The sequence below is a fragment of the Coloeus monedula genome, assembly GCF_965178545.1.
Source record: "Coloeus monedula genome assembly, chromosome: 1".
NCBI classification, from domain to species: domain Eukaryota; kingdom Metazoa; phylum Chordata; class Aves; order Passeriformes; family Corvidae; genus Coloeus; species Coloeus monedula.
This window is the reverse complement of record NC_138781.1, coordinates 87,495,353-87,639,531: the sequence shown is the minus strand read 5'-3', so window position 1 is coordinate 87,639,531 and position 144,179 is coordinate 87,495,353. Positions and strand designations below refer to the sequence as shown.

Here is a 144,179-nt window from a genome sequence, read left to right as displayed (position 1 = left end):
TGCGGCCTCAATTTTTTTTTCCATTGCCCCATGCAGAAGTTTGTAAAGTATGGGCAACAGTATTAATTCACTCATGGGAATGTAGGAAATAACTGATGCCTTAAATATTTCAGAGTCCTGTGGTAAAAGGTCTCACAGCACACCAGAGTTGTGACAACTCTGAAAATAAAAGAAAAGAACTCTGGAAAAAAAAGATCAAGAAAGAGTTCTTCTGGCCTAAACAGCTTTTAAAGAGACAAAGTTCCAAACAATCTTTCTAATCAGCCATCCAGCTGACTTCAATCTTCCAGTAGGAAAGAAAAACAGAGCTGCCTGCTTAGCATTACATCCCACACATTCAAGTGAGAAGGCCAAAACAGAGCTCTGGCTCCCTCCCAAGGATCCCAGCCAAGCCTGGAGCAATTTTGGGCTGTAGAAACCAATAGATGATGGAGGCATCCCTAGTGATACTCTATCACTGTAGTCTTCTCTTGCACAGGGCCACCTGAGGCACTAACAAGGTTATTAACAATACTAAAATTAATCAGGGTAAGTCAAATGTGTATTGAGGAAAGGGACCAAAGGTGAAACTACATGAGTGCTAAGGGATTTTTCTGAGCACTTGACAAAGAGAATAGGAATATCAACCATTAAAAAACTCATTCTATCCAGAAGGTTTGCATATTTTACTGCTCAATAATTACCACAGCTTTGTGTTCACGGAAGAAGGGAAAGCAGCAATATATTCTCAATCTGGTATCTCAAAGATATGTTTTTAATACCAAGTGCTGTAAAACTGTTAATAAAAATGTCTCAAAGAAAGGAATACTCTTATTTATTATTTGCAAAGATAAAAAAAAACCAGAATCACTTCTGTCTCACCCACAATTATCTCATAGCCACTAAATTTTTATTGATCAGCATCTTGTGCTGAAGTTAACTGAGTCAGTATCAACTGAGACCTCAGTGGGTATATAAACATTTCCATTTAAGTGGGAAAAACTTCTCTTAACTCTGAATGCATACTGCAACTTGTGATTGATGTTTTTCTTACTTGAGTTTTCAGGAATGCCATATTTTGCCATATTGTCCTCCAAAAGTCCCATGATTCTGGGCATGTCTATGAAAAGGTTTGCATTGCTGAAAAATGAAGATTCTTCTTTACACACTGCCTTGATTACAGACTCCAGGGATCCAACAGCTGAACTTCTGAACTGCCCACCTTGTAAAAGCTAGAACAAATGGACAAAAATACAGATGAATCGAAGTTGCTTTAAGTAGCTTCAAGGAGTAGCCCTGGTGTTCTGTCAATATTGACATCTAAGGAGATTGACAAAATTAGGCTGTTGAAACAGCCCATAAGATGAGGGCCTGGTGTGCTCATTTCTGTTCTTCTGATCACCATTATTATGGGGAAAGGTAACGTAGTATTAATTGTCAGGATACTCAATGAAAGGCAGTAGCACAATGTACTACACTAAAACTTGAAAAATACTGTGTAGCAGTTAAGCAGAAAAGGAATGAAAATATCAAGGCAACTGGACTGCAGATACCCTGATTCCAATGCCAGTTTTCACAAAATGTGCTCTTCTGGTAGATTATTCCTGTGTCACAAAGGCAGAAGAAATAACGAAAACAGTTTAGTTATGAATGTTTGCAGTGAAGACAGTTGCTAATAAGGAAAAAAAATTATTCAGATGCGCCTGCCCTAAAAGCTTATTTTTCAAGTACATCTTTTAACTTGTTAGATGAGCTTGCAGTTTTTGCACGTCTTGAGTCATACGAGCATTTATTATTGCCATTTGTTCATGACTAGCGTACTTCTAATGAGGAGAGAGAGCAATCTGCCTGCTTTTATGGCTTAAGCACCATCATTCACCACATTCAAAAAGAAAGAACAACAACAATAGTCTCATCCTCTGTGCAGCTCCCCTTTTCAGATAATGTGCTCAGTTGTAAGTGATATCTCACGGAAGGCTGTACAGGTGCACAGCTCTAAGAGGACACAACTGCAAGGCATCGTGCTGCTGTGGGACAACTGAAGAGTGCACTGGCTTGCCTGATACTCATTACTATTGCAGATGCTTGTCAAGAAATGCATAACTAGACTATCAGACATCATTTGAAGACTCCACAACCGGCAAATAGAAAAAACACTGTGATATGTCAAACACAAACATTCGGCACTGAAAAAAATTAGCATTTTATTGTCGGAATTTTTTTAAAGAGAAGAGTCAATTTTCAAAGTAGTACAGCACTTTACATAAAGACATAATCACAGACAGTTTAGAAATTGAGCTGTTAGAAACAGTTTATCCTGATCAATGCATTTACTGAAGTGCCAGGTGCTTCTTTAGCAATCCTGGAGGAATATTCGAAAGTGTCGTTTAAACCTCAGTGTTAGCTGCTCCCAAAATCTTACTTTTAGCTTACATTTTCAGCACAGCGCATACTAAATAAATAATACCCATATTTCATAATACAATCATCCACAGCCCTTGAATGAATCTGCTGGCATGGACTTCACTGGAGAAATAAACTTTATTTATGCACAATGCTGTATAAAATTGGTTATGAATCTTTATTAGTGACTATTTTCACTAGAGGGATAAATGAGGCTTATTTCAGTCAAAGAGCACAAACTTGCTAATTAATTCCAGTTCAAATTAAAATAACTTGAAATTCAAATAATGAATATTTATGCAGTAAACTGCCACTAACAGGCTGGATCTACTTACTGTATTTCAATTAAATATCCACTGACTCGAAAAGATATGTTTCTTAAAATTTGGCTTTGATAAAGTATGAGAAATATATAACAAAAAAAAAGTTATCTTTGATCGAGTTGTTCTAGTTTAAACTATGTAAAGTGGAGCTGTAATCAAGACTGATGAATCCAAACAACCAACCTCCTACAAACAAAGTAATCAGTCAAGCAAGCCACTGTAGCAAATTCATGGAAGAGGAAGGCTGGTATGGAAGATTAAAAGGTTATCTGGAACTGGATTTTCAAATGAAGGCAAAAAGCTTATAGCATAGGAGCTTCTGACCTAATTGAACAGCTGTATGCCTAAAAAAATATTATGGATAAAAATAAATTCACATGGAATAGAAGTACCAGCTACCCAAAAAAAGAAACTTAAAAGTCATACCGGGCTACAGCTTGCACATGAAACTAAAATACATTCAGAATCATTACATTAGAGAGAAAGAAAGAGAAAAAATAATGCAATTTTCCTGGAAAACTACAAGGAGGTTAAAGATATTTCAAAATTTAATGCAACCAGAAGGCTAAAGGAAACAAATTCAGAGAAATAGATATTCCTAAGTCTGGGAAAAAATGTAAACAGGTCAAAGTCTTTTTTGTCCTGAAATTGACAGAATCAGGGGGATAGCAGCAAAACTGCTGATTTGATTGAACAGTTTTTCAGAAGCCTATCAAATTTAGATGGCACCATCTGAAAAGTAGAAAAATCATATATATTCAGGAAGGAGTAGTATAATGATCCAGGAAATAATGGATATCTGATTCTGATGTTTATTAGGGCAAGGTATACTGTAAATTTTAAAGTGGAGAACATTAAAGACAAAAAATATTTGAGAAGTAGAATTTAATGCATTCTCAAATTATCATTCCTGACCAACAAAACATATTTAGGTGGGAGAACAATTCCTTTCTTCCCAAAAAAGATACATGCTGTCTCAAATTCAGGTGAACTCTACCAACCAATTAATGTTCTTGCTCTAGAAAATATTAATCAGCATTGATCCCATTGCTGATTAGTAGTGGCAGATAAAAAATGGCATTAAGAAGATATTGCAGGAAGCCTGTTAACAGGAAAGAAAGCACTGGACTACAGAGAAGTCATTAGTGTTATTCCTGTGAGCCCTGAAAGAAGCAAATTGCCTAAATCTGCCTATCATTTAATACCAGAAGGCATTGCAGGAGAAAAGAAGATCAAAATGCAATATGGTAAGAAACCAATTACCTAATTCAAATCAAATTGAATAGAAAGATAACCAGTGCAGAATGTTATTTATCAACTGAAATCAAGAGATGTTGCTATAAAATGGAGGTCACCTGAGTATATCACTCATCCTTGATCATGTAAGAGACAAAAATGTGTGCAGTTTATGATAAAGCTGAATGCAAGTTTAGGAAAGTCATTTTAGTAGGTATAGACAAGAATGAGCAGGTTACAAGAGTCATCAGTCATAATTCCCCTCAAAGACTGTACACATTTCTTTTTCCAAACCCAGCATGCAAAAACGATGCTAGGCTGTCTTAGGCAACTGAGAGCCTGTTATAAAATAAAAAAACTAAAGCAAAAAACAAATACTAAAATAAGTCTATTCAACCTATCAAAACAGAGGACTGTGATTGGTCTTCTGCAAACATATGGGCAGGGCCGAGAAGTTAAAAATGTTACAGAATATTTTTGATACAAGAATAAACATAGTAGCCACAAATAAACCTAAGTCAGAATTTTATACATTTATAACCCAGACTGTTCTGCAATGATAGGTTCAACAGAGAATTTGTTCAAGTTAGTGGAAGGATTACAGAGTGAGGCCACCACTCACAATTAACAGCATTCGGCAACTCAGGGAGTCCCCTGCAGCTTATCTACTGATGAGTGACAAGCATCCAAAAAATTAGGTATGAAAACATAAGCGAATAATTTCAAACAGCAAAAACAAGTAAAAGTCATTACTGAAATCAGCAGTGTTTTTCCTCAGGGAGTTACCCATTCACTCAGTGTTTTAAACAGTAGAATGTGGCTCCATATTCCAATTACTGCTGACGGATAGATATTGAGTTTTTACATCATCTTTTATTACAATATGTGTAGCTTTTCAATTCAACTTCACATTTTACAGATATATTAAAATTATTTCTTTCTTTTCACTTTTCCTTTTAGACAGAAATCCCTGTACATAGCTGACAATTACTTTATTTCTTCTTTCATTATAGAAGTAATTATTTTTTTTAGTCAACTTCAAAATTGACAATATGTCTTTCTGATGAAGGTCCACATATTTTTACCTTAAAAACATTTACATTCTTTATCTGAAAATCTTTCTATGTGTTTGAACTACTTTGTTCTTAGTTATCATGAAAACAAAAATCCAGAAGGATGGACTCCTTTGGAAACAGAAGAAAACATTTAAGGACAGAGGTGTATAAGCAATATCTGCACTTCAGTGGAGCACTTATTCAATAGCACAAGTTTGGCCACCATAGAAAAGAAGCAAAAAATAATCAATAACTAAAATTATTATTGGAAAGTATAAAAAAATCGAGTTAAACATGAAAAAAAAAGGACACACTTTCACTAGTCTTCGAAATTTAAAAAAGTTACAGAGACAGAAGAGCCCTTGAAATCAAAAATGTAATTTATTAACAAAAGAAATAGGCACTGATTATTTTAATCCTCTACAAATTATTAGGTGATCAAAAAACCCCAGCAAATTCACAAGAAAAAGGGATTTAGCGAAACATTAGAAAATGAAGGTTGTGTCAAAAAAAGGTTAGAACTCAAAAAGAACAAAAGTGCCAAGGTTAAATCTATGGTGTATTACAGGATAATAGGAGTGGCCATCGAGCAAAGCTTAAAACTGTGAGCAGATGGCCCTCTGCTGTTCCATTTGTTCCTTTGCAAACTTTTTAACAGCACCTTTTGAGAGGTTCTTCTATCAAATAAGGAACTTTGGGAGTTCAGTCCAAAAAGAATATTTCATTTGCTGGAAGGAAAGTTTAAGGAAAGCAGGAAAGATGCAAGTACCTGATGAAAGGCACCGTTCATTGCAGCAGCCACCCCAAAAAGAGAGGCTCAAAACCAAAACTGATAGATGCACCAGAACAGCATTTTTCAACATGTCTCTATCACACAGATTAGAAGATCTTCAAAAAGATATCACTAAGGCAAATAGTACTTAAGGCAGTTTTTACTCTGTACTCTAGCAATAAACCAGATTGCACCGTTTACCACTGTGGGATCTTTTAGAGAATTGCAATTTTAAACCAGATTCAATCCTCAAGTTTCCACAAAGGACAGCAAACCCAGAAGGTAATGCCGTGGGGGTCAGCAGGTCTTCCTATGGAATCAGAACCTGCTTAGAAACAGAAATCTTTCTGATGATTCATTTAACTCTAGATTCACCACGGTGCTGGCTGTGTAGGTGTGCATACAGCAACTGCCCTTCAAGGCAGGGACAAAAGAGATACCCTCACTCACACCTCATGCCACTTTTTTTCTTTTTTTTTTGAATGTCTGCCAAGCAGAACTATCGCACAAACCCTTTAGGTGACACGAACAGAAACACGTGGTAGATACAAGAACTGCATATTCTGTCTTGAAATCATATCCTTTAAAAAAAGCTAAGCTATTTCTTGTAAACAAAATAATAGTCTGCTCATAAAAAAGCCCCATGCAAATGCTGTTAGCAGAAAAGACCTGGCTAGCTATCTCCAAGTCACAGATAATAGACCATAATGTTAGTCAGTTGACAAACACTGAAGTAACTTAGACTATGATCTCATAAGTTAACAAAAAAACCCCGACATATCAATAGTCTCAGAATTACCAGACTGCTCGAAAGAGACCAAATGAATCTTGTTAGGGTTTATGGATTCTTCTCTAAGTTCCCAACTTTCTAGGAAATCATTTCTATTAGTGCGCCTCCTTACTAAGCACATATCTCTACCAAATCACCTCAGAATGGGAATTAATTTTGCATATTGAAATCCTACCCATACCTGCTGCAATGTGGAGATGTCGAGCACACCAATATTTTGAATTCCTTGGAGGAACACTGGAAGTTTTTCCATGACATGGTGGACTTTATTGAGAAGTGAACTGATACTAGAAACCACATCCAGTAGCATATTTAATACATTGCCTATCTCAGCTGGTATCTGGACCTTGGAAATGAAGGAAAAAAATCACCACAGTAAATTCCAGTTAGAAACAAATGCTAACCTTTCAATGAAACATACAAAATTATTCATCTTTATTCTAAAACTGATTATATAATGTTCCTACAAACCATGTTAAACAAAACTCCTTTTGATATAACTCCCCAGTTGCTCTCAGATTAAGCTGAAGAGAAGCTCTCTGTAATGTAATGTTAGAACTGGCTTATGACAAATCATGAATTAATATGCAGAGGACATGTTTACACTTGCCAAGTTGAAGAGAGCTCTCCAACCCAAGATGCTAATAGGATCTGCAACATTCTATCCCCTTAGAATTAACTGTAAATGGAAACTTTTCCTTCACCAGTTTAAGGATGTTCAATGCAACAATTTCATATTTTTAAAATAATTTATAAGTTAAATTAAATCTAGAAAGCACTTTTATTGCTTAATATGACTCCTAAAGTAACTAACTTTCCTGACACACTCTTCCTGCCTTTGAATTTTTCCTACCCAAAATAACTGTGTGCATTTTATTACCTACTTGACCTAAGTTCAATTGGCTGTTTGCTATTTCCACCATGCAAATTCATCATTATGGATTTTCTCTCAGTTCCCTTTGCTTTTGTGGATTAGTTAGATGAAACAATAATATAAACTGATTCATTGTTACCTGCCTATGCAAAATAATAAAACCACTACAATCTCATTATATAGTTTCAGTTCTTCCTCTGATTATCTTTACTTTATCTACCTCTGTCTTCGTACTATAATGTCTGTGCTTGATTTTCTTCTCAGCCTTCATCTGCTTTTACTTATTATTACTTTATTATTTTTTATAATAGTAAAAATAAAAAAAACGTTATTTGGCTAAAAAGTAGCAGAATTTCCATTATAATTTAGGATGAGCTGACAACATTTTTTATTCTTTGCTAGGACTTGATTACGTTTCTGTAGAGCTCAGCAGAAACACACATCAGAACAAGAACTGGTTTATTTTCTTCTATTTTTTTCCTTCTCGGTTTGCAAATAATTCAGGAAGGAAAAATCTTTTATTTTCCCTCTGGTATCTTCACCTATTCTGGGAAATTGTCTTCTTTTAAGATTCTATGTCTAACCTGCTTAACTGAGCATGCAGCATCCAGAATAGAACCAGACATCTACGGCTTTAGAAAAAATTATTCTTCCTCACAATGTTATAACTGTATATCAGCTATTCATGCTTACATTTATCTTCTGTCAATCAATTACCCCCAAAAGAACTGAAATGTCTTCTAACTATCCCATTCAGTAATTCTGTCCTTACAGATAAAACCACTATCTCACTGAATAGTCATACTAGATCCCAGATTATCTACAATTGTACAGTTAATACAGTTGTGCTACAGACTTTTGCATCCACAGTGCAAATTCTTCCTGGAAAATAGCTTTGTCATTCTTGTGATGTGAGCTCCTATACTGGTTTTAGTTCAAATGTTGTCAGATCAGTCTTCCACTCTTACAAATAATGAAGTGACTAATTGCATGAACGTCAAACTCTGCTAAAGAATAATTTTATTATGTCTTCGACTTCCTGTGTTCTCTGTAAAGCTGTCATAATTAACTCCTCAGTGATAATTTTCACGGGGAAGCAAGAAATTGAATGCAGTAGCATCTATCAGCCCCATTCTTCAACTGTTGTATTCTGGGGAACTAAATAAAGACAAAAAATGCCATATGTCCACTGTTTGCTTTCATGGAGAAAGAATACATGAAGAAATAGTAGAACTATTAATCTATCTCTCTGTATGTTTAATACTACCTTCAAAAGAAAACATCCTACCTTGTAAATGATGTGACGTACATTCAAATTTTGTATAATCAATACAAACGTGGTATACAAGTCCAGTGCTGGTAAAGAACATAATTCTTCTGCTACCAGGGATCTTCTATTGTTTTCAGGCAGCTTTAGCAGCAGGCTAAGTACTTCTTCATCACATCTTCCAGTTAAAGCTACCACAAAGGCACTGTAAAGGACCTATCACAATATATAAGTATTAAAATTTTTTTCTCCCTGAAATGCATCACCTTTTTTTATAGTCAATAAAGTGAAAATTTGTGTCACAGTAACATGACAATTTGCAGGCACAGACAGACCTGAAATAATAAACCATACAGCTTTATATCAGATTGGTATGTTCTTACTTTAGACTCCATGTGCATATAAAAAGATGAAGTGTATTTCTTACGAGGATTTGCTTTCATTTTTCACAGATCAATCATTCATTCTTGAGCATTCATACCATAAGCAGGCATATTTACAATGCTGAATATACTCCTTCTATCAGATATGCACCTCTGCTGCAGAAACACCTGAAGATCAAAATCTAGGGATATGAATCACTAAAATCAAACAACGTGGTCCTTCCTTCTTTCAAAGAACACACCAATTTAACACTTGGGGATGCCTATTTGGCACAACGTCCATTCTGAGCCAGCTCACATTTCTCAGTTAAACACTGCTTTAAAGTGTTATTTAATAGCAGATGCAGGCACAAATGCCTAAACAGACCGTGGGTGAGACTATAATAAAACCATCTTGGATAATGGCAAGTGCTCAAAGTCAGGTATCTCAGGAGTTCTTAGCTACCCATTCTCAATAAGTCCAGAAAATTACAATTTTCTGTAGAAGACTGTAGGAGCCAAAATACAGGGCTCCATTGTACTGCTTAGGACAGGACCTGTCTCTACTGCCTCCACTGAATGCATCTCTTGCTGGTAAGAGTACCCAGTCAGGGAGAGGATCTGCAAGATAGTCAGGATATGCAATTGAACTCCTTAATTTCTCTGAGCATTTTATTTTCCAATTTCATAACTTGACTTTTTGATTTTTGTTCTGGAACAGAATTTTGCCTTTTTGATGCTAAAAGATTTCCTATATTTTTAAATATTCTTTTTTTTTCTGTGCATTCAAGGAACAGAATATGAACATAATTCTGTGAGCAGAGCACGATGATACTGATTTGGACTTCTTTCTGGGGAGGAAATTTGACTGAGACACAATTTGAAATTTAATTCCTTGTGCTTCGCATGAATATCACCATTTCAGTACAGTTTTAAACCATTCTGTGTTTTACCACCTAAGTTCCTCTGAACTTTCCTTGCAGCTTTCTGAGTACCAGAGCTAACCCAAACTCCTACATTCAGTAAATAAATGCTTATAGTCTTCCAGTTACAGGTTTTAAGCCATTTTGAATCACTTCACCACATGAAAATGAGCATGGACAGCACATAATATCAAGGCAGAAACTATAAGTACAGTAAGCACAAAAAATTCCCAGGCTTACTCTTACCATTCCAGAGACAAGCACAGTAGTAGTATATAATCACAGAAATATAGGGCTACAATGGGCCTATAGCTACCATTAAGGTTATTAGAAAGTGGCTGTATAGACAATAAACATAATAGGAATGCCTAAAATACAGCTCTAAAAAGTACTTGTGCAGCTTTCCTAATCAGTAAGAGACATAGGCTTTCTAATGCTCTAGTTGGACTGGGGGACAATTGAAGCACCAAGCAAACAAAAAATTCTGTATAGTTATTCAAATGTGAGACGTGTGTATATATCTAAGCTCTACATATGGCTGGCAAAAAGTAAGGATGGAACGTAATTTTACAATTCAGCCAATTAGCATTGTTATTCCAAAGCATCAAAGGTGCACTGAATCCCATTTAACTGAATTGCTTTCAGATTACTTCTCTCATTACCATTTAGTGGTATCACAATAACAAGCTAACAATAAAGGCAGTCACGCTGCCGCAGAAGCAGGAGAACAAATCATCTATAAGTAGTTATGATGGTCTGAACCGACTTTTTAATGCTGCACTTTTCAGAGATCTTGCGATGGTTTCTGCAAGTGGAGCATCACTGACACCCAGTGGCTGCTTGACTGCGCTGATCGGTTTGCACCAAATGTAGCCTCAGCTCTTGACAGTCGTACTGACACTCGCCACAGAGACAACCTGTCAGTCACGTGGCATTTCTCATGATTTTGACTGATCACTGGGATCACAGAAACAGCAATGGTAACACACAGCCTTTCACGCAGAAAACTTAAAATACTCAAGAGTAAACAACTCAAAGTGAAAGTAAAGCAAGACAGTGGTAAGATAATGTAAGAAGAGTGAGGAACACACACAGGAATTTTTAAAAAATTGCGCAAGAATACTCTATACTGCAAGAAGCAGAGGTTGTAATGTACAAAATTATATCTCCAGAAACCCCCATCTTTTCTACAATACCAAGACAGAGAAGCTCCAATTCTGTGACAGCACAAGAGGATAAAACTTTGCTGAAAGTAATGAAGCAGTGCCACTTAGACCAGAGGAATAGTGCTATAAATTGATCTCTTAATGCATCACATTATTATTTTAAAGTCCTAAAACTCACAAAGTATATCACATGGAAGTGATAAGTGAGAATATAAGATTCTACACAAGCAACATGGTTTGTTTTGCTTCAGCTGGTACATCATGCTATAGGTTGATCCATTAATCTGACACTTTTTGATCTTTTACCTCTGAATGAGAGACACTGGCTTCCAAGAGGGTATTGACAGTTTCTTCAGAAATATTGACAGAAGAACCAATGTCCAGCCTCAACTGAGTAATATTCTGCACAAAATCTTTGACTTTCACATCTGGAAGAGAAGGAAACTAGTACTAACAGCTTTGTTAACCAATTTGCTTAATTAAATTTCCTACAGATTGTATCCTTTTCGTTCAATTCACTGTGAGTGACAATACTGCCTTGTCAATAGTCTCCATAAACAGTGTCCCTTTGAATTTAAAAGAACAAAGAAGCAGTTATTGTTCTACAAAATTACACAACAGGGACTAATAAAAGTGAAGAAAAGTGGAACCCACCATTCACGAGATTAAAATTGCTGAGGAAAGCTGCCTCTGGATTTTCCGGCAATTGTAGCTCCAAATTTTCAGTCACCCTGGAATGATAGCCTTAGTTTCACAAGTTATCAGAACTAGGCCATTGGCAATTCGATGTATAAAGACTAACACAAATAGTAAAACAGACACTAAATGTGACAACAGGGTCCCATCACGCTCTGTGTGCACACACTGAGCATGCAGCCAGCACTTCTAAAGACCTTCTCTTGCTGTATTTATATGGTGCAGTGGTCATCATACTTCATGCCTAAATGAGACTGCATATGTAGAGATACACATGTATATCTCTCTCTATATATATATATGTAGAGATACAGAGAGTCCCACAATGGCTAAGGGCTCTAGCAAACAGTAGCTTATGAAGAAAGACAGGTCTAGCAATATCTCACTTCCATGTTTCTTACTGAACACACATTTTTAAAACCTAGGGATACAAATCACTGCGGTTCAGGATGAAAAAAGTCTATCTAATTATAATTTAAGTAATAAAGAGTAAGCACACATCAGATATGATTTTCTCTTTGAAACTGGACATGAGCTCATGGTCCTTAGGAGCAGCATCTAGGCTCAAGTTCTTCTGTATTATTACTGCAATTCACAGACAGCATTCAAGCCCATTATGAAAACAATCCAACAGATGAACCAGTATAGCAACAATTATAACGTCTACTTCTAGCTGACTGCAAGTTTGAAATACTCTGTAGTAGCAGCTTTACTTAAAATCTGATGGTTTTCCTCCAGCAAATAGCAACTATCAGAAATCATCTGGAGTTCAATCCCATCCATTTAGAAACACCATACTGTGTTTCTGACTCTTTGAACTGCTGAACTGATCTGAGTGCATACTATTTTGCAAAAAGATGTTCAGCTATTGAGAGGACAAGCCATATCAAAAGAAATATTAAAAAAAAATTAAATATCAAAAACTTTGACCTAACTGAAGTCACAGGAAATTGAAAATTTTCTTAATTGTGATACAAAGCATTCAGCTGGTAGAGCAGCAAAATCTGCCGCAAGTACTCAGCAAAAAATGTAAGGGCTTTTAGAAATATTCAGAATTTTTCTAAAGTACTTAACTAATTTGTACATTTTATCCACTCAGTTTTCAGTTAAATGAACAAAGCTTAAAAAGACAGTATTTCTCCTGTAATTACTTAATTTAGAACACAGACATATGTACAGAATAACATCACAAATGATGAAGAACCATTTGGAGTACCAAAATGTAAAAGGCTTTACATTTTCAGTCGTCTCTGGATGTTTCCCAACATTAGCTGGCATTCACAGCTGTCACCGCTGGTATTCTGCAGGGCTCCCACAAAGCTCTCCAAAGTATTGGAAAGCTTTTGGTTTATATATGCCATACTCTCACAATCCCCCTTGTTGAAAGCAGGCCAATATCTTCCAACATTCTGCAAAATACAGTGATCCCATGGTTAGTAAATTCATGAGACTGTGCTACACCTTGAAGTAGCAACTCCTGGCAACAAGATGATTCATATTTTCAAATGAGAATACAGGTAAGGTAATACTCTCTTACTCATCATATGATTAATTGAAACTGGATGAAAAGTTTTCAAGAATCAAGGAATTTTCAAATATTTGAGTTTAGGAAACAATCAAATTGGGAATTTGAACTGTCAAGGAGATTCATCCACTAACAGAAATGTCAATGTTTTTTAATTTCTTTTGAAATGAAATTAGTTTTTCTTTTTTATTTTTTATTTTAGGCTGACAAATTTTATCTTTTTCCAAAAAAAATTGTTTTGAACAACATCAGTTTCTATTCAACAAAGCGAAATATCTGGATACTCATATGCAAAGTTTTTCATGCATTATGCTCTGCATAGTATGCACTTTTATATTTTCTCCTGAATATTTACATTTTTGATTTTATGAGGCTTTTTTAATATTTGCAGAAGTAGGTCATAGAAGTGTGGTGACTACAGAAATGCATTTGGTCTGCAACAGTCTGCTTTGAGATATGAGTGAGGCCACTTTGTCATCTGTTTACTTTAACACATTGCTGTTCATATCAGGAAAATGTCCAGGTAGACAAAGCAGCAGAGTTATTTAAAGAGAAGGCAAATTCTATACTAAAAATCATGACTTTAGTATTTTGTCTGTGTGCACAAATGTGAGTCCTATCCAAAGGTCTGCTTCCAACTCGAGGAGTCTCTATATGCCAAATATTACTCTCACCTGCTGGCAATTTCATGTTAAAGGAAAACAGACTGAACCTAGCTGGTAATCACAACTGCCATTTTAGCTGGAATTAGTCTGTCCAAGAAGTTTATTTGTTTCTAGTTTAATTTCATAAACGTTCCTGTGAAGATTTAAAGTATAAATGTACTATAACTCATTAAATTAACAGTATGACAAAATATAAAGAAATTAAAAATGGGCTGGTGTTTGATATTGACTGACAATCCAATTATTCTAGTTATAGGAATTCTAATAATTCTAAATCATACTAACTTGTAAAGCTCCCCAATGTTTATTTAAGGAATTTTTTCTGAGTATCTCTGTCAAAATCATCAGAGCCATACCTATATAAACCTCAGTTTTGTACAGCCACTGTGGGGACTTGTCATTCAGGCAGTGGGGAAAAAAAGGAAACTTTCATTAGTATCCAAAGTTTAATGCATGTTGCAAAGTACACTTGTAGGTGAGGGAATCGTTCAGACCTGATAATGATCTTGAACCACAGCAATCCCTTCAAAGACTGTGAGAAGCAAGTGACTCATTAATCCATCTTTATACTTTGTAATGGCACAGAAAATATTGCTAAAGACAGTGGGTTCTTCTGTAAGAGAAAATGTCCAGATTTAATCAGATTGAAAAACACAATTTGGAATCAAATTAAAAGTGAGCCAACTAAAAAGGCAGAGAAAAGTTTTTAAAAGCAAGGAAAGTCTGATGTACTAAGGCACAGAGAAATAGTTCTACCTAAATTTATGTATCATTTCAGATGACAAGAAAGTCTGGTTTGATCCAATTTCAGTTACTCTTCTCCATTACACTTTCCTGATAAATAATAAGAACATCCATTTCTATTTGCTCTTCATGAGCAAGAAGCATAACTTTGAGAAGCTGAGTATATTAACCACATCTACCTTTCCCTTGGGCAGGCTCCCCTGATGCTATTTCCCTGTAGAAACACCAGAGTGTTACCAACCCTCCAGTGAGCAGTAACTTTCAAACCCAAACTACAAGGGGAAGAAAACAGCATTACATAAGCATTTTCCATATCTTGGGATAATGAACCCATATAGGGTGATAGTACTATCCCCTGGTCATTCATGATGCCAGGTTCTACCCAAGCTTCCAGCCACCATATCCTTGGAAAAAACCTCCTTTCTGCTGTCTGTAGTGGGTTTGTACGTGGGATAGTAGTGAAGGAGTTTGACTTGACTGCTGAATTCTCATTCAGTATCAAGGTAATTTTTTCAACCATATTGTTTTTTTCCTTATGTTTGGTTTTTAAGTCAAGTAGGAAGAATAATAAACATTAAGCACTGCTTCTAAAACAAGCAAACCTTCATCTTGCTCATAGGAGTAATACAATACAATTCATCAAATCAAACCAAATCAAGAAGTTTTCATCTTTTCTCATTAGGTTTCATAATGTTTTCTGTAACAAATGAAACATTATGAAACATTCCCACAACCAGAGTACTGAAATGAGACAAAAACTTAGTTCCCTAATCTCAGTTCTCTCAATAAATAGACTGCTCTTCAGAGGTCAAGGACAGAAGCCAGGTACCTGGCTACACAATTTCATTAGCACTTATTCTAGTTCAACATTGCTACTGTTTTACTCTTTGGAAATACATCCATCACAGGAGAGTGGAGAAGACAGTCAGAATTGGGTTGTAGTCACATCTTACATGCTCTTTGGAAATTAATTTAGTATAAGACACTACAGATCTCATCCCTTGCTCTAGAATGGCAGATTAATGACTCCTAATTGCTCTTTGCAAATAAATCTGGGCATAGTTGGCTAAAATACGAGGTTGGAAAAGAACTGGCTTTTGTTTTCCAGAGAAAACTTAATATGAAATTATACTCAGGTCAATATAGAGCCTTTCTTAAAGTGCACATCTTGGGATCATACACATAAGGAATAAAACAAAGTAAAACATTAAAATATGAACAATTTTTTGAAGGTGAAGTTTTTCAGCTACAGGAAGCCAATTCACAGTCGCAACACAGCCAGGAGTGGGAGATGCTACTACCTTTAAATACTTGCCCCATTTTTCCTTACTGTCAGCTACACACTGCCCTATGGCAAGTCTGTCTCATTAAAAAACCCCTGTGACTTGATACAGCTCACTAGCTGAAGAGGAGCAGCAAGATCTGCTTTCACTGGGATTTTAAATCAACATGAACACTCCCAAAAGAAACCATCCCTTTTTATGACCTGCATCAGATATTTCCCTGTGCCTTTCTTGATTCAATTTTCAGGCATCAGTATGCTTGTCTTGCTTGGCATCATCCAAGTTGCCTTATTTGTACAAAGGTTTGCTTAGAGTAAAGCCTTAACAGCACTAACACATATGGTGACTCAAAGTCACTGCTGTGATAACCAACCTGAAAAGATTTTGAGAATATTCAAAATGGTAAATTGCAATTTCTGTAATAGTATGACACTATCAGGGTATAAACGTTCCTGAAGAATCTTGCAGATTTTAAATGCTCTGTAGAAACATCAATAAGAAAGCATTATTTCCATTACAAGGGTACCACAGAAAAATTTCATAAGTGACAATGTACAAATGCAGTCTTCAATGAACCACACAAGGATTTCAATTTTAACAGTTATTACATTTGTTTGAACTATTTCAAAATCAGAATACAGTACTTCCATACTAAAAAAGTACCCTCAGAGTGCTAGAAAGTACCTTCACAAAATAAGCAAAATCATAATAGCTTCAGAAATACTGAGAGCCCACAGAATATGCTGACTTAATGGCAAAGAGCAGAATACTCCAAATCTCTGATAATCAGCATGGAGGGAAAATAAACCACTTTCCTAGTATTTTGATATTTTTCAACAGAGTAGGTTAATACTTGATCCTGATGGACAATGGTTTCATGTATTTGCATAAAATTAATCATAAAAGTCAAAATACCACATCAGAGCATGAACTTCACAAGGCCATTTTTCAGCTGAGTTATGACAGTAGGACCAGGAGCTCCACCAGCAAGATACCCTAGAGCTGTTTGGAGCAATCAGCTTGTGGGCTCATTCAATATTGTTTAAAGGCAGCAACTCCAATCTAGCAGGTGTTTTATTAAGTAAACCATCAGTAAATATTTTCCTGAATAGTTTCCTCTGCTGCTGGATTACATCTAATCTGAGTAATCAGGCAAAAATTATCTTGGGCTCAAGATTCCTTCAGAAACTGCATTTGTTAACCTAAACAACTTAACACAATAGCCATAACATAAGATATCAACAAATTTAAGTTAAAGAAATTTTGTATAGTTATATTTGGACATAGGAAAAACAAACCCCACACATGCCACAAAGAATTAGTCCCAAGCATTCCTTAACATTTAGCTCCACAGGCAAAAATGACTGTTGCCCACCAATTAGTGGAGGTTCATTACTCAGACCTGCAAGGATTTTAAAACACAAGTATCTTCAAATAATTGTTTCTATAATAGTTCCAAAGAAGCCAATTCAAGTATCAATATATATGACTAAACACATCAATAATCTGGTCCACACCAGAATGTATTCTGATACCAAATATGGCTGGTCAGAACAACATAAATTGGAAGAAATCTGAAATGAAACAGTAATTAACTTAATAAAAGTTTTGATGGAGCTGTTCATAAACAGAGAGCCCTTCTGTCTTTGTCAGCACACTTCCCAAAATGAGTACATGGAAAAGACTCACCTCATTTCTGCCATTGCATCCTTATGCAAATTCATTAGTAAGAGTTTTATTTTATTGCTGTCATGTTCTGCAGTAGACTGAAACATTACTTGTAAAACTTCTTGCATGATCTCCAGAGTTCTGTTTTGGGACTGAGAAGTTTCTCTATATGGTGCATTATAAAAAAATGAATCAATTAAGTCAGACATATGAAGCTCAGTATTGTTTGTATGCAAAGCTTCTTCTACAACATCAAGATCAGCAATTATATGAAGCAGGCTGTTTAGCAATTTCTCTCTGCTGAGATGACTGTCACCAAACAGCATACCAGTGTAGTCCTTCTTAGACTTATTTTGGAATAGCTCCAGAAAGTCAATAATATCTTTGACAGCCAGAAGTAGGCCTTTTGATGAACTTTCATTAGTCATAAGGAGAATTAGAGCATGCATTATTTTAGAATAATGTTTGTTGTTACACTCGCATAGAATGTTCTTCACAATGTCTTGTATATCTTCAAAATTTCTTGATATAGCATCTACAGGTGATGTCTTAAACTGCTCTAGTAAAACATCAGGAGCCATTGAAGAGGACTGTCCAGTGGCAAACTTTAGTAATTGATACTCTTGATCTATCACCACAAGTAAGTGTCTAACACTAAAATTCACCAATAAATTTTCTATGCTTGTAACTACAGGAAACCAGAAGTTCTCAAAGTTGTCAGATACATTGATGTTCCCACTTAAAGCTGAAATTGTCATAAGCATTGAGTGTGTCTGGTTTCCAACAGATGACAGCGTCATTAAAGGCTGAATTACAGAAAGAAAAGAAAGGACAGCTTCAGTATTCAGGAGTCTTGAAACTTCACTGGTCATATTCTTAACATTAGTAAGAACACTCTTAAGTGATGTTCTTGACTGTCTGTTCCAACTTAGGCCACCATAAAGATCATCCAGCTGTTCAAGAAGACTTTTGGCCATCTCCATTTCTGACACTGAAATGCTGCTTAGTGTTTCTACAATTTGTAATGCCATTCGGCTCTTTGAAGTGGAGGAACAATTGATTGCATGTGTATTATTCACCTGCAGTGGCACAGCATAAAGGGATAGATCATTCCAAAAATCTAGCAGCTCTTTGAGTATTGTGCTATTTATATGATGGAGCTCAGAAAACTTCCAAAGAATAGAGTTCCATTCTTTGATCTGATGAAAAAAGCAAGTCAGATTGCGAGTGATATTCACCTGAAAGTCTTCCATAGAGCAAGACAAACTGTCCAGAGTGATGAGTTTAAGCTCCTTAATGACTTCAATGACTGCATTGTAATGAAGAGTAGAATTTCTATGCCCAAAGTCACAAGGTATAACAGTGGGATCACTCTGAGGCATTTCTGTTGTGAGAGTCCAGCAGAATGCTGCAGAAAAACAAACAGAGGCCTCTCCAGGTTCATCAGAGATGTCTTCCAATATCTCCAGTAACATTAGAAGACCTTCTACTTGGTTAGAGAGCTCCTCATCAGTAAACATTGGCATTTTTTCTTCCTGAGTCAGTATGAAAGCATATATTTCAGTTAGTGCTTCTGTAACGTTACCATGACCCAATCTTTCTGTAAGGCTGATAACATCAAAGAGGAGGTTGAACACATCTTCTATATTGTAGAGCTCATCTTGTTCAAAAAGCTGTGTTATTTGCCTTACACCAGTCAGGTTCCAATAACGTGAAATGTTCTCAAATGCATCCCACCAGTCTGTTAAAGTACCTAACTCAGAGTTCTCAACAGAAAAAGGTTCGATATTTTTAAAGAAATTTTCTAGGTTCTCCTGGACCTGTTTGAATCTACTTATCAAAAACTCAACATCCATGTTTCTCAAGTTTTGTACCAAAGCAACCATATTCTTTAGAAACTCCTTTTCGTCTCTTAATGGAAAGATAGTAAAAGTAGGAGGCTTGAAAATTCCAAGTGCCTTCCTTACCAGTTCAATATTCAGGCCTGCTGTTTCTATCAGTTTCTGAGGAAATGTTTTGTGTTCACTCTGCAAGTTTGAGTCAAGTTTTTTAATCATATATTGAAAGAACTCCATAAGCAAACTTATATTTTTCCCATGCAAGAAAGGATCAATCTCATTGTCCAAATGAGAGGAGCTGTTTCCTTGGACTTCAAAAGTTTTATTTTTCAGAAGACTTTGAATTTCTGACAAAAGTTCCACTGATAAAACATGAATGTGGTGTAAAGGATTAAGGAGCATTCTTGAAGTCCTGTTAAAACCATGGATTGACTGACTAAAATGGGTCTTATTTGACACATACAATGAGCTCCCAACCAAATCACTGACAACCATTTGTATTTGCTCTCCAGAATTATTTAAAAGTTTAAAAATAAATTCAAGCACACTAATGTCATCTTTTACATAAAATTCAGGGAGAATAAATTTTAAAGTTTTTGCTATGATTTTGAAATAAACACTTACACAAATCATATCAGAAGAACCTAGGGAACATTCAGGGAGTGTCAAATTAAAAACGAAATTAACAAAGTCCATCACATTCATTAGCTTAGCATCTGTCTCAGCATTTCCCAGAGACTGCAGAAGAAATAAAATATGTTTTGCACTTTCGAGGTGGGAAGGTGACTTGTATTTTTCAATGAGATTACCTAATCCATGTATCCATGTGTTACAATCCTCTGCTTCCTCCATTGTACTATGAAAATTAAGAAAGGAGTTAAGATGAGATGAAAAATTTGTTTGTAAGTATTTTGTGTCTTTTAGAGTACTGTCCAAAATTAGTTTGGTAAGATTCTGGAAAATGCTGATACAAACCATATATTTGTCTTGAGGTACACTTTTTAAAAAAGCAGATGTATCATTTATCTCAGTGAGAATAATCTCAAATTCCTTTTGGGAGAGCTTGAGAAGAGTAGAAAGGGAATTTCTGATGGAAAATACACCAGCACCCTTATCTTCTCCCTCAGATCCTCCCGAGATGAAAGCATCAAGCCAAGAATTCAAAACCTCTTCATTAAAAATCTTCAGTATAGATTTCTGCAATTCAGTTATCACAACTCTCATTGTCTCTAAAACACTTTCTAAACTGCTATCCTTAAGCAAGTTTGTGACGTCAAATGCATTGTTAATTACACTTTGAAGATTAGCAAGGAAAGCCTCAAAATCTTTCAAGTCATTTAAATTGCTATGTTCTTGAAATACAGCTTTTAATACCTTCATCACTGTTCTTGTAGCTTCAACAATAGCCATAGCTGTATTATTGCACAGTTCATCGTGAGTTGCATTTAAAAGGCTTTCAGAGAGATATGCCAAATCATTTCTTAGACAGATAAAACAGGTTGAATTCAAATTTAAGATATTTGATCCTTCTTCAAAAATCTCTGTCCACGTTTGAAGCCACGTAAAAGTGCAGTGCAAAGCAGAAGGCACACTTACCTTGTCTCCCCAGTTTGTTACATTAGACAGGACACTGTCCAATGGAAGCAGAAGTAAGTTATAAACCTCTGCTGAATGTTCTACAGAAGTCATGTTTGCTAGATAAAAATCAGTGCACCCATTATTTACCAGACATTCTGGAGACAGATCAAGAAACTCTTCCAAATAACATAAGACAGCTGTTTGGAGCTCTTCATCTATAAATAAAGTTTTAAGGCTGCTCAGAGTATCATAGACAACTTGTATCTCTTTATTTCTGTTCTGTGCAAGAAACTGTGCCTGAAACTCTGTGTAGTTGTAAATTAATAGTAACTTTTCACAGAGAGACTTACTGGTGAGGTTCCAGAGAAGATCCAAAGTTTCAAACAGAAAATCAAAAACTAGTTCCTTATTTTGTAGGTCATGCCATATTTGAAAAGATGACATACTTTTTGAAGTCTCATAAAGAAGTTTTAACAGTGTGTTATTGCTCTTAATATTTAAAACCAGATCATCATTCTGGTACAGAGAGAAAATTTTTGGAACAAGTGAGACCACATTAGTAATGTTTAATTTTTGGATATTTCTGAGGAAATTGTGCACAATTTCTCCTAATTCTTGTACCTTATACATAAAAGTTGCATTTGAGAGAAATAAAGAGGAGGTATTACTCACTCCAGGAATTGTACTTAAAGACACATTGACATGATCACCAGACAATGATCCAACTTCATAGAGATTTCTTTGGAAGTGTCCACTTAAATGTTTTAAATGGCTCAAAGCAGCAACATTTAACTCTGGCCAATCACTCAGGATATTTTTGAGCAACACCATAATTCTATTATAGATTTTATTTTCTGTAATAGAAGATAAATTTCTAGATAAGGTGTCAATTACCTCTTCCACTTCTATTTGACTCAAGTGGGAAAGCCTAGAATCAAGTTCATGGAACAAAATTTCCACTATATGCCAGAAAAGCTCTGTCTTCTTTTTTGTCCAGAAGCTCTGAAGAGGCTGGAAATTTTTTTGTAGCTCATTATGGAGTTCAGAAACTGCAAATGAGAAATTGGTGGCAGATTCCTCCTGCTCAGCAAAATTTCGTATCCATGTAATTGCATTATTCAAGGCATTTTCAATCAGAGACTTGTTTGAAGAAACAGAGAAATCAAACATTATAATTTCTTCTATGACTTCTACAAGATGAAAAAGATGATCCATTTTCTTTTCACCAGAAATCGTTACATTTTCTTCTGTCTTCAAAAACTCTTTGAAAGATGCCAAAATCCTGAAAAATTAATCATAAGTTTTTTTCTTGTTAGTTACCTAGCAGGCAGACAAAAATTTGTTAAATATATATTACATAATTTTAGAATCTAGGTATATTTACTTAATTCAAGGAAATTCCAAATTTCATTTAATAGCAGACTCAAATTAATTACCACAAAATCTGAATTAGCACAAATTGATAATTGCTTTGATTTTCAAAAACTGTGAAAAAACCCCACCAGAAAGTCACAACGTCATTCAAATCAAAACCTGAATGTAGACAGCAAAGTTAAAGAATTGTGCATTTATCAGTACTTCTAATCAAGATTATAAGCCACAAAGAGTCAAACATCTTTGAGTATATCACATTTTCAGCTGCTGAAAAGAACAAAGCCTTTATGTTCCACAGGCCAGTTATTTTACAGACAGGAATGTATCAATAAAATTGATCAAACCCTCTGATTTTCTATGAATTCTAAAGAATTTCTTGTTTTCTCATAATTATTGAAAGCTAAAACACTGCCTGTTAGCTAAACATTGGTTTTCAACATCTACAAACACATGAAATCATAGTGAAAATTGGAATGCACCAACAGATGTTTCTATTGTGTCAATACTATTTATTAGAAGAAAAAACAATTACTAGCTCTTCAAGATTAGTCAAGAGGAGGTGCATGGAAAAAAGAGCCTTTGAATGCAAAGGCCTCAAGTTGAAAATATCTTCTCCTTAAATATATTTTCTTTCTCCCCAAACTCTGCAATCAACAGAGGTACAACACAAAAACATTGTGTACTGCAAACAAAAAGGTAAAACTGCTAAAAAAACAGTTTGCAGTTGCTTACAACTGTGGCAGCACAGCAGTTTCCTTTTATAAATAAGAATCAAATTTCAAAACACACTACTAAATTGTTGAACAACTTGACTGCAATCTCTCTCTTACAAGTAGGTAATGGACAGTTGTCATAGGTTAGCAAGCATAATCCCGGAAGGGATGTCCTTGCAAAGGGGCGCTTACAGTTTCCTCTGGGACCTGACAGAACCTATCAGCTGGCCAGTTTGAATATGGACAATTCTCTAAGCCACTTAAAGTTGTGAACACCTCTGTGATCCACACTTAAGAATAGAAAACACCCCCCCAAGCTCTCTCTCGTTTCCGGCGCTGGCACAGGTGGCTGCGGGCCCCGTGTGGGGGCCAGCGGGCCTGGCCAGGCCCTGCTTGGGCCAGGCTGGGCCAAGCCACGGCCATCCTGGAGCCATGGACCTGTTCCAGCCATGGAACCCCCCCCACTGCCTTGCCGTGGGCAGCCGCAGCGGCTCGGCTCTCCCCCCTCTCCACTGCGATAAGAAAAATTCAACATTCCAGCTGCAAAGCTGCAAGGCCTAGGTGAGATTAACCCTTTTAGTGCTGTGAAGAGCTGAAAACCTGAGGGAAGAGAGAGAGGAGATGCTTAAAGCTGAAATTCTGTTGTGAAGCTATGTTATATCAGAGTATCCTGTTGCAATTTCATGAAGATATGGGGGGTGGAGTGTTCAACTCGTAAGCAAAAGCACCTGCGCCGAGATAGGCAGATGCTGACGCAGCTGTAATTTCATGAGAAGTTTGGACAGGGAGAGATGGAAGCGATGAGGACTTTGGCTCCAAATGGGAAAGGAGAAAACCTCAGTTCCTAGAGATGCTCCCAGAGATAGTCCTAGAGATGAAGATGAGGAAGACCCTTTGCTCCCAGGGAAGGAGAAGGGCCTCTGTTTTTTTTGTTTCTGAATGGCTCAACCTTAAAATTGTACCCCAAAAACCTTCAAGAGTGGACCCTCGAAAGCAGTTGTGGGAAAAGCTGCAAGTCGTGGGAAGGGACTCACATGCGAGCAGAGAGACTCCTCTTCCTAAATGGACTGAACAATATTTGGAAGTGGGCGGCTGTCTCGTTGTGATAATGTTTTTATAGCATGAGCAAGAAGAGACTTCTCTTTCTAAATGGACTGGACAAGGTTATTATGGAAGTGGTAAACAGACTGAACATCTTAAGGGTTGTCTTTTTATCTTGTCAGTGGGAGAAGGGAGGAAGGTGGGGGGAAGAGGAGAGTTCTGAAGGTGGTATAATTTTTTTTTCCTTCTTTTAGGTCTGTTAATAAACTTCTTTATATTCTTTCAAGTTTGGTGCCTGCTTTGCGTTTCTCCTAATTCTTATCTCACAGAAGATAAACAGTAATGAGTATTTTGGGCCAAACCACTACACTAAATTGGTGTTTCTGCCCGGTTACAAACCCAACCCGCTACAACAGTATCTTTCAGATTTATCCTCAGATGTTGATTTGTATAACATGAATCATTTCTCCTCCAGTTACAGTGTTTGATATGAACAAGTAATTACAAGCAGCGCAAAACTGAGGACAATATTGTAACTCCCGGAAGCAATGCAAGTCATCCAGGGTGCAGTTAGAAAGAGGGAAGTATCAGCTCCTGTTCTCTGCCATAGACCTTTCTTGAGGCTCTGCCAACTCTGACAAACATTAACTCCCTTTATGTATGACTTAAGTCCTCTGTAGAACCCTCCAGATCAGGAAGATTTGAACAACTTGATAAAAAGTACAGGAGTTACAGCCACCTCTTCATATATACTGTTTACATTTGCATTAAGTGACAGACAGAGAACTTGAAACTGGAAGAAAAGTTCAAAAACATCCAAAAAAATCATAGAGTCAGAGTTCCCTAGATGGGATTGCAAACTACATGTGTACAGCTAATTCTGTGTTTAAAATTCTGTTTTCCATAGGCTGTAGCTATTGCTGTAGGCTTCTGTTACAAGATCTCCTGCACAACTGAATTTGACTTCTACAGTAAAAATTCTAAATATTTCACTTGCACTGGACTTGTTATACATGAGAAGTATTACTGAGTCACACCAACTACTTGTGGGAATTAAATTTTGTTTGCAGAACAAGATAAAGGTCCTAGTTCAAAATGTCAGTTATCCACAGCTGCTGATTCTTGTGAGTCCTGATCATGTAGTAGTCAGGTCCTCTGCTGAACCTGTAAGTAGCTACACTCTGAAGCACAGACCTGATTTCTTTTCCAGAATTTGTAAGAATCAGCATGATTATTTGACTGTATACAAGGTTTTGAACTACAGAATAAAAAATAAAATCACAAAACAGACAAAAATCAGAAACCAATTAAATGCAAAGTGAAAACGAATATTCAGGTTGCTCTAATTTTATAAGACAAGTTGCAGAAAGATAAGTATTACTTACCAATCATGAGGTGAAACATATCCTCCTGAAAAATCAGCACCTGATTTCTCATTCCATTGCTGTATCAGGGTATTTATCTCTGAAAAAAGTTTCCTGGCTTCCCTGTCATCTAGAAACTGAGATGTTAAATCAGCCATGATTCTTCTAAGTTCCAAAAGGAAATCCTGAAAGAGAGTGCTGCTGCGGAACCATTGCTCAAGGATCTAATGGATTGAATGCAAAACAGAACAGCTCGTTAGAGTATCAAAGCTTTCTTATTTAGACAGTACATGGAATTTGCATGTCTTTAAAAAAATCCACACAATCAACAGTGATACCAAAATTCCTCCCTAACAACCTCTCTAGACTCTGAAATGACTGATGTGACAAAGGTTGATTTTCAATACAGTTTTGACTGACCTACAGGCTGGCAATGTAACATGCTACAACATATGGACAACTGACATTCTGTGTGGAGCTGACCTTGCCCAAAGACCCAGGAATGGTAATAATATAGCCTGACACTGAAACCACCTAAAAGCTGACTTCCACTGCCAGGCTTCCTTTACCAGACTTCTGTCTACACTGCCAATATGATGGAAGATAGCAGCCTTAACACTTTTGGAGTCCCATCTCACAAAGACATGGTGAAGGAGCCTGCATGCTCCCACTGTGTAGCCCAGAAAAAGGCATACCAAGGCCTGGCCAAACCTACTGACTGCTCTCCTTTCCTCCACCATTACTTTCTTTTTAATGCCAATAGAACAGATTTACTCTAAGAGGTATTCTGTTCACTGAGAAAATTCACAGTGGCCAGCAGCTTGCAGTATTTCAGGTTCCCATAATAAGAATGGCAACCATTGCTAAGAGTTTTAAAATCATGGCTGAAATTATTACTGGATTTTCCTACATAGAAATTAGTGCATTAGTTTTGACAATCACATTAAATTATTACCTCCTACTTCATATTTCATCAAACAGCAGGGAAACCTTATCAAAGATTACATTTTTAAGGAAATACACAGGAAGGTTTACATGTTTTCTTTAGATGACATGACAAGCATCTCCCATGTAGCTTGACTCATGATTCTTTTTTTTAATGGAGAAAAGAGCCATATTTCCGTATAAAAACAAACACCAGTGTTAAGGCAGCTAGGTGTTTTTCTTAGGAAACATCTGAATGTTTTATTCTTTTGTCCATGCAACTACACATATGCCATTACAGAGAACGCATGCCAAGCCATTCTGCCAGATCAGAATTTTGAGATGCTATTCTGGAGGTTTACTTTTATCTTGCTTCAGCCACTATTGCCAGAGACAGTGAAGGGGAATAAAAAATAAATTAATTATATAATATATCAGTGGAGGCCTCCAGTCACCTTTCAGTTTTGTTCAACATTCAGTCTCAGGGGGGACAGTAATGGGTCTTTCCTCTGACAGGTCTGCTCATTGCAGTATGTTTTACTATATTCCCTATTAGATTTCAAATCTGAATCTCTGTTAATAAGAAAACTTGATTAAATGGACACATGATTATAGATTATACTTCTACTGTAATGATTCTTTATAAGGATTATTTCATCTTATTAGCAAGAAAGTTCATGGAAATAAATTTTTATAGATAACTTAGATCTTTTAACTGAGTTACTGCTGACAACCTACATGCAAAAACTAGGAATTCAATCTATTAATTTATTGAAGTTACCTGTGCATAGAGTCTGAACTTGCTGACAGCATGAACAAGATACAGTTTGGCCTCATGCCGTGTAGAATTACAGCTCTCTCCAATATTCTCTTTGTTTGCTTCATCTTCTGGCACAACAGCCAGAGCAGAGCACACAAACTGCTCCAGTGTCTCTCCTGTGGGAATCTGGCAAGGACACAAGGAATTAATGATTACTTCAAGAGAGCTGCTGAGTGTTATCTCTCCCATCAATTTACTTATCTAGTGAAAATAAGAATAACACATAGCCTCTTCAGTGAGAACAAAGCCCATTTAATCCAGCCTCATATTCCAGGGCACACATTTCAAAGTACTCCACATGCAGGTTGCTGTATAAAATACCAGTGGCCCCACTGAGGTGCTCCTACAGCTGGCAGGATGATGGGACCTGTATATGCAAGGAATTTTCAGCTTGTAGCTGCACTACTGTTGATACCTCTACAATAATTTGTAGACTCGTGCTGAACTAACCTGACTATGATACAGTACCCCAACAGCAGAATAACTATCTTGAAACAATGTCACAAGTATAGAAATTACTGATACAAAAAGCACTTAGTACAATGACACATCTCAACCAGTGACTACATGCAGCAGACTAGTTTTAAATTGAGGTTGGTGGGTTTCAAGAGAGTGGCCACAAGAACAGATTTTTTTCCTCATAGACTAATTTTTAAATTCTGTGTTAAAAGGTTAAATATTCCCAAGCTTATAAATATTATTAAAGCTTACAAAAAAAACTCCACACATTTTAATTCTGTTGCTGCCTTTCTGAGATACTTCACATCCTTGCTCCTTTCAACTTTGACCAAAGAATTTATAAAAAGTTTTGCAGATGTTTTGACTCCAAACAAAATGGGGCATTAGATACAGAATTGAAGAGCTCAAAACAAACATTATCAAGGCTCACATATTTGCTTCCATAGGCTTTGATGGTCTTCAACATTCTAACACAAGTATAAAATATTCAGATACTAGCTTAAATAGTTAGCAAGTGAGTAGCCTGGGATTCCACAGTCAATAGCTACCAAGCTGCAGCTGAATTCAGTTCAGTTGATCAAAAAGGCTATCAGTGATATTCCATTAAAAAGCCATTCGAAAGTCAAGGGTTATTTTACAATTTATTTGTTTGTTTAAATCTGCTATTTTTACAATGAGCTTTTCTGGAATATAACTAAACTGTACTGCTCTGCAAGAACAAACAGATTTCACATAAATACCAACATTAAGGAAACTGTGGACTTAAGTAGAAATTCAAAAGGTGTTTCCAGTTTTCTGCATGTCATGGGTTAGCAAGCATAGACCCGGAAGGGATGTCTTTGCAAAGGGGTGCTTACAGCTTCCTCTATGACCTGATAGAACCTATCAGCTGGCCAGTTTGAATATGGACAATTCTTTAAGCCACTTAAAGTTGTGACCGCCTCTGTGATACACACTTAAGAATAGAAAACCCCCCACAGCTCTGTCTCATTTCCAGTGTTGGGACAGGTGGCTGTGGGCCCCGTGTGGGGGCCAGTGGGCCTGGCCCAGGCCCTGCTCGGGCCAGGCCAGGCCGGGCCACAGTCATCCTGGAGCCGATGGGCCCTGTTCCACCCGCAGAACCCCTCCACAGCCCTGCTGTGGGCACCTGGAGTGGCTCCATGTCTCCAGTGCTGCCAAGATTCAGCTGAAGCTGCACTGCTGTCCGGCACAAGATCATGTGAGCAACAGTGATAAGCAACATTCCAGCTGCAAGGCCAAGGTGAGATTAACCCTTTTAGTGCTATGAAGAGCTGAAAACCTGAGGGAAGAGAGAGAGGAGATGCTTAAAGCTGAAATTCTGTTGTGAAGCTATGATCTATCAGAGTACCTGTTGTAATGTCATGAAGATATGGGGGGTGGAGTGTTCAACTCGTAAGCAAAAGTACCTGTGCTGAGATAGGCAGATGCTGACGCAGCTGTAATTTCATGAGAAGTTTGGACAGGGAGAGATGGAAGCGATGAGGACTTTGGCTCCAAATGGGAAAGGAGAAAACCTCAGTTCCTAGAGATGCTCCCAGAGATAGTCCTAACGATGAAGATGAGGAGGACCCTTTGCTCCCAGGGAAGGAGAAGGGCCTCTGTTCTTAGAGATGAAATGCTCCCAGAGATGAGTGAAGAGAACTTTTGTTTCTGAATGGCTCAACCTTAAAATTGTACCCCAAAAACCTTCAAGAGTGGACCCTCGAAAGCAGTTGTGGGAAAAGCTGCAAGTCGTGGGAACGGACTCACATGCGAGCAGAGAGACTCCTCTTCCTAAATGGACTGAACAATATTTGGAAGTGGGCGGCTGTCTCATTGTGATAATGTTTTCATAGCATTGATGAGACTCCCCTTCCTAAATGGACTGAACAAGGTTATTATGGAAGTGGTAAACAGACTGAACATCTCATGGGTTGTCTTTTTACATTGTCAGTGGGAGAAGGGAGGAAGGTGGGGGGAGGAGAAGAGTTCTGAAGGTGTGGTACGATTTTTTTTTTTCTTCTTTTAGGTCTGTTAATAAACTTCTTTATATTCTTTCAAGTTTGGTGCCTGCTTTGTGTTTCTCCTAATTCTTATCTCACAGAAGATAAACAGTAACAAGTATTTTGGGCCAAACCACTACACTAAATTGGTGTTTCTGTCTGGTTACAAACCAAACCTGCTACACTGCATTTCAGAATAGACCACCACAACAGACCACTTTGGTCTAGAGGATAGGTTAGAAATCCTTATCTGAAAAAAGAGATTTTCTTCTAAATGTGATGCATTACCAGGATATTTGATTAAGCACCACTGAGACAACTCATCTAGTATATTCATCAAGACTGCGCAATTTAGATGAAAGGACCCTTGGTGTGCCTTAATTTACACACAGAAGAGGCAGGCATTCTTTGTCAGCAAACCAGATGAAAAATGCTACCAGACAAGCTAATTCTGGCAGACTCAAATCAAGGATTTGGTTTAAAAGCTTAGTGGAGCAATCCTCAGAATTCTCTACAAGACTGGATAATAAACTCAGGACTCTACCATACACAGTTGTGACTTCAGAGAAGCATAAATTCATTAGTGTACACAACTAGACCTATCAGTATGTTCATGTGCGGAGATTTCAGCTGAAGCTAAATATTTTTGGTGGGAATAAAGCCAGGATATTTAACAACCTTGTAGCTGCTTCACAAATCTAAGCTTCAGTAACACAGCAAAATCCCTTCCGGGTACCAAAAAAAAAAAAAAAAAAAAAAAGACAGAAGGACACTGAAATTTTCAACTGTTTTACCTTTGTCAATTGTGCTGTGTAACTTAGCAGGTTCTCAACATGAGGGCCATCAAAACCAAACCTGGATTCAAGTTCTGCTTTCACAGCAAGCGGATTCCACAAAACACCCCCTAAAGAAAGGTTGTACTGAAAACCTGAAAGATAGGAAATCTTTTGTTTATGTAATTCATTCTTTTTATTCATGTTGTTTCTTGGTGGTTCACACTTGCTGAGATCCAAGTACCGTGTTCCCAGCTTTTTGGGGGACAGCAGGATGTGTGCACCTAGGATAAAACCCATGACTGCACTATTGGTAAAGTCAGTTAATCTGATGGCATTTCAGCAGTTGATATGATTGCCAGCAAACTCAGCAGGGTGCCATTCTGAAATGTACACATGTGTGTGTATGGACTGGATGTGAATCTTTACTGAGAATGAGAGCAATGGGAGAATACCAGAAGTTCCAGTGAACTCAAGCTCATACTCTGTGGATGGGCTCCAGCCCTTTGTCCCACATCAGCCTTCATTTTGGCAGGTGAAGTGATTTAGACTGTATATTACTCTTAGCCTGACCTTCTATGCTGAGCAGACAGCTGCACCTATATATTGTGTGCTCCAGTTTGCCCACGAAACTTGCTCCTGACCTTTTCTCGAGGAGTTTTCCTGGGGCCAGCCTACCTTCTCCAATTAAAATCATCTTCCATAGTGAAGCAGCAGATGAAGAAATGTAACCCTCCAGCTGAGAGCAGAGTTTATGAGAACAGAAGAATGAAGCTTAAAGGAAACCAATCATAATGCTTAATATGCCTGTCCAAAACAAAACGTTCTCTTCCTACCAAATGGAAGAAACTGTCCTTTTTATTGATTTAGTCTCTCTCCAAAATTCATCACTGAATGACCAAGCTAAACACTACGTATTAGAGCAGTGTGCTTTGTTTATCTGATAGTTGCCTGAGTCTGATAAAATTTAGTTATAAATATTAGTATTTAAAAAGCAGACCAGTAAAGAACTGGGCTAGCACTAGAGCAATGTAGTTCAGTCCCTGGACATCAGGAACTTAGCAGAAGGTCCAACAGTTACTATCATGTATTTCCAGCATGCTGATGAGGTACTTCAGAGGAAATCTGAAGCAAATTTCTTACCTTCTAAGCTCCTATCCTGTACTGATGCAGCAGTCAAATTCAGTGCCATTTTCACCACTTCATAGAAACTTTGGCCCAGTGGCATGATAGCTAAATCCTTCAATGATGCTAAGGTACTGAAAATGAAAAAGAAAACAAAAATCAAGATCTCTATACAGCCAAAAAACCTGAAAGGATTTGCTGGAAAGAGACAACCTCCAAGCAACCGAATAATAAAACACTTTTTACTGTTGCAAAACTGAAGTTCTATCAAATTAGAGTCTAAATGAACAAAACACAAATTGTGAAACAGTTACAGTATCAGTCAATTTCCATTAAGGAAATGTCTCCTGAGAGGACCAACGTCCTCTTAAATAAATAAATAAATAAATAAATAAATAAAAGAGAGAAAAAGAGGTGAGGAAAAAAGAGCAAAACCACCACAAACATTCTCTGTTATCCCCACAAGGAGGCAGGATCAACACAGAATACTTATATTTTACTTCCAGTCAGTCTGCAGGAAAAAATATTTTTAAACACCATAATACTTATTCTCACAAGAAGTTAAACAAAGTACATTACAAGATGCATTGATCAAAATATATCCATTGAATTTCTTACAGTCACCTTAGCTGTGAAAAAAAATTCTCTGTTAATGTAGCTGTAACTTACTACTTAAAATTTATGTCAGATTTACCAGTTATTTCCTACAGAGTAATCCTTCCTTATTATGCAAATAAGAAACCAGTTTTCCAGAGTGGATCATCAGTTTCCAACATTCACGAAAAGAAGAAAAAAAAAAAAGGAAAAACAAACAACAAAAACCCAAAGCCAGTCACACAGATGGGAAAAGTCTCTGTTAAGTACCTCTGAGAGACACAGCAAGCATGGTACAGACCAGAAAGTGGGAGACATAAGTTTAGAAACTTTCTGCTGGTTAAATTCTGCCGGCTAAATTCTGATACGACCTCTAGAATGTAGTATAGTAATATGAAACTAGTCAAGAAACAAGCATTGGGTTTTGTGGTTTGCTTGCCAAATTGCATTAATGATGGCAAATTTGGTCTCTTAAGGGCACAGAAGTCTTTAAAAAGCCCCAAACAGATGAAAACACCAAATCCCTTATGTAAACATCTAAGTCTCCTATTAATCACTTGTGGGTTGACCCCAGCTGGCAGCCAAGTACCTTCACAGCTCCTCATTCACTCTCTTCTCCCACAGGACAGGGAGAAAATAAAAGGAAGGCATAAAGACCCATGGATCTACCTAAAAATAGTTTACAAAGTGAAGCAAAAGTTGAGCATGTAAGCAACACAAAACCAAGAATTCATTCCCTACTTTTCATCAACAGACAGATGCTTCCTGGAACCAGAGTCTCAGCATGCCTAGCAGTTACATGGGAAGACAAACACCATAATCATGGACACCCTCCACTTTGGTCCCCTTGTCACTCTGTCCATGCTGTAGGCTCAGGATAGAGAAATTGCTGCTGAGATAGTATTAACAGATTCATAACTTCACCCAGCACAGCATCCAGTGGTTACTGCTGTCTGTGCTTACTGCTGCTCAAGAAGAAAAAAATAACCATAAACTTACAATCAGGTTTCTGTTTTACTTTGCAAACACTCAGATGCTGAGAGTTTGCAAACCTTCCAGAAAACAATTCTGCTTTGGGGATACAAGCACAGCTAATGTAGTTTTGCGTGTAATAGCTCAGAGAATAAGCTGGAATAAGGTTACAAATTACTCAGACATAAGAGAAAAATAAATAAATTTTAAAAATCAAGCATCAACATAGGTGCAATCCACATATTTTAAGAGAGTCTTATTTCCCAGTTTGAAAAAAGTAATGCCATCATATCCTTCTTATCTCGATGGGAAGCTATTTTTGTTGTTTTTCTTTGGTTTTTTTTTTTTTTTTAACTAGAAAAAAAAGACAGTGGGACAGTAAAGGATGGCAGAACAGCACAGTAATTTCTCATTCTCAGTCTTTAGGCCCCTGCTTCCCCAAGGGCTTGGGCTGGTGAGGTACATGGCCAGTCTTGCACAGGTACCCAGGTTCAGAGGCCTTCTCTAGCTTTATGACCACGTTATTGGACTACAATGACAATTACCTATCAACGTGCTACAACAAACTGCCTACTCTGGCAAATACAATTATGATTTTTAACTAAAAATTACCTTATTTTACTGAAAATTCCTGTAGATATCTGTCTTGGCCTATGCTTTAAATGTATGTCTTCCTCTGAATCCAACTGTCCTTTACCTGTTTCAGAATACAGTCTCTGGGGTTTTTTTCTTACTGCTTCATTTCTTGCAAGAGAACAACTAAAGCTATTCTGATAGCAAGAGGCTTAAGAAACAAAATTGAGTAATTTTCCTGATATTGACCAAGTGCTACATACATTTGGATCTGATTAGGATCAAAACTATTACTTTCTTATATTCATATGTATATGTTCTATATCTTTCAAAGACCCCCAAAGTACATTACAAAGTTCAAAGCCATATTACGTGATGGGGAAATTTCAGGCATTGGTAACATGAAGCTGCTTATCAAAGACTCCTTGGGCATCTCTGTTGAACTTGGCAGAGATGAAAAACACAGTTATAAAGGAATTAGTGTGGGTGAAAACTCCTAACACAGTTTTATAAAAGCACAATCTGGTAAAGAGAAGAAAATTTTAGTCTCTTTACACTGTGTAAAGCATGCGTATTTTATTAAGTAGCCAGTGAGAAGAACAAGAATTGAAGATAAAATTTTAAAACAGAGCACTTTCAAGAATATGAAATTACTTACTTTTGAATAACTTTAAGAAAGTGTGTTATGGTAGCTAACTCATCTTCTGTATAAAAGCTGTTCAGTTCAAGATGAGGGAGTGAGTGCAGAAGGTTCCAGAAATATGGTTGCTTGTACAGATTTTCTGCTCTAGAAATAATTTTCTCTGCTTCATTCAAATCCATCTTTATGTGAAAAAAAATAATAAAATTACATGCAACACTTCCATTAACTGGAAAAAAAAAAAAAATCAAGCAGGTGCCTGTTATTTCCCTGACCCTCTTAAACTTTAAACCATTCAAAATATTTTTCCAAAGTAGAAACATACCTCTAGATTTGGTAATAGACCACATTATTTTGGTGGTATTTTGAACTTACGGAAGCTTTGTTTCTGATAAGTCTCTCTGCTCTGATGGAAAAATGGAGCTGGAAGAAAAGCTAAGGAATCTCTTTCTGCTCAGAAGGGTAACCCTTTCCCAAGGGAAGGATTATCTTTTGAGATCTCAAGCATGAGAAACTCTTTAGCCCCACAACAAATTTCAAAGTCTAGGATATAAAGACCAGGGGACTGCCCAGGCCATGCCATCCTTGCCTTACAGCTCCTTGCAGGGTTTGTGGGGGTCTCAAATAATAATTTATAAGAATGGCTCTTTAAAGATGAACTGCCTTGAAGAAAACAATTTCTTTCATAGGACTACACAATATGATGCCTATGCAAAACAGGATTTATCACACTGTTTATTATGCAGTCTTTGCTGCTCTAAATTAATGTTTCACTAGGGCTTTTTTGCATTAAGGTGATACAGCCATGGTTTATACATAAAGAAGTTTGTGTATACAAACCCTGTTACTAATAATGATTAGCTGCTGTCAACTAAATATTTTCTTAATGTTGAGAAATAAATTTTTTCTATTCTATATTCCATTTCAGAAATGAAATTCCATATTGATATGCCTCCTTTCAATCAATGATCTTATGAGCAATTTTAAAATGTTAGTATAAAAGTGCCATCTAATTTCAAGTTATAAACTGGAAATCTAGGTTTCATGAAGTAGCAGTAAAAATCAATCAAATATGGAAAAAATACATCTGGCAGATGCACTTTTAAACTGTTCCTAATAAAAAAATAGCCTTCAAATAGTTGCAGATTTCAGCTACTAACAACCTAGACTGGTTTAAATAAGTAATCTAGGAACCACTGAACCTCTATGAAATTTACAAGACATGATTTTTTTCCTTCAAACAATTTTTTTTTTAAGTTAGTTTACTTAATCTTGACAGGATACAAATTTCTAACCATTATAATAAAGATGCCTCAAACCCCAGAACTGTAATCGAAAAATAGACTGTTAAAAATACTTACAGTAAGAAAAGTGGTGATGTTATGGAGCCCTGTAAAATTAAATATTTTCCTTTAAAGAGAAGCATTATTAACTTTAGAAGAATCAATATTATAAGCAAGAGCAAGCAGTGCACAAAGGATGTTTGTAGAAAAGTAAAGGCACATGAAGCAACTAATATCCAAAGATAGTGATCTATTTGATTTTCTCTTCTTCCCAACACTTTTGCTGTAATCACAAAAACAATTTAAAAGACATTGCATGTTGTTCAGTTTTTAGTGAGGCAAAATCATCATATCAACACTAGATGAGTGTTCTAGCCTGCCAGACAGCCACAAAAACTATCATTTCACCTAAATCTTTCTGCTTGAAAACTCAGCCAGAAACGCAGGGTAGTGGGAGGTGTTCAATGTCCCCCTGCTACGGAAACAAGGCTGTGCAATGTGGGTGGAAATGGAACAGGAGACTCAGACCCTGCTATTTCCAGTTGCACTCTTTCTGTGCAAGATTGAAGGTCACCAAAGGTCACCAGGTGTGAGCTACTGTTGTTTTCCATTCCTATACTCTTTAGTACAACAGAAAAACATTGAGAGGGAGAGCTAAATCCTCATAACCTACTTTTGAATGCATGATAGACCAAGTAACCTTGTACTCTGATTATACTCCTCATCTTTTAAGCTTTCTTCTCAGTGTTTTCTTAACTCTCAAGAATACAGGGGAACAGTATAAGAAAGATAACTTTTTTCTGATAATTTTGATGGCCATTGTGTTAGTAATTATAAAAGTGGCTTTTTTCAGATCAATTAAAATTTTAGTTGCCTGATTTTATTTTTGAGATCAAACTATTCTTCTGTTTGATGGCTATCACTACCCGATAGGCAAAGAAATTAATTTTTAGAAAGATTGCAGCTTACCTGAGAACCTTGAGCTCTCCTCCCATAGCTTTTCTAGGGCCATGGCTTTCTCTGTAGTATCAATAAATTCCTTTGCAAGTTGTTCTATCTCTTCCATGAAGTCTAGATCAAGTCCAGTGGCTCTCTCTGGACCACTTTGGGGGCTTGTACTATTTTTTGACAGAAAAGGGACAAGTGAGGTAATACACTGAAATCAAGTAGTGGAAAAATGTGTATATACTCACAGCAGTATTCTGAGGAGTTCTTTTAAAATTATGTATTTATACAATTTCTAGTTAGTTCAATTCCTTAGTGTGGAAGTTACAGCACTGAGTCTCAAAACCTCAGGAAAGATGGCAATGAAAAATTGCTGAAGCCACCTACTCCAGTAACCCAATTCTGGCAGCAGCGAAGGACAGACACATGCAAAAAGGTCTTTAATATTTCTGAACACACTCAACTCTTCTCTCTTGGTTTATCATGTGTCCAGGTGACAGTTCTTTGGTGAGAAAGTTCAAGCTTTCCTATTGCATCTAAGGTAACAGTTTGTTTTTTCAAATACATACAGCAACCTATAAAAACAGTATTTCATTCTTAGTAATGGCTTTTTGTTGATTTTAGCTTGCAGACATAGCCCTGGTAAATGTTATCTCTGTTAACTCTGTCACACTGCTATCTGGTGATATATATATATATATATATATATATATATATATATATATATATCAATAGCACAACTTTCTAATGATAATTTAAATGAAACCAGAAGTCAGAGTCATTTAAATGCCTCTTTACAGGACAAAATTACTTAGACTCTCCTAAAACACCATAAACAAGGGAATAATTATATTTAGCACATTACTAGGCAGTTGAATTCTGTTTTATCTTATAGGAGATTCAAATGATCCTAAGAGCTAAATCCTGTCTAGCAAAAACTTTGGTTTTTTGCATTAGAAACTGTCACAGAATCACAGAATGGGTCAGGTTGAAGGGACCACAGCGGTCATCTGGTTCAACCTCCCTGCTCAAGCAGGGTCATCCCACAGCACATGGCACAGTATTGTGTCCAGATGGTTCTTGAATATCTCCAGAGAGGGAGACTCCACAACTTCTCTGGGCAACCTGTTCCAGTGCTTGGTCACCTGCACAGGAAAGAAGTTCTTCCTCATATTCAGGTGGAATTTCATGTGTATCTCTTCTGCCCAATGTCTCTCGTCCTATCCCACTTACAAAAATATAATAAAGAATTACCTTCCTTTTCCATCAGGCTTATATGCCAATACTTGCTTTCAGCACAATTTTTACTTATTGAAATAAAAACCTAATGAGATCAATTCACAAACCAAAGAAAACTATCATCCACCATTTTCTCATTCTCTCATTTCACTTTCCCTCCCTCCCTGATCCTCATTTGTTCAGACACCCACAGAGCTGTCTGCAACTTTAGATTAAGGGAAACAAAAAAAATTAATGTTAAAACAATAAAATTCTTAATGGTTTCAGAACAGCTTATTTTGATCTCAACTTCTCCGACAGCCAGTAGGATTTTGGAAAACTATTTTACCATACTCAAACTTCAGTGGGCTAAAGGCAGAACAATTCCTCAACACGTATTTTTCCCTTTTAAAAGAAGTTTTAAAAAGCAGGTTTCTGTTGTTCAGAAGGTGGCTTTTAGGATGATTAGAATTTGCAGTTTAGCTATTGCTTTTGAAAACTACCTCATAATTTGCAATATTACTAACACTCCAACTGCCCAAAATTTCAGACAGCTGAGAACACTAGTGTTTGGCAAAGAACTGAAACACTCCCTACATACCGAAATCTTCCCAGCACTCTGCTTTTTTAGCATGAACAAGAGGCCAGCACTTCACCAGAAAAACAGCAGTCACAGTCAGAACTTTAAAAAAAACAAAGCTCTAGCTCAGTTTCCATGAGATTTTCCACAGGTTTTGGTTGTCTTGGGGTTTTTTTGTGGGGTTTGGAGGGAGTGGTGGTGTTGGGTTTTGTTGGGGTTTTTTTCCAATACTTACTGAACTTAAAATTGACATCTAAACTCTCCTAACAAGATCACTTAAAATAATAATAACTATTCAGAGTGAAGCATAAGAGCAGTATTTCAACCTATGTTTTTTCCCTCCAAACTAGACCCAAGCCTTGTATCCCCATCTACAAATATCCTGGTTTTAGAAACATTGCAAACAACAATGCTCTGGGAAAAAAGGCCACCTTACTCACACAGGAGCACACAGCAGGACTCAACGGTGTCTCCAGGGGCTGCTAGGGCTGCCTGCCCTCCCTGCCAGCACCAGGGAACAGAGAGCAGAGAGAGAAGGAATCAGTAATTCCTTCCACTCTATCCCCATCACCAGCTCTGCTGCACATTGGATCTGCAAAGCTTGGGCTAATAAACAGCAGGGAAATAACAAAAAAGTATCCTCTTGGCATCTAATTTGATGTGCTTTAGCCACTTGTTTGATGCATAGCAGAAGCACACCAGATTACACAGGCTGAACGGACAGCACGTTCAGCGGGGCTGTCCTTCCATTGTTCCCAGGCTGGAGGGCTAGGCATGCTGCCCTTTGATGTCCCACAGAGTACACGGGGCAGGGGAAATGGGACTGGGAAGATACACAGACTAGAAACACTTAAGAAAACAGCAGGCAGCACTTGGAGCATGGTGGCTCTGAAGAGCTATAGGGCGAAGTGCGGGGAAAAGCAAGTTGATGGTGAAAGTGGAGAGGCAGCTAAGAAACTCTAGGGGGCATAGATATTTAGGATATGGCAAAAGGAGCAAATCCCAGGCATAAGGCTCAGCTAGAACAGAAAAGAAGGCACATGTGCAACTTGAAAAACCCACAGAAATGCCACTTTCCCAAAGTCAAGCCTCTCAGCAGGACAAGAGCAGCTATTTGGACGTGCTGGCTGTGATTTGTGTGAGCTATTAGCTTTATTGGGATTTCCAGGGCAGCAGCCATGTCAGCCAGCAGCCTTTGTGACCCTCTCTTGCCGTCATTGCCCCAGTCCTTCCTCTGATTATTCTTGGAGCTGAGCACAGCCTCTTTTGGAAGGGGAAATGGCAACAGGCGTGATATTGGTTATCAGGCTCAGTTTCATGAAACATATTATTACAGAGATCTTATTTGCTGAATATCTCAGCTAAGACTAAAGGATTTTATATATTTTCAACATAGAGGACATTTATCTCCTGATAAGAGTGCTACAAGTTACTACTGATCTCTTAATTCAGCACAGGTTGCACAAAATTGCAGGAAGATGTCCCCATCTTGCCAGAAAGATAAGAAACTACACTTCAAAACCAGCTGCAGACACAGTCAAGGCAAACAATTTTCAGACACTGTGCCACGAAAAATACTTAATTGTTGTACTGCTGCTCTCCCAAAGGGCCTTCACTGTATGCTTTCTGGAGCAAAAGGAGACATTAACTCACTTGTGTGTTTATGTGTAAAGGAAGCCCAGCAGCCATTCCAAGGAAATTCCTAGCAGCAGTTGCTAGGAACAATAAAGAGGAGAAGATAGGAGTAATAAAAAGGACAAAAGGAGGAAGCCAGTAATTTGTAGAAAAGGACATATATAATTAGAGTTGGGGTGTTAGAAGAAAGGGTTGGGGAGTGTATATATAAAATTCCAGTATCGTCCATGGTAGCTCTTCTCTTAACAGTAAATTTCCACAAATTTCATGAGAACAGAAGTCAAACTAAAAGCATACATTGGTACAAGCTTTGACCATGACAAAATGCTGCAAAAGAGCAAAAAGACTCTGCATCTCTTTGAGCATGTAAAAGCAATTGTCAATTCCTAAAGCCATGACTCAGAAACATTAATTCTGTCCAATTTACTCAGTTACTCAGGATGACATTAAGAACATTTCTGAGTTCATCTAAGAACCCGGCTATGATGTGAAATGCCATTTAGAAATGCCATTGATGATTTTCATAAGCCTCTCAGCAAACTTTTCTCAACCTCACCCCTGTCACCACATTATATTAATTTCTCTCTAAAATTGCAAAGCCCCACCTGGCTTCCATTCTGCACCATATCAGCACATCCTGGAGACATCAATACCAATACACATGCTGGACAACAACATACTTCGTATCTCTCACAGAAAGATCTTTCTCTTCCATGTTGATACAATGATAACCTTCCTAAAATGCAATGGACCAAAACATACAAAGAACAACAACAACAAAAAAATTATTCTTAATTGCCTACAAAATGGCAAAAAGCCATGTTTAAATTTCCTTTTCTCCCCAACTCTCTGGCAATCTATAAGCAAGGTCACAAGAGTTAACACTGCAGTAAGTTGTTGCAGTCATCTATCTTGCAGAACTATTTATCATTTGAAGATATACCTCATTAAAGAAAAATCTGACCCTTTAAGCAATTCTTACACAAAGACTATTGCTGATGCTTAGACCTTCCTTGATTCTGTTCTCCCACATCTGCTCTTGTATGTGAGCTCTTCTGATGCTTGTCCACTGGAAAACCACAGAGGCAGAAAAGGTTCAGAACACTAAGAAGAAAGGGACTGGCCTTGAGCAAGGCTGCTCCAGAAGGGGGCCAAGCTAGGGGCTGAGGCAACCCTGGAAGAGTCCACGCCATTAACAATGGGACACTGCCCCCCAGCCAGCAAGCAGACACAGGGCTGTGTTACAAGCTCCAGAGACAGCCCCAACAAGGCAGGGTGAGCCCAGGAGCCCAGCCAGGTGCGAAAGGAGCTGCCACGTGGGTATGGTGGCCCACCCACCAGAAGTACCAGAGACAGACCTGGGCTTCTACCACATCTACTGGGGAGGCTGCTCAGGCTGCTACTACTTGTAGCTAAAGAAAGAGAAATAAGCTAATGTGCTTAGAAATAACCTTTTAGAGCCTTGCTTTCATGATCTTTGTGGTTCTAAGTCCGAGAATAGCTTAATTTTCTTTTAGGTATTGAGAAGTCTAACAAACATAGATCTAGGAGCCTAGACTGCAAGGGCAAATCGCACCATGTTCTGCAAGATTTGCCGTGGAACCCAGAGTATTGGGAAATCATTATGTTTCCGTGCAAATGCATGGAAATATGTGGGTGTAAGGCCATAGGACCCTGGGCTGTGTGGTTTTTATCTTATTTGCAAGCTCTCAATTTTATGCTGTGCTCCACTAAGATGAGGTGGGGAGTGGAACATTCTGGAAAGAGGGGGGGGAAATGTCCTCTGCCATGGGGGCTCCTGAATACTTCCTTATTCCTCTGCTCTGAGATACCACTGGGTATCTCAGGCTAGGGAATCATACCAGTGAGCTTCCAGCCAACACCTTTTGCAGTGGCTGAAAGAAGGAGCAAGGAGCAAAGCCAAAGAGCTCTTGAAAACTGGATGCTTTCTGAGGCATCAGAGGAGGTGGCAGGTCTTGCTGCAAATCAGAGTTAATGTGATTGTAGGCTTCACCTGAATCATCTTCTTACCATGTCACAGGCTGTTGCCTGAAGGGACAGGGGCACACCTGCGAGGGCATGACCTGTACTAGGATAATTTCACCCTGAGCTCAGCCCCCCTCACCGTGGGGGCTTCTCACTGACAAATAGTTATTGGTGGTCTGTGACTTCCATGGAGGTTGTTCCAACAGTAGTCACAGAGCTACTTTCTCCCAAAGACAACTACATTTCAAACTGATAGCACCAAAGTGATCCACACTGTGAAAACAAATGGTTACGTGTCCATGCAAACTATGCAGTCTCTGACTCACCCTTAATAAACACAGCATTACTGACATTAAAAAATGTTCCTTTATCAGACTTATGGTTTGAAGTAAATCCTTCAAGGAAAGATGATTGGTATTACTGTTCCTATGCCACCCCAACTCTCCAGTCAACAGAGACTGGATTCAGTTATGTTTGACTGATCAAACTGACAGTCTATATTCCTAAGGCTGTTGGCAGCCAGCATAAGTCAGAGCAGCCCTGAGGTTGATTTAATTTATACTGATGGACCTGGTGGAACAGACTAACCTCAGAATGAACTTCATCCTACCTTTTTAGCCTTTTTCCTTACCTAGGCTATATACTACTCAGTGTAGCCTACTGAGTGTATAAATATGGATACATGCATGCATTTTATTTTTCAGTTGAAAAATTGAAAGCCACTGAATAATTTCCACGATTCTTAAGTAGGTCTAAGACTGCCTCCAGGAAATTCTTTCCTCATTTTCTTTTGAGCTGGAATATAATTTGGGTAGTTCAGTCCAAACAGTGTAAATAACCATGCAGAGCAGTCAATATAGTTCATAGATTCTAGAGATTTAACACATTTAGATGGCATCTGAACTAGAGATGTAAAGGAAAAGCTATACTTATAGGGAAGTATAGGCCAATAGTTACTGCAACTCTATAACCCAGTAATATAATATTGCCACTGCAAGTAACAGGGTACAGGCTTTGTACTGAGTTTGAAAGACACAGGCACTTGCCACCTTTGCTTTGCCTGAACTTGTTTTGTTTTTGTTTTGACTTGGGTTAGCTTTAACTTTTTTTTCTCTTAGCGAGGTGTCTAGGGCTATTTGCTGTATCTTCACTTGTCATTGTATAATGCCATCAGTTTTATACAGATAGAAGTAGCAAGTGACTATTCAGTGCAAAATGAGATATTTACGATTAACAAAGCAGTGCAGAAGAACACAGGCCCAGTGTAACAGCAGAGGCCTTGAGAGGTGGGGACAAAGATGAACTGTACTGGAGTATGATACTGGAGCATCTGGAATGATAAGAGGTGGGCACAGGCTGGCACCAAGGACCCAATGGCTATAAACAGGTCGCCACTGCTCAGGTAAAATTCAGACCTATAGCTGGACAAAGCCAATTTCCAAATATAAGAAAAAATAACAGGTAACTAATGTGTAAAAGATAGCATATACATTCAGGTGTGCTACGTAAATTTGAACATATTGCAGAGATGCAGACCAGTGGAAAACAAGCAAAGTAGAAAAGCACACTAGCAATCATAAGTGACCCCAATGCACCCTTGAGTGAAAAAAGAAGCCATCAACACCACATTCCTCCAGGTAAAGGACTGTGGATCATGACTTGCCATAACAATCACATCACCACCCATCTGCAGCTACTGACATGACCCGGAGCAGCAGTGGAAAGGTGAGCATAACCCCAGGGAAAAACCTAGGAACTGTGTGGTCATGTAACAATTCTAACTGTATTAGTGGGAGGAGGAGGAGGAGGAGAAGGAGTAGTGGAAGGAGGAGGAGAATTTTAATACCAGTATTTTTGTCTGTAAGTATTTTGTGTAATAATACATCTTGACTAATAGTGGCTTAAACTGTTAAGACTTCAATTCTACTAACAAATTCTTGCTTTATGTAGAAAGTGTTTGCCCATAAACAAGCTTTATTTTGCATGGTCTTATATTCAATTAACAGTTCTCTACATGTACAAATAACTGGAGCAGACCATCTAGATCAATACATAAGTATTATGGCCTATTACTGTGATACTGAAGTTTTCCAATTTGCTGTATGCTGCACTTATTGCTACCTATTAACCTCTGCGATAATAAACCATAACTATTTGATGCTCTGACACACCTGGCTCAGCCCTCTAAGATCTTTTGGTAGATATTATCAATTTTCTAAGAATAAACATACAGATATAAATGTACACATTCTGATTAGCTCACCCTAATCTGACTTTTTTGTTATATATTTTGAAAGGTTTTTTATTACTATACCCTTCAGCTGGTTTGCACAAGTGTCTTTGCATTGCAATGCTTTTCAACATTTTTGAATATTGAAATATTGAAATACTTCACTTCTTAAAGAAAAATTCCAGATTCAAATCAATATTTTTTCTTCCTGCATTCTAGGATCCTGTGACAAGGACTACTTATGGATAACTTCTTCCAAGTTCTTTATTACAGAACTTCTGCTGTTCCTTGTTGGCTCTTTGTGGGTCTTACATGAAAGTTATTCTTGTTTTGCTTTCCTGGGTTCACTTCTCCCACTGTGTATGCTCCCAAACTATTCGAAGTCTAAATCAACATAGAATATAATTTTGCTGCTCAGCTTCCCTTTCATGTAATAAAAGACTTTCTAGTGAAGGATAAAAGTATGCGCTCACATGTCAGCAGAGAAAGGGCAAGAATATGACAAGGTACCTCTAAAGTTTTACCCCCAAAGCATGTTCAGTATCCAGTAACAGCATGAAACGCCCAAGAAATACAAACAAAAATTATCAAAAAAGCAAAAGCAAAAAAGACGTATGACTAAGGCCTTACATCTTTTGCATTCATAAGAACACTGAAGGAAATGTTTAGCACAGAATAACAATGTTCCTCTTTTCCCTGTCTACAAGGGCAGTAAAAACCTTTGCTGTAGAAAAAAATGAACTGTGATGGTGACTGCCCTGTCAAACTCTCATAACTTACCTAAAGCGGCTGTGTCTCCGTGCTGTGTAACTGGCATTCCTGCATCTCGAGCCAACATTACAGAAAAGGCTCCGCATGAAAGGATAAAGGCCCTGACTTGGTAAATCACGAGCTTCTAAGTAACCTAAAACCAAGCAGCAGCAGAAATCAGACCAGTGATATTGCATTTGCAAACTGTGTTCCCTTGTCCCAAAAAGCCTCTTTGTCACCTGCAAGCAATAAAGTTGTATCAATGTCAGGTGTCTCATTTAAGAAAAACTCAGTCACCACAGAAAATGAGTAACCTCTGTGACAACAAGGTACAGATGACATTTGAGAGTAATCTTTGGAAAGCTGATTTTCCTGGTAGTGACATTATTACAGTATCAGGTGCTTGCCAGCCTTTCTGCCCAATATCATGTGACCTGGATTAGAATACAGACTCCTTCACAAAGTAGTATTTCCTCTTTTCTCACAGGCTTTCCTAAGATGAAGGAACTGGTATTCAGCAATGTCTGAACATGCATCAATCAAGACTGTCCAAACAGCCACTTTTCCATATCTCTGGAATTATCCATATCTCTCCATAACGGAATGTATCTAGTGCAGGTTAGATTCTCTCCAGATATTTCACTCTACAGGCCTACAATTCTTTTAGCAAACTGATTTTTTTTAATGCAGCTAAAGCTGGTGTATCCCCATTTACTGACGTTGGTGAATAACGGAATAAAAAAATGAATAGATTAAAATATCATAAATAATTATTTTCTAAATGAAGTTATAGTTGGACAAGACAAAAGCAAAAAGATTCACTTTGTCTAATCGTAAATATCTACCTCTCAGACAGTCATCTAAACACCATTACTCAATAAAAAGCAATAAATACAACTAAAACCCAAGTAATCTGCCTTACTCCAAAGTTGATGTATAAGACTTGTCTTGAAAATCAAATCTTAAACTTTGTATCTCTTTTCCACTTAAATACAGCTTGCACAGATCTATAGTTGGACAAGATTTAACCCCACTGTAGGACTCTTTCTTTTGACTTTACTACATTTATCCCTTTCTAGGATACTCTTAGTGTTTGCTAAATACTTCTACAAGCAGAGACAATCAAAATAAAACACAGATGAAACAAAACATACAGTTTTCCTTGTATTTTGGGGGCTCCTGGAAACGGATGGCCGCTAGAATCAGGAAAAGTACACATGGCCACAGTATTTCAGTGAGAGAGAGGACCTGAAAAAGGAAATCAAAAACATCATCAGTCTATAGAGCATGGGGCTTGGGAACAAATCATAAAAATTCATATGTCTTTCAATTTAAAATAAAAACATTAAATATCCTCTCTACAACTACTTAAGGAAAAACAAGATCATTAAAACAAATTAACTACTGACACTTCTATTTGAAATCCTTATAACTTTGTGAAATACATCTCAGAACAGAAAAGTAGTTTTCATTTAAATTTATAGTGTTTGTAAATACTTTCCTCAGGTCAAGACAGTGACTCTGGTGAGGTGATGACAATGACCTTCAATTCTCCCATACCTGAGCCTCCTAAGAAGCTAGCAGCATTCTGCACCTTGCTGCAATTCCTCATGCACCCCTGAGCCCGTCGTGGTGGCATACCTCCTTGTCCTTCCCTGGATCCCCAGCTCCTGCCATTACACCCTTTCTGTCATCTGCAGTCAATGCTCTCCAAAAGCCATCTTCATCATCTCCAGGAGAGAAGACCAAATGAGACCAAGCTAACAGGCCAAATGGGATATCATCCAGTGCTCCCATTTCCAGGGCCACAATGACAAGGCACATAAGGTGATGTGCTGCGGGACTCAGATGCTGAGCATGCCTTCTCTGAGCAAATTGCACATACACAGTGCATGTTCACACCTCTGCAGAGAAGGCACAAAATCCCAAACAGATTGGAAGAAAGAAAAAAAAAACAAAGAAAAGCAATTGTCTCAGTTTACAGCAGCAGAAAGGAAGAAGCTGCCATTCAGCCAAGCTTCAAAAGACTTCTAGATTCACTGGTAACATCATTAGGAAAGTGTGAATAGGGCACTCTGTAACAGAAACACAGTAGAAATGACAGCCATGCTGGAGGTCTTACATTAGAGGCTGTTAACTTCTCTGGAGCATGCTGGGGATTTTCTTTCTGAACTGCCAGAGCTGAACCAAATCCCATCACAGAAGAGATTGGGCATGTCAGAAAAATGCCTAAGAACCATAACATAATGCTTAAAACCAAAATCCAGTGGCAGAGTCTTCCATGTGAAGAAGGACATCTGTGCTGAACATGAGACAAGGAACTAAAGGTTTCCTGAAATTTAGGGAAATCACCATTTATCTAAACTGATCACACTCAAAACCGTACAGGAGCCAACCTAATAAAAGTGAGGATGGTGCTTTCGATCTTTCAGGGATCAGCAAGGGCCGGCTACTCCCCAGGGTGCAGGGATCTGTGCATAACAGTGTCACCCAGCAGGGTGGGGGACCCATCCCAGGCACCCTAGAAGGGGAGCAGGACAGGCCCCGCTACCACAGCCAGCCTCCAGCCGGAGTCCAGATCCTCAGTCAGTGTCACAGCAGGCCAAGCCAAACAGTGGCCAAGCACAAGGGCTGAGCTGAAGAGAGGTATTCCTCTGACTTCTCCCAGGCAGGAGCAGAGGACACAGAAGCCCCATTTTGCCTGGGCCTTGGGCCCCAGCGAGGCTGCTCAGAGCCATTAAACTTAGCAGAGGCCCAGGGCCCTGGCAGCATCTTCCCCTCCTTGGCATATTCATCCCCATTTCTCCCCTCTGGGGTCAGATGAAGAGCCTTGCTGTGGAGCAGAGCCATTGCTGAAGAGTATCTGTGGGCTGTCTGCGGGGAATGGAGCCAGGCACAGCACCTGAGGGAAGGGGCACTGCAGAACAGACTTGGAGGCGATGTCACCAGCCTGCCCAGGAGGGGCTGGAACGGGTCCGGCTGTCCCTGGGGGCACACACCACCACCCACGGCCAGTGGCTGGGGGAAGGTCCCACAAGAAGTTCAGGGGAGCGGTGGGAGACCAGGGCTTGGGGGGATTATAGGGGAAGGCCCTGGACAGCTGCAGGCTGGACTCCCTGGTGCCACCTCAGGGCTCAGGGCAAGCCCAGCTGGCAGCCAGGGCACAGCACCAGCCAGCTGCCCCGTGAAGGGTGGGAAGCCTGGCAGGATGCCAGGGCAGCAGAGCCCTTGTCAGGAAAGGCCTGACTGGCAGTGCCCCGGCAAGGCAACAGGCTCTGCTGGGAGCCTGGATCTCCAGGCAAGCCAGGGCTAAGGCTGAGCCAGGAAGCCAGGCCACAGCAAGGGTGAAACACAGCCCTGCCACCTCTGGCACAGTCCATGGGAGAAGGGTACAGCTTGGACAAAGATTGCTGCTCCTGCTGGCACGAATTTGGGATAAGAACTGAGAAGGCAGCTGCAGAGGCAACAACAACGGGTTGGAGGACTCAATGAACCACCAGCATGCTGCAGACATTAAGCATGCAAAACTGATCTTAATGAGTAAGTTATCTGTGGTAAACATGGGAAAGTAATGCTGCTGTATAGGGCTTACTTGTGTTCAAATAGGAAAAGTGTCCACAGAAGGTGCAAAGAAAGAGCATTTGCGAGATTGAAGGATTGCAGTTCTTGCACAGCTGCTTTGCCCAGGCACTGAGGGGAACTGGAACCTGCAAGCTCATGACATTCTGGGGAGATGCACCTGGGAGGAATGGTGAGTTTTGGTAACAGAGATTTAGGACCCAGCTGACTTTAATTTCAATTGTCCTCAAAACTTAAGGCATAAGAATTTGGGAATCACATTTCATCCTTTACCTAGCTACAAATTTGGATGGCAATAAACGTTATTTAAACAATAGTTAAGAAATGCAGCAATGGAAAATTTGCGTGGTAGTGTGTATCTCCTGCGATTCTAGAATCTGTAGTTCTGGAGAAAAAGCTTCTGAAAACAGAAATGGGAATGTGTCTTTGGCACTACTGCAATTTCAAACTCCAACAACACTCCAAACATACAAAAGAACCTGTTTTGCCTTTGAACCATGATGATAAAAGGTGCTGATGCCAATCTGAATTTCAGTCAAAAGACCTGTTCCTTACAGAACTCTTACGTCTGTGGCAGCCCCTTCACTGTGTAATATCAGCTAATGCCACACGGCACTCATGACACTCTGTTAGTTCAACAGCCCTCACTTGTCTTCCAGCCCTAACTGCTGACAAATAACCATGATGAGAAAATTCTTATACAGACAGATCTACCTGATATAAAACAGAGCTGAAGCACATCAGATCTTTCAGGAGGTACTTCTCCAGATTCACAGGGGTCTGACCACCTCTGCATGGGTGGATGACCCACCTGGATATCTCCTCCAGTAACTGCAGATGGAGCACCTTCACAGCTCAGTGTTTGCACAACAGCACACAAGGAGGTTTTGCAAGTTCCCCAGGGCAGCTTCTGCCTCTCAACTAACAGAGTTAAGTTTGCTTTGGATCACCCTTGTAATTCCTGGTTTGGAGAAGTCTGTGTCTCAGTGAGTTCTCTATTCAAGAAATCTACCATTTAGGCAAACCTAAAACTTACATGAATTTTGTCCTTCAGAAATATATGAGGGAACACTACACAGAACAAAAGGAGAAATAGATCCACATGCAGGAAAACAGGAGACACTGAGAAGCCACTTGATGCACACTGATTGAACATACAGAAATGTTCAGGCATGGAGAAGAATATGACCAACAGCATCCTTCCCCCAGAAATATATTTTGTATTAAAAAACATCACTTTCAGTAATTTGGAGAAGAAGTTCCTCTCTAAGTCCCAATTTTATTGAGGCTAACTATTTCTGAAACTGAAAGCTGTGTCTTTATTTGATTGAAATAATCCTATCCAAAGAAGCCAGCATGCTTCACTGCAAATCCCCACATCTTTACAGACAAGTGAAATCTGTGTGAAACTATTAATTGGAGTGACTTTTTTTTTCCCACAAAAATGTTCTCTCACTTGAGAAAATTCATTTCCTTTTATCCTAAAAAATTGTTTCAATCACAGTAAAGGTGAATGACATCTCATATCTAATTTTCATCATTTTAATTTTGACTTCTGTTGAAGTAGCTGCCACATTGTTTTGCATACTAGAATTTGAAAGGTTAAATTAGGCTTTGGAGAGCAGATAAGAAAGGAAATTTAGAAGTTTATGCAGTTTTAATATACAATACATTCCTTGTATCTAGACTTTGATCACAGTCCTGCAAGCTTTCTTACATTACCTATAAGCACCTGTAATGTGAAGAAAATTTATTTTCCCCCTTGCCACTGCTACCAGCACTGGTAGTATCTAATGTTAATTAAAAGATAAGCTGTGGTTGTTCAAAACTTTTGTGAGATTTCTGTTTCATTTGCAAATTGGGGAGCATTGCTGCATTCAGCTGTTCTAGAATTAAAACAACACATTGTTCTCTACTTGTGTTTTCAGAAATTCGGCGACCAAAGGCAAAACAAGAACCACTTCCAGCCAGCCTGTCCTTAACAATCTGCGGTGAAAAGGAAAATCAATAGATACACTCTTTCCAACAGATACTAAAAAATTTAAATTATTCCTTTTTTAATCATTTCCACTCACCGGTTGCCTCACACGGCAGAGCCAATTTTTCCAAAAGAGAGCCTTGAACTGGTGTACAGCGTGCCCCATATCTTCTTTTCTCTCCTTCATCCACTTGCAGAGTGACTTCTTAGGGACTTTCTAACTCAGAATCATCTCACCAAGCAGTCCAAACATATTATTCAGAAGCTGATTAATTCCAGCACTAGAGAATAGTGCAAGAGATTTGCCTGCTTCCTGAGAAAAGATGAGATTATGTTTCTGCCTCTTGTTTTGCTGTCGTTGAGGAATCTCATCTTTCTGTTTTTCTCCTCAGTGCAATGAACAGTAAGGGGATGGGTTTATGTAAATGCCTTCAGGCTGCTGTACTCCACAGCATACATTCTGCACTTGCACTTGTTTCTACTTTTCTGGAATAAAAAATGCATGCAAACAAGGGGAAGGGAGGGAAGAATATGTTACACACATTCACACATTCATCTTTTTCCAAAGTTTTATGACTTTCTGTCACTCCAGTGTTTATGTCAGTTTGTTTGCAGATGCTTATATTTTTGAAAAAAAAAAAAAGGAAAGAATAGTCAGAAAATAAATAGGAAAATAACACTGTTTACCACATAGCCCTAAAAATGTCAGTATGCTTCTAGAAGATCCTTATAAGTACACATCTAGCACTGTAGTGGTCCTATTGCATCATCATATGACTGTTGAATTTTCTCTTATGAAGGGTGTATGTTTGACATTTCATTCTCCTTTACCTACACAGAGGTGGAATACTCCAACAATAGAAAACGATGTAAAACTATGTAAAACTATAATTAATTGCCACATGCCACCTGGGATGAAAATCAGTCTTACAGCAGCACTTCCTTCAGCAAAGAGGTGGGAGAGCAATTCCTTCTGCAGAAGGGGAGCCTGTGCAGACCTGTGGTAGCAGAGCCACTGGGAGACCCAGCAGGAGTCTGGTGGTGGCAGAGGATGACCACCCTACCAACCAGGAGTGCCACTGTGAGCACAGTGAATGATGTTTCACAAATGAATTGCCTAAGAATCTGATCCCCAGAAGTTCTCTCTATGGTCAATAGAGACACATAATCGGTCTTTATGTAAGGTAATTCAAACCACCTAGAATCTGACTCATGATTCACACACACACGTAGGACAGCATGATGCCTGAACAAATATTCTTTATTTCTTATTATTGCTGAGTAAATTCCATCATTGCACTTTCTGCAAATGTATTCCTACTGAATGAAAGACACGTCCTAATATTCATAGCTTTTTTTCCCCATGAAGAGTAAAATCCCCCAAAATATAAAAACTTTTTGGATACAGAAGTCATCAAAGAGGAATCCAACTTCCATCAGATTTAAGCCAAGGCAGCAATTTCAAAAGTTAATAAATCTGCTTCTTCTGCAGTGAACAACTGCACATCTGTAGGTCAAATTAGTTGTGCCAGTTTCCATGGGATGAGGATCAGCTAGTGTTGAGTGCCTTAGCTTCACTTTCCCAGGCTTTGGATTTGCATCGCCCAGAAGCAGTTTCGCCCTTCAGAGGATGTTGTAGTTTCTCCACTTCCTGGGAAACTGACCGATTAGTCTGTTAAAATGTCTCTATTTGAAACAGTGCAAATTTCTGTTTTAATTCTTACCTTTTCCATGGGTTCAAGGAATAGAGAAAAAAACAGACTAAGTGTCATGAATTAATAATTCATAGATTTTACATATTGGTCAAAATCACCTCCCAAAAAGCAGAAAACACAGATGAAGTCATGGCAGAATACATCTAGCTAAACGCCTTTATTTCTCACATATGGTAGGATTTCCTTTTATATTCTCTGCTCTGAGACTGAAAATTTACTGAAGTAATCATTTAGTTCAAACAGAAATGTGGAAGTCCTCAGGACATACTAAAAAACTAAATAGTTTAATGTTTACCTGAATGATGTTAAGCACATATGTACCTCTGAGGCAGAATTAACTAATACCTCACCAAGGAGCTCCACTTCACACTTGGATGGCACTTCTGCTTTTAGTCAAGCAGTGATAAAATCCTTGCTACTTCAGAGTATGGACAGTCATTTTTCTCACTAGGATCAAAGGTGACATTCTGAGACAGCAGTGATGCAGATTCTGTGCACAGTGGAAGCATGCATTTTTAAAAAAATTTTTTCAGAAACTGAAATTGAAATACTGTTAATTGTTAATATGTGTGGGATCGCACAGCCATCCTGGAATGCCAGGGAGCAGAATCTATAGAATGTGATTTGTAGGAAATTATAAATTACTCAGCAGAATTAATTACAAGCAATTACTTATCAAAGCAACTGATTTGGAAGACAGTTCCTGTCTGTAAGTGTGTGAGCTAAAGCAGCTTGCATGAACCATTTGCCAAATTATTTTGAACAAGTTTTTCTGCAAAATCTCTGCTCATCCAACTGTGATGTGTTTAATTTATTACGCTCTATATAATTACATTTTCACAAATGTGGCTTCTATTTTTTAATGCTGAACAGATTTTTCTGGTAACAGGAACTAACTATTTTGTATGCAATTAGTGTCCAGTACTAATTAACTACAGACTCCCCATTTTACTATATAAGACACTCAATAGACAAACACCTTTCACCATCAAGTTATTGATGACTTCATTTGTCCTCTTACTTCATTATATATTCCCATAGAAATTCATTCTTTCCTAGTTTGCTGTCCTCCAGTAGCAGACCTGGTTTTTTCTAGAATGAAATTTAGGAAACTAAGAGATATCCCATGAACATTCCACTAAGAACAATCGCTGCAGTGACATTCTGGGAAATTACTTCTAGAAGTAATTTTAGAAGATACAGATTTTATGAGATTGATAGTATTATTTTGAATGTCACAGAAATAGGAGAATTATTAAATCAAACCATCACCCCCATCCCCAAACTCTTGGCAGAAAAGATAATATGAAAATGAAGCACAGAAGTGGGAAAATCAAAGGAGTGCTGAATATTTTTAGAAAGACGTATCAGTTATAGTGCTGCCATCCTGGAAGCTCTTTTGAATCCCTAGGTTTCATCAGGACAGCATCAAGCAGCATCCTGTGCAAGTATCAGCCTTAAATATCTATATTAACTACATAATTATTTCATATAAAACATTCATATTGTATATGTATAAAACATTTCATATAAACAACAGGTAATAAATATATTAACTGAATGCTTTCAGGGCTCCTAGACAAAGCGGCTGTAGTCAACACCAACATCTTGAGTATTGCAGGGCAAATTAGAAAGCTGTGGATTTCATCATGTGCTCCACTCACTTCTTCTGGAATGGCAAAAAAAGAGGCTCAGAATTGGGTCTTTGAGTAAGGAAAAGACAGAGTGACCTGCCCTTTTCTGCTTCTGCTTAGCTTTAGCAGGCTTTGCCACAGTTTTAAGTTAAAACTTTACTTTTATAATGTACAAAATCACTGGGGCTGGAAAGGCATCCTGCTGCCAGCATCCAGCTCTGGTTTTAAAACTTGACTGCTTTATATCATACCATCAACATGCCACGTCTAGCCTACAGCTTTCAGACAATGTAATTAAGTACGCTGGCAAGCACTTTCAAAGAAACATGATTTTGTATGTTAAATAGGTTAGAGCCTGGGAGCCAAAAATACTATTTGGTATAGACAGGAATGCCATCAAATCATGTGAGAATATGGCTGGGAATCTGGCAAACTAGCCTATTTTCCTATCACCACCCACCACTTCTTTCACAAGGTTTATTGAGTGATCACAAGGTTTTCCTTTTAACATTCATAGGAGTACTACTTGTAAATATTTACATGGGCCAGACATGTGTTCAGATGAAGTGCCTGCAGGATGACATCAGTTAGTAGCATCTTTCCTGGGAGACACTTCCTGTGTGCAAAGTTAGGGCCTGATGAAAAATACTAGTTGTGGGCAAGGTCAAATAATAGGGCTGATTAAAATGGAGCTGTGTGTTAAACCAACAAAACAGACCCAATCTCCCAAGGAGGCTGGTAGTTTGTTTGAGCTTCTGGGGAGCTCTAGGAAGTTTACCCTTGTAAAATGACAGGCCGATAGTAAATTGAAAATTTTCTCACAGTTACAAACTCAGTGCCAGCAAGAAGCATCTGGAATCAGACTCATGTGTCGTGTAAAACCAGCTCTTGTCTGTCTTTTGCTGCTGCTTCATATTGTTTGTAGCCCAAGCAAAAGCACTGTACCTTTCAGCATTATTCTTTCTTCTATTATTGTACCTCAGAATTTCAGATTTAACGTTGCTCTGTTCAGTGACCTCCTTTCTCTTCAGCAGAAGACTTTTTGGACTTGTAATTTAATCCACACCCTGGAGTATAATATTAAATTGTATTTTAGAAAGATAAAACATGACTTTTAGCCACTGAAAGACTGAGAAACTTTCAGGGAAAGCAAACCTCAACATCTTGTAGCAAGCCATAATAGTGACATCAAATCACACGATTGCGCCTTCAGTTGTTGCATGCAGTTCCAATCCCCAAAACCATTTGCTGCTTTGGTTTCTTTCACCTGTCTTGTCAATAGAAATGAAAAACATCCCTGATTCAACCATATAAACATTTTATTTAGGGGTATATATTGAAATCCAGACTTGAAAAAATCCAGTTCTGTTACACAATGCACTGAAAATCCTTTACAAAGAAGAATGTTAAAAAAGAAAATGTTGCCTATTACATGTATATATTTTCAAGAAATACTGAAATTATCAAACTATTTCACTTGGTTTTTAAAGGACAGATAAGACCATTTGTGTAACCACTTCTGGACATGGGTCATTCCAAAATGTTCCTTTTCAAGATTTCTCACACCTTCCATTAAAGAAAATCCTTCTCTGAAATGTATCAAGATGCCAAAAATAAAAATCCACTCCTTCAAATCAATATCTGAGATACTGCACTTTTTCAGTCTCTTGCAAATGTAAAACCATTGCATTATAGCCTGTCTTCATTGTGATCTCAACCATTTCTTTAACAAAATGGTAGGAATAGGCCAGAACACCATTGGCAGAAACCATTTTTTTCTCTCCCTTCCTGCTTCCACTCTATTCGTATCTTCTACCTTCCTTCTTTTCTTTTATCCCTTCTGATCCCTGGATTAAATTTATTGTATAGTGTTTTGCAAGGAATAGGATGGCACAGAGAACCATAGCAGGCCCTTAATTTGAAATGGGTTTCTGGAGTTTGCAGGATTTGTCAGTCTACCAGGAGACACAGCACTATGTAATATTGAACATATATATAATACCATATATGTTTTCTAAAAACATCACCACTCCAAATCTTGATTCATTTTCTACAGAAAGAATGTGAATGACTAATATTGAACAATGGACTTGTGAATATTGTATAACTCTCTGTAAAACCTACAGGAAGGTAACCTCCCGGCCGGATGCACACAAGTGACTCATTTCTTTATCTCCGTGTCCAGTTGCAGTCATAAGGAAAAATACAATTGTTCTTATCAGGGTAACATTCTGGCAAGTTTCCTCTGAAGTTAGGAAAGGTACTTTATTGCATGTCAGATGTGTCTGTAGAGCTGCCTCTTGCATTAGGAATACAGCATCAGAGGATGGGGAACAGCAGAAGCAGGAGGATACTTGGTATCCTTTGAACTTTAATTTTAAGCTTTCATATACCCCTTTACCCCATCTGGTGGGAAGAACAGAATTAAAATATTTTAGCAGAAAGAAATGTACAGTGTCCTAAGGAACAGTGGGAAGGAGGAAGGACATACTGGTAAAAGGTGAATGGCTCATCTTTCAGGGGCTTCTGCCAGGGTCTTGGCTATTGATTTAACACAATAGTTGCCTCACCCCATGAATGCATGACCCTCAGCTCCAGCTCAGCCAGGCCACAAGACCATTTATATTTTAGCATCTAGCATGTAAGAGTTTTCACATTAGTGCTCAAAATAGAAGTGCCTACATTTTATGACTGTAAATACAAGAGCTTTGTAGTTTCAGTTGAGAGCACACATTGCTAAAATAATTTAAGAAATTCTTTTTAACAAGTTTCCAGATTCTTGCTGTCCTTCGTTTAAAAAGACAAATCACATCATTTTAGATTCATACCCCCAGGACAACAGAAGTCCTGTAGTAGTAATATGTAATATGCTTCCCCAGAACTTCAGAGTCACATTAGGTGTTTGTTTTCTAGGTAAACCATATTTTCTTCTCTTCATCTACTTCTTATTAAGTATTTCTTAGACAACAGTGGACTGTCTCCTCCAAAACCATACTGGTCAGTTTGGTATAAGCTTTCCTTCACCATAGAGTGCAGTACCCACTGAAGTGATCTCGTTTTTATCTCCTTGTTACTGTTTCAAGAACAGGACCTTGAAGATGTGTTTTGTTGCTTGTTTCCCAAAGGACCTCACAGACTTCATGCAATGCCTAGGCAAGATCCAGGCATAGTTAAACACTGAATTTTGTTGTTGTTGTTGTTGTTGTTGTTTTTAATAAGGGAGAAACAGTTTAAGCAAAATGTGGAGCCGTTCCCACCTCCCTCCTTCCCTTAAGCTTAGGGAAAAAAAGGTTTTCTCTGAAAACTTACATTCACTGTATATCCTGAGCATAAATGAGAAATTGTGGGTTTAAAATTAAAAGACTAAGTAGTAAATTTCTAAAAGTTACTAATATGTTTTCCAACTGAAAAATTCATCAAATTTAAGGAGACTGATTCTCATTACAGTTTTCTGTTCATGAGTCACCCTTCCTTGTTTAACGTTTTCATCACATTGCTTCCAGTCTCTGCCACTTGGTGAATGTGCCTACTACTAACATCACTCTCTTATAGCTCTAACACTTGCGCTTGTTAACAGCATTGCAGACTACAATCCTCACAAAGAAAATCTCATTTTGCTGGGTCAGCAACAGCTGTTCTGAGAGCTTATTCAGAGCTTTTTGACCCGTGACCCCTGCTAGGACTGGACCCTCCCCCACTGCAGTAGAAAGAAGGAACGGAAAAAAAAAAGAAGAGATAAACACATTTTCTTTAACTGACCACGTATTTACATTTGAACCACAGCAGCAAAGCAACAATAAGTATGATTTTAAAAAACCCCAAACACTTAGGCCAATATTAGTGAAAAAAACTGCAATTGCAGAAGAGGTTTTGATGGCATGTACCATGAAAAGGTATTTTCCAGTTCTTCAGAAGAACTGGGAACCATTGCAACAGTGAGTGTTACATGCTGAGAATGGAGATGAATACCAATTTAAAAAAAAAAGAAACAAAGTAAAAGGAAGGGGGAAAAAAAGGGCTACCATAATACAGGCCTGTGAACATGCTGTGCTTCTCCTGAATGCCTTCAGTTCCTGTTCATAAGCAGGAGCCTTGCTTCAGCTAAAGATTGCTAGTATTTCAATGCAAAATTATTTAATGCATAAGTATTTCCTGGGTATTGATTCAATTCTTTAGTTAAAATATTGTTGGATCAATATCTAGGCAGTACAGATATTCAACAGCTCAGTGTCAAGTCCTTAATGCTTAGAAAATTCAGTCCCACACTTTGCAATTTCATGAAATTTTAATATATGAAAATAGTATTGTTTATTTGTCAAAGTCTGAAAAAAAATAAACTGCATTCACTTTACATTTTCTTCACAAGTGAAGCAACAAAGACAATTATAAATTACACAATGTTTTTATAACAACAAGAAAATGATTAGCAGTTTTAAGTTAATTTGCTGGTATGCACATACTTGGCAATAAAGTTTGATTTTCTCTCTAGTTTTTCTTTTACAGCAGGGATAAATAAAGCTTTTTCATGTATTATCACAGGCTTGTCCTTTACAACAGGTCCCATTTCCAATTCACAGAAACGTGAGTTTTATATCCAGCAATGCATAACTAAGCAAAACTTAACTGACGTCCATTCAGCACATTCAGTTCCCAAAGAACAGTGACATAAATTATTAACTTCCACTGACACGGAATGCTGTGAGATATTCTGAGGCAAAAGACCCGTAATGCACAGCAGTCATACTGATGACTGGATCTGTACAAAGGCCTTCTCCTTCTCTAAAACAAAGGTGGATATTTCACACTTTCCCAAGACTTTTCTTAATGAAATATCCCACTAACTTCTGTGGCCTCTGCTGGTACTCCACAAGGATATCATGTGAGCTGGTGATCTGATCCCCTTCAAGCCGATTCAGAAGAGTGACACACACTACGGCAGCTAGAAATTAAGAGACAGCATGAGTTAGGAATGACACTCTTGCATTTACAGTCCAAAAGCATAAACATTTGAACAAGAGAAATCAAACCCCAAAAAAGGGTGTGCAGTATCACAAGACGCTAGGGGACAAGCATGCTGTGGATGATACAAAGTAGAAATAGTTTAAGAGAACTGATTGCTACGTTAATAAAGCCAGAGCTCTCAGGCAGCTGCAGATACTTATTGTTATATCGTGATTCTTATGTTTTCCTTGATAGGAAGCATATGTCACAAGTAGCCAGCACCTGACTGGTAGGAAGCGTCCCTACACACTGTTCTAGAAGAGGTAGTCACAGTCCTCCACTGAGTGCCTGTGCTGTAGGTGCCATCCCTCAGGAAGCAGTAGATGAGCTGCCCCCACATTCATGGACAGGGAAGAACACTGTAAGCACATGAGGACCTCAAGGATCATCTCAGGTTCATCTGCTGCCTTTCAGTACTCAGATCCCCAAAGGCAAAATCCATCCTTTCACTCAAACTGAGGTCTATCACTCAACCTTATCACTCTGCTCTGTCTGGGCTTTCTGCCAGTGACAATTTGCAGAGCACAAACAGTAAATATGCATTACAGACATACAAAGCAGAGACAGCAAAAGGCCTCCTGACTTGCTCAGGGATAGTACTGGTTGGGTTTTTAATCCCTTTCAAGTCAGTAAGAGCTGAAGATGCTTGATACAACCATTGGCCTTTTTGCTTATATGTCTTCATTTTGTCCTCCTTGAGCTTAAAGGAATTTGAGAAATATCAGTTTATTCCTTGCTAAGGAAAGTGAGAGAAGACAGTTAATATGGTAAGAAGAAAGACGCTGTATTACATTATTTGTAACTGCTCTTTTTTATGTAGCTTGTGTAAAAAAAAATTAAAACTCATTTTATGATTTGGAATGGTTTATTCATGGTGCTACTAAAAATCCTCAACTGCTTAAGAATCATAGTCTTAAGTCTACAGAAAATGATTGTATGTTCCATTTGATGTGAAAGTATAGAAACTGAGCATAGTTTTATATATAAATATCTGAGAATCACCTGATTTCTTAAACTAAGCAGTTGCTTTCTACAAACTTCAAAAGCTAACTGGAGAAAACAAATTAATGCCATAGGGTAATTAGGTACTTTAATGATTTACATGGTTGCCATGGACTGGAATAGGAAATGACAGAAGTAAACTGCGTAAAAACTACATAAGGAAGTTTGATAAGTTGTGACACAAATCAAACAATTGTAGCAACAAAATTATAAGCAGAAATATTACATATATATATATATGCAGAAGGTATGTTAACATTCAGCTGTAGTTTTTAGCCACAAACCCCCTGCAATACAGAAAATTTCCTACAGCTTGGGTAAAGTGACTACTTTACCTTTGACACCACTGAGATTACACATAGCAGCAAATACAGAAGACTCCATCTCGATGTTTCTGACACCAGAATCATAAGCATTCTTCAAATATTGCAGTTTTTCTTCTTCATCATATAAGCAGATTGCACCATCCAACCTGCCCTGTCCTAGAAAGTAATTTTGTGGAAGATTTCAGAGTGATGTTGTCACAGAGCAAATTCAGTTTTGAAAACACCCAGTTATTACAGTTTCCTCCATGCAGTGTTCAGCTTTTACTACTACTCTTTATTTCTGTGCACAAGACAAATAGGAAAAAGTGATTCTTAGCTATTGCTAGAGCTTCTACATATTACTTGCATTTCTCATAATGTGAAACATGGCAATTTAATTGGTCTTCTTCAGCTTCAATTCTCAAATTCATAAACAGAAAAATGTACGTTGTAGATTCCCACATGTACAGCAAGCATCAAAATTCCACAAGAAACTTTAAGTTGTATGGAAGTGCTTCATTCTTAATATGTTTAATCACTGTCTAAAAAAACTATCAGGCTTGAAAGTGCTTTCCTGTTTCTGCCTTAAAAGGATGAACATTTTATTACTCACAGAGCTTCTAAGGTAAGAGATGAAGAGTCTCTTAAGCTAACTAGCTAACATTATTGTAAATTTTTGAGAAAATTTTAATTCAAGTTATTCAATAATAACACCTACAGACAAGACAGAAGCAGCTTATGTGCAGTAGAGTTAAATTACACTGTATTTTACTCAGTATCTTCTTGGGTTTGGGAGATTTACTTGTAAATTGATGCCCTCGATCCTGTTCTCAGCTTTTGCTGTATGAGTTTAAAACATCCCTGACACTTTTTTTTAGCATTGCTTGCACCTGTGGTTGGTGCCTGAGACACATGAACTGCAGCTTGCTCCTGTCCAAGCTGGAGCACTATGATGGAGATCATTTGTCACCTACTCAGCAACAGACAAAGTGGGATCAGGTGCCACTTACACTCTGTACTCACAGGGTTTGAAAGATGTTTCTGAATGAACATCTAGATTTGGGAGAAAAGCACCTAAATGTCTGTAATTTATCCAAAATAGACCTTGCAAGTTTGCGCCTCCTACATAGCAGCACTGACACAACTCAGCAAAATAGTATCTTCGGCTGTCTGATCACTGCTTTGCTCAAAAATGAAACAAGTTCCAACCCTTCTTTTAGAAAATATTTACTTTAGGTACTTAACCAGTGCAAAGAAACCCAACCCTAAACCAGTCACAAATAATTCTCACTTCTCTAATCCCCTAGGATGCTTCAGTAAATCACATAAATTTTGTGACAAATATACCTGACCGGTACATGGGAAGTGTATAGTAGACTATATGTATTTCAGAGGATCTGTTAAAGCTGGGGAAAAATCTCCACAAAATTAAAAGTTTGATACAGCAAACTGCTAAGAACAATTCTTGATTTTATGTAGATGAAAAATAGGTTTTGATTGGTGAGACAAGCCAGAGTACGGAATGACATCTCTTAATGTTAATATATTATTCAATATTTCCCTATTGCTGCTTACCAATACTCTTCAGTTAGTCTACCACCAGTCTTACCTTCATAGAAATCCAAAGTGCACATGGTGTTTCCAATGACTGTATTGAACTGACCGATTTCTTTACTGCACTGCATCAGTTCCTTAGCCAGCTGTTCATCCAGGTTAGTGCTGCGGATTACTGTCTTTCCCAGGACAACCTGTTCCAACTGAGGTTTGAAGGTGGCATCTACAGACTGCCTAGTTATAACCACTGAGCCTGGCTCCAGACCTGCAGCAAAAGGAAATAGATGTAGCTTTACAATGTAGTTAACAATTGGTTTCCAGATACATAAAACACACATCTTGACCCAACCTGCTTCTTTTAGAGGTGGCAATTTTGCCTCTGAATCCACCAAGAGAAATTTTTTGTCCATGTCTAGCTGCTTCCGTTTATAATTACAAATAATTTCTGAAAGAATTAAATTTTTCCTTTCTCACTTCTTTCTTATATTTTCTATACAGGACAGGAATGTCCTTCTTCTCATATTGTCAGATCTTTAAGTGCATTTTCCCCATGCAAAAGCAGAGGTTGCCTTTACTTTCAAAATTACAGAAGAAAAATTATGCATCTCCTGTGGAACACTGTTCTGACCGTTAATCTCTTACATGCAGAGAGATGCTTTACTCTCCTGCAAAGATACTTTGGCTTGCAGAAAGAAAGAAAGAAATCAAGAGGGGAAATACCTATTCCACCAGAGGTGCCAATACGAATGATGGTTATGTCGGAACACTTGGCATGATACAACAGTTTGATCAGCTCATGCAACATGATAGAAATAGAAGGAATGCCCATACCATGCTGAAAAGAAAGCATAAATTAATATTCCACATTCATACAGACAACACAAAATACATATGGAAGGAGGAGCTGGGCATTATTTCCTTCCTGATACTGTTTTCCCAAACGCCACCTAACTCACTCCCACAAAAGCCCAACCTCTGGGCCTACAGAAAGATACTGAAAGGGCCTACAAGTAGACTTCCACTGGTTTTGGCAGACTGTGAATGAAATACAATATTTCTAAAAATCATGAATTACAGAACATTTACATTCTCAAAAGTATAAAGAGTGTCCTTTCCCAACAGCTGATTAATGCACTTCATCATGGAGCAATTCCTAAATACAAGAAAAACCCCACTCTGATTTTTCACTAACCTGAAGTGCTAACAAATAGTTAAGCTAATTTTTTCAAAACACAGACATTGTGGTTTAGCCTTGATGTTCAGCAAATAGAAGTCCACATTAGCTTGCACAATATTATGATAATTACAGCTCACAACAAAGGGTGCAAAATAATGCTGCAGTTTTGCAATTGCAATTGAAGCATGTAATTCTATCTACAAATTAAAGCTATGAATTTCTTTAAAATGCATACATGAGTTGGCAGCACCAGTCCCATGGAATGCTACTCTTAAGCACATTTGACAGTGCCATTGCAGATACACGGCTCTGGGAATGATACAGACATTTTTTCCAACACCCCACATGTGCCACATGACTTTTGTTCCCTATTATTCAGGGTACAGAACAGGGATGAGGCAACAGTAACTGCTCAAAAAATCTGTAAGGCCATTCCTGCAACACCTCAGTGGTACACTGAGGAAAAAGGATGCAAGAAGGAGCAAAGGCATTGGAGATTTTCCCTCTTACAAAAAAGGTCTAAAAAGGAATCCTTAATTAGCTGGCTGCACTATTTTGAGCAGCCTGATCCTCTCTGTGAAGCATTTAAAAGAAACATGCATTCAAACCTTCTACTTTGAACAGCATCAAAACTGAACTGCGTCCCGTGTCAGACAAGGGGAAGTACTCACACTGACGGACAAAACGGGCCCCACTTTGTACATCGCATAGCGGTCAGTGCCCGCGCAGATGTTGGGGTAGTCACAGCCGGCGCCTCCGAGCCCCAGCTCCTCCGCAATGTACGCGATAAAAGCCTTCATCCGGGAAGGACTTCCTCCAACACACACAAACTGGGGTGAACAGTGGTCAGCAAAACAAAATCAATTGCATGATTCCGTGTGTCAAAGAACATTCAAAGAACAACATGAGTATGCAAACGCCTTCAGTTAGCAGAAATTTATTCCTAGCTATGGTGCTCCTCATAGTCATTCTAAAATGCCATGAAAAAGAATTATGGGAAAAAACTCCAGCTGCCTATATAGCACTCAAACGCCTTCATCCTGTTTAAATGAATGAAAGACAAATATTGACATGAAGACCCAACAAACAGAAGTTCTATCTGAATACTACAGCATCTACCTTTTCACTGGATGAAAAGGGACTGTCAAAAACAATTATCCCCAGCTTTGCTGGATACTAAAAGTGACAAGAACCCACGAAATTCTTCCCCCTTTGCATGCACTCCTCAGTCACCAGTAGGCTGATACATCTAGTCTTATTCTGAAGACAGCTACACTTTCACCTTCTGCAGAAAAGCTCAGGCTTGCTGAACAAAGCAAAGCATCTTACCTTTACATCCCCAAACAATGCTGGAAAATCATGGGTACCAGTCCCAAGAGCAAAATGATACAGGATGTCCTCTTTCATTTTCTCCAGGTGAGGGTTGCAGAGATGAATGAAATTCTCTCTGCCAAGACAGCAGCATTGTGAAACATACAGAATATATACAAACCCCTACACTGAATAGATAACAATTCTTCAAAGTCAAGCAGTCAGAAGTTGAGGAATGCAGCATGTACAAATGCCTACACTACCTTATTTTACTTCCTTGTGCATTGTATTAAAGAAATCCTAAATTTCATAACTGCTTTATGTCTTATAAAGTATCACATATGACATTTCACATTCCATTCATTGCACAGGATGAAATTGCTGAAGAAAAGCCCAGATGTTTGGATGCACTTGCAACAGTGCAACCTTTATCTTAAACTGTGTTAAAACTGTGAACCGGAGTGGGTCTTTATGGTGAGCACAACAATGGCAGCAGGACCATGGAATATTCAGTAGACCACCTTACTACAAAGGCAATCCATAGAAAAGCTGAAAAGCAAACTTGACCTCCTTTTTGACTGAAACTCCATCAGCCACCCAAGAAGGATGAGATTATTTGGGCTTTATAAACAAGCACAAACTAGATTCTGGCAATTTGTCTTACTTTGTCATATGGATAGGAGAAAAAAACCCCTATGGCATAAAACTGATAACAAGGATACAGAGGATCTGAAATAGGAAAGGGGAAAGTGGAAATCTGAAGGAAGGAGAAAACCACTGAAGTGGAAAAAAATTCAAGAAAATGAGAAAAGAGACAAAGCGGTAAAAAGAATTCATTTCTTCCTAAGTGCTTCTTGTAAAGAAATGATACCTCTTAAAATAAAAACAAAAATTAATCTGTCTGAAGAGATGGGAAATGACAGGGCAAGGAAGGAAACCTCAGCTGCTTGGCCTGTGGGATCACCTTCATGGAAAATTCAATAGTGGACTCACTAACCAAGCTGAATGATTCATAAAATGTCTGCCTTCTGTGCTTGATGTCTTAAGTTCAGTTGAAACCAGTATGAAAGACTAGTCAATAAGCACAAGCTTAAGCAGAACACTGGCCAGTACTTCAAAGCAATTTCTGAGAGATGGAATCAAGCAGCAAATAGCTTCCAGACACAAGAAGATGACTTAATATCTTAATGGAGAATCACTGCAGGCACAGTATGGCTCAGCAAATTCAAACTGCTTTGTCAGAGGAGACAAACAAAAGAGTTCACCTGGACTTTATGCAAAAAATCATTAGGACAATTCAGGAACAACTCTGAAGCCTCAGCAGAGGTGTTTAGCACTATTTTAGATGGTTTAACTTATCTCATCTGCCTTCCAATGCCTCTCCAAAAAGGGAGAGCTTTCCCATACACCTTATCTGCCAATCCTGTGCAAGACGAAGGAAGCCTACAGCGGCCAAGATGCCCATGCTGAGGTCACTGAACTGTTCCTCACAAAGCAAATAGTTACAACCCAAATATTCTGAGTATAGCAATTGCTTCTGTTCTTGATGGTCTCTCTCCAATATCATTAATTATCCAGTAATACATGCACAACCAAGGAAAAAGGTGTCATCCCAACCCACCCTGTCTGTCCTTGGCCACTGCAGACAATCACCCTCAGAAAATGAAGGAGCTGCCCACCCAGGCAGCCAGTCCATTCATCCCTTCAGTAGGAATTCCCTTCCGTCTCCCATGGGCCCCATTTGCCTCTCTTTATACAAATCCTGCCTGAGGTGGAACCAAAGGCTTTGGCTGCCTTTGCTCTTCCTTCCAAGAGACCTGTTTGACTCTGGGAGAGCTAAAGAGCAGGTTTATGGCCCATCAGAAAGGTGTAGAAAACCTAGGAGTTTACCAGCTCATATTAGCAGAATTTCCAGGCTGCCTCCCCTGAATTTTATCTGTTCAGTTTTGTGGGACTCTCTACATTTATTCACTGGGTCATTCACAAATGAAGTCCCAATATCTGGCTGTGCTGATGTCCACTGGAGTGGTTGTTACATACAAATAGGACAGAATATGATTTGACATTATATTACCATCTATACTCAGGTGAGCAAAAAATTTTATTTCCTCCTTTATGAGAACACTGGCAACAAAAGCTTCTCTCCAGGAAATAAATCGTGAAAAGGCGAGGCCTCTATTTAAAGTGCAAGGAAATTCATGTGGTATGTGCCAACACCCCTGTCCTCATGCCTGGCCAAAACACAGCCTCCTTCCTCATCAATGGCTATATTCCACCCTTCTCATCCCACACCCCACCAACAGCGCTCTCCAACCCACCACCTCAACACAGTGAGGGGCTGTTATCAACTTCCTCAGCTTATCTGCACATCTGATTGTAGACTTGGACCCCAGGGTAACATGAGCAATAAAAACTAGCATATTGTTATGTGTACATAGGACCAATGCCATGGATTTACAGTAGAGGCAAAGTTTGCTTGATAAAAATCTTTGGCATGCAAAGCTCAGGAGCAAAAAATGTATTTCCCTAAAGCTGTTGTAAAGCATCTACAACTTCTGAGGGTCTAAGTAAAACATGACTCTTAAGAATAAACAGGCAAGTAGCAGGTTTTAGTAAAATAAGCTTAAAGCAAGGATTAGAGAAACACATTGAAATATTTGTTTGAACTCTTGAAGCAGCAACCAAAGTCAACATTTCAGCAGCTCATTGGATTAAAATAAATTAATAAATAAAATTATTACCCTGCTCCAAAGAATTCACTGTTGAGAGAAGTTAAAATGGCTAACCAGTGAAGTCCTCTGTATAGGTGCAGTAAAAAAATAAAGCATCCATTTGTCAAAAGAGCTGCTGTTGGATACTTGGCATTATCATAAACCTTATCTTAAACTAAATGAGCGTGTAATGAGTTTGGGGAGGAACTTTAGGTGTTAACTTAGACAAAATAATTCATTTCTCAATCTTACTTTGAAGCCTGTCCATCATCAGTTTTCTTCTCGTTCGAGGAACCAGGAGCCATGTATGTTTTATACCTAGAATTACATTTAAAAAAATAAATAAGTTCATCAGAATAGTCCCATCTGTAAAGCTGGAAGCATTAAGAGAGAGAGAAACCTTCTGTATTGATGATAACTATCATGAATATTCAATTCCCCAAATAATCCAGCCACACTAGAGCTTTAACAACTGGAGCAAAAGGAGCAAAAGGAGCATATACAATTTTTATGGCTGAGCATCACCACTTTCAAAGCCCTCAAGCCTAAATCAATCCCTTTCAACTCCCACCTCACCAGTACCTCTGTTCTGTGGTATGAACAGCAGCAGGTCCATGCACCACAGAGAGGCAAGTCTCATTGCTAACTAACTCACCCTCTTTCTTCCCTACCTCCCACACCAACAGCAACTGCCAAACCAGCTTCAGCCCCCTTCCACCTTTGGCTCTAGAAGGTCTCCAAAGCTCAGTTCAAGCTGTCAGACTCCTGAAACTCGAGTCCAGGAAGCATCTTACTCATAATATCCTCTTCATGAAACTCCTCCTACTGACCTTAAGAGCACTTCTTCTTTCTCCAGTATAAAACAAGGAACACGAAACTAAAACATGACCTCAAAAAGCCACAGCTCTCCAGTTTATCATCTATCCTGAATACTTTTTTTTCTGATCCATTACCCTAACCTATATGTAAAACCTCCTTTCTGCATTCTTCTTTACATCTAAATTGGCAAATGTATCACTGAGGCTTTCATGCTGGTCCGAAGACAGATTATAATTATAGTATGATTAATTTGTTATTATTTTCAGAAGTGACTAAGGCTACATGATGATGTTGGTACTTTCTGGGAATGCCCTTATGGGAAGTATTGAATCACAAAGTTTTTCTCTACCCTCCATTAAGAAGGGCCTGACAGCACAGACATTGTAACAGAGACAGGATTACACTACAAGGAAAGAGAAAGAAATCGGTCCTGCAACAGAATTACATCATATGTGAATTTCTAAGGAAGTGAAGAACCAAACAAAATAAACAAGAGGTCTGCCTGTTAAAAGCCACTGAATACTGGAAATTTAATAAAATTTATAAAGACAATTAGTTTTCTTCATTTAAAACATTAACCTTTATTAAACAGACCCAAACTTCACATGTACTAGATACCCTAAACATATTCAACCATCTATGCTCAAGGAGATGATGTATAAAAGTTGCATTTATAATCAACTACACTTCCTTATGGTGGTATGAAGTACAGTCAGCTACTACTGGGTATCGCCATTATATCACATACATTACAGGAAAAATGCATTTCTCCCTACAGTGCCACGAGTCCTGGTAAAGAGGAGTTGGAAGTTAAGGAGAAATAGCAAAGTGATTTTTATATGGCAAGAAGAAAAATGGCTGCAAATAAACCAAGGATATTCATTCAGCTCTTGTTCACAGTATTAAGCACCCACATGATTTTTAAGTGGTTTTGGTTCTGTGATCCCCTAAAGTAGTCACAGATGATATACTTCAAAAACCCGAGAACAAAGTTCTGACAGTCTAAAGGTCCAGCATACCCCCTCCAAGAGCACCCAGATGGAGGTGTCTTGGCAGGAATTGAAGGAAGGACCAAGCAGAAGGCAGCTTTCCCATGGCAGACCCTGACAGCAGTCAGGTAGTAGCTGTCAAACAACCAGTTAATGTAAAACCACAAAACTGTCACACTAACTAAATGGAAATTTTTACAGACACATCAAAGGTTTCTGCAGTCTTCCTCAGCCAAAGTTAAAACTGATGCTCAACAATAATGTGCGCCCGGCAGGACTCAGATCAAGAAAGGGTGAGGCCTATTTTAATGTGTGTGCACATCATAAAATGGTTTGGGTTTGAAGGGACATGAAAGATCACCTCGTTCCAAGCTCTCTGCCATGGGCAGGAACACCTTCCACTAGACTAGGTTGCTCAAAGCTCCATCCAGCCTGTCCTTTAACACTGCCAGGGATAGGGCATCCACAGCTTCTCTGGGCAACCTGTTTCAGTGTCTCAGCATCCTCATAGTGAAGAATTTCTTCCTAGTATCTCATCTAAACCCTCAGACTGGTGCTTTGAAACCATGCAGAATCCACTATAATTGCCACCTCTCATTTCCCCCAGCCATCCGTCATTTTTGAAGAAAGCTCACAGTCAATGGTTTCTGCAGAGAAAAGCTCTTGTTCGGTGTTCATCCGTCATCAGGAAAAGCTGAAGTCTCTGTAAAATTGATACTACCCTGCTGGTCTCCTCGCTGCTGCCGGAGCGCTCCCCCGACCCCGCAGACAGAGCAAGCGGCCCCGTCCGCCCAGACGCCGCGGCACCGCCGAAACGAGGGCTCGACCGGACCGACGCCTGCCCCCGCCGCCACCCTTCCCCTGCCCACTCCCGCCGCCCGGGGTCCCGGCGACCGGGGGTGGGAGACACGGCGGGCACCCCACCATCCTGCCGGGAGCGGACGGCGGGCTGCCGGGGCGATGGGCAGGGCACGGTTCTCACCGGGGTCAGCAGGATCCGCCGCTGGGAAACCAGGAAAGCCGCTCGCTGTTCCCGGGCGGGCTGCCGGGCTCCCGGCAGAGCCACCTCCCGCCAGCCGCGGCACCGCCCCGCCCCGGGCCCGGTTAACCCCCTGCGCGCCGGCGAGGCTGCGGGAAGCGCCGCGCTGCGGGGCGGGCACAGGGCGCGGCTGTGGCAGGGATGCCGGTGCCCGTGGGGAGCGGCAGCCACGCAGCCGGCCTGCGGGAAGCGCGGGGCTCCGGGCGCTCGGCGGGACAGCTGCTGCCAGGGCACGGGCGCTCGGGAGGACCTTATCGTGGAGATACAGATACAGATATACAGATACACAGATATACAGAGATACAGATACACAGATACAGATACACACGCAGGTGTCGGCACGCCGAGGAGGGCGGAGTCGGGTCGGTGCCTGTGTCTGCCCTTGTGTGTGTCGGTGCGCGCACACCGTGTGGCCGCTCTTATGGGCATTTGGGCACGGCAAACACGGTGCGAGAAAAGAGCAGAGATGGCTTCGGCTACTGGAAGAGTAAATTTAACATCTTTCATACAGTAACTGAAAACATCAAACCCACAATCCTGCAATATTCTTTTAAAAATAATTTTTCGCACCAAAACCACATTGTAGTTTGTCATAGTAGGGAATACTTGGGAGACAAAGCAACTAAAACCTTCTTGGTAGAGAACTTTCTGTGCCTCAGGACAGTAAACACATTAGGCACAAGGCATTACTGAGACGTATTTATTACAAAATCATTCATTGGGCATTTAGACTAACATTTATTCTTATCCTGTCTCACACCAAAGGACTTTGTATGGGAATATAAGAGAGAGAAATCCCTTGCACCGATGCATTTCTAGGTGTGAACGACATGCAAGAGGAATTGTTCAACAAACTCAGAAAAATGTCACCTGTTCAGCTTGTTTAGATTTCCAATGGGTGAAACAGAAAGACAGCCTCCTAATCCATCTTCCATTTTCCTGTTCCTCAAATATTTGTCAAGACTTCCAAGCTATAGTATTGAACAAGCACCTTAGAAGAGTGTTTAATTCTGTGGAAGAAAGTTTTCCTTTAAACAGGAATATTACCTACTCCTTCATCTCAGGGTCCACTGAAAAGTCGTCTTTGGCTTTCAGGAGGTTTTCTATTCAGCTATATATTAAGAGAATAATCAGTATAAATTGCTTTTTTGTAAATAATAAGGTTACTATTGTAACCTTGTCTGAAATGTTCAATAAATTATGCGTTTCTATGTATCTAATAATTGGTAGTAACCTTTGCTCTCATTTATCACTAGCAAAATTTAAATGTCCTTTTAGCTTCCCGGTTTTGTAGCGTTTGGGTTTTCTTTCCATTTTGTATTTCAGTGGGAAGGATACTAATGTTGTTTAGAAGGGTGAAAAATGCACAGCTACATACTGGGGCTATAACAACAATATGCAATTGGTGTCCATTTTCAGGTTTTTCTATTGCATGGCTGAAAATTTGAGCTATGGAGAATAAGGCTGTCTGTCATAAGCAAACATATTCTCCCTTCTGCTTACCATAAAACATTTTTACAGTCAATTGGTCAAATAATTCAGTGCAGCTGTTTTACCCACTTGCATTTTGATTCTTCATTTATTCTGGATGTTTTGTATCATTACAACTATTAATAGAAGGAGAAAATGTGCTAAGACTGAACTTCTATATTTCTATTTCTAGCTTTTTCTCCCAGACTACAGCATAATATGTAACTACATCCTGAAAAATTATCTTCAGAGAAGAAAACATGTTTATATTTTAGTCTAGTCCAAAAAGATAGAAGTGGTTAGAATTAAATATTAGATATATATTAGGTATATATTAGACTTCACTACAGTGAAATGCTTGTATATAAAAGGAAAATTATCCTTTGGTCACTAAACTGCCAAGTTATTGTTAAATCTTTATCCAGAATTCTCTTTTAGAAACATTCACATACTCAGTATACTTGGATGCAATTCATAAAATGTAACTGCACTTTTGTTTTATCTTTGGGCTTGCAAAGCAATCAGTATTCAGAAAAAAAAAATCATCTCACTACTTAAAGGCATTCAGGGCAGAAATAGAGCACAAGACAATGAAACAAATGTTTCAGCATTTAAAACAATAAGGCTAGATTTTGTAATAAGCACCCAGCTTTTGACTTTGGCATTTCTCTGAAAAACAGAAATGGAAAACCAGAAGCTTCCACTGCTTTTACATGGAACTGCTGATGACTTTGAAAACTGCCAGCTGCATGACTGCATTGACTCAGAAGTAAATAGAACAACGTGATTACTGGGATAAGGTGAATTGAAGCAGCACACTTTCATCCTTGGGTTCAGCTGGAGCTTTTTGATTTGTTACACCACTTTGACTCCATGGCCCTTGGGGAACAGGCAAGTTATGTGTCTGCTGCAGCTCTGTTATTCTGAATGCACAAACAGATTCCAGGATCACCCCCCTGCTCTTGTGAAGAGAAATCTCAGCCTGTTAATATTCTAACTCACAGTGTTCAAACTGTGATCCATTCAGACTCAGTTGACCAACAGTGCAGATCAAACATCTCCTTGGCTTGACTAAGGAAAGCTGACTACACATTAATGGCAATCATTTAGGTTGGAAAAGACCACCAAGATCATCAAGTCCAACCTTCAACTGAACACCACCTTGTCAACTAAACCATAGCACTGTCATGTACAGGTTGTTTCTTGAATGTTTCCAAGGATGGTGACTCCACTACTTCCCTGGAAAGCCAATTCCAGTGCTTAACTACCCTTTCAGTGAAGAAATTCTTCCTGATGTCCAACTTGAATCTCCCCTGGCACAGCTTAAGGCTGTTTCCTCTCATTCTGTCGCTGGTTGGCTGGGAGAAGAGACCAGCCCCCACCAGGCTACACCCTTGTTTCAGGCAGTTGTAGAGAGTGATAAGGTCACCCCTGAGCCTCCTTTTCTGCAGGCTAAACAACTCCAGCTCCCTCAGCCACCCCTCAAAGGACTTGCTCTCTAGAACCTTCACCAGCTTGGTCGCCCTTCACTGGAGTCACTCCTATGAGTTGTTTTCTACCTTATTTTCTCTTCCCTATCCTTCTGGGAAGGGGAGTGATAGAGAGGCTTGGCGGGCACCTGGTGTCCAGTTAAAGTCAACTCACCACAGCTGGTCAGGTTTTAATGCTATGAGCTCCAAATCTGGCATCCCCTGATGCGCTAGCCTAGAAAACAGGTTTTCCCCAAAAGCTCGGCCTTCACAGCAAAATGAATGGTTTCAATGTATCTGGACATAATCCACAACACAAATTGTAAGTGAAGACAGATACAAGGTAAGTAATCTCACTCCTACAGTTACAGCTTGATGTAAGCTTTTTTATACTTAGAAAAAAATTCTGACTAGCCAATTTAAGCATTTGCATATGTTTTAGCCTTTTTTTTTTAATACAACTTAGTTGAATTGTTCAAAAGAATGGACAGCAAAGATGGACTCAGGTGCTGAGTCTAACAACATCAATAGCAAAATTTCTGCAAATGTTTGCTGAAAATTGTGAGGGTTCAGATTAGTAATGGTTTACCTATTTCTAATCAATTTTTACATCAAAATTCTAAAGAAGAGCAGTATTAAACCAAATCCTCTAAACATTCTGTTCAAAGAAATCTATATTTAGTAACAAATTTTAGAATTTTAAGGACTTGGATTCAAAGGTGTAAAATGCATTGAATGCAATCTGAAGAGGAAATTCTAAAATTACCAGTTCACTTTTCATAGTATCAGCAAAAAACATAGTAATGAAATTGCATCCACTTTCTAGTGGACTTTACAATCAATATTTAATTATTAATAAGATTTCACAGATATATCTTAAACCAAGTAGATAAAATAGCAACTGTTGAAATATCAGTGTATGTTAACTTTTTCAAAATATTAAAGTACAACTTCCATACATTGCTATTTCAAAGTACAAACTTTTGCTGGTATGAGTAAACACAGTAATCTGGCATATTAAATTTTTGTTGCGGTCAAGAATTCAGGATAGATAATTTTTTTATTTAACAGCTGAAAGTGTGGACGCAATAGATAGCTGAGTCCATGTAGCTGTTTAACCAACAATTCAGCTTCTATACAACAAGACTATAACAGGAAATGCCACCAGGTCTTTAATTATGTGGTTGAACACTGTGACTGATCAACTAGTTCTTGTGCAGCAGGCATAGCACGAGAAGTGTCATAGAAAGCTGAATATCTGGTCTAAATAAATGAGCTTTTGGCATAAAGAAGCAGTCTTCAGTGAAGGCTTGAGTTTTTTACTGCAAGTATCCACACCAGTTCAATTCTTACTATTTACATTTCATCCCATACCACACAGTTCCCCTCCACCTTTCTTTGTGGCACAGCTCATGAGTACAGCTGTACTTAACTGAAAAAACTTGCTGATTTGGACACATTGATAGCATGCCTGTGTCTAGCCAAGTCAGCAGCAATATGGTAACCCTGTTTGAGAACAGCAAAGCAGCACGAGTCTTGTGCAGGAGAAAACCTCAGTTTTGCTTTATTTTGTTTATTATATTAAGGAAAAGTCTAGGACTAAGCACCGACAGCTGTTGCCTGTTCTTTAAAATTTGCTGTAATCAAGCCCAGTGAAGTTCCTCCATCTCACAAACTTCTCAATCAGGGCTAAGTTAAATTACAAAAATAATCTAGCCAACATGTAAATAGTGGACTATATAAGCAATACAAGGCTTTAGTTTCCCCAACCATCTTTCAAGTTACTTATTAGAGCCCTGAAATGGTGGCTTTAACTCATTGCTTACAGGTGGTGTTTCAGATCCTTCTGAATCTGCAATAGAAAAAAAAAAAGGTTTAATGCTTGCAGAATAACTTCAACCATAAGAATAAAAAGGTCAGCTAAAATTTTTGGTTTCTCCCTCATGTCAAAATGCATATAAATTCCAGTACTTTTAATTTTGAATTAAAAAGATAAAAAGCTACCTAAGAAATTTGCAGTATGATACAAATCTATATCCCAAAACAAAGGGATTATAGATTGACATATGGAATGGGTTGTATCTCCTGCCTGATGTGTCTAGGACTTACTCTGTGCAAGTGAGAACAGAGAAAGCTCCATCTCAAAAGGGAGCTGCAAGTTGCTCATGCTGCCAATTGCTTTAAATGAACAGACAAAATGATACAAGTGGGAAAAAAGTAAAAACACTACCTTCCACAATCATGTGGAAGAATAAAAAGGACAAGGTCAAAACTGAATGAAGGTACATGTCTGAATGAAACCACATTGTTAAGAGCATTAAAAGCAATCTCCTTTTACACTGAGATACAGAACCAATCTCAATCAGAATAGCTATGACTGCAAACAAAGGCAATAGAAGCAAAGCAGCTGTCATGTTATGGGAAAATTTGAAAAAGAAAAGCAAGTCAAAAATTAGAAGTATCTATAAATCAATCTGTGCAGCACACTGACTTTTCAGCAGCCTTTACGCTGCACCTTTACTTGTTTTCTCTATTGCCTAAGTGGTATAACCAAACCAATTTCATGATTACTCTGAAAAATCTTCAGGTTTTCTGTATATCTCAAATGTCTCATTAGAGGCACACACATTAAAGAAATCAACTATCACCAAATTAATGAAATTGGGATTTTGAAATCCCAAATCCTTTAATTTTACTCACAGTAATGGGAAATAAAAATGTCAGCACACAAGAAAGTTAAATAGAATCTGAAAAGAAGAACATTCAAGGTTTCCTTTCATGCTGAGGAGGAGCACTTTTAGACTACACGGTTGAATTGTTGGGTCACTGAGCGTCGCAAAGCAGCATCCTCTGCATGGTCAGAGCTTGGATACTTAAGTTAGCTTCAAGAGTGGCTTCTAAGGTTACGCATTCTTTTTCAGATCCAGACCAAGATCTGGCTTCATGCCCCAGTTTTATGGCATTTTTTCTTCTGAATAAAACCCCACAACCTCTAGTTCTCTGTTTTCTTCTGATACTCACCTGGAAGAAGAGGTTTTGCACACCGAAAAAAAAAAAAAAAATACTGTAGATACATTAATGGAAGACACAAAGATGAATTCAGACAGAGGTGAAGCGTAAGATAAATTAAAATATCTGGCCTCTAAGATTTTCATACATTAATATATCAAGGTCAAGGGAATCATGACAATTCCCAGTGTATACAAAAGGATTCCCTGATACAAATAAAAAAAAATCTGGTGCATGCAATGGGAAATCCAATAGCATTTCCAAACATTGCTATAGAAAACTGATATAGCCACCACAGTTATCAAAGCAAAAGGTCTTTGACAGAAGTAAGGGGAATTTTCCCACCCTTTAACCATTATATTAAAGTGTTTTCAAGTGATGTCTTTCCTAGCTATTGCTATTGTGCATGACAAAGTAAGGTTTGAAAGCATAGGTGAACATTGGATAACTCTTTTCTCTTAAACTGTTGCAGTTCCACTGCCCTCAACAATGTGCATATATTTATTTTTACAAATTTCTATGAATAGTGGTCTATTTCTTAAAGACAAGTATCAATGACACTAGTGATGGAAGTTTTCAGAAAAATATTAAGGGCAAAGTGTGACAGCAAAGGAATATTCATAACAAAAAGGCAACAAATATTTTACAGGCTGCTTAAATTTAGGCAGAATGGCTGTGTCTCTGCAGCATTTTGCAGAAACACATCACAGAGAAGCCCCTGGATCAGAACACAGAAGCCCCTGGATCGGAACAGAGCCTACTGCAATTGTAGAGATGAAAAAAATCCATGAAAGTGCCTGCCTTCGCTGCCTACAAACAGGAGCACTCCTTTCTTTAGCTGGTCATAGGGTATTGTAAACTAAGCACAACAATTCAGTGTGTCTCACCATATTCCGAGAGCCACACAAATATTGAGGCTGCCCCCTGCTGTTACCTTGAGAGCCCAGCTCATTTAAAAAAATCTTTCAATAACATTACCTTCGGAGTGCTCACTAACTTCTGGTGTTTCTTCAGTCTTTCTTTCCCATCCAGTACACTGCCAAAACCAGTCAGTCTCATAGCCATTGCTTATTAATTTGCTAAAATTTACTGCTTCACTTTTTCTCTGAGCAGGCCTGTAAATACAAATATATTAAAGGAAAACAAAAGCAAAAGTAAACAAAACTGGGGACTGAGGGTAAAATTTTATTTTTAATAAAATTTTATTATTTTATAATGTAATTTATTTCTAATTATAACATTAATTTTCAAATATAACCATTTATAGCCTTATAATTTATTTATAAATAACAAAACAGATATTCTACATGTAATCATCTAAGAAGAAAAACCAAAAACAAACAAACAAACAAACAAAAGCAGACAACTATGCCTTATTTAGTACTGTGTACATTTACATGAGAAGAGCCATCTCTTTCATTGGAATTTTACGTGTATAATACTTACACAGTTCTGGTCTTAAAGACAAAAAGTGCAAAAGGAAAATCCCACAAAGAATATGCAAGTAAAAAAGGCTGAGAGTACTCATTCTGTGGTGCACAAAAGTGAAATTTTGTCACAAGTTTTCTCTTTAATTCATTTGACAGTGTACTTACTTATTTGGCAGCATTAACATAGTTCTAAAACATACTGGGATTACTGATGACTGAGCAATAAATTTCTAAGACAAAGTATTCAGAAACAATTCAGCTGTGCACACAGCTGATGATGTGATTACATCACATCCGACATGACATAAAAATTTGCTTAAAACACCTCTTCCAGGTGTTCATTACAGTACTTTTACTGTGTCTGACCTTACACAGGCTACAGTTTATGTCTTTCCTTAATGTGTCAGTCCTACTTGTGTCTCTGTAACCTACAGCTACAGAACTAACAATGTAGATTATCATTTTCACCTGTTCACTGGTATTAAGAAAAAACCCAGACAATTTAGAATACCATAGAAGTCTGCTACATGAAGACATGCAACTCTATGCTTAGTTTTCCTAATGCACAGTTATATTAAATAACTTCCTTATATGAATTAAAGTACTGTTATTTTAGTTGCTTTAGATGCTTTTAAAACTATTTTAGCATCACACATGATAGCAAGTTTAGCAGCAATAAAGATCTACAATTTCCATACACATATCCACTAATTCTTGCAATTTCACAAGGAGCAATTTTATATGTACGCACTAATAGTTGCAGGCTTAGGTGTTTAATGGTTTTCCTAAGTGTACTACTTACACAGGTGGGAAGGAAATCTTATTTGCTCCACTAAATTCCTTGTTTGTAGGAACAGTTGGCATTCTGCTTGGATATTTCGGGCTTATAGGTGGGAGCTTTACCTGTGTTAGAGAAAGCTTAAAAAAAAAGGAGTTATGAAAAAAATAACCAAGAAGATTATGTGATAGCATAGCCTTCAAAAGTGAGGGCGATATTAAAGGCCTAAATGTGTTCAAATTTCAATGTCTTACCTACATTATTTCCATAAGTAATAGTAATGGATTATAGAGGAATAACAAAAGATAAAGCAGCCCCTTGGTTATTCCACATGAGATTAGCTGTTTGCTCTCTCCACAATGTGCTCCACACAAGTCTTTCCCTCACAGTACACTTCTACCCAAAATTAAGCTTCAAATTGAAACTTACCCATTACAACGTCTCATCTCGGTCCATTTCTCTGTATGCAGAATATGAAAACAGACCAGTCTTACTAAAGTCAGGAGGACTTGAAATCTTAACTTATGGTTTAATTGCCACTCCTTTTTTAGTTTGTTTGGGTTTTGTTTTTTAATAAAAAGAATAAAACATCCTGTATTATAAGAAAACCATTGTGTGTAAATTAATTAGAGGTTTAAAATTCAAACAAATACATATATATTGGGGGAAGCTTATAGCAGAAAAATATATTTTACTTTTACCATCTTTCCTGTCCTATGACAGGTAAAGAAACTCAGTGTTGACTAAAGGACTGAAAGATGTCACCTAGAAAACCAGGGAAATGACATCACACGCTCCAGAACTGAAAGTGGGAAAACCAAAAAGTAGCGGAAAAACATGAGCAACACATATAAAAGCTCTTTATTTTAACTTTGATCAAAATCAACAGCTACTAAAGGGTCAACTTACTTCCATCCTAAATAAAAGCATGAAATTAAATATCCTCAACAACTCCCAGATATTTTTCACTAAGAGTTGTTAAGAAATTATGAGTTAAAAAAACAAAACATCTTTAAAGACTACTTACAGCTTCCTTCATTGCACGAAGAAAAGGGGACAAGGGGGAAGTCCTGAAGATAGCACAAAATTTTCAAAGCTTATTGACAAATTTTTAGTGTTGTACTAATATATCCTTTTAATTAGAACCTACATGTTACTTGACCATTTTCTTTTTTAAACATGCAACATAAGAGAGTGACCCATGGAGATTAGAGTTTATAAGAGATATTAGTTGCAGGTTATTTAGAAAAAAAATCAGGACAGGGTAACCAAAAGTGAAATGTATTGCTCTGTAAAAGTACATTAAGGGCAAAAATACTTTCCACCTATGTGGACATAGCTACAGCAATACAATTAACAGAGCAAAAAACTGTGAAGTGCAAAAATTAGATGCATCAACAGCAGTCACACTTGGATTTCAGACACTACAAAACTCCCTTGACAACCCTATAAGGAGAAGATTCCAAAATGTAAATACACCAAGGAGCCTGTGCACACTGAGTAAGGAAAGAGCAAACAAAGTATGATGGCCTTTGAATACATCTAATCAATGAACTAATTAAGAAGCCACTAAAAAAAAGCACATCTGAATGTTCGGAGAATGCAAATTTTCTCATTATCTGGAAGAAAGCGAAGCTTAGGACAGGCAGTTGTACTGATTCTGAGGCAGGATGTTAATACAAACACATGTGTAAAATCAGTGCCAAAACCCCTACAGACTTCAGTGGAGTCAGACTGGGACATGTGTCAAAGAAGAAGAGATGATACTAGCAAGGGCATGCAGAGGCGGGTGTGTGAGATGAAAAGGAGGGTCTTTGTCCAACCTGGAGGTTAAAAACCACATTAGCTGCTTAGAACTGCTTTTCAAATTTGTTCACACTATTTGCTGAAGCAGTGTATTTGTGCTTTACATTTCAAAAATGTCATCCTATTGTGCAAAAATGATAGCGCTGTCTTCCATTCTAGACTGGACCACTTCAGACCTGACATGCAATGGAAGTTTCAGACCCAGGACACAATTACCTGCAGTTTCAGCTGACAAAAGGTGACATTTGTCACATGCTGAAGGCAGGATGGCACACAGGGCAATACAGAAACACAGCTCAATTTGATAGTCAGGATACATGGATTTCAGATTGAAAGAGATGAGACTTTCCTCTAGGCACTGAAAAAAAGCACCAGGAAAGGATGTCTAGTAATTAAAGAGTTAATTAAAGGGCAAGGGGAGAGCAGAAGCTAGGGAGATTTTGACTAGAAACAGAAAAAGGGTCAAACTCTCCAAAATAAAGTCAATAAAAAGAAAGGGGAAAGGAAAGGCAAAGAGAAAAGTCTTGAAGTCTGTGAGCAAGAGCATTGTTTCAAATGTCTTTCTTGGCATTAAATGAGAGGCTAGCATAAACTGCAGGGACCAAAACGTTCCCTACTATTCAAGTAAACTAATTGATGACAAGAGTAGCAAGGGAACAGATCAGAATTTGGTTTTGGAGGGCACCTGCAATCCATTCAAGTGCTATTTGTTACTTTCCTGGGCAAATTCAGAATTAAAAGCAGACTCTTGTGCCACTACACTCCAATGATTACAGCTGAGGGGGCTATTTCCCTTTGACAAGCCTCTATTTAGCAGCCATCAGTTTTCTCAGATAAAACAAACTACACATGGCATGTTCAAAGGTTTTCTCCCTTTGTGAAGAGATGGCAACAACATACTCTAGAAATTACTACATTTACTATAAATACACATTTATTAATCTTGTATTCAAGAAACGTGAAATAGAACATATATTGTGTCTGGCTGGTATATGAACAAAAATGGGTATCTGCAGCCAGCATGGAAAGATAAAAACCTCCAGATGAAATCCTGGCTCCTGTGTGATCAAGGACAAAATTCTAGATTACATTTCAAATCTCTCTCATCTTGACCTCAGATGAGAAATCCTTTTGCAACAGCACATACATACCTAAGTACATATACACAGACACTTCAGGCAAGTGCCTGAAAGAGAGGACTTTGGAGATGAAGAAGTAATATTACTGGTGCTGCAGGGATATTGCCAAATGCTGATGCAAACCCTGATGACACCTCCAACTGACCTTTCACCCATACAGGCCTCCCTTCTTCTTAAAGTTACAGCTTTTTCAACCCAACCCAGTTGGGCCACAAGATGCACAGGCAAAAGGATCACAGAGTCACAGAATGGTTTGGGTTGAAGGGTCCTAAAAGACCATCTAGCTCCAACTACCCTGCCATGGGCAGGGATACCTTCCACTAGACCAGGTTGCTCAAAGCCCCATCCAGCCTGGCCTTGAATACTTCCAGGGATGGGACATCCACAATTTCCATGGGCAACCTGTTCCAGTGCCTCACCACTCTCACAGTAAAGATTTTTTTCCTCATATCTAATCTAAACCTACTCTCTTTCAGTTTGAACACATTCCCCTTGTCCTGTCACTACACACCCTTTTAAACAGTCTCTCTCCATCTTTCTTGCAGGGTACTGAAATGTCACAGTTAGGTCACTCCAAAGCCTTCTCTTCTCCAGGCTGAACAATCCCAATTATCTCAGCCTTTACTCATAGAAGAGGTGCTCCATCCCTCTGATCATCTTGGTGTCCCTCCTCTGGACTCACTCCAACAGGTCCATGTCCTTCCTGTTCTGGGGCCCCCAGAGCTGGATGCAGCACTGCAGGTGGGGTCTCACCAGAGCAGAGCAGAGGGGCAGAATCCCCTCCCTCACCCTGCTGCCTGCGCTGCTTTGGATGCAGCCCAGGACACGTTTGGCTCTCTGGGCTGTGAGTGCACAGTGCTGGGTCATGTCCAGCCTCTCATCAACTGGCACCCCCAAGTCCCTCTCTGGAGGGCTGCTCTCCATCTGTTCATCCCCAGTCTGTGTTGATAACAGGGCTTGTCCCAACACAGGTGCAGGACCTCGGACTTCATCTTATTAAGCCTTGTGAGATTCCCATGGGCTGCTTCTCCCTGGGCCAGAAGTCCATCACTTTGCCATGAGCACAAAGGCTAAATCCTTCATGCACTAACACTCTTTGCTGATCTTCTAAATTCCCAGAAGAATAAGACTTATTGCTGTGACTAAGGCATTAGAGAGGAACTACAGGATCCATCCTGAGGCATGGAGAACCATGCAATGGTCCCACGGATCTCCAGTCCTCCTCTACACAGAAATAACCACAAGAAACAGTGGCAATTTTAATACTTCAGAACAAAGCAGCATAAAAGCTTAAACCTCCAGAGCAAGGGCCCACTTGGGAACAATGTTTTCCAAACTGAGCAAAAGAGGTAGCCTTAGAGGTTAATGGTTTTGCATTTGTTCCTAAGGGCGCACTTTGGGATTTAGCTCCACAATTGCATCATGCATCTCTCTTCTGAATAACTACTTAGTCACACTGGACTGAAAAATATTTTCAGTACATTCAGTCTCATACTACCAGAAATACTTGAGGTAGTTTGCTGCTGCAGTATCATCATGTGGTGAAATAAATAAATTGAATATTTCTTAGAAATTTGCCTGTGGTGTTTTGGAATACATTATTCTTACCTTTCAACATACAAGATGTAGGGTGAAAAACTAAAATTGAGACTTTTTGGTAGGACTAGTTCTATTGTTTCACCTGGAAGACTCTTTGGGAAAGTACTCTTAGAGCATGGGACAGAAATTTCCCAAAAGAGGATATACAAGAAGTAGCTGTGAAAGAAGCACCAAGTGACATTTCAAGATACGTGATATGCTTTTCAGCGTACAACAAAGATACTGTGAAGCACAGCCAAATGAGAGATGGTGGTATGGAGGTAGAGCTAAACCTAGCAGAATCTGCCTTCTCAGGCACCTAATCTTATAGAAAAAGACTTGGTAGATTTAGAACCTTAGACACAACTTAACTTCAACTTCCATGAGAATAGTGTCAATTATATACGAGAGCCTTGGCATATTTGCAATCTGAGCTAAATATGTAGCATATATTCACTTTGTATTTAGTGATAAATAAAGCAGATGGAAACTTTCAGATACGTGACTGAATGAAGCAACTCAAAAGTGAAATGGACCTCAGTCTCACTTTACAAGTCAGCACATGGACTTGAATTACTGTTACCAAAGTTAAGTTTGACTCTTAGAGCACTGAACATAATTGATTCTTAAGTAAGGGAGTGAGGAACAGTACTTCCTCTATGTCCTAGTTCAATTCCTTTAAGTGGCACTGCAGCAAGTCAAGTTTTTGTTTTCGGTGCCTTAAATCTATGATTTAAAAAAAAAAAGCTTCACCTACAAGCATCAGACAAATTACAGTTTAAACACCTGTTGTTTGTTTGCCTGTTGCCCCAGATTAAGTAAACATTCCAGAGCCTATTCAGTAATGAGGTGTTCCCATTTAGACAAGACATCATTCTGAAGTTGCTCTAGTTACTCATCTCAGCAAAGGCTGAGGACTTTTTTCCTAAAATGTCCAACATCTGCCCTTCTGTTCAAGCAGGGAGGTACTAGTGTTCAAGTACATCAAATGCCTTTCCAGGTATACCCCAAAGGCTTATGGTCTATGTGGCAACTGAGATTACAGAGAATATTTTAAAAACATAAGGCTTCAGCATCTAAATTGGGCAGGGGCAGGGAGGATAAAAGAGGGTGGATAGAAGAGTTTTCCAAAATGAAACACCAATGTCAGTACAGAAAAGTTCGTTTTGGGCATAGCTTGTGCTATACTTACTTTGTCTTGGATATATCTCTCATTCAAAGACAGCTAGCACAGTGTTTTTGGGAGCTCACTTGCATTTTAAATTAAATTAAATGTCTTTTTCAGAATAGTCTTCTGTTCTTATCTTCTTTCTTCCTCACCCAAGATTACTAAACAAGATGTCTCTTCACCAAGAATGAATTGCAGGGGAAATAAAGCATAAGAAGATGGAAACTAACTACTGCTTTTTATTTATACTTAAGTATATCTACCATATAATGTGATGGGAAACAGCATTTCCGGTTCTTAGCTACACCTGCAGCACTTAAGAAAACATGGCTTTCTTCTTGTTCTCTAACTGCAATATAAAAATTGATTCTGGAATACAGAAACTCACATGGATTACAGCTTCCCTCCTGTAAGAAGCAACAGGCCCAGACAGAGATGTGTTCACAAGCTCTACAAACAGAGCATAGTCACAGGGTGCCTCTCCATCCTACCTTCTTTTTCTTTGTGTTTTCTTTGTCCTCAGCATCCTGCTGCCAAACACTTTTTGTATCAATTTCAAAAGGCCCTCTTCTTGCCTCGTAACTGTTACCACGATGGTCGTCATCCTTAAACTCTCTGTGAACCTTATAATCTGGTAGAGAGGAAACACAGCTCCTGTAGGCAAAGATTTAACGTGTGTTTGTACAAGGTATACAAATCCTGCACTTTAGTACAGAAGCATTCTGAAATGTTAATAGGTGAAGAGAGAGGCCAAGATGTGCTGGGCCTCAGCAGTCTTACCGTGGCTCCTCAATCGCTGTGGGATTGGCACAGTGTGAGTACCAGTCAGGTGCAGCATATGCTGCAGGAGGGCACTTCGTCACCACATGAGTGTAGTGCTTCAGTAGATCTGGAGAGAAAAGACAAGAGCCAGTACCTTTCTGACTTCTTACCTAGTTGTGAAAGCACTACCTTTGTTTTCAGATTGCTGTTTTGTCAGGAAGAAATGCTTGCTTTCTTCAGTAAAGAGCATTACTGAAGTACAAAGAGAGCATGATGAGAGTACGAAGCTTGCAGCATTCTGTTCCACTTGGATCTTGCTTGTCTTGCTCTAAATGCTTTGACATGTTTCCACTGCTTGGTTAATTCATATTTCTGGATTTGTTGCTCTGCTCTAAGCATGCACACAAGCCATCTGCTCAAGTTCCTCAGGCTGCCCTCTTTGATAAAGGAAATAAAAAAACCGCACATCCCCCTGGTACAAGAACAGAATATGTACAGCACTATAACAAGTTGAGTGTCATCACAAAGTAATACTTTATAAACATTTACCAAGTTTTTGTGATGAGTTTTTTGTGAAATTATTTTCACCAGACTGCTACTTAAATAGCTCAAGCATAAACTATAGAGACCTAACTCAAAGGCAGCCAGATGGTCATCAGCTGCTTTGATGAAACACAGGGCAAGACCACACATTTTGCGAAAGGGGTACCTACACACAATAGACTGCAAGGATGTCTTGAAAAGGTGACCTCTTACATCACATTCTCATCTCTTCTTTTTTTCCACGGGTTAATTTCAACAGTCCAGAGGATTCCTCTGCAGCATCTACAAGCACTTCACACCACAGTCAAGCAAAGCCAAAGAAAACAAAGAAAAACCAAAGAAGCAAGACAGATGCTCCTCACCAGGTTGGCCTCCTTGCTTTGCCAGCCTCACATAGGCTGAATCAGTCTCTTTGAGCCACCTTCTGCGGCACCCAGACAGTGGCACTTCATGGGGAGCTTTTAAAATGTCACTGAGACCCAGAATCTGGGATGCTGGGGGAACTGGGCTCTTCTCTGGTTGTTTTAGTGGCATGGGGTATTGCTGTCCTGAAACAACAGAAAAAAAAAAATTTATGGTAAAAGTTAACTAGTAGCATCCCTTTTTCAGGCAACTTAACAAATTGAGCCCACCTGGAACATGAATGAGGTGCTACATTTCATTTTGGAGACAAAAGACCAGGCTTGCTCACTCTGGGATGTAGCACAAGCAATTTCTACAGAAGCAGATGCAAAACACTTTTGTTTCAGTTTTGAGACAGCATTCAAGTTTTCCCGTAAAGTGTTCTCATACAGAGGATCATGCCTCTTCATTCATAAAACTATTTCCAAGGACACATCAAAAGCAGTGAGAGGCACATGAGACAGCAGAAAACACTTCAGCCTTTGGTTTCCTTTCCTTAGCATGCACTAACTAAAAGCAAAGAGGGTAGCTGTCCATGGGCAAGTCTTTATTTGAAATGATGCCATGAAGATTTTTGCCTTTTCTTTTATACCCCTGTTATACCTTTTTACAACTTCTGTATTCTTAGTGCTTTTTGCCTACATTCTTGGACTTGTTTGTCAAGCTAAGAGACTAAACATTTTAAAAGCTTCGTAGCCAGGGATCAGTGTGCCCCAGACCCCAAGGTCCTCTCCAGAACACATTCTGTAAACTAAGATAGAACCATCCAGGGGAAGGCTCCTTGGGGAGGGGGGCTCACTCGAGCCTCTCATTGGGGAATCTTTGATAGATCTGCTAATTAGTAAAACCTATAATGTTATACCCGATCTTTGGGGATACTTGGCAGGGTGCATTTCGATGCATATGACCTGGACATGTGCATCTAAGGATCCTTAAAATAAATACCAAGGTAAAATCCCTTTTCCCCTTCTAACCGTGTATGACTCTTGATTTTAAGACCAAGAAAAGGCATCAGTAAAATAACCTAAACCGATCCCCAAATAAAAAAAATAATAAAAAACAACACCAAACGCCCTACCTGTCCATATATTACTTTCTCAACTTCTAGTGAGCAAAAGAAAATACAAACAAATCCTTCAAAATGGGAAAATGGACGGCAGATAAGTAAGAAAAAGCCAGTCCAGGGCACTGTGCCACAGAAGATGCTCAGGCACTTACCGAACTGACTCCAGCTGCAGCTGATGCCTTTCCGTCGGTGTAAGGGCACCACTTCCAGGCAGCTCGCTGGGGAGCTCCTGGCACACACACACGCGCTGGCTGTGCCCAAACTCAACCCCAAGAATCAACCCAAAGCGCTGCCTGTCCCTGGGGTCAGGGGCGCAGAGGCACCAGCTGGCGCCCGCTGCCGCCTCCCGGGCGGGTCCCTCCCCCGGCTCTCTCCCGCTGACGATGCCCGGGATCCCCGCTGCCGCTGCGGCCGCAGCTCAGAGACCGAAGGGCGATTCCCCGAGCGCTGACCCGCAATCCCCGGGCAGGAGGCGGGACGGGGCCCGAAGGCGAGCCGCGGGCGGAGCCGGACAGCCCGGCCCACGGTACTTCCCTCCCTCCCTCTATCTTTCGTTTCTTCTGCAGGGCTTGGAGCTCGGCGCGCTGATTGCCACAGGCGGCAGCAGAAGGGGCGCAGAGCGGGGTGGGGGCGGCTCCCGCTGCTCCCGGCGGGCGCCCGGCTCGGGAAGCAGCGGGAGCCGTGCCGGGACGCCTCCCGCCCGAAGAGGGGAGGACGCCCTCCCACTGTGACCGCCCTCCCGGACCTTGCCGCTACCGGGAAACTCCATCCCAGCTGAAACCAGGACAAAATCCACCCTTTATTCCATGACATTTACCATCTCTCATCTGATTCAACAGTGGCCCCATATTTTCCCTAATCTTCCTTTTGCTGCTGATGTACCTGTAGGAGCCCTTCTTGCTGTCCTAGGTATCCCTTGCCATACTCAATTCCAGGTAGACTTTGGCCTTCCTCGCCGCATCCCTGCATACTCTGACAATGCTTCTATAATCCTCCCACATGGCCTGTCAGTTTTTCCACATCCCATAAATTTCTTCTTCATAAATTTCAGATTTACTAGAAGCTTGTATGGGCTCCATCTGTATAACATACCGTACAATGGGGTAACCCCACCCTCCCCACACAAACCCAGCCCCACACACACTGGTGCTGCTCAATGCTTTTTATTGGCTGATGAAGCTTGGGGAGCTAGGGGGAGTTGGGCACTTGGAGGTCTAGGTGGGACAGCTGCAAGTTCAGGTAGGATACTTGGGGATCCAGAGTTTCACTCTTCGTTGAGTCCCTTCTGATGGAGAAGGAGAAAAAGGAAGTGTGAGCGTGGGGCTGTTGTGGGGCAGCCATGAGGCACCTGTGGGGAGGGGAAAGTCCCACCTTGGCTCCAATGTCGCGGCTCTTGGCCCGCAGCTTGTTGACCTGGGACTCGGCGATGTCAGCACGCTCCTCTGCCTCGTCCAGCTCGTGCTGCACCTTGCGGAACTTGGCCAGGTTGGTGTTGGCCTGTTCCTCCTGAGGGGGCAGGGACATCAGTCAGGCTCCCACACAGCTCTCTCTGGCCTCCTGCCATCCCAGCTGCTCTCCATATATCTGACTTTATTATTACTCCATTTGGCCCACAATAGATCCACCTGTCCTTCCAGACATCCCATATTCCAGCCACTCAACCATCTACTCAACTAACCATCCATCTAGTGTTCCATCCATCCATCCATCCATCCATCATGCATTCAACCATCCATCCAATCTTCCACCCACATAAACTCCAAGCCACCTGTCCCTCCTTCTATCCACTCAGTCATCCATCCTTCCTTCCTTCCTTCCTTCCTTCCTTCCTTCCTTCCTTCCTTCCTTCCTTCCTTCCTTCCTTCCTTCCTTCCTTCCTTCCTTCCTTCCTTCCTTCCTTCCTTCCTTCCTTCCTTCCTTCCTTCCTTCCTTCCTTCCTTCCTTCCTTCCTTCCTTCCTTCCCACATCCTACCATCATCTCTCCCTCCCACCACCCACCCACTCTCCTCACCCCCTGACATTCCACCCATTGACCACCTCATCTCAAGGTCACCTGCTACTCCCCACATCCTCTGCCACATCCTAAACCCACTCCTGGGAGATGGTCCCACGGCTGCCCCCCTAATGCTCACCGCCTCCTCTGCCTGTCGCTTGTAGGCCTTGACTTTCAGCTGGAGCTTGTCCACGAGGTCCTGGAGCCGGACCATATTTTTACGGTCCTCCTCCGTCTGTAGGGTAAGAGACATGTGGATCAGGACCTCACCCTACCTGTACTTTGAATCACCCAAGCTGTAGGGGTCAGGAGACAGTTAATGATATTCTTGGAGACTGGAGCCTCTCTAGATCTGTGGGTGGCCTCAGCTCTGGGAGCAGGAGGTGGGATGTCTTCTTGCCCCTGATGAGGTCCCACCTGAGGTTCTGGATCATGCAGAGATCACATGGATGCTGGGGCACCGAGAGGTGGCCGTGGTGGCTCATGACCACTGGGCCAGCCATGTTCCGGGTCTGGCTGCAGTACTGGACACAGAGGCAGTGGGTGCTCTAGTGTCTAGTCTAGACAGCCTGTGTCTCTCTGTCCAGCAGGTCAGCCATGTTCTAAGTCATGTACAGCATGAGATATGAGGCCCTGTGGCCAAGGGACAGTAGTTGACCTGGGCCAGCCCATGAGCCTCACCTGGTAGCTGAGCTCCTTGACACGACGCTCAGACTTGCGGAGACCCTTGACGCTCTCAGCATGGCGCTTCTGCTCAGCCTCCAGTTCATTCTCCAGCTCCCGCACACGAGCCTCCAGCTTCTGCAGCTGCTTCTTGCCCCCTTTGAGGGCCAGCTGCTCAGCCTCATCCAACCTCATCTGCAGGTCCTTGATGGTCTGCTCCATGTTCTTCTTCATTCGCTCCAGGTGGGCGCTGGTGTCCTGCTCCTTCTTCAGCTCCTCTGCCATCATGGCCGCCTGCCCAAGGAGAGAAGCAAGCAGAGAAGGAGGACCAAAGTGTGCTCTCCATCACCCTCCAGTGGAAGGTGTCCTAGATGTTGGTTCCCAGCATGGCACTCACATCAGTGATGGCTTTCTTGGCCTTCTCTTCTGCATTCCTGCACTCCTGGATGGCCTCTTCCACCTCTGTCTGTAGCTGGGAGATGTCGGCCTCCATCTTCTTCTTCTGGTTGATGAGGCTGGTGTTCTGGAGTTAGAGGAGAGGATCTCAGGAGGTGTCTGTTGAAGTGCTGACCAATCCTTCTTCAACCCCCTCAGTATTTAATGCCCCCCTACTCCCTGCCAACTCTGCAGGCTTAAAGGATCTGAAGCTGTTGGTAACTCAAGCTATTAGAAGCCCACACCCATGGATGGAGGTGACGTCTCTCCTTGAAGGCATGTGATGTCTCACCTGTGAATGGAGAAGCTGGACCCTCTCACTGGCCTCAATCAACTCCTGCTCAGCCAACTTGCGGGCCCTCTCAGTCTGTTCCACCACTGCCTGCATTTCCTCCAGCTCTGACTGGAGGAGGTTGTTTCTTCTCTCCACAATGGCGATGTTCTCCTTCAGGTCTTCATTGGCTCTCACCACATCATCCAGCTGCAGCTGGGTGTCCTGTTGGGATAAATACGATGGACATCAGCCAGCAGCTCCAAGGGGCTAGGAAGACCTCCTTAGAGGTGGGCGATCCCACCTTGAGGTGAGCCTGGGCTCCTTTCAGGTGGGACTGAGCTTCGGCAGCCACACGGTTGGCATGACTGAGCTGAATCTCCATCTCATTGAGGTCACCCTCCATCTTCTTCTTCAGCCTCAGGGCCTCGTTGCGGCTCCGGGTCTCAGCATCCAGTGAGGTCTGCAGCGAGTCCACCACCCGCAGGTGGTTGCGCTTGGCCTGCTCCATCTCCTCATCCTTCTCAGCCAGCTTGCACTCATAGTCTGCCTTGACCTGGTTGAACTCCAGTTGAGCCCTCAGGATCTTTCCCTCCTCGTGCTCCAGAGAGGCCTGGTGAAGACAGAGATAAATTAGAGGGCCACAGAGAAGACTAGGATAACCTGGGGACTCATGGGGTTGTGATTTGGCTCACCTCAGCCTCCTCCAGTGCAGCTTGGAGCTCCAGTTTCTCAGCATCCAGCTGCTTCCTGACCTTCTCCAGTTCATGGATGGTCTTGTGACTGCCACCCAGCTGCTCCGTCAGGTCCGAGATCTCCTCTGCTCGGATGAGATCTCATCAGACTTGGTGAAAAGTGGTGGAGAACAACGTGGACAGGGGGAGAACCACAGTCTCACCTTGGAGATTCTTGTTCTCCCTTTTGAAGGTCTCTAAGTGATCAAGCGACTCCTCATAGGCGTTCTTCAGCTTGAAGAGCTCAGTGCTGAGGGACCTGGCCTCTTTCTGCGATGCTTCCAGCTCCATCTGTGACTCTTCAAACTTCTGCTTCCACTCAGACAAGATCTGGAGCAAAGCAAGTGGTCACCCTCTGTTCCCATGCCTCCCATCTGCTCCTGTCTCATCACTGTGTCCTCCCACCTTGTCAAAATTTCTCTGCTTCTTGTCCAATGCAGCAGCTGCTGCATTTGACCGCTCCACATCTGCCATCAGGTCCTCAATCTCATTCTGCAGTCGGTGCTTGGTCTTCTCCAGGGAAGAACATTTGGCATTGACTGCCTCCACCGCTTCCTCAGCCTCCTGCAGCCGCTGGGCCAGTTTCTTCCTACCGTGGGAGAAAACCTGGCTGTGGTGACCCATGGACCAAGTGGATCAACTCAAACCTTTTTCTACTTATTGGTTGGCTGAGACTCTGGATCTCCTCTACCATCTCCAGGTTCCTATACATTCTCCAGATCCTTATACAGTGGAAGAGTCTCCACTCTCCCCTGCCTCATAGAATCTCCCTCCATGGAGAGATGACTCACTTGGCCTCCTCCAGCTCCTCAGTGCGCTGGATGGCATCTGTCTCATACTTGGTCCTCCACTGTGCCACCTCAGAGTTGGCCTTGGAGAGTGAGCGCTGGAGCTCAGCCTTGGCCTCTGTCTCCTCCTCATATTGCTCCCTCAGAAGGTCGCAGTCATGCCGGGCCGACTGAAGCGCATGGGCCAGTGCGTTCTTGGCCTGAGAGGGAGAGGCAGGGAGAAGGTGAGCTTGAGCTATATGTTGGTCCTCAAACTCAGTAAGCACTGGTATTTCTCAGCCAAACATTCTCTAGATCATCCCAACCAAATTCAGCATGTCTAGACCCAGAGACATCTAAATATGGGTATCTCTAGTCTTGCCCAGTTTGACTTCCCCTGGTCCAGTGCCACCTGACCACCCATAGACCAACCCAGCTGCTTCAGAACTGACCTATTCAGCCCAACCTTTCGTCTGGTAGACCAATGCAACCCAACTCAACCACTCTTAGATGCAACCACCCAACTGAACCAGCCTGAATTTGACTTCCATTTGGTGGTACCACCATGAGGGTGAAGGATGCCTTGTCTTGTGGCCCTCCTGGAGACCCTCTCAGCCGTGCCACAAACCTCACCTTCATCTCCTCCTCCAGCTGCCTCTTCAGGTCTTCCATCTGCTGTGTGTATGACTGCTTGCCTCTAGTTAATTGAGAAACAAGGGCCTCTTTTTCCTCCAGCTGGCGGGACAGCTCTCCTGCAGAGGTAGAGCAGGTTTTCAAGGGTGTGGCAGGGATTGAAGATGTGGGGCAGGGGCTGGGGATGTGGGGTGAGGGATACAGTGGGTCAAGGTTCCCACCATTTTCCGTCTGGAGCTTGGCCCGTTGGGTGCTGGTATCATTGAGGACTCGTTGTGTCTCCTCCAACTTGGCTCGGTGTTCAGCTGCCTGATCCTCCATGGTGCGAGAGATCTTCTCCATGCCCACCTTGAAGAAGGACAGGATAAAGAAGAGGAATGAAGCAGGAGAATTATGCCCGTGGTGGAGATAAGATGTCCACCTTGGCCTCCTTCTACCTTGGCCTTTATCAATTGCTCCATGTTGGAGCTGAGGTCATCCAGCTCCAGCTTGAGGTCGCTCTTCTCCTTCTCCAGCTTCTGCTTGACACGCTGTAAGTTGTCGATCTGCTCACTGAGCTCGGCCACACTGTCAGCATGCTTCTTGCGCAGCGCAGCAGCCGTGGCCTCGTGCTGCAGTGTGGCCTCCTCCAGATCCCGCCGCATCTTCTGGAACTCTGCCTCCCGCTTCTTGTTGAGCTCAATCTGCACTGAAGTGACACCACCTGCCTCCTCCAGCCGCTCGCTGATCTCCTCCAGCTCCCGTGACAGGTCTGAGCGTAGCTTTTCCACCTTGGCTCTGCCTGTCCGCTCTGCCTCCAACTCCTCCTCCAGCTCCTCAATCCGCGCCTGTGCTCCAGGGATGGAGATGCTGTGAGCAGACTTGCCTCCACCCAACTCCTCCACTCAACTCAACCAGTTGAACTGGAGACTTTTCAACCCAGCTCACCCCAACAAGCTGAAAACTCTTCAGCTCATCTCAGACAGTTGTACACTTGCCAACCAGCCAGGAATTCCTAAACTCAGCCTAACCAGATAGAGACTCTTCCTCTCAACCCAACCAGCCAGAGGCTCTCCAGTCCAGCCCAAATAAGCTTGAATAGATCCCTCACCTGCAGCTCTTTCAGCTTCTTCTGGAGCTGCAGAGCCAGAGCCTGCTCATCCTCAACCTTGCTGTTCTGCTGGTTGATCTCAAACTCTTTCCTGCAGATGAAAGCAGGTAGCAGTGAGGTCCCTGCCCTTGCTCCCTGACCAGTTTAGACTGGCGAAAGAGGTCCAGCCTTACTTCTTGAGCTTCTCCTCCAGCTGCTGCTTGTCATTCTCCAGATCCATGATGTTCTCCTGGGTCAGCTTCAAGTCACCTTCCAGCTTCCTTTTGGCCCGTTCCAGGTCCATCCGGACCTTCTTCTCCTGTTCCAGGGAGCCTTCAAGCTGTGTGGAAACATGGAAATGGGGGGAAACCTCAGTTTTTCATCATCTCTGCCCCAGTAAGCTTCTCAGCTCTACCCATTGTGGGACCAGACTACACTCACGTCATCCACTTGCTGTTCCAGCTTGACTTTGGCCTTTGTCAGGCTGTTGACCTTGTCTTCCTCTGCCTGCAGGTCATCCAGTGTCTGCTGGTGAGATTCTTGCAGGGCCTTCTTCTCCTTTGTTAGCTTGGCAATCATTTCATCCAGCCCAGCCATCTCCTCTGTGAGGTTCTTGACCTGCAGGAGGAGAAACACCAGGCCTCCAGCTTAGTTCCAGAGGTGGGGAAAAGCTGGGTGATACGGCTGTTGTCCTTGGCCAGTGAGGCCACATTAGTGGTAGAGAACACAAAGGATGTTGAAGCTTCATGTAGCCCAGATCGACTAGCCTTGGATCTCCTCAACCCAAAACAACCAGGTTGTGTTGACCCAAATCCCCAAAACTTAAGGTCAAGGTCTCTCTCCACCCTCACCTTGTTCTCAGTGGCGTGTTTCTCCTTCTCCACCTTGGCTAGAGTCAGCTCTAGATCATCTATATCCTTTTTCAGCTCTGAACACTCATCCTCCAGCTTCCTCTTCTTAGCCGTCAGCTCTGCATTCATTTCTTCCTCATCCTCCAGTCGCTCTGTCAGCTCCTTCACCTTGGCCTCCAGCTGGATCTTGTTCTTGATCAGCTGGTCACAGCGCTCTTCAGCATCATTGAGGTTGTCCTGCTCCTGTATTGGGGTGGTAGGTGAAGTAGGGTGGCCCTGAAGGGGTGCTGGTCACCCCCCGACATGGTTTTGGGGGGCAGTCTCACTCACAGCCTGCACTTGGAGCTGAAGGTCATTCTTCTCCTGCAGCATGGAGACCATCTTCTCCTCCAGGTCTTTGCGCCGGGTCTCTGACTTCTCCAGGGCCTCCTTCAGCCGCCCAAACTCTTCCTTCATGTTCTGCAACAGAGCCCAGGAGACCAGTAGCCACATCCAACCCCTTCCATCCATCAACCGCACCCAACCCATTTTAGATTACAAGCTGCCTGCCTCATCACCTCCTCCCACCTGCATCTCCTTCTCTGTCTCAGCACTCTTTAACAAGGGCTTGATCTTGAAGTAGAGCTTCATCCAAGGCCAGTTCTTCACCCCCATGAAGGCCCTGATGTTCCACTGGATCACCAGCAGTGAGTCCCTAGAATGGCAACACAAATGCCACCACACCACAAAAGTGGTGACCCACCAGAGGTCCCTTCTCAAGGAGAAAGACCCTTCCCCTCTCACCGGCGCTCCAGGATCTTCTTAAACTCAATGCGCATGAGCTGCCCTCGGGCCTGAGCCTGGATGCGGGTGATGATGCGGGAGAGGCGCTCATCCCGCATCTCCTCCAGAAGTCCCAGAAGCCCAGCCTTGAAGAAGACCTGATGGAGGAAGGAGGCAAGTGAGAGGGCGGATTGGTTGGGAAGGGTTGGTGGACAGATGGATGGGTTGATGGGTTGTTGGGGGGATGAAGCGATGGATGGTGGGATAGATAGGCAGGTGGACACATCAATGGGGTGAGACCATGGGGTCCACATAACCCCATGAGTGGTAGGAGCATGGAGAAACCATGTGCCCTCACCTTGGTGTGTCCAAACTTGTACTGGTTGTGGTCAATGTCAATGGATCCCAGGAGCTTCTCGGCGCCCTTGCGACTGTCAATGAACTGCCCCTCAGGGATGGCAGCAGGGTTCAGGATGCGGTACCTGGTGACCAGAGAGGACAGGAAACCCCTGAAATCATCCCCAGTGGGGTTGTCCACCACCTCCCCATATTTTCTCCTCTGTGCCTACCGCTGGCGGAAGTCCCCATAGAGGATGCGGTTGGGGAAGCCCTTGCGGCAGATGCGGATGCCCTCCAGCACCCCATTGCAGCGGAGCTGGTGCATTACCAGAGGGTTGTCCATCACACCTGGCAGTGGGTTAGAGGGGTGGTGTCAGACACAAGCCAGACCTACCACCCTTTTCCCTGCCCTCAGCCCTGCCCTTTGCTCACCCGGCTCCTTCCGTTCATTGGGGATGATGCAGCGGACAAAGTGAGGGTGGGTGGTCTTGAGGTTGGCCATCAGCTTGTTGAGGTTCTCCTGTTGAGGAGGGAGGAGGGAAGAAGCTGACCAATGAGAAAGCAAGAGAGGGTCTGGGGGGCTGAAGGAGTGATCCACCATTCAAAAGGTTGTCCTCCCACTGCCCCACACTGGGTGCACTACGTAGGTCCCTCACCCGATGCAAAGCTGAGACAGTCTGGAAGGAGGAACCTTTCTTCTTAGCTCCTTTCCCCTTCCCTCCATCACCACCTGGAGAGAAGAGGGGTGGGATAACAAAGGAAAAAGGGTGACTGGTGGACAATGGTCTTTGCCATCAACTCAACCATCCATTCACCCACCAGCATCTGTCCCAGCATAGTTGGAGAAGAGGTTGGCCAAGAGCTTCAGGGCTGACTTCTGGTAGAGCCCCACCACTGTTTCATTGAGGGGGTCCTTGTTCTTCTCCAGCCACCCAATGATGTTGTAGTCCACTGTGCCAGCATAGTGGATAAGGGAGAAATGGGCCTCTGGCTTCCCCTTGACATTGCGCGGCTTCCCAAAGTTGGTCGACTTGCCCAGGTGATTATCAAAGAGCTTAGCCTTGAAGGTCATGTCTGAGGCCTTAGGAAACATGCACTCCTCCTCCAGGATGGACATGATCCCCATGGGCTGGGAAGGAAAGACCTCAGTGGTGGTGGAGGACACCAAGCACAACCCAGCTGGCAAACTTTGGAGTCCCTGGGCAAGAAAGGGCCCTTCCCCAGCAGTCCCTTCAGCTCCCATGAGGCCCTGGGGGAGGTGGTACCTTCTCAATGAGGTCGATGCAGGCTTGGAGGTCCATGCCAAAGTCAATGAACTCCCACTCGATCCCCTCCTTCTTGTATTCCTCCTGCTCCAGCACAAACATGTGGTGGTTGAAAAACTGCTGCAGCTTCTCATTGGTGAAGTTGATGCAGAGCTGCTCGAAGCTGTTGAACTGGGGAAGGAGAGAGGAGATGGACAATGGGGTTAACTGGATCAACTTAACACCCAACAGCATCAACAGAATGCCCAATGAGATCAATAGGTGAACCTGAGCCCCAACTGGGTCAACACAATACCCAGTACTATCAGTGAGGTCAACTCAACACCTGAGAGGGTCAATACAAGACCCAAAGAGGTCAAGTTTCCACCAGAAGTCAACATGAAGCTTCAGAAAACCATCTCAACACCCAACTGGATCAACCCAACCCCTAAGAGGACAAACACCCTGCCCCCTCAGTCCTCACATCAAAGATCTCAAATCCGGCAATGTCCAGCACACCGATGAAATACTGCCTTGGCTGCTTGGTGTCCAGAGAGTTGTTGATCCTCACCACCATCCAGTTGAACATCTTCTCATATACAGCCTTGGCCAAGGCCCCAATGGAGTAGTACACCTGCTGGACATTCTGCCCCTTGGTGACATATTCATTGCCCACCTTCACCCGGGGGTGACACAACCCCTTGAGAAGGTCAGCTGAGTTCAGCCCCATCAAGTAGGCTGACTTGTCAGCATCTGCAGAGCATCAGGAAGAAGACATACTGTCAGATTCCACCTAACCTGGTGACCCCAAGACCTATGTCATCCTGCCCCCACTTACCTTCAGTACCATCTGGTTCTGCCTGCTCTTCCCGTTGCTTCTGCTTGAACTTCATGTTGCCAAAGTGCATGATGGCTCCCGTCAGCTTGTAGACACCAGCCTTCTCCTCAGCCGTGAAGCCCAGGACATCAAAAGCGCTCTGGGTGATCAGTGGAGGGGGGTGGGAGAGGGTCTTGCCACCAGCTGTGGTCATGGCTCTCTGCTGGCCACGATTTGTGTGTCCCTCTGCCCTTCCAGCTCGTCAAATTCTCCATCCATCTGAGGACTCATCCATCTGAGGGCTCATCCATCCAAGGACTCACCCATTATGGATTCACCCATCCATCTATGGACACTTCTCGCCATGGATTCATCCATCCATCCATCCATAGACTCATCCATCTATGGATTCATCCATCTATGGACTCATCCATTCATGGACTCATCCGTTCACCATTAACTCCATCCATGCACCCATGGACCCATCCATCTGTTTGAGAACTTGTTCACCCGTGGACTCATCTGTCCACCTAAGGACTCCCCGACATGTTTTTATCTTCACCCACAACCTCCTCCACCCCCTGCCTCCTGTCCTACCTTCTGTCCCTCACCCCACATCATCCCACTCCACCAGCCCACCATCTTCCACCCTTCATATCATCCACCTTTCATCCCTATGTTCCTCCTCCACCCATTCATCTTCTACCATCTCAACCATCCAAGTGGCATTTCACCTTCGATTCATCCAGGTGACGTCCACCTGCCCACCCCACCACTTACGTCAGTTGCCAACAGCTCTTCAGAGTCATCAATGGAGGCCACAGTCACCTCTCCTTGGGAGACATAACTGTAGTCATAGGGGTTGTTCGTGATGAGAAGCATCTCTGCTCCGTGGGCCCAGGATAGAGACAAAAACTGAGCATTTGCACTGGCTAAACAGCCCCAAATCATCCTCAATTGCCCCAGGAAGGAGCAGAGAATTGGAGGAGAGGAAGTAGAAGACTCAAGGCCAAGCATCCTACTCACCCAGCAGCTCTGGCTTCTTGTTGGAGAGGATCTGGTAAAAGATGTGGTAGTTCCTCTCAGCCTTCAGCTGGAAAATGACACGGGACTTCTCCAGGAGGTCTGAGGTGGGTATGGAGAGAAGGAGGATGGAGGCTGGGGTGAGGAGATGGATTCATATATGGAGAGATGGATGGTAGGATAAGGAGGTGGAAAAGGAGAGGTGTCTGGATGGTGGGATGAGCAGATGAAGGGAAGAAGAGAGGAAAATGGAAGGTCAGATGGATAGTGGGATGAGATGATGCATCCACCAACCATGAAGATAGATAAAGGGATGGACTTGGGCAAGGGGGAGGAAGTCAAGGAGGGAGGGAGGTAGACACAAGGAGATGGAGGGACAAAGAATAGGAGATGGAGGGTCAGGTGGATGGTGGGATGAGGAGATGGAGATGAAGAGGTGACTGGATGGAGGGAGGAAGGGGAGATGTGTATGGATGAATGGAGTTCCTGAGGGGACGAATGAAGTTCATGGGTGAATAGAAGAGTCCACAGATGGATGAGTCCTAGGATGGATGAATAAATCCATGGATAGATGAATAAATCCATGGATACATAAGTCCATGGATGGATGGATGACGGATTACAAGACATCCTCTCGCTGGGCTCTCAACCCACTCACAGGTCTCAATGTCAGCTGACGCCAACTTCCCTGTGGCCCCGAAATGGATCCGGATGAATTTCCCCTGAGAAAGCAGTAGCAGAAGGTGGAGGTGGCTGCCATCTTGCAGCAGATCCCACACCATATACCCTGTCCCACAAACTGCCCCATAGACCCTTCCTCATACAACCCACCCTGATCACTCACAAATCGGGATGAGTTGTCGTTGCGGAGAGTCTTGGCATTGCCAAAGGCCTCCAAGGCAGGGTTGGCCTGGATGATCTGGTCCTCCAGGGTGCCCTGGTGGGGTGGGACAATGCTGGGTGTGGACACCACTGGGGGCCCGTCTTTGCCAAGGGTACATGGACTGAGGCACTCACCTTGCTGCTATTGGTCACTTCCTTCTTGCGGTCACCAATGGCAGCAATGCTGGCAAAGTATTGGATGACCCTCTTCGTGTTGACTGTCTTCCCCGCCCCGGATTCTCCGCTGGGGGGGCAACAGTGAGATATTGAATAACATCCTGGTGGGTCCTTCATCCCACCCCACTGCTATGGGGCAGGGTTGGACAAAGCGGGGCCTTACGTGATGAGGATGGACTGGTTCTCTCGGTCTGCCAAGAAAAGAGAGGAGTCAAGTGGTATGAAGTTGGGAAACATGCCTGGCATCTTGGTGTGGAGGCTGAGGTTCTCCATCCTCCCAGGTGAGGACCAGGTCTAAGGCAGGAGCCATTTTTTGGAGTGGGGTTGTTTAGTTTGAGGTCCTCACAGGATGTCCTTACCTGTCAGCATGTTCTGGTAGGCATTGTCAGAGATGGAGAAGATGTGGGGTGGAGCTTCACTCCGCTTCTTTCCCCGGTAGGCAGCCACCACCTCAGCATTGTAGACGGGCAACCACTTGTAGGGGTTGACAGTCACACAGAAGAGCCCAGAGTAGGTCTGGAGAAAAGAGCAGGTGGGTCAGACTCAGGAGGTGCCACCCCACCAGGTGGGGACATCCTTTGTCTGGGTGGCCCACAGGATGTGGTGACAGGATGTCCTGATTTTGGTTGTCCATAGAGGGGCTGGAGAAGGGGCATCTTGGGTCTGGGTGGCCCACAACATCCAGAAATGGGACATCTCATGTGTCAGTGGCCCAAGTGGTCTGGAATGGGACATCTTGTGTCCCATCAAGGGGGCTATTGAAGTGACATCTTGAATCTAGGTGACCAGAGGGGTCAGGGGATGCAACATCTCAGGTCTTGGTGGCTGAGGTGGTCTAGAAATGGGATATCTTGGGTCTGGGTGGCCCAAGGGAGCTGGAGAAGGGCCACCAGGTTCTAGGTGTCCTTTGGGTCCATGAAAAAGCCACCCCCAGGTTTTAGGTGTCCCATAGACTCTCCGGAAGACCTATCTGGTTCTAGGTATCCCAAGAGCTTTGGAAAGGGTCACTAGTTTCCATCCACCCCTTAGGCTGTGGGGAAGGCCCCATCTAATTCCCAGGTGCCCCAGGGGTTTGTGGGAAGGCTCACATAGATCAACCAAGAGGCGTAGCGCTCCTTGAGGTTGTAGAGGACAGCAGGCTCATGGAGGAAGGTCAACATCGCCATGTCCTCGATCTTGTCAAATTTGGGGGGGTTCTGCTGATGAATGTCAGCTTCCTTCACCGTCACCGTCTGGGGGGAATGGGGAGACATGGGGGTGGGAGTTGGGAGGTGCCCCCTGGCTTGGAGGGTGCCTTGTGGGGTAGGAGGTGCTCCGTTGGTAGGATTTCTTTCGTGGGTTGGGAGAAGTCTCCTATGGGTTGGGGGGCACCCCCCACTGGTTGGAAGTCTTCAATGGGTCAGGGCCCCCACCACTATCAGCCTGGTTTCCCCCTCCCCCATTTGCTCCTCCCAAACCTTCAACCCCCCTCCCTCCTTTCACCCCTCCCCCATTAATTTCATCCCATTAACCCCTCCCTCCTTAACTCTTCACCCCCCTACTTCCCACCAACCCCTCACCCATTATGCCCAACCCCCCTTCTTTCCCCCATCAGACACCTCCTATGCCCCACCCACCATCAGCCCTTCCCATCCTTAACCCCTCCGTCCATTATTCCCATGAATCCTTTGCCCCATATGGCCCCTTGCCCCCTCCCCTCACCCACCCCAATCTCCCAGCTGCCCACCTCTCCCAGCTCAGTCTGGACGGTGACCTCCCCGCCTTGGCGCCCCATCACCCGCCCCCGAACGAACTCCTCCCGGGGGTGGGGGACGAAGCACTCGCTGCGGGGGTCGAAGGGTCTGGTCTGAGCTGCCAGCCGCTCCCGCTCCCCTGGCCTCAGGAAGGGGCCTGCCGCCCCCAGCGCTGCCAGCACTGTGTCCGCCATCCTGCCCCACACAGACAGGGACCCTGCATCACCTGGGGGGCTGTGAGGCTGTGGCTGCAGGGTCTCGCCCCTTGTTCTATGGCCCCACACAACCCCATTGGCCAGAGGACATTGCTGTGCATGGGCCCCTATAGCCATGCCCAGACCCCTATGGCTGTGGGAGACACTATAGCCAGACACAGAGCTTGGTAGCTGTGCACAGCCCCATGCATGGGGCCCTATAGATGTACAGGGAGCCCTATAGTCCAGTGCAGTCATGCACTGTCCCATGCATAGACTCCTGTAGTGATTCAGGGACCCCTCTAGCCATTCAAGAACCCCTAATAACAATGTACAGGTCCTCATAGTTGTGTATGGCCCCATGCACAGAATCCTATAACCATTCATGACCCCATGTATTGAGCCCTATAGGAGTGCACAGACCCCCTATAGCTGTGGGCAGACCCCTAAAGTCATGCAGGGACCCCAATACCCATGCACAGCCCCATGTACAGACTCCTGTACTGATGCAGGAGCCTCCAGAACCAGGGACCCCCAGCCCCTGGAGTGATGCATGGACCCCTGCAGCACAAAGACCCCTATAGCCATGCACAGACCCCCATAGTGATTCAGGTATCCCCATAGTGATGCACAGAGACCCACAGCATTGCAGGGACCCCTATAACAATGCAGGGAACCATAGAGTCCTGCACAGCCCCACATGCAGACCCCCATAGCAAAGTATGGACCCCCTGTAGTGATGTGCAGACCCTATAGCAACACATACACCCTATAGCAGCATAGCAGCACAGCCCCCGAAGCACCCATCCCCATGCTGCCCCACAGCATCGCCCTCACCTGGAGTCTGTGGATCTAGCAGGTAAGATGAAGGGAGCTGGAGGAACATGGAGAGGGTGAGTAGGGCTGCATCCCGTGCCCCGTACAGACACTCTTTGCCCCATAAACCTCTTTATGGCCCATAGATCCCTTTGCCACTTAGACCCCATGTGCCCCATAGACAGTCAGTGTCCCCTAGATCACTGTGCCCCCATAGATCTCTGTCCCCCACAGTTCCCCTCAGGGCTTCTTAGGTCTTCTGTGCCTTGTAACCCCATGTGTGTCCCACAGGTCCCCACACCCCAGAGAACCAGTATGTGTCCCATAGCCCCCCTGTGCCCCATATCCCCCACACATTCCTCTGCACCATAGATCCCCATGTGCCCCATAACCCTCCTGTGCACCCCAAAACCCCCCATATACTCCCTCAGCTCTTCATATCCACATCCCACATTCCCACCCTGTCTCTCTCTGCCCCACGCCGACACCTGTGCCAGCCCCGCAGCCCCACGGCCTTTATAGACCATCCTGGGATGGGGAGGGGAGGAGCATTCCTGGGGAGGGGGTGGCTGATAAGGGAGAAGGAGGGGGGCAGCTCCCCCGCTTCCCCAGCCACAAGATGGCATCTTTCCAGTGACCCAGGCATCCAGGACCTGCATATTCACCCCACAGGATGATCTATGGGGCAGAGCTATCCAGAGCCCTGGAGCAAGGGCTGTCCAGACCCCTTGTAGGGGTTGGATGTGGGGTGGTCCAGGGGGCCTGCGTGCCTAGGTCTCTTGTTTAGGAGGTGTCAATGGAGCCCAGACACCTGGATCCCTTGTGTGTGGGGGGAAACTAGGGAGCCCAGGCACCAGGGTCCCATGTGTGGGTGATCTATGGGGACCAGGGTGCTTCGGTGGGGTTTGTGATGATTCTATGGGGCTCAGATGCCTGGGTTCCTTGTGCGTGGAGGGGATCTATGGCGCTAGGACTACTGGGACCCTTGTGAAGGGGGTGCCTATGGGGCCTGGATGCCTGGGTCCCTGGCCAATGTCCTGTCACCCATGGGGTGGTGACAGCTCAACCCTGCCAGGTCTATATTGGGACACAGCGGGGGGGAGGGTGAGGGGGAGATTGTTATCTCGTCCCCCCAGTGAGGCGCCATGGGGCCGGTAGGGGTCTGAGGGACAGGGGGGTCTGGCAGCAGTCCCCGAACAGCGTGTCCACTTTGTCATCAAGGAGGTGACAAGTGTTCCCGCGAGGTGACACATTCCCGTGGGCGGGGAGGTCCCCACCTCCCCATTGTGCCCCACAGATCCCCCTCCCCTGCCCCACAGACACTCTCTGCCACACAGAGCCCTTATAGAGCCCCATAACTGCTCCATAGAGCCGCAGAGAGTCTCCACAGATCCCCATAGAGTCTTTTTAGCGCCCCATAGACTCCACATAGAGCCCCATAGAGACACTACCCCACCCCTCCTCGGCCCGAGTTTGGCGGGGGAGGGAGCCTCCCGGATGCCGGGGTCCCCTGGGGTCCATCATGTGGCGCCGCCAGGACCGGAGAGGGATGGGGCGACAGATGGCCAGGGGAAGGGAGGGTGAGGGGGGAAGGGGAGGGGGACAGAGGAGTTGGGAGGGGGAGGGACAGGCCAGAGACAGAGGGACAGTGGGACATAGAGAACATGGAGGGACCGGGGGTATATGGAGAAGGTAGAACAACTATGAGAGATGAAGAAGACTGGGCTGGTGGGCCAAGAGGTGGTGGGGTGATGGATGGAAAGTTCAGAGCAATGGAGGGACATGGGACAGAGTGTCAGTAGGACATGGGGGGTTATGGGACATGGTGTGCAGTTGTGCAGTGGCACGGAGCAGCTAGTTGCCAGGGGAACACTGAGGCCAAGATAGAGGGACATCAGCCCCTGCAGCAGGAGAAGGTGCAACTCAGGAGCCAAGACATGCCCGAGGAGTCCACTCAGGCTCTGCCTCGTATGAGGGGGTCCCAGATGCTGTCCCCCACCTCCTGGGGTCCCTCCCTTCCCACCCCCACATCTGCCCCCAGATTTGTCTCTCCCCCACATGGATGTACGTTGGTGTGGAGCAGGTTGAGGTTGCAGAACACCATGGGGCAGATAGAGATACATTGTGGGGCAGCTCAAGGTTGAGGTGCAACCCATGGTTCACATCACATTGCATTATGGATCTGATTGCATCATGCTGTGGGGTACACTGGGTTGCACACTGGTTGGTGATCTTGTGTGGGCTAGACATCTTGTGGGTGCTGTGCCATGGGGTAACCCCACCTTCCCCACACAAACCCAGCCCCACATAAACTGCTGCTGCTCAATGCTTTTTATTGGCTGACCAAGGTTAGGGAGCTGGGAGTGGGGGTGGGCCGCTTGGAGGTCCAGGGGATATTGTTGGGGGATCCAGAGCTTCACTCTTCGTTGAGTCCCTTCTGATGGAGAAGGAGAAAAAGGAAGTGTGAGCGTGGGGCTGTTGTGGGGCAGCCATGAGGCACCTGTGGGGAGGGGAAAGTCCCACCTTGGCTCCAATGTCGCGGCTCTTGGCCCGCAGCTTGTTGACCTGGGACTCGGCGATGTCAGCACGCTCCTCTGCCTCGTCCAGCTCGTGCTGCACCTTGCGGAACTTGGCCAGGTTGGTGTTGGCCTGTTCCTCCTGAGGGGGCAGGGACATCAGTCAGGCTCCCACACAGCTCTCTCTGGCCTCCTGCCACCCTGCCAGCTATCCCTCCATCCAACTATCTTATTGCTCCATTTGGCCCACAATAGACCCACCTGTCCTTCCAGACATCCCATATTCCAGCCACCCAACCATCTACTCAACTAACCATCCATCTAGTGTTCCATCCATCCATCCCTCCCACCACCATCTCTCCATCCCACCACCTACCAACTTTCTCTTCACCTACTCTCCTCACCCCCTGACACCAAACCCCTTGACCACCCCAAGTCCCCTGCTACTCCCCACATCCTCTGCCACACCCCAATCCCACCCTGTCTCCTCCTGGGGGGGTGGTCCCACAGATGTCCCTCCAGTGCTCACCGCCTCCTCTGCCTGTCTCTTGTAGGCTTTGACCTTCAGCTGGAGCTTGTCCACGAGGTCCTGGAGCCGGACCATATTTTTACGGTCCTCCTCCGTCTGTAGGGTGAGACACATGTGGATCAGGACCTCACCCTACCTGTGCTTTGAGTCACCACCAGAGCAGTGAGGGTCAGGAGACAGTTAATGATGTTCTTGGGGACTGGAGCCTCTCTAGATCTGTGGGTGGCCTCAACTGTGGGGCAGAAAGTGGGTTGTCTCTGTCTGAAGGTATCTTCTTGCCCCTGATGAGGTCCCACCTGAGGTTCTGGATCATGCAGAGATCACATGGATGCTGGGACACTGAGAGGTGGCCGTGGTGGCTCATGACCACTGGGCCAACCATGTTCTGGGTCCCACTACAGTATCAGACATAGAGGCAGTGGGTGGTCTAGTTTACCCATGTCTATATGTCCAGCAGGTCAGCCATGTTCTAAGTCATGTACAGCATGAGATATGAGGCCCTGTGGCCACAGGGAGAGTGGCTGACCTCCAGCACCACCTCAGGCAACCCACCTGGTAGCTGAGCTCCTTGACACGACGCTCAGACTTGCGGAGACCCTTGACGCTCTCAGCATGGCGCTTCTGCTCAGCCTCCAGTTCATTCTCCAGCTCCCGCACACGAGCCTCCAGCTTCTGCAGCTGCTTCTTGCCCCCTTTGAGGGCCAGCTGCTCAGCCTCATCCAACCTCATCTGCAGGTCCTTGATGGTCTGCTCCATGTTCTTCTTCATTCGCTCCAGGTGGGCGCTGGTGTCCTGCTCCTTCTTCAGCTCCTCTGCCATCATGGCCGCCTGCCCAAGGAGAGAAGCAAGCAGAGAAGGAGGACCAAAAAGTGCTCTCCATCACCCTCCAGTGGAAGGTGTCCTAGATGTTGGTTCCCAGCATGGCACTCACATCAGTGATGGCTTTCTTGGCCTTCTCTTCTGCATTCCTGCACTCCTGGATGGCCTCTTCCACCTCTGTCTGTAGCTGGGAGATGTCGGCCTCCATCTTCTTCTTCTGGTTGATGAGGCTGGTGTTCTGGAGTTAGAGGAGAGGATCTCAGGAGGTGTCTGTTGAAGTGCTGACCAATCCTTCTTCAACCCCCTCAGTATTTAATGCCCCCCTACTCCCTGCCAACTCTGCAGGCTTAAAGGATCTGAAGCTGTTGGTAACTCAAGCTATTAGAAGCCCACACCCATGGATGGAGGTGACGTCTCTCCTTGAAGGCATGTGATGTCTCACCTGTGAATGGAGAAGCTGGACCCTCTCACTGGCCTCAATCAACTCCTGCTCAGCCAACTTGCGGGCCCTCTCAGTCTGTTCCACCACTGCCCGCAACTCCTCCAGCTCTGACTGGAGGAGGTTGTTTCTTCTCTCCACAATGGCGATGTTCTCCTTCAGGTCCTCATTGACCCGTGCCATGTCATCCAGCTGCAGCTGAGTGTCCTACAAGGCAGCATGGGGGAAGAGCGTGAATGGGGATGGTAGGGAAGCAGATCAAGGTCTATCTTTCTTCCTGTGTGGGGAGGTGGGACCTACTGCACCTCAACATTCTAATGGGATAGAAGTCTGATGGGTACCTTGAGGTAGCCCTGCAATGTTTTGACTTGCTTCTGGGCCTCAGCAGCCACACGGTTGGCATGACTGAGCTGAATCTCCATCTCATTGAGGTCACCCTCCATCTTCTTCTTCAGCCTCAGGGCCTCGTTGCGGCTCCGGGTCTCAGCATCCAGTGAGGTCTGCAGCGAGTCCACCACCCGCAGGTGGTTGCGCTTGGCCTGCTCCATCTCCTCATCCTTCTCAGCCAGCTTGCGCTCATAGTCTGCCTTGACCTGGTTGAACTCCAGTTGAGCCCTCAGGATCTTTCCCTCCTCGTGCTCCAGAGAGGCCTGGTGAAGACAGAGATAAATTAGAGGGCCACAGAGAAGACTAGGATGACCTGGGGACTCATGGGGTTGTGATTTGGCTCACCTCAGCCTCCTCCAGTGCAGCTTGGAGCTCCAGTTTCTCAGCATCCAGCTGCTTCCTGACCTTCTCCAGTTCATGGATGGTCTTGTGACTGCCACCCAGCTGCTCCGTCAGGTCCGAGATCTCCTCTGCTCGGATGAAAAGCCATCAGATTATGTTGAAGGTGATGGAAAACCACAAGGTGGGCAGGGAAGGACCACAGTCTCACCTTGGAGATTCTTGTTCTCCCTTTTGAAGGTCTCTAAGTGATCAAGCGACTCCTCATAGGCGTTCTTCAGCTTGAAGAGCTCAGTGCTGAGGGACCTGGCCTCTTTCTGTGATGCTTCCAGCTCCATCTGTGACTCTTCAAACTTCTGCTTCCACTCAGACAAGATCTATGGGAACATCACCTGCTCAGCTGCTGCTTTGCCCATGAAGAACCCTCTTTCCATCCTCCTCCTCCTTTCCCCAATATTCTCCTGGTATGGACTTGAAGCTCTGCTAAAATCTGGCCCTTGAAAGTTGTTCACCTTTCTTCTGGACTTCTTCTCCCGCCTTTCTTTGATTTCTTTGATTCATGGGACCCACATCTCTCTACCCCCTTCCCACCCTTCTCCTTCCACCATTTCTTGGTCCTCCCACCTTGTCAAAGTTTCTCTGCTTCTTGTCCAATGCAGCAGCTGCTGCATTTGACCGCTCCAGGTCTGCCATGAGATCTTCAATCTCATTCTGCAGTCGGTGCTTGGTCTTCTCCAGGGAGGAACATTTGGCATTGACTGCCTCCACTGCTTCCTCAGCCTCCTGCAGCCGCTGGGCCAGTTTCTTCCTACCGTGGGAGAAAACCTGGCTGTGGTGACCCATGGACCAAGTGGATCAACTCAAACCTTCTTCCACCCACTGGCTGGCTGAGGCTCTGCTCTGGATCTCCTCTACCATCTCCAGGTTCCTATACATTCTCCAGATCCTTATACAGTGGAAGAGTCTCCACTCTCCCCTGCCTCATAGAATCTCCCTCCATGGAGAGATGACTCACTTGGCCTCCTCCAGCTCCTCAGTGCGCTGGATGGCATCTGTCTCATACTTGGTCCTCCACTGTGCCACCTCAGAGTTGGCCTTGGAGAGTGAGCGCTGGAGCTCAGCCTTGGCCTCTGTCTCCTCCTCATATTGCTCCCTCAGAAGGTCGCAGTCATGCCGGGCCGACTGAAGCGCATGGGCCAGTGCATTCTTGGCCTGGGAGGGGAGAGCCACATGAGGTGAGGAGAAGTTGGGTCCACATCAACTTGAGCTATCTTGGCATTCTTCAATTCCAACAACCTCATTACCAACCAACCCAACCCAACTCAACTCAACCGAGCTCAACCTCCTTGTAACATACCAACCCTACTGAATTTCTGAGGACCCCCAATTCATTTTCTCCTACTGTGAGGGCGGAGTCATGATGCACCTTTTGGTCCCAAACCAACTGCATCCTTAACACTGGAGGTGTCTTTCAGCCCCACTGACCCCCCAACAAAGCCCTACCTTGACTTCTTCCTCTAGCTGTCTCTTGAGGTCCTCCAGCTGTTGTGTGTATGTGAGTTTCCCTCGCGTCATCTGGTTGATGAAGGCTTCTTTCTCCTCCAGCTGCCTGGAGAGCTCGCCTGTTGGGTGGAATGGTGGATAATCACTTGCTGGACACACCCCAAAGCCACCCCACTGGGCAAGACATAGGCAATTGGGTTTGGAAAGAGCAAGCCCCTCACCATTTTCTGTCTGGAGCTTGGCTCGTTGAGTGGTGAGGTCATTGACCATGCGTTGAGCCTCTTCAGACTTGGTCCGGTGCTCATTCATCTGATCTTCCATGGTGCGGCACATCTTCTCCAGGTTGGCCTACAAACAGGAAGGGCAGGAAGATGAAAGGAAACCTTGAGAGGACAGTGGAAGTGTTATCCCTTCATGGCTGGAGACCTATTTCCTACCTTGGCCTTTATCAATTGCTCCATGTTGGAGCCAACATCATCCAGCTCCAGCTTGAGCTCACTCTTCTCCTTCTCCAGCTTCTGCTTGACACGCTGTAAGTTGTCGATCTGCTCACTGAGCTCAGCCACACTGTCGGCATGCTTCTTGCGCAGCGCAGCAGCCGTGGCCTCGTGCTGCAGTGTGGCCTCCTCCAGATCCCGCCGCATCTTCTGGAACTCTGCCTCCCGCTTCTTGTTGAGCTCAATCTGCACCGATGTGGCCCCACCCGCCTCCTCCAGCCGCTCGCTGATCTCCTCCAGCTCCCGCGACAGGTCTGAGCGTAGCTTTTCCACCTTGGCTCTGCCTGTCCGCTCTGCTTCCAACTCTTCCTCCAGCTCCTCAATCCGCGCCTGTGCTCCAGAGATGAACATGTTTTCAGCAGACTTGGTTTCACCCAGCTCCTCAACTCAACCAATCAAGCTGGAGAGTCTCTAAGTCAATTCAACCCAACCGGACTCTTCAACTCAACCCAGACAGTTGTAGACCCTTCACTTCAACCAGTCTTGATCCCATCCAGTTCTCATCAACCGAGTCAAGATCTGAGATGTCCAGATCAACCTGGCCTTATTTGAATACACTCCACCTTCTCAAATTAACTTGAGATTCTTCAACTCACCTGGTCTTGAGAACATTCAACTCAACCAATCCTAGAGCTAACTGGATCAGACAGCTCAGCACAAACTTCTCTAAAGACATTGGAATGAACATGATCCAACCAGATGGTCTGCTCAGCTCAGATGATTCTACCCAAGATGCTCCCCCTACCTCCAGACCCTTTGGTTCGGGTCAACTCCCACGAAAGCCAACCTGCCAAGAAGCCCATGAGTCATTTCAAGGCAAAAAATGATAGATTCTGGGACAAGTGACATGCCACGGTCTTCTGATCTCAGGTGAGTGGCACATCGGTTTAGGTCGTTCTCAAAAAGATGTGAAGATAAAAATGGGGAGGACCAGTTCCTCCTTCTGGCTGATCCCCAAGCTGAAGCCCACCTCACCTGAAGCTCTTTGAGCTTCTTCTGGAGCTGGGCTGCAACTGCTTGCTCGTCCTCTATTCTGGCGTTGAGGGCATTGAGCTCAAAGTCTTTCCTGGGTGTGGGGAGAAACACCAGGCACTCATTCTTCTGAGTGCTCAGTGGAGAGAGGTGTTACAGGTAGAGGATAAGCAAGTGCACAGGCCCCTACTTTTTCAGCCTTTCATCCAGTTGTTGCTTGTCATTCTCCAGGTCCATGATACTCTCCTGAGCCAGCTTCAAATCACCTTCTAGCTTCCTTTTGGCCCGTTCCAGGTCCATCCGGATCTTCTTCTCCTGCTCCAGTGAACTCTCCAGCTGCAAGTGAGGAAGAGACACATCCATCAGCCCCCCACAAACACACACCCCAGAAGGCCCTCCACACCCCAGGGGACCAGCTATGTGCCTGTGGGAGTGGCCTATACTCACATCATCCACTTGCTGTTCCAGCTTGACTTTGGCCTTTGTCAGGGTGTTGACCTTGTCTTCCTCTGCCTGCAGGTCATCCAGCGCTTGCTGGTGAGATTCTTGCAGGGCCTTCTTCTCCTTTGTTAGCTTGACAATGATCTCATCCAGCCCGGCCATCTCCTCTGTGAGATTCTTGACCTGCAGGAGGAGAAATATCAGGCCTCCAGCTTTGTACCACAGGTAGGACAAGAGACAGAAGGTTGTTCTTGCTCTTGGTGAAGCTGAGTCTAAGTCAGGAGATGCAGGAAAACACAACCAGCCTTGGGTCTTGGTCATGCAATCCAACCAGCCTTGGATCATCACAACCCAACCCAAGCAGTTTTGGGTCTTCATGACTCAACTCATCCAGTTCTGAATTTTACAGCCCAAACAGCCATGAATCTTGGCACGCCAATCCAATGAGCCTTGGGTCTTCACCAGAGCTATTCACTTTGGCTTGAGTCAGCTCAATTCCCCACAATTTGAGGTCAAGAACTCTCCCCTTGCTCACCTTGTTCTCAGTGGCGTGTTTCTCCTTCTCTACCTTGGCCAATGACAACTCCAGGTCATCAATGTCTTTCTTCAGCTCTGAGCATTCATCCTCCAGCTTCCTCTTCTTTGCTGTCAACTCAGCATTCATCTCCTCCTCTTCCTCCATCCGCTCCGTCATCTCCTTCACCTTGGCCTCCAGCTGGATCTTGTTCTTGATCAGCTGGTCACAGCGTTCCTCAGCATCAGCCAGGTTGTCTTGCTCCTGGAAGGGGGACAGTTGGTTTTAGGGGAATGAAAAAGGAGTGCAGGGCCGGGGCATCTAGGTCACTTACAGCCTGCACTTGGAGCTGAAGGTCATTCTTCTCCTGCAGCATGGAGACCATCTTCTCCTCCAGCTCCTTCCGCCGAGCTTCTGACTTCTCCAGGGCCTCCTTCAGCCGCCCAAACTCTTCTTTCATGTTCTGTGGGAGGCACAAAGGTGCCATGTCTCATTTCTTCCTTTTTGTCCCTACATACCACTTCCTCTCTCCATCTTCACCTCCACCCACCTTCCCTTCCCATGGCCCTGTCCTACCTGCATCTCTTTCTCCGTCTCGGCGCTCTTCAACAAGGGCTTGATCTTGAAGTAGAGCTTCATCCAAGGCCAGTTCTTCACCCCCATGAAGGCCCTGATGTTCCACTGGATCACCAGCAGCGAGTCCCTGGAGAAGGCACAGCAAGATGTGGGTCACCAGGGGCTTCCACTCAACAGGGACACAACACCATCTCCATCTCACCACCCACCTGCGCTCTAGGATCTTCTTGAACTCCTGACGAGAGAGGAAACCACGGACTTGGGCCTGCAAGCGAGTCATGATCCGGGCCAGGCGCTCATCCCGCATCTCCTCCAGCAGCCCCAGCAGCCCAGCCTTGAAGAAGACCTTTGAGGAAAGATGAAGATAAGTGCTGCTGGGATTTGGAGGCGTGGTGGAGGGATGGGTGGCAGCGTGTATGGAGGGAGCTCAGATGGGCAGGTGGACAAGTATGTGGGTGTACCATAAGAGTCCATCTCGTCCCACCATGAAAGCCTTGTGGATAGTGGGACCACAGGAACAGACACCAAGTGACCTCACCTTGGTGTGTCCAAACTTGTACTGGTTGTGGTCAATATCAAGGGATCCCAGGAGCTTCTCGGCACCCTTACGACTGTCAATGAACTGCCCCTCAGGGATGGCAGCAGGGTTCAGGATGCGGTACCTGGTGACCAGAGAGGACAGGAAACCCCTGAAATCATCCCCAGTGGGGTTGTCCACCACCTCCCCATATTTTCTCCTCTGTGCCTACCGCTGGCGGAAGTCCCCATAGAGGATGCGGTTGGGGAAGCCCTTGCGGCAGATGCGGATGCCCTCCAGCACCCCATTGCAGCGGAGCTGGTGCATTACCAGGGGGTTGTTCATCACACCTGGTGGGACATCAAGACTGGTGAGTCAAGGCCTGCCCCACAGCACTGCCCCACAGCACTGCTCCCCACCACCACCTTTGGCAAGGGCCCAACACTGTCCTCTGGATCAACCCTCAGGGATTGGCTCACCAGGAGACTTGGTCTCATTGGGGATGATGCAGCGGACAAAATGAGGGTGGGTAGACCGCAGGTTGGTCATCAATTTATTGAGATTCTCCTGAAAGATAGAGGAGGAGATGATGAAGGGAATGAAGACACCCTCCAGCCTGTCCCACCAAAGGTCATCCCTTGCCCTAGGACATGTTTTCCATGCCCACACATCCTGGGGTCCACCAATAACCCTTGGACTCTCACCCGATGCAGCGCAGAGACAGTCTGGAAGGAGGAACCTTTCTTCTTAGCTCCTTTCCCCTTCTCCACGGCTGTTGGAGAAGAAGAAAGCATGAGATAGGTCAGGGACAGGGTGGGGAGAACCCCAGATGCTAAGGAAGAGGATACCCCTTACGTGCATCAGCCCCAGCGTAGTTGGCAAAGAGGTTGGCCAAGAGCTTCAGGGCTGACTTCTGGTAGAGCCCCACCACTGTTTCATTGAGGGGGTCCTTGTTTTTCTGCAGCCACCCGATGATGTTGTAGTCCACTGTGCCAGCATAGTGGATAAGGGCAAAGTGGGCCTCTGGCTTCCCTTTGATGTTTCGTGGCTTCCCAAAGTTGGCCGACTTGCCCAGGTGATTATCAAAGAGCTTGGCCTTGAAGGTCATGTCTGTGGCCTTAGGAAACATGCACTCCTCCTCCAGGATGGACATGATCCCCATGGGCTGGGAAGAAAAGACCTTGTTGGCTACAGTGAACACAAAGTACAACCCAGCTGGCAAACTTTGGGGTTCCTGCAAAGCTCCAACAGAAAGGGCCCTTCCCCAACCTCATGAGGCCCTGGGGGAGGTGGTACCTTCTCAATGAGGTCGATGCAGGCTTGGAGGTCCATGCCAAAGTCAATGAACTCCCACTCGATCCCCTCCTTCTTGTATTCCTCCTGCTCCAGCACGAACATGTGGTGGTTGAAAAACTGCTGCAGCTTCTCATTGGTGAAGTTGATGCAGAGCTGCTCGAAGCTGTTGAACTGGGGAAGGAGAGAGGAGATGGACAATGGGGTCAACAGAACACCTAATATGTTCAGTGGGGTCAACCTGAGCCCTAACTGGGTCAACACAAATGAAAACAAGGTCATCTGACCATCCAGTAGCGTTAACACCCAGTGGGGTCAACACGACACAGTCAACCAAGGCTTACATCAAAGATCTCAAAGCCAGCAATGTCCAGCACACCAATGAAGTACTGCCTTGGCTGCTTGGTCTCCAGCGAGTTGTTGATCCTGGTCACCATCCAGTTGAACATCTTCTCATACACGGCCTTGGCCAAGGCTCCAACGGCATAAATCACCTGGAAGAGGGACATCCCAACAGTGAGAGGGGTCTCTTGGTGTCCTCATTGCTGGAGATTGCACCATGTCACCCCAAAAGGAGGAGGTTTTGGGGACGTCCTACTCACCTGCTGGACATTCTGCCCCTTGGTGACATACTCATTGCCCACCTTGACCCGAGGGTGGCACAACCCCTTGAGAAGATCAGCCGAGTTCAGCCCCATTAGGTAAGCTGACTTGTCCGCCTCTGAGGACGAAGAAGAGAAAACATGAACCTGGAAGGATCATGGGGTTCACCCCAGTTTCCACCTCAACCTTGGTTGGACCCAACCTTCTGTGCCATCCGGTTCTGCCTGCTCTTCCCGTTGTTTCTGCTTGAACTTCATATTGCCGAAGTGCATGATGGCACCTGTCAGTTTATAGATGGAGTTTTTCTCCTCTGGGGTGAAGCCCAGGACATCGAAAGCACTCTGTGGGGCCAAAATGTGGTCAAGATCTTCTCCAGCCCACAGGGATACATACACACTGCCTGGTGGCCTCCCATCTCACATCTGTGGCCAGGAGCTCCTCTCCATCATCAATGGATGGAACTGTGGTCTCTCCTTGGGAGATGAAGGCATAGTCATAGGGATTGTTGGTCACCAGCATCATGTCTGAAAAGAGAAAAAGGGGTTGGGACAGGCAGGTCTAAAAAGGGGTGCAGGGTCAGGTATTTGCAGGTGGGTTGGGAGCATGGCTCACCCAGTAGCTCTGGCTTCTTATTGGAGAGGATCTGGTAGTAGATATGGTAGTTTCTTTCAGCCTTCAGCTGGAAGATGACACGGGACTTCTCCAGGAGGTCTGGAGTGGGGATGAAGAGAAGATGGGTGGAGGTTGGGATGAGATAGAGGGTCAGATGGATGAATGGAGGGAGGCTTGAGGATGTGGAAGGGTAGATGGCTGGTAGCATGAGGAGAAGGATGGGCAGGTGGATGGAGAGATGGATGATGGGAGGGATGATGGACAACTAGATGTCCTCTCTTGGACCCCTCCACCTACTCACAGGTCTCAATGTCAGCCGATGCCAACTTCCCAGTGGCCCCGAAATGGATCCGGATGAACTTCCCCTGGAAGAGTAGTGGAAGGAGGTGGAGGTGGCCACCTTCTCCCAGAACATCCCAACCCAGAGACCCTTCCCCATGGACTCCACCCCATAGACCCTTCCTCACAGACTCCACCCCCAACACTCACAAATCGGGATGAGTTGTCATTCCGGACAGTTTTGGCATTGCCAAAGGCTTCCAAGGCAGGGTTGGCCTGGATGATCTGGTCCTCCAGGGTGCCCTGGTGGAGGGGGATAGCATCAGGGGAGCTCTCACAGTAAGGGGCAGGAGATGTAGGGTGTGAGGTTGAGATGGATGGATGGATGGATGGATGGATGGATGGATGGATGGATGGATGAATAGGAGGACACAGAGGTCCATGAAGGTTTGCATGGGTGGTTGGTTTGATGGACAGGGATGTGGGTTGATGCCATCTGTGGATGGAGGGATAGGTAATTGGGTAGATGGGGATAAGACAGATGAATGGAAGGTTGGATAGATGGTTGGTTGGTCGGTTGATTGGTTGGTTGGTTGGTTGGATTATTGGTTGGATTATTGGGCGTTTGGTTGGGTAATTGTTTGGGTGGTTGATTGTGTTATTGGGTGGACAGACAGGTGGCAGAATGATGGCCACACCCCAGGGCATCATCCCCCATCCAGTGCCCTTACCTTGCCTGGAGCCCCCGTCTCCTTCTTGCCACGGTCACCAATGGCAGCGATGACAGCAAAGTACTGGATGACCCTCTTGGTGTTCACGGTCTTCCCCGCCCCGGATTCTCCGCTGAAGCCAAGAAGAGCAATGGTTGGATACTGGTGCTATGGTGCTGGGGGTAGGGACTCACTGGGGAGGGATGGATCATGGACCTCCACAGACAAGTCCAGATGGTGATAAAGGGTTGGCCGTGCCAGTGGGCATGACTTCAAGGGGGAAGGGGAGGGGCTATGTGCCAGGTGGGAGGATCTTCGCTGTGAGTGGGACTAAGACAATGTTTACAGATGAGGTCACTCACGTGATGAGGATGGATTGGTTCTCCCGATCTGGTGGGATGAGGAGAAGAAACATGAGGTTCTGAAGCCCACCTTGGCTCTGTGCCACATCTCCTGCTCCCCAGAAAAGGATCAGGGGATATGGGGTCCCTACAGAAGGTCCCTACCTGTCAGCATGTTCTGGTAGGCATTGTCAGAGATGGAGAAGATGTGGGGTGGAGCTTCACTCCGCTTCTTTCCCCGGTAGGCAGCCACCACCTCGGCATTGTAGACGGGCAACCACTTGTAAGGGTTGACAGTCACACAGAAGAGCCCAGAGTAGGTCTGGACAAAGGAGCAGGTGGGTCAGATTCAGGAGGTGCCGCCTGACTGGGTGGTCCAAGAGGTCTGCAGAAGTGACCTCTTGTGTCTAGGTGATAAACTGGGTTTAGGTGACCCCTGTGGTCTGGAGATGGGACATCTTGGGTGTGGGGACCAAAGAGGTCTGGGGAGAGGACATGCCAGTTCTGGGTGGCCCATGCGATCTGGAGAAGGGACATCCTGGTTTTAGGTGGCCCAAGGGGTCTGGGATATCTTAGATCTGGGTGGCTCAAGAGGTGTGAAGAAGGATCATCCCTGTTATGGGTGGACCATGAGATCTGGAGAAGTGACATCTTGGGTCTATGTGGCCCAAGGGGTCTACAGAAGGGGCATCCGAGTTCTGGATGGGGTCTGAGGAACCTCATGGGCTCCCAACTCACATAGATCATCCAAGAGGCGTAGCGGTCCTTGAGGTTGTAGAGGACGGCAGGCTCATGGAGGAAAGTCAGCATGGCCATGTCCTCAATCTTGTCGAACTTGGGGGGGTTCTGCTGCATGATCTGGTCCTCCTTGACCGTCACCGTCTGCTCAAGGTAAGGAGGACCCCATGGAGAAGGAACACAGGGCAAGGAGTTGCCCCAGTTGTTGCCTTCCATAGGGCTGGAAGCTGGGCATCTGGGTGCTCTCTTGAGAGCCAGAGGAGGTCTAGGTGTCCCTCAAGTGATAGAGAATATGTTTTGGGCTCTGGGTGTCTTCTTTGGGGTGATAGAGGAGGATGGATGGGGTCTAGCTGTCTAATGGGTTCTGGGAAAGGTGGATCAGGGTCTAGATATTTCCTGGGTTCTATAGAAGATATCATGGGTTCTGAGCATCCAGTGGGTGCTGGAGAAGACATGGTGGAGTCTAGATGTTTCTTGGGTTCTAGAGAAGGTGGGTTGGGTTCTTTGTGTCCCATGTGGAATGGAGTTGCTATTTTGAGGTTCTGGTGTTCCAGGTGTGGCTGGGGTCCCCCCACCTTGCCATGTTCAGTCTCAGCAGTGATCTTGGAGCCCTCACGGCTGACAATGGTGGCCTTGACAAATTCCTCCTTCTCATCAGGAACAAAGATGTCCTTCTTCAGGTCGAAAGGGCGGGTTTGGGCAGCCAACCGTTCCTTCTCTGACTTGCGGAGATAGGGGGCAGCCTCCCCAAATTCGGCCATCTCCACATCAGGCATGGTGGCGCTGGACGGGGCTGGGTGGGGTAGGAGGGATCAGACCCTCCAAGTGCTGCCAGTTCCTCTCACTTGACCCCATTGCAGCTCTTTCCTTGGTGAACCCATCATTCCCCGTTCTTCTCCACAGCTACCACTTCTTCCTGGTCAACCCAACTCCTTCATTCCTCCCCAGTGCTCCCAGTTTCTCTCCAATGCTCCCACTCCTCCCAGCTGGCCCATCCCAAGTCCATCCTCACTGGTTCCATCATCTAGAGTTCCCTCCCAGTACTCCCAGTTCCTCTCCAGTGCTCCCAGTCAGCCCCATCCAAAGTCCATCCTTGGCGATCTCATCTTCTCCCATTCTTCTTCAGTGCTCCCAGTTCCTTTCCAGTGCTCCTAATTCCTGCCAGTTGTCCTCATCTCCATCCCAAGTTCCTCCTTGGAAGACCCAGTGCCCTCCCCAGTGCTCCCTGTTCCTTGCAGTGCCTCACGCTGCCTGCCCTTTACCCCACCTTACCACCTCCCAATATGCCCCAGTACTCCTGCATCCCTCCCAGTCCTTCCCAGTTCTCCCACAGAGCCTTTCAGTATCATCCCAGACCCTCCCAATCCCCCCAGTCTCCCCAGACACCCCTCAGTTCCTTACACTACTCAGCCCCACCTCTCTCTGTGGTCTCCGAGTCAGAGGATGACAGTGCAGACTCAGGGCGGTTCTGGTCCTGGTCCGGGACACAACACCCCCCCCAGCACGTCCCAGTATGTCCCAGTGTGTCCCAGTATACCCCAATATGTCCAATTATATCCCAGCATCCCCGCCCATCCCCATCCCCAGTACTTCTCCAGTACACCACCACACAGACACATACACACACACAGACACACACACACAGAGTACTGCTCAGTAAATCCCAGTATCCCCCTAGGATTTATCCAGTACCCTTCCCCTCCCCCAGTATCATTCCAATTCCTCCCAGTTACCACATAAACCCTCCCAGCATCATCCCAGTCCCACCCTGTTGCCCCACAGATGTTCCCAGTATCATCCCAGTCTCCCACAAAGACCCTCCCAGTTCCTCCATAGATCCTCCCAGTCCCTCCCAGTTCCCCTATAGACCCTCCCAGTATAATCCCAGTCCCTCCCAGTTCCCCCATAGACCCTCCCAGTTCTCCTATAAACCCTCCCAGTCCCTCCCAGTTCACCCATAGACCCTCCCAGTTCCCTCCCAGTTCCTCCCTGTTCTTTCCCAGTTCCTTTCAGTTGCCCCCAGTTCCCCCATAACCCCCTCCCAGACCCTCACAGTGCTCCAAGTGCCCCCTGCCCCACCTGCCCCTGGGTCTGCAGGCACTGGCTGGGGGCCCCCCTTATATCCCCCCCTCCCCCCTGCAGCTGCGTCACCAGGAGGGGGGGGGGCCGTGGACAGACGGGTGACCTCAAGGCCACCTTACTGCCCTATAGGGACACAGTGACCCCTATGGATCTACAGTACACTCCCCAGATCCATAGGGCCCTCTCTCTGCTCTGTAGTCCTATAGGACCTTCACTGCCCCATAGGGTCCAGTGACTCCTATGGACCTATAGAGATCCACCAGCCCCATAGGACCCCCATATCTCACTTCCACAGGGACCCTACAGCTTCCCCTTACCTCATAGGACCTATTTGCATCTCCATAGGACTCCCCCAGCCCCATAGGACACTGCTCCAGCCCTATAGGACATGCACAACCCTTCTCAGCCCCACAGGGTTCCCATTACTTCCCTTCAATAGGACCCCTGTAAATGACCACAGCCCCACAGAACCCACTCCCAGACACCCCTCCCCAGTTCCACGGTCCTTTAGGACCCAATTCCAGGCCCATAGGACTTCTATATATTTCCCTATAGGACCCTCATATTTTCCCCCCTTACCACAGGCCACTCCCAGCCCTATAGGCCTTTCATACAACCCACTCCTAGCCTCACAGAATCCCCATAGGGCTCCTCCAGACCCATAGGACCCCCCAGACCCACAGGATACCCCCCTTCAGCTCCTATAGGGGCCCCCTCTAACCCCCCTTCCCCCCCGCCCCCCCTGTTTATTATGGGATAGATGAGGCAAGCCAAAAGACTCGCCAGGACGCCTGGGTCCCCCCGGGGGGGGGGAGGGGACAGACAGACAAAGGACAGGTGTGACCCCCCCCTTCCCCCTCCAAGGGAACTCAGGCATCTGTGCCTCTCCTCCCATCCCTTTGTTCCCTCTCCCTCCCCCCACAATGGGATATTTTTGGGACACCCCCCCCCACAACCCCTGACATCTGATCAGCTTGTGACGCCAGTGGGGCTGTGGAGCACCTTCACCTCATAACCATATATGGGGCTGGCCCTACAGGTCCCCCTTCCCCCCTCGACCACCATAGCTCACCTAAGAATAGCCAGGGACACCCAGGCATCCAGGCCCCACCAATCCCATTAGATGCCCTATAGAGGACCCAGGTGGCTGAATTTCACCTAATTTTCCCAATTTCCCCCAAAGTTTCCTGATTTTTCCCCAAATTTCCTTGTTTACCCCCTGCTTTCCCTATATTTCCATCAATTTTCCCTGAATTTCTTTGGTGTCCCCTGATTTTCCCAAATTTTCCAGATTTTTCCCCAAATGACCTCATTTTTTCCTGCAATTTGCCTCAAATTTCCTTGTTTTCCCCTTGATTTCCCCAAATTACTGACTAATTTTGTCTTCCCCAATTTCCCCCTAATTCCCTCATTTTGCTAATTTTCCCTCAATTTCCCCTAATTTCCCCTAATTTTCCTTTTTCTGACCTTTTGCACTTAAATTTCCTCTTATTCTCCCTGAATTTCTCTGAATCTCCCTCAATTTGCCTCATTTCCCCCAAGTTACTTTTATTTCCCTTACATTTCCCTAAATTTCCATACATTTTCCCGGATTCCCCTAAGGTATCTCATTTTCCCCCAAATTTTCTCCAAATTTTCCTCAATTCCCTCTAATTTTCCCAAAATTTCACCAACTTCTCCTAATTTTCCCTGAATATATCCTTAATTTCCCCTAACTGAAATTTATTTCCCCAATTTACCAAATTTTTCATATTTTCCTCCTGATTTTTATTACTTTCTCCAGATTTCCCCTAATTCCATCCTACTTTGCCCCAATCCCCCCTAATTTCCCCCCATTTCCCTGAATTTCCCCTTTATTTTCTCACAGCTTCCACAATTTTCTCAATTTCACCCTAATTGCCACTGATTTTCCCCAACATTTTCACAACTTACCTTGTTTTCTCCAAATTTTACCTAATTTGCTCCAACACTTTATTGGATATGGGGGGAAACATCGAGACAAGGATGAGGAAAAAGCTCAGGTACTTAATGCCTCCTCAGCTTCAGTCTTTAATAGCATGAGCACTTGTTCTCAGGGTACCCAGGACCCTAAACTGGAAGGCTGAGATGGGAACAAGAACAAGGCCCCTGTAAACCAAGGACTGTACCACTCAGGCATTTCTCTCCCAGACATTCCCTCCCCTGAAATGCACTGCTGGTCCTGCAGAAGCTCCTCATCCTCCCAGGATAGGCGAGGTTGGCTACTGCCTCTCCCTTGGCTGAACAGCACTTGACTCGAACTTGGTTCTGACTGACAGAGCTGGAGCTTTCCTTGACTTTAGTTCTGTCAATTTGGCCTTTTGTGTCTCTCCAGACAAAGCCTCTCTGGGCTTCCAACCCCCTCCCACCCCCACCCACTCTCTAATGACAGGGCTTCCTTTCCTGGTGCTTCCTCAGTGCCAAGAGCAGTCTCATCTATTCCATTTGACTATTTGTGTTCCCTGACCATCACACCGAGCTGTTTCTGTGCTGCCCCATCTGCCATCCTGCCTTCCATATGTGCCAAGTGCTGCCAGCTGCCAGCAGAGCCACCTCCCACCCACCCATCCCAGCCGTGCTGCCATGCACATTTGCATCCCCAGCACAACCTCCTTGCACTCAGTCTGGGGAAAATAAATGAGATCTATTGCCAGAGAAAACTGACCCAACAACTTCCCCTCTTCTTCATGAGGATCCCTGTGGGACCTAACTCAGTACAGGAACTGTGGCTCAAGTTCCACAGTGGCCCAGCACCTGCAGTCCAAGGTAGTTCAAAAACCCAGAGGGCTCCTTCTGAAATGAGAAGGGGAAGTGAGTGGCCTTTTCCTCTCTGGTGTGTGACTGCTGACAGAGCAGTGCCACAGAGATCAGGCCACAGCAGCACGTGTGAATACAGACTGCTGAGACAGTCCTCTCTTTGCAGTATTCCCTTGAGGAGCACCCAAGACATGGATGGAGAGGAAGGTAAAACTAGGGCAACTCTAATTACCACCACGGCACTGTCTTCCTCTATTAGGAAGTGTGAGACAACAGGAAAATGAAGTGCAGCCATAAACAGCGCCTGTTCCAGCAGCACCAGCCTTTCACCTGGCTATGACAGGAAACTAGAGGAGAATACAAGCTGGAGGAAGGAGAGAAACCTCTGTGTCAAGACTTCTGCAGCATGCCCTTCCTCGCAACTCCAGAAAAGCCAGGGACCCCAGCCTGCTCCAAGCTTGGCAACAGCCTTTGTGCTGCCATCATGGATGGAGTGCTGCACTTCACTCCCAAAAGAAGGGACAATGGATTTTATTGATGCAAGAGTGAGTTAACAAAGTTCAGTAGCAAGCATGACAGTGACTTAACAAGTCTCAAGGTTGGAGCTTTGCTCAGCGCCTCTCTTAACTTGTTTTCTGCAGGCCAAGAAAAAGGGAGCAATAGAGGCATGGGAAGGCAGTTCCCATGGAAAATAGCCATGGAAACCACAGATGTGTAGCTTTTTCTTTTAAAAGCAGTCTCGAGGCGGGCTGCTGCGAGTTCAGAGGCACCCGACAGGTGCACAGCATTCTCACCCAGTGCACGTCTGCCCAGTCTGATCTCACAGTTCCTGCTGCGCCTGTAGCTCAGGCAGAGACAGGGAAGGCTGCAAGGCATAGAGAGCAAGGGAAATCTGCTGCTGTTGCCAAGTGTTTCCTATCAGCAAGAGTGCTCTCCTCTGCTTTCCTGCTTGTTCCCCTCCCTGAACACTGGTCCTATCCCCACTCTCTTCCTTTGCACCAGCCCTGAACTTCTCAGTCCTTTGGGGCACTCTCCAAAAACCCCTCCCTGTGCACCTGGGCTCAAAGCAGTTTTGCCCACAGCCAAATTTCTGCAAATGGCAGCATGCAGAAGGTTGGGGCAGCAGGACCCTAGTGCTGATCAAAACCAAAAGACTCAAGTCTTGATGCCAAGACAGTGCTTTGCTGAAACCTTCACAGGCCCAGTTCTGCCTCAGCACTGCTCTCTGTCAGCTGTGTGCAACACCACAGATTGTGGGGACACTGCTGTTGCCTGAATGGCCACAGTGGCCACTGGGTGACCAGAGGGTGGCCATTCACAGCCCTGACCACGGGCAATGAGTGAGATGCACTGTGTGCTCTGGCATTACGCCAGCAGAAGCAGCCTTGACCTGAAGAAAGCGTGACATCCCCTGCTGTTGAAGGGAACAAACACAGAAGGAGACACAGGCCTGTCACACTGCTGCATCCTCTGGAGGCATTCTCCACCAAGCTGCCCCACATAAGCACCTGTCAGACACATGCCAAAGCTCTCCTTATGCTTGGAACTCAGTCTAAGATGGGGTCATGCCTGTTCCCCTTTCTGTGGTCACCATGGCACTAAAGGGGCTGCAACTGATGGACACCCCCTACCCTAGAACATGCACCTGGTCCTCCAGAAGCCCTTTGGCCTCCTGGGGCAGGTGATTTTGGCTACTTCCTCTCCCTCAGCTTCCGAGAACTGGCTTAGCTCTCCTGGGGAAGTTGTCCCCACTTCCTCTGAAGCAGGGGACACTGGCACACCCTTGTCAGCATCTTTTTGCTCTTGACTGTGCTCCTCTGGTCACAGCAGGGGAAGTGGACCCAGGCAGAACAGAGCCCTGGGGACCTCCTAAACACCACTCTCAGGTGCAAGCTGCAGAGAGAGTCATTGAAAGAGAACAGACAGACAAACAGCACCAGGGTCACTGTCTTCAGAGCCTTTGTTTTCCTGTGGGGCAGCAAAGAGGAAAAGCACCTTGAAGCCTGCTGTACCCATGCAGTTCTGCAGCAGACTCAAGAGCAGCAGAAGAGACTGCAGGTCTTGAACCTGGCATCCCTGGCTTGGATCAGCCTGCTCCTGCACGAGCTGGAGTCAGTTGTAGAGTTGTCACCAGCTGCACCACGTGTCACCTGGAAAAGCAGTGTTTGGCACCATTTTGTTAGGGACGAAGAGCTCTGGCTCCAGAAGAGGACAAGGAGCTGCAAGAAAAGCTGCGGCCAGATCCCTCATCTGTGGGGGTGGAGAGGAATTCTTTGGAAGTGGAAGGGAGATAATGAACACCCGTTCCTCCTGTCACCATCCCATTGGTACCTGTGCGGTTGTTGTTAGTCCCTCTGTCTCAAGAGAGACTTGTGTCTTACACTTCAACAGCCAGCAGGGTTTGTGCTTCTCCTCTCCACCATTTCTCCACTCTGTTGAAGTTTGTCAGTGATACCAAACTGAGTGGGGAAGTGGACCCTTTGGAAAGGACAGACGCCCTGCAGGAAGACCTGGACAGGCTGGAAGAAAGGGCTAGCAAGAACTTTATGAAGTTCAAAAAGGACAAATGTAGGGTCTTGCACCTGGGAAAACATGATCCAGGAGTGCAGCACAGGCTGGAATCTAACTGGATGGAGAGAAGCTATATGGAAAGGGATGTGGGTGTCCTGGTGGACAAGCAGCTCAATATGGGTGAACAGTGCAGAGAAAGTCAACAGGATGCTGAGTTACATCAAAAACAACATCCCCAGCAGAGGCAGGGGAGTCATTATCCCATTCTATACAGCACTCATCAGGCCCACACTTGGAATACTGTTCAGTTTTGGTCCCCAGTATGCAAAAACTGATGTGGATGGGCTGGAAAGGTTCCAGAGAAGGGCGACTAAGATGACCCAATGACTGGAAAGCCTGATATATGAAGAGAGGCTGGGTTTGTTCAGTGGGAAGTAGGTTTGTGCAGCCTTGAGAAAAAGAAGCTTATGGGAGATTTTATCATCATGTTCTAGTATTTGAAGGGTGGCCACGAAGAAGATGGAGATTCTATATTTACAAGAATCCCATGGAAAAGATGAGGGGTAATGGGTAAAAGTTACTCCTGGGGGGATTCTGTTTCACCACAAGAGGAACATTTTTCACAGAGAGCAATCAGCCATGGGAATGATCTGCCCCAGGAAGCAGTGGATTCCCCAACACTGGATACTTTTAAGATCCAGCTGAGCAAGGTGCTTGGGCCATCTTGTCTAAACAGTGCTTTTGACAAGAAAGGTTGGATTCTCCAGCCTGGTATCCTCTGGTTCTATGATTCTATTACATGTACCAGAAGCAGATCGGGAGCAATTTGCTTCCACCTGGCAGGGATTCCATTATATACATTTACTCCTTTTGTTCACATTTTAGTCAGTCCGACCATTGCTGCTTTGTCGAAAGAACTGGAAACATTCCCATTGCCACAGGAGGTCACTGTTGGGCAGTGTATGTGTGCACGTGGCAGTGATAAGCACTATCATTCCGCTTTTGAAAAGAAGCTGTTTCCAGTTTACAAAGGACTGGCAGGGACTGAACCCTTGACCCAGGGAAGGAACATAAAACTGCATTGCCAATACCTATTCTTAAACCTATGCTGTCTGGTAAACCAGTACCTTTAGGTGTAGTGTGTAAGACCTCTGTACAGTGGTTTGCCACCAGGTTTTGCTGCACAGCTGATGCCATGAAGATTTTTGCAAAAGGCACTGGGAATACAGAAGTTGTAAAAGGTATAGCAGGGGTATAAAAGAAAAGGCAAAAATCTTCATGGCATCACAGCCAATGCCACAACAGGTACAGTCAAAATAAATGTTAAAATAAATTGATACAGAAATGTGGTCTTGGGTATGGAGTTAAGTGGACTTTGCACTAACTCTGTTGACCTCAGAGTAGTGGTGTAGGAGAAAGATGAAGCAGGTTGTTTTTAAAAATGGTGTCACTAATTGGAGAAGAAATTTATGGGAGGCCGTGCAAGTCTTAATATCCTGACAGACAGCAACTGGTAACCACTGTATAAAAGTTTTGAACAATCTCTTGTGCTGAACCAACAGAAGCAGGACACCAACAGAAGTTTGAACATCTCTGTGTGGCATCCAGGACATCAGGCAAGAATTCACCACTGTTGCTCTGAAAACACTGGGTTACTTTGCAGTGGGTTTGAGGGAAAGGAATATAGGAAATGGAAGTGAAATTTATCATTACAGAGTGAATACAGTCCAAGTCAGAGGTCTTTCCCATTCCCAAGGAGCCACTGATGTCCTGGACATAAGAGTGAAAGATACCATTTGTCTTGTTTGCTGTGGAAAGTGTCCATCTAGCAAGTGCAGTACCTATTCCTTGGAACTACATTAACACTCGCTGTGATGGGGTGTTATCACCAGAAAGAATGTTGACAACATCTAGAAAGTCAGTATCCTTCATGTATCAAGCAACCCTGACCCTGGGAATTCTCAGATACTGTTAGAGAAATGTTGATGCACAATGCAATAATCAAGCACACCTATGGGTGATGGTATAATCAAGCACACCTATTCCATGACATAGAGTAAGAGGCCCAGTGTATTGAAAATCCATTAGTGGGGTAGCAAGAATCATATATCCACCTGACTGCCCATACCTTACTTTTGTTTAGAGATGTCTCCAAGAATCTGGCAGCCTGGACTTACGTGGAGAAGCTAATGCATTATTAAGGACGCCCCCAAAACAATCACAACAGTACTGAAGCTCCTGCTCTTCTGTGTAAGTTTTTCCTCTTGCACAGTTGTACACATGTGAGATAACAAGTAACACCACAAGGGATGGTGATGCCTGCTGGGAAACAACCATTAGAATTCATGGTAATTCTGTGAGCCAACTAGCCATCAAGGTCGTGTGCCACAGTGGGCAGTACGAAGTTTGAAGTTTCCCTGATTCTCATTCCCATTACTACAGCAGTAATAGTTACTCAGAGAATTCCAAAACTATTTGCAGTTTTTACATCTGAAGTTTTTGGATGTTCCATTCAGGTTTGATGGGACAACATTAGCTCAAGTATAATCCCATTGCTCATAATGGATAGTACTTACATGTGAACTATGATGCTGTCCCACCAGAACATCTGCAAAGCCAGGAATCTTTCTGGAGGATTAGGAACAGTTGGATTGGGCACAGGAGCATTGGACTCTATCAGTTCAGATATCACTAATAATTAAGTGTCCAGTCTATTAAGCAGACAAGCTATAATTGATCAGACCCTGGATATAATAAATGGAAAGGATGCAACTACCGACACCTTGATAATTAGCCTAAACCCTTGGAGAAAACTCCAGAAGATTTTCAAGGAAATGTATGCTGGTGTTCACAAATCTGTTTCAAATTTCCACAGTGCCATTGCTTGTGTTCTCATGCAAACCTCTAATATAAATGAATATGAACCGCAAGCCCATTGGATCCATAATGGGAATCTTGTGATGTTAGGGGCCCTGTTATTTGGATTGATGCCAGTACCGTAACCTCCATTTTTCAAAGCTTAGGAGTAGCAAGCAAAAGTAGTCTGTTGGGTGGATCTGTTTAGCACCACACCATAGGTAGGGAAAGTGAAAATGAACCCATTTACACAGCCCATTCCCTGTTATTGTAGCCAATAGAATGTGGCTGACAGTTTTGATGCCTTAGGTTTTAACTTTCATATTTTCGAATCCTGTACTGCCTAGTGTGTAACTCTGAAGTTTCTTGTAGCCTGTTAAATTCTGCTCTCTCGTTCTAGGTAGACATAACAAAGCCTCTCCAGGCCTGCTCTCCAGGGACATTCAGACTGTCCTAGGCCCAAAATGTGTAAACCAAAGCCTCTAAAGGGGGGGAAAGCTTGGGGAAACAACATCATTAAACTGAAGCTTTAATTGGAGAATTAACCCTGATATGCAAATGAACCAAACCTATAAAAGTGTGGAGAACTCGTGACCTGTCATCCATCTTAGGGTCCATCTTGGCAATAGCCTCTGGCCCCCAGAGGGTACATTTGAAGGCCTTTCAAATAAATACCTACCTTTATTTCCTTATTCTTATCTAGTCTCTGTTTTTAGGTGGCCGCTTCAGGCATCAGTTCAGGGGGCCAAATACATGGATAACAAAGGTAACCTGATCTATACTCATGGATGTAAAATGGGGAAAGCACAAACAGTACTGCCCTGAACATTTAGAACTACAAGGCCCTTGTACAAATAATATGGCCTCAAGTAACTGCTATTTAGGCTGTGTGATCACTGCAAGGTTGTACTAAGGTAAAAATTGAGTTGTATATGCATTTGGTTTGCTTTGTGATGTTTTCTGTAATGACAGGATGACTTCATAGAAACTAAAAATCTAATTCATATTTTTGCTGCTGGAATACTATTTTACAACTTGGACAGGACCCTTAGAAACATTATGGGCCATGGTACATTCTCAAACTGAAGAACTGAAAATTTTAATCAACAAGTATAAGAAAACAATTGCTTATCAAAAGTAAATGACAGTTTCCGTCAGGCATGATACTGACCAGACTTCAACACTATACCAGGAATTGAAGAAATTGCTAAATATCATTGGTATGAGATTTTTATGGTTTATGCACCATCTGCAACTGGTATATTGCATCTTGGGTTGAAACTTGGGATCATTGTATTGTTTTTCTGTATTTTATTTGTTTCATGCATCTAGATTTAGTGCTAACATCATGCTGAAAGCATGTTATCTGATAATAAACTGTGATGCTAGACTTTCCCATGGAAGTGCTCAAAGCTTTCCCCTACCTACACCCACAGTGAGGCAGGAAGAGTAACAGTACCTCACCCACTGCAGCGTGGGACTTACCAGACTTTTTGCCTATGCTAAGTGGTGGAGTGTGGGTGATTACTTGACTCCTGCCCAGGTTTTGGCCTAACACACAGCTCATGCTAAGCCTGATGTATGGCGGTGGCAGTACGACTAAGCTAAAGTGAGAGCAACACATACACTGGCTGAGAGAGTGAATTTGTGAGTTACTGCCTTTGTCAGCTAATGAATTTGTGAATTAGTGAAAGTATGAAATAGGGAGTTATCAACTAGACTAGTCTGCTGAGAGAGGATTGAGCCCTTGTTTGATTTTTACCTAATGAGGTAATGAAATACAGATTGGCACACACGAGAGCATTGTCCTTTAAATTTGAGAGCTCTAAATGAACTCTGGCATGCGTGTCATCCAGAATCTGCTACGTGACTTTGCTGGAAGTCCACTGACTGTTTGTTCCCTTATCAAGGGATAGGTTTTCATTCAACTGCTTTCTGTCCCCTAAGCAGTGCTTAGCTATAATAGGACAGAAATATTTATAGGGAGCTAATACCTGTAACAGTACCGTGAAAATTGTCATTGTATGTTGACAACAAAAGAAAACTTATTTCTAGTTTTGTCAAGCTCTGATGACAAGCTATGGTTTGTTTTCTTCTTTCTATACCCCCATAAAATTAAAGATAGCAATTTATTGGTTCAGGGAGAAAAGAGAAAAGATGAGAGGAATGGAAGAGCTTTGCATTTCTTAGCTTCATTTCCTATTTTTGTGCTGGGCGTCTCACTGAGATATCAGCTTTCACTGAACAAAAAAATTCCTTCCTCTCAGAGACTGGAGTCATGCCACTGTACTGCTTCTTGCTTGACAAGTGTATATTAACTTAAAAGGTTTGTTTCATCTGGCCCTTATGGTGCTTTTGTATTTAAACCAAGCCATGATTAAGAAAGGTCTCTTTTCCTTTTTATTCCAACTTTAGAAGTCACGATCACAGACACATTGTATGGAAATAAGGTATATAATTTTTATATGGTTTTTTTTCCTACCAAAATAATTAGAGAGTTAGTCATATGCTAAGCAACATACTTTATTTCAGTAGAAACATTACAGAAAAGCATAGTCAAACTCTTCGTTTTCTATACATGTATCTCTTCTTTTCCTATGACAGCCTAAGCCATTCATAATTAATGTTTCTCATTTTTTAAAAAATTTAACTTTTTTACAGTTAGGTGAATGGAAGCATATCGGTTTTCTGTACAGCATAATTTTCCTAAAAGAAATTATGTATCTTATCAAATTATTTGCAACAAGATTTTTTTCCCTCTAGAATTAATTTTACAGTATCATTGGGGTTTATGCCAGGAAGTGATTGCTCCTGAGACAGCTACTCACATTGCAAAAATTGTGCTCAGACATCCTAGACAAGTCAGAAATGGTGACAGGACAGGAGGGCTGTGGTTGGTCTTTATTCAAATAAAAGTTTTTAAAATATTATAAACACATTGCCTTCACATAGTCAAGTGCCAACCCAGCCCCTTGAAAAAGAAATTAAGGATGGGACAGGGCAGCAAGCTGGTCAGGACAAGAAGAACAACAGCAAGCTGTGCTAAGAAATGCACATGAAATGGAAAACACAGGAAAAAAGGTGATCTGTTCCATTCATCACCCCAGGTAGTATTTTTCCTATATTACAAACTGAAACCATAGTCAAGGAGTAGGAAAAGTGGGAAAGAAGGGGTGATTCTTGCACTGGTGGAAACCATTTTCCATGGGAACCCACCATAACAAGGGTATTGGCGTTGGCAGAGACAAGGCCATGGCCACAGCAGCATGAAAGTGACAGCCTGAGGAAGGCAAGGGGAGCTGCTGCCAGGGCAGCTGGGTGAGGGCTTGCACAGCTCTGAGAAAAGGCCACGGCCCTGCAATAGGAGCCACAGCAATACCGCTCACTAGGGCATTGCCGGCCTGTGGTGAAGCAGCTACAGGCTCTTTCAGAGAGCTGGGCTGATTTATAACCCCAAACCCGATTTAAAACTCCAGAGATGCAGCTCTTTCTCCTACCATTCATCCATCAGGCTGTTTCTCAGCTACAGCTACGTCATGCTATCCACATGTTTGTTTTCTCCAAAGACACACCTGGGCAGCAGGAAGCTCACGTTGAACAGTATTGGTGATCAGGGATTAGGCAATGCTCAGCTGTGATGGACCAGAGTGGGAGGATTGAACTGCTGGGAACCCTCCACAATGACCCCTTTTTCAAGACGACTTTGTTGAGTAGCGTGGATGTTGAAATAAAGCTGACTCACAGCAGGGGCAGCTTTTGCTGGGGCAGCTCCCTGGCAGCAGGTGCTGGTAAGAAGGTTTTCACCCACAGCTTTTTATCTGTAAAGAAATTGCAGATGGCACCTTGAACAAGATGATGCTTGTCAGTATTCAGATTTTACCTCAACTACACTTTTTGTGATGCAAGATTAGTCATTTCTGCTTGAATTTTCCACTTTTAAATGAAGATTCTAAATCATTCCTTTGTTTCAGCTGCTACAGATTTTAACTGGTACAACATGAAATAATCTGGGAGAGGTCTACTGTTCTTTTGGTTAAAAGATTCAGGCAGAAAAACTTGAGTCATAGCAAAATTATCAGGTATAAGGATATGGTTATTTTTGGTTTGTACAAGAGCAAGAACTCAACCTTCTTCAGCTTTAAAATCTGTGTCTTCTGCTCAATACACAAAGTTCCTGTATATTATCATTTTACTATTTCTTCTGTCTGTGCAAATTAGTCCAATAAAAATTAAAATACCTTCTCCTAATTGTCAAGAAGTTTTCATTTTTTTGACTAGCACCCTACTACCAAGTTCCCCAGGAATTCATTTTGGGTTGCATCTACAAAACACATACAGTCTTTACTTGCCACTCCTAAAAGCCTGGGGAAAATGGACATAAATTCAAAGTTTCTCAAGACTATCTCAAAGGAAACTAGGAATTTGGAGGATTTATAGGACTTGCCTGAAGCTGTTGTTGCCCACCTTTGTTTTGGGTGAAACTGAGCCTGCCCACACTGAAAGATCTGGACTAAGGGATTCTCTCCAGGAAACACATTTATAAAAACTTTAATGATAAGTGCTGTCAGAGTTCTGAAATATTTGTAATGAATCATTCAGTGATACATATCAGCCTCCTCTTCTCCCACTGAGTCATAATTTTCAGTAGGAGTAAGCATGGGCAAAATGAAATTTTATGATCCCCTTTTGCCTTTCTCTGACGACTGGTCTACCGAACATCAGAGTTAATTAAAAGGCTGCTAGCAGGAATTGAATTTGGTAATATAAAAAGGGCAGCTATCATCAGCTTCAGTGGTAATTGTAATAAGGAGAACATACAGGGAAGGCCCTCAGTGCCAGATACAATATATAGATAAATCTCAAGGTATCAAGGTTCAAAATTACAGATGAGAAAACATCTGCTCAGTTGCTAGCTGAACTTGAAAACACTTGAAATTCACTAGTCATCTCCTAGAGAAGTTTCAAGGTCCTACATATCCTACAACTGAAGTTCCTAATCTGCTAAAACATCTCTTGGCTGAGTTGGGATGATGAAACTGAAAAGAACAGCAGTGAAGTCCCAAGCTGTGCCCAGTTTTACCGTGGACAGTGGTGTCAGTGTCCATCCTTCTGTCATGAACCTGCGGCTGCACTCGTTAGGGGTGTAGAGGGTTCACTTTGCCCACAAAAGTAGCCAAGTCTTACAGCTTCAGGGAGAAGGTGAATTCCATAGGTGCATATGTATTACCAGGTGATAATGTCAAACTTGTGGAGCCAAGAGGACAAGAAGTAAGAATAGCCTCACATCTGTGCATCTCTAAGATAATTGTATTTCTGCTTCAGCAGAGATGTGAATCCATTAGTCCCACTACTGGGCAAATGACTTAGGGCAGGAAGTTTCAGGCCTTAGGGCTTGCTTGTTTTAGAACCACTGAATTGATGCTCTATCTGCAGCTACAGAAGACATGTTTAGGAGCAGTGCTGGCACTTTCAGCAAACCCTCTGGAAAAGAAGAAAAGGAAAAATGCATTGCTCTTCTGCAACCACACTTGTGCCTTATGCTATTCATAGAGAAAGACAGGTTGTTCATTCTGTTATTAACATTAGTTTCCTGGTAAACATACTGGATTTGAGGCTATTTTGTGAAGTGTCTGGTAATCCTCATGCAATGCACAGGAATCACAAGTATGTAGCTATGATAGCTTATTTCTAGCGTGGGCATTTATATCCCAGCTTCTAAAGCCATTTTGTAAACTTCAAAGTATGGAATACATCATTTAGTAGCACTAAAGATCTGAGTACACAGCATCCCTGTATTATCTTCAAAATGTTTGTGTACTCTCAGGCAAACAAGAAGTTTTACCAAAAAACCTGCAGGGAAAAAACCCCACACTGCAAAATGTCCAACTGCTTTTAAAATGGCATCCTGTAAGAGCTGGTATAAAAACTAGAGAATGAAAACATACCAGAAAATTCTCTGTGCTGACTCACAGTGAGGAAGGTTTTTAGAAATTCTTCAGATCCTGTTTTACTTTCATCACGCTCAAGTATAATCGTTTCAGTAACATCTTTTCACTGACTCCAAAAAAATAAAATCTCTACTTTACCTTCTCCATGCAGTCCTGGAGCCTTGATTAAGAATAGTCTCTGATATATCAGCATGGTTTAGATTCGTGGACAGGAGCTAAGGAAATGACTGTTTGGAGATGTTGAGTAAACATGTACTTTCTGTTGCTCTTATTTAGACGGTGCTGTTCTGGCCTTGGCTTGAAGGAATAAGCATGATACATATGACAAAGTCTGAAAGATTTGACCTCAGATTTATGAAACTGGCATTCATCTCTAGCACTGTGCAAGTGTTTTACAACAAACTAGAACTTTTTTTGTTGTAAGGAAACAAAGGACCACCTTCTGTGCAAAGAACTGATGGGGGTGCCTCAGCTGCATCTGTCAAACACAGATACACAACTGGAACGGGTTGCTCAAAGGTGATGTGGAGTTTCCATTTTAAAAAATATTCAAAACATAGCTGGAGAAGATCCTGGACAACCTGATCTAAACTGATCTAACTCAGGGAGGCTTGTAGTGGGGAAATAGAGGACCTCCAGACATCCCTTCCAACACATACTATTTTATAAATTTCCAGTTTAGTGTAACCACCTGGTGGAGCAGGGGAGCAATAAGAAAGAGACTTTGTACCAGTGAGAGCAAGGTGGTCGCTTCGAGCTCTTTTTAGATCATTTCAAGCTGTATTAAGATACCACTCCTGGATGGGAACTAGTTTCTTTCAAGGCAGCTGTGTGGGCAGGAGCAAGGTCTGAGGCCTGTCAGCTGCTGCTGGTGTTGATGCATTTTATCAGCATAGCCTTGAGCATCACATTGGAATGATTCCACTCATATAAACAGTGAAGGCAGACATTCGGGGGGCACCTCTGAAAATCATCCTGTTCCAAGCCCTTCTGTGAGCAGAAGAATTTCAAAGTTAAGTTTCATGTAACTTTGACATGTTTTATATGAAGGAGATCCTCAAGTTAAAAGAAAATCAGAAGTGCTATTCACCTCTTATCTTTCAATGTTGCAAGGAAATTTAGAATGGCTTCACATATTTTGTTACTTACCTTAGGACGCTGAAATGAAAAAATACAAATAAATATTGAGTAACAGACTAGAAATCACTTGCTGTGACTAAAGAGATAACAGATCATATCTAAGTTATTACTGACATTTGATAGGTCTCATTTTTAGTTTGATTAATGGAATGTGCTCTTATCAGGAATGATCAACTCTGACGGAAATATGGAAAGAAGCTGAAATATTTCCATAAGTCCAAGTATTAGAGACATTTATGAATTAAGAATATTTAATATTAACTATCAAGAACTGCAGAAAAAAAGTCAAGCTAAAAATGAAATGTTGAAGTAATGAAGAAACTGCTGGGATTATAAGGTATAAATCTAAGATTAATATATTATTTGAGTAATTTTGTATCTGAAATAATTTCAAAAATATTGTTTCTTCTTTTAGAAAAAAAATCTGCAGTTGGTAACAAACCAGACTCCAGTTCTGGGCAAGTTAAAATCTCTGTGAGTCCTAATGTTTCTGTTTGACAGCTGTTGAATAATTTATAGAATGACATCTTCTTTGTTTACATCTAAAAATAGAACTAGTAATTTAATAGCAAGTATAACTATTTTCATTCAAAATATCAGTGATGCCCTTTCTGCAAAGGAACCTTATCTGTCTCTGTACTTGAACAATAGAAAAGCGATATAGATGGTTTATATGGGTGTAGAAGTCAGGGAAAGGGTCTTCCAGAGGGCCTTTGGGGAGCCAAGAGACTAAAATGTACAGAGTCCTGTGTTTGGTCTCCCTCCATTAGCAAAAGAAACTGATGCTAGAATCAATTCTTTCATGCACTTGTCTTTTTCAGTAAAGACAATTCAAAAGATAAAGTTTTCCCAAATATACTGGGAACTAACTGATAAGAGTTTCTTTGTTTATGACACAAAATCTTCTTGGTCATTGCTGCTGAGAGGGCTCTTTCCCCTCAGTTCTAGCAGTTTGTTGGCTGCTGTTTCAGCTTTGTCCTTGGTGTACAGCTGATAACAAGTGTTTGTGGCTGGCTGGCACTGCAGGAGGCAGTGGGACACTTCTGAGCATTCTCCCTGCTGGCCACGCTGATGGAAAGGATGGTTAGATTGCTCTGCTCGTTGCTAGGTCATTGCAGGACACATGAAACCATAACTAAAGGGGGTTCCAAGTACCTGGAGAATGGAAATTATAACTTTAGGCACTACAGTACTTCAAGAAACTTATTTACTTCTCTCATTAATTTTTTGCATCTTTTGCCAGTATGATTCCTGCTTTTACTTTTATGTTCTTGATTAGCACCCTTTCCCATCATAACAGATAAAGTTGGGGAATTTAATATAGAATAATTCCATGAAATTTCTATAAAGCAAATTTTCATTGGTTTAGAATGATATTGGTATGGTGCAATTTTCTCTTCTGTGATTCAGAAGCTCATATGAGTCATCCATTATTTCAAAGGCAGTCCCAAGGGCTCAGTCAAGGAGATATTTGGGCACCATTTAGTGCCTCTCTGTCCTTTGAGTCCTAGATGAGACAAAACCAGTAAAAAGGAACACAGCAAACGAGTGCCCTTGGAATTAATAAAATGGCATGCATTTATGTATTTTCTTTATTATCTTGTATTTTAATGATACTACTGAGTATGAGATTCCCTTTACATTTGTAATTACAAAGGAGAGCAGATGGTGAAGGCTTATCTTAAAGTGTTAATTAAAATAGCTTACACAGCCAAGCCTCTACTTGAATAAAGTACATCAGGAAGATATAAGACATGAGTGAGTGCCCTATTCTAGTGAATTATTCTTAAATAAAGCTACCTTGGAGCAAATCCATCAGAGATACTCAACATCATGTCAGTGAAATCTTTCTCTCAAGTTCATGCAACAAGCACTAGATGACATGTTCTAAGTGTATGTTTCTGGAAGTGAAGGGAAGTATGGGTTCACTAGGTGGATTTGTATTCCTGCCTGTCTTAGTAGGTATTCAAATAAAACAATTGAATCCTTCTCACTCTCTCTATAAGTTTGTTGGCAGGCATGTGCAGGATCACTTCTGTGGGGGCTGTGCGGAACTGGAGGAATGCCAACACCCGTTTGGCATTCATCTCGTTAATTCATACAGGTGACTCAACACAAGACAATCGGTTCAGAGATAGTGCCTAAGCCTCCCACCTTCGTGAAAACCAGTCTGAGGGTGGTAGCTGTCAGTCTGCAACACTCCGCTGTTGAGAGAACTCAGTTTGGTTACTGAAGACATAGTTTCAGATGCTTTTATTTTTCTTTTTTTTAAATTTGGGACAGAGCTCTATAAGTCCTCAGCAGCAGCACATCATAGCCACCTAGAGATTTTGTAATGAAGTATGAAGTTGTCCACTGGAGCAAGGACTAGAAGCCAGTTGCTCATATGTGTTCTGAAATGATCACTGGGCTAGTCATACATACAAATTTTTTCTCATTTTATTATCTGAGCCACTACATTTTTATTTCAACTGTTAAAAAAAAAAAAATGAAAGGCCAAGAGAGGAATAACATCCCCTCTTCTTCCTTTTTTCTCCTTTGGCATTCTGAACTGCCGAACTGCTGACATTGGAAGCTATGAAGATTGTGATTGGACTGCCCTCTTCAGTTCATTTTCGTACTGTTAACAACTTTGAGCTCTGGGTTAAGAGTATGAAAAAATACAAAGCGACATTGATGTGTGCCAAATTTAGTGCATTCATCTTAAGGGAGAATTTTTCCCCAACCAGATACTATATACTTATGTATAGAGCTTTGTTTTGAAATAATAATAGGTGGGGGGAAACAGTATTTGTCAATTCTTTACATCACTTATATTTGGTAGGTTTTGGCAGTAAGACAAAAAATGTTAAAGATCATCAGGTAGGATAAACAAGATGTCAAATGCTTTGACTGCCTTTCCTTAAGGGCTCAAGCTCCCAGACTGTTTTCTTTTCTGAAAGGTTACAGAAATAGCTCACCGTTTGTCCTTCTAGTTGCAAAATTGTTCTTTAACCTTGGCTTGCTTAAAAAGTACCATTGGGTACAGTCTGGAAACATAACCAGTTAAATAGCTTCACAAATGTAGGTGTTTGCTGATCAATATGTGAAGTAAATACTTGTTTCTTTGAATGTTTCTTCCCTATCCTTTACTCTTTGTTTGCACAAAAGATTGCTGTTATTCATATGGCAAGGAGATGCCTCCTTTCTGGGCAGGGTTCTCCTGTCATCTGCCCTTTTTACTTGATGTCATTAAATGTTCATTTGTCCTGAAGTACTGAAAAATTCTGGATGATTGAGAGATGAGCTATGCTAAATGCTTCCTGAGCACAACAAGACCAAGAAGTCAACAAGATCCAGGCTGGACTCTTCAGTGACTTATAGCATTATGGTAGGTCCCAAATGCATCTCAGCCTGATGGAAACTGGAAGGTGGAAGAGGTGGCTACGGCTCACAGTGGAGGACGAGTGGGAGAAGCACAGGAGAGGATGCATTCTTTCTGACTAAGCGCTTCAGAGCAATTCTATTGTTTGCAAATAGCCTACCTGATTTTTCCTGTGAAAAATTACTATTCAGGTCACATGCAAGATGGAGAACTGCATTTTCCCTTCAGGCTCTTTTTTCTTGTCCTACGTGTTTTGACCAAGTGCTGTTCTCATAGTGTTCACTCTCCTGTAACAAGGTACAGTTAGGAGTAGCTTATGCTGGATTTTGTCTGAGCTCTGTGAATGCCTTTTAGATGCTGCACCTATTGTCAGAAAGTAGTCTAGATTTCAGAATTTAATAGAGTTTTATAATGAATGAGTGGAAATTGGAAGCCCATTCCATTTAAAAAAATCCCTCTGCTAGACTCAAAATTTAAACAATGTATTTTTGCAATAAAGTCAGCTATCCACCAGGAACAGAATATTCTTCCCTCAGCATTTTAGAAATTGGAATGAGGCTATTTATCCTCTGTCAGTTCCTACTGCATCCTCTCAGTCCCTACTGTCTCTTTCAGATTTTAAGCAGGAATTTAACTGCTACAGTTTTAGTAGCATCTAAGTTCTAAGCAAATCTCTCCTACCCCGTGTTCTGAGCATTCAAGGCTGCTCAGAGAAAATAAAATACTACAAGGAAAAAGTCTGAGATATTGTCAGATAACCTGATATGAAGACTTTTTGTACCGTACACAGTGTGATTTTTTTTCCTCCCTGTTCTAAAGAATAAAATAAGCTAACAAAAAGTCACTTCAGAGCAGTATTACATTGAAAAATTAATGCATGAAGCAGCTGTTAAGCAGATTCTTTCTATATCTCACCTGACATTTCTGTTTCAATTTATAATGGGAAATATACTATATTAAAGATTGCTTTATAAATTACAAGTTTACTGCAGAATTTATTCAGTCATTACTCCATGCCATTACTCATCTCCCAGTGATAGCACTGTTCATGCAGACTTAACATGGAAAGGCCGTTCTTCCTCCTCCTTTGTTTAGTGAGAACCAAAACCTGCACAACACTCTGACTTCTCTGTCTGATCTCTGCAATGCCATGTGCAAGTCTAGGATGGCGTAAAGACACAAAAGTCCCTCCACAGCCCTTGTCTCCTCACTCTGTCTAAAGCAGGCATCAGAATCAAGCCATCTTGTTAGGATGATGCAACTATGAATGAATGACAGCAAAAATTAAAATCTAATTGTAAAGTTTGGCTTCCATCACACACAGGCTGTCTTTATGTCTATCCCACTGAGACCTTCCTTATGCTCAGCCAGAGAGGGGGGAAGGATGAGGCTGTTGGTGCCATTTGTGTTTGTGTGTGTGCTGAGTGTGTCTGTCTGTGCTGATTTGTGTGCCCAGCCTGGTATGTAGGCACATGAGTACACTCTGTGTGTAAGTATGTGTGCACACATGCTGGGAATACATGCTGGATTCAGCCACTCCAAATTTTGAATTCCCAGTGGAACTGGGAGAAGTTTATCTACCAAATTTCATCATAAAATACCAAAGGGATATTGCTGCACATCATGTCCCACGAAACAGAACAGGTAGCAGCTGATCAGAGGATCGGATGTTCATTTATTTAGAGTGGTAACTGGTTACAGAGGCTCTTCCAAAACCCATCAGAAGAACAGGCTGTCACATGGGAGGAGGAAATGGGAAGGAAAAAAGGAGAAAAGTATAATGATGTCAAAAGAATAAGTTAATCTGAACAGGTCACAAGTCATTTGGGACCAAACCTACAACCTAAGTCCCAACTAAGTTTAGTTTTTGTGTAGCTTAAAGATATTGTCTGTTGGGCACATTGGTTGTGGTCATGTGTTGGGAAACATCTGAAGGAGAGGGGAACATACACATCATGAGAGAATCCTTTGGAAGACATGCTATAAGCAACTATAATATTCTTCTCTCATTTGTATTAAAACAGCTCCACCTTTTAATGATCTCTGTGTTATTATTAGCATGGATTGTCATCACTTCATAGTCTTTGACTGGCCAGTAGCTGAACTGATGCCTACATCAATGCTTTGCAATAAAATTAGGCAGTGCTGTGCAGTATTTCATTACATTTTCTGATTAACATTTATTAGAGCAATTTTGCCAGACCAACATAAGGTGTTTCACAGTTTGATAGGTCTCCTTTCCTTTCAATGATAATTGTACCAGAGAACATTTTGAGGACTTACATGATCACACTCTCAAGGGATTCTAAAGATTGATTGTTTTGCTTCCTCTGATCTCAGAAAATCCTTGCCGAAAGCAGCAGTTGTACATATAACTAGCATTTCTTTGTTCTCATCTACAGCTCTAATTTAATACCATTCCAGAAAATCTATGCTTTTGAAATTTGTATCTTCAGTCATTCAGAAACTTTTGTATTCCATGTGTTAATTACTTTTGGTAAGCCACAAAATGCTTGTTTACTGAGATACTTTGACGCCTGCCAATAGCTTGAACATGAACACAAGTAGTTTTTATGGGTGACCATTTGGGGTTCTAAATCTGCCCACAGTGTTTCTGTCAATATATTTCAGTGCAACACTTCAACAGAGTATGTTGACTGTAGCACGTACATTCAAACACCCAGACTTCTGCAGTGAAGACTTCCTCATCCTTTGAATTAGTCATAAAATAACTGATATCTGCGCTCTCCAGGGCACAGTTAGAACTTCTTAATCTTTAATATTTGAATGGGATATTCCTTCACCAAAGAACAGTCTATAGAGGTTGTAGACAGAAAATTGAACTCAGATTCAGATATCCCTCTAGCTTCTGGTGGAATCATGAATCTGAACCTTATATTCAAAATATGATGGATATATTCTTTCTCTAATTCACATTCTTTGTTTTTTCTTCCTTTTTTTTCTTTTGTCTAAGATCAGCACGCCTATGGTTAAGGTGTGGAAATTGCTATCCTTACTGGAAGCTTTCTCTCTATCTGGAACTTTTCTGGTTCAGTTTTTTTTCATTTAATGGTAATTTCCATTTCTTGTTTGCAGAATCAAGTCAGGTGGGAATTAACTTCAGATTTTCAGTCTGTGTTCATATGATTTTGTTATCTGTTTTATGCTTTCTATTGCCAATCATTAGTATTTGTACCCTAGACTGAGTCTGTAGAAATACGGCTGGGGAAGTTTCTGTTTGATTAGTAAACCTAAGATCAAAAAATACTCTTCCTGGAACATGTGTGACATGAATGTGATGAACTCAAGACATCCTGTATCTTAAGAAGAGACAATATCCATTGCTATGTGTCAGCTTTGTCAGGGGTCCTTGCTAGGCCATGGGCACGGTAAAGTGGTGTGTGGAAGGATATATAGGAGAGTGTGCAGGACTGTGATGTGATTAATACTTTGCCCTTCAAACAAATAAATTGGGATTATCTGACTGCCTGTGACTCCATTTTCAATCGGTTCAGTAATCTGTACCATTTCTCCTGACCTATGTGCAAGTGCCAGGGCCCTGGCCTGAGCAGAAAGTAGCTGAATTGAACATGTAAGACTGCTGAATGTGACATGAAAAAGTCATGGACTTAATAAGTATCTGAGTGAGGAGGGGTTGAAAGTTGCAGATAACGCTGTGAGGGACAGGGCACGTGAGGGGAGTTATGTGAAAGGTTTGGGGTCTGTGGGGTCTGTCTGTCTCTACTGATAACTTGCACCCAGCCTTGCTGTCAGCTCCACATAAAGATTGAATCACCCCTATTGAGCACCACCACTTGGGCCTGGAGAAATACCCAGGGTCCCAGCCCTCACAAGGCAGAAAGGAGGATTGCCCTGCATTCCCTATCACAGAATCACAGGATGGTTTGGGTTGGAAAGGATCTTGAAGATCATCTAGACCCAGCCTCCTTGCCATGGACAGGGATATCTTCCACTAGACCAGGCTGCTCAAAGGCCATCCAGCTTGGCCTGAAACACTTCCAGGGATGGGGCATCCACAGCCTCTGTGGGCAACCTGCTCCTGTGCCTCACCACCCTCACAGGAAATAATTTCTTCCTAATATCTAATTTAAACCTACTCTCTTTCAGTTTAAAGCCACTTACCCTTAGCCTGTCAATATATGGCCTTTAAAAAGTTCTTCCCCAGCTTTCTTGTATCCAAAATTTATTTTATTCCTCTCTGGCTCCTATAGCAAACACACAGATACAGTGAATATGCAGTTGAAGTGCATGGACTGTGGGCACGCAGAGTTATAACTTTAGGCATGCTCAATGTAAGCAGTAACTGTTCTGCAGCTGAGTTCATACTCACTGGAGACAGCACAGATACAAAACTACGAGCAGGGCCAAAACCCAAGGTATGAGATGGTCTGACCAAATGGTTTTTGAAAAACTTTTGCCAGTTGTTACTAAGGGGCTTCCAGGCAGTGAACAAAACTCTGGGATGTGTTCACAATGGATGACACTCCAATGTATACCAATGCATTTTGCCACGGTGTTCTGGATGTGAATAACTTGCCAGAGAGAGAAAATTCTGGCTAGATATGAGGTGGTCATAGCCCTCTTGCTGGCCCCAGTGTTGTTTATTTGAGTGCAATATGTGCGGATGACTTTGGTGAGTGGTCTTTGAATTGGCCTAACTGCAGTATATTTGTTCAGAAAAGCACTTAAACACACAGGCAGCTGTGTGCCAGCAAGAGCTGTGCTGAGGGCCAATTTAAAACACGGGGTGTGTGCTTGTGCCACTCTGGTATGGGCAGCAACCGCAAAGGCAAAATAAAGCAGTGCAATGAGTGTTATTTTCTGCTTTTTGTCACCAAAGGTCTTTTGCGTGTCAGTCTCCAAATTACAGACCTGGAAGACTCAAGAAAATTACTTTTGCAATAATTCTGAGTGCATGTTTGAGACAGGAAGACATTTAACCAAATGCAGTTCTGAGATGAGCCTGGAGCTGGAGAAATAAGAACATAAAAGTAAAGAAAAGCCTGTTAGGAGACCTATGCCACAATATATGGGGATGCAGAAAACTATTTCACAGGTTGAAAGGGCTATTTTATAACAACTAGCTGCTGAAAGAAAAGGTAAATCTGATCACTCAGGATCTGATGTGTGTAACAGTGAAGCTTCTGCATTAACTGTTTCCTTGCATTTTTGTTTACTATAAGATTTAACACACTGCACCACACTATGGGGTTTGAAGTCTCTAAAGAGTTTTTTCCTTCTTTCTTTTGCTCTTTTTTTTATAATGTGCTTAAAAATATGCATTTTGTTGATCATTCCAGAAGACAATGATGAAATGAAGTCCAGGAACAAGCTGGAGTTTTAAATAAAAAACATCAGAACATGACTGAGATTTTTACCCTTCAGAAGAAATGTTTATACTTATTGCTGTGAGATGCTAAAATTTTAAGGTCAACCTGAACTCTCCATGGGAAAGAGATAGCAGAGCAGACCACCTTCACAAAGAAGGAATAGAAGTGAGAAAGAAAAACGGTGCACAGGTCTTTCCAAGCAACCTGCCAGCTGCTTTGCTGTATAGAGGTTTGTGTAATTAAGGCACAAGGCACAGGATTTCCACCTCCAGGAAGCTGTTACAGTCAGGGAGATATCCTGTCTTATTGATACAGTGGTGGACAGATACCTTGCAAAAGAAACCTTGAGCTTTGTTATAGGTTATGGGAGTGGAATTAAAAGAAGGGTCTTACTCCTTTGAAGTTGTACAGCTGTTGACAGAACACCTTTGAATAAAAAGACTGTTTTTCCAAGATTTTTGCTATTGTGAAACACAGGGGAGTGCCTAATAAGAAAAAAAAACTATTTTCTTTATTACCAGATATAAAACAAGATTGAATATCTTAATTAGATACAAGTTCACTGAAGGACCTGTTGGGAATACAACAGAAAGGCTCTACTGGAGCTGGGTGGATAGCTTTCCTCAATGCATTTCAGCTGTCCACACCCCTGAGGTGGGAAAAGCCATCAGGAGGGGATGCACAGCCACACTGCCCCAAAATGTTCATTGCCTTGGGTCACAGTTCATGATGGGGGTAAAAGGGGAGGAGTGTGAGCATGGTCAGCACTGCTTGGAGAGAAAGTTGTCCTTCCTTTTTCTGACTAGGTAAAATTACATCTCAGACAGGGAAAAGGAGGTTTGGAATTTCCTGTATGATACAGTGCTTGGGATGATAGGGAAAAAGAGAAACTCCACCAAAAGTGAGGTGTGTATTTCCATGGCACAAAATATGTACAGAATAGTAGCATGTAGTACAGAGACAATTCTGTGCTAACCCTCATTGCAGCACATAGTACTGAATGAACTTCGCCTGAGGAGAAACATTGTTAAATCTGTGAGGCAAACTTACTCAAAGAACAAATCTTTACCATCTCAGTGCCATGAGAAATCCTGAATTATTTATTTTTTTTACTGTCACTTTTCCTCACAGAACAACTGGTTTCATCCTCTGACTTAATCAGTAGTGAAATGGCAGCTTGGAAGTATGCCAAAGACTATTATGCATCTGTCAGAAATATGCATGTTGTAGAAGGCTATTTTCCAGCCCTTTTACTTGTTTGGCTCAGCTTCTGTGGCATTTCTGATGCAGGGGGTTAGTGGAACCTTCTTCAGAATGTGTTTTAAGGGACGCCCCTTTGCTAGCACCTGGTGCCACCAGCACATCACGTTTGTGTTTACAGGCCCAAGAAATTCCAGCTTGGTGGAGGGGTGGGAGGCCTGTATGAGAGTCAAAGGGGTTATTTGGAATGCTACAAACTGAAGGGGTAAATAAATCTGGTTTTACTATACAAAAGAGCTGTTTGTCCCCAGCTGTACCGTGGCTGGGAAAAATGATCTTGA

The 144,179-nt window shown here is 42.9% G+C and overlaps 3 protein-coding genes across 3 annotated transcripts; all 3 read right to left on the bottom strand.

Annotated features, from left to right (window-relative positions):
• Positions 1-58,563: 58,563 nt before the first annotated feature.
• UPP1 (uridine phosphorylase 1) lies at positions 58,564-69,972 on the bottom strand. The gene is made up of 8 exons (XM_082294653.1): positions 69,907-69,972; positions 67,369-67,434; positions 64,424-64,541; positions 63,766-63,924; positions 62,638-62,752; positions 61,973-62,182; positions 60,394-60,540; positions 58,564-58,994 (listed from the first exon to the last, which is right to left on the bottom strand). The coding sequence occupies exons 2-8, from the start codon at positions 67,419-67,421 to the stop codon at positions 58,855-58,857; spliced, it is 942 nt and encodes a 313-aa protein (XP_082150779.1). The 5' UTR covers positions 67,422-67,434; positions 69,907-69,972; the 3' UTR covers positions 58,564-58,854.
• A 4,711-nt stretch (positions 69,973-74,683) lies between these two features.
• LOC309573375 (uncharacterized protein C7orf57 homolog) lies at positions 74,684-85,649 on the bottom strand (the record flags this gene model as incomplete). Its single annotated transcript, XM_082282273.1, is given in 7 exon segments — positions 74,684-74,754; positions 76,890-77,026; positions 78,144-78,259; positions 84,302-84,478; positions 84,482-84,509; positions 84,591-84,699; positions 85,478-85,649. Coding segments are annotated over 7 exon segments (810 nt in total).
• Positions 85,650-87,756: 2,107 nt separating this feature from the next.
• Positions 87,757-117,387, bottom strand: LOC309572771 (uncharacterized protein; the record flags this gene model as incomplete). Its single annotated transcript, XM_082281227.1, is given in 78 exon segments — positions 87,757-87,868; positions 87,955-88,089; positions 88,716-88,811; positions 89,258-89,533; positions 89,637-89,762; positions 89,967-90,170; positions 90,250-90,558; positions 90,641-90,765; positions 90,844-91,009; positions 91,085-91,268; positions 91,471-91,667; positions 92,080-92,198; positions 92,301-92,427; positions 92,517-92,906; positions 93,170-93,260; positions 93,343-93,488; positions 93,590-93,766; positions 94,000-94,242; positions 94,330-94,458; positions 94,567-94,693; positions 94,783-94,919; positions 95,120-95,243; positions 95,331-95,448; positions 95,533-95,620; positions 95,757-95,830; positions 95,920-96,229; positions 96,366-96,536; positions 96,829-97,097; positions 97,183-97,321; positions 97,942-98,045; positions 98,188-98,286; positions 98,843-98,906; positions 99,029-99,121; positions 99,202-99,310; positions 99,407-99,434; positions 99,603-99,759; positions 100,332-100,475; positions 100,970-101,171; positions 102,008-102,117; positions 104,510-104,644; positions 105,032-105,127; positions 105,584-105,859; positions 105,963-106,088; positions 106,293-106,496; positions 106,631-106,939; positions 107,022-107,146; positions 107,227-107,392; positions 107,640-107,823; positions 108,031-108,227; positions 108,519-108,637; positions 108,740-108,866; positions 108,956-109,345; positions 109,991-110,081; positions 110,178-110,323; positions 110,435-110,611; positions 110,964-111,206; positions 111,277-111,405; positions 111,519-111,645; positions 111,728-111,864; positions 112,057-112,180; positions 112,268-112,404; positions 112,407-112,509; positions 112,511-112,602; positions 112,740-112,807; positions 112,891-113,200; positions 113,332-113,502; positions 113,673-113,822; positions 113,931-114,049; positions 114,134-114,272; positions 114,352-114,455; positions 114,544-114,642; positions 114,845-114,908; positions 115,033-115,125; positions 115,548-115,665; positions 115,895-115,922; positions 116,039-116,195; positions 116,612-116,755; positions 117,187-117,387. Coding segments are annotated over 78 exon segments (11,853 nt in total). The 3' UTR covers positions 87,757-87,847.
• Positions 117,388-144,179: the final 26,792 nt, after the last annotated feature.

Coding starts and splice junctions, on each gene's coding strand:
- UPP1 (XM_082294653.1), bottom strand. CDS start 67,421: ATGGCTCCTGGTTCCTCGAACGAGAAGAAAACTGATGATGGACAGGCT. Junction 62,753..63,765: donor GGCCCGTTTTGTCCGTCAGT/GTGAGTACTTCC, acceptor CTTTCTTTTCAG/CATGGTATGGGCATTCCTTC. Junction 62,183..62,637: donor TGGCACCTCTGGTGGAATAG/GTATTTCCCCTC, acceptor CTTTTGCTGCAG/GTCTGGAGCCAGGCTCAGTG.